This window comes from Callionymus lyra, chromosome 1 (assembly GCF_982586985.1).
Source record: "Callionymus lyra chromosome 1, fCalLyr1.hap1.1, whole genome shotgun sequence".
NCBI lineage: Eukaryota > Metazoa > Chordata > Actinopteri > Syngnathiformes > Callionymidae > Callionymus > Callionymus lyra.
In genome coordinates, this window is record NC_141818.1 from 9,128,310 (window position 1) to 9,253,542 (window position 125,233).

At 38.2% G+C, this 125,233-nt stretch overlaps 2 protein-coding genes across 3 annotated transcripts; one reads left to right on the plus strand and one right to left on the minus strand.

The window, feature by feature from the left end:
• Nucleotides 1–5,458: 5,458 nt before the first annotated feature.
• Nucleotides 5,459–94,307, minus strand: ntrk2a (neurotrophic tyrosine kinase, receptor, type 2a). Of its 2 annotated transcripts, XM_087792136.1 has the most exons (19): nt 93,749–94,307; nt 90,717–90,791; nt 86,869–86,940; nt 86,185–86,253; nt 85,141–85,289; nt 74,623–74,765; nt 74,401–74,533; nt 74,264–74,335; nt 72,925–73,191; nt 72,859–72,885; nt 72,197–72,234; nt 71,005–71,104; nt 37,824–38,012; nt 29,442–29,572; nt 23,340–23,512; nt 22,950–23,105; nt 22,735–22,825; nt 14,471–14,629; nt 5,459–9,030 (listed from the first exon to the last, which is right to left on the minus strand). In XM_087792136.1, the coding sequence occupies exons 1-19, from the start codon at nt 93,997–93,999 to the stop codon at nt 8,845–8,847; spliced, it is 2,481 nt and encodes an 826-aa protein (XP_087648262.1). In that variant the 5' UTR covers nt 94,000–94,307; the 3' UTR covers nt 5,459–8,844. The 2 variants fall into 2 exon arrangements, with proteins under 2 accessions (XP_087648262.1, XP_087648271.1); XM_087792145.1 differs by lacking the exon at nt 72,859–72,885 and having other exon boundaries at nt 22,741–22,825; nt 93,749–94,305.
• Nucleotides 94,308–100,082: 5,775 nt separating this feature from the next.
• On the plus strand, nt 100,083–113,220 carry LOC148087862 (solute carrier family 28 member 3-like). The gene is made up of 17 exons (XM_087798440.1): nt 100,083–100,159; nt 100,318–100,415; nt 100,477–100,577; nt 102,448–102,637; nt 104,407–104,551; nt 104,611–104,724; nt 104,788–104,865; nt 106,424–106,504; nt 106,618–106,698; nt 106,782–106,907; nt 106,971–107,101; nt 108,132–108,300; nt 108,364–108,561; nt 108,625–108,706; nt 110,649–110,747; nt 112,589–112,703; nt 112,800–113,220. Exons 1-17 carry the CDS (start codon nt 100,106–100,108, stop codon nt 112,909–112,911), a joined length of 1,974 nt encoding a protein of 657 aa, XP_087654566.1. The 5' UTR covers nt 100,083–100,105; the 3' UTR covers nt 112,912–113,220.
• Nucleotides 113,221–125,233: the final 12,013 nt, after the last annotated feature.

Here is a 125,233-nt window from a genome sequence, read left to right on the forward strand (position 1 = left end):
TTTGCAAAAAATTCTACATTTCTGTTTTCTTTCTGTCAAGATGTGGTGCTGAGTGAACATTTATTTCAAGTTTATTTTAAATTGTGTTTTCTTTTGTGTGGTACAGGAAATATACGGTGGCTGGATTGTACAAAAATACGTTTTAAAGACATTTAGTTGAACTAATATTCTTATTTAACATATATATATGTATAACCTATTTGTGTGTTTGTAAATGAGATTGTGTAATTATTTTTCAATAGTTTGAATTTTTTGAATACATGTAAAAGTAGAAGCAGAATAAGTAGTAGTAGAACTAGTAGTAGTCGAAATGGTAGAATAAGTAGTAATAGAAGGTAGAAGGAAAATAAGTAGAAAATGTGTTTTGCGTTCTCCAGCCACCTTAGAAATACCCTGAAAAGTATTAACGAAAAATTATAGAAATTCTTATTTAAACAAAGACCTCTTATATATATGAAGAATATACAATAAACTAAAACAGAATTTTAGTTAATTGTAACTTGATAATAATGAAAACACGTGTTATTTAATCATATTTATTCATTTATTTTAACATTATCCACCATTTTAAGAATATGTTTCTTCGACAACAGTAAAAGTATTCGCCTCATTCCTTAGGAAAATTAATAAACTACATTCAGACGTGATAAAAACCACATTTGAATCGTTAAATCGGCGTAAGAACTCTTCCTAACACGCACCATGTGTTGACAACTGACGGCGTCTCTGGGTCTATAATCATGGATGTGCAGCAGGTGCTTGTTAACACGTGAGCCTCGGCGTGATGATGTCACTGACCAGGTGCAACTCTTGGTTCGTCGCCTTCAACGCCTCTAATTGTCCGGCGTCACGACGGAGCGACTCGTCCTCGTCTTCGCTCGGGTTCCGTCGATCTCGCAGTTTCCTCGCACTCGCTTTGTTTAGCGAGATAATGACATAGAATCAGGAGACAGAAGACAATATTTAACTCAACCCTCAACTGGAGACACTGATTCACAGCTATTGTCGTTTTTTTTCTCTCTCTCTCTCTCTGGTCTTTAGAGATTTTTTTCCAGAAATTGGCATTTTTCATTTTGAGTTTGCCGTGGTTTCTCCGAGATCCTGGAGGACATGACTTTAATTCTCCGCCTGTCGGATCAACTTTCCACCTTCTGGAGAACAAAACAACCTCAATTAAAGAGATAAAAGGATTTTTTAAATTGGAATTAGAGGCTTTAGGCGAAGCTTCTCCGGACTTAAAACTCCAGAGTCTACTATAACATATCTTTGCCGACTGAACCTCCGTCTGTCAATCATTTAAAATAACTCAAAAACGGAAGAACAGCAACTGATAATGAGATTATCATAGTTTTCGTCTCCCCTCTTTGATGATTGGCCGCAGCATTATTCTTCGCCTACTGTTGTTGCCAAAGTGTCGTGATTAGTTTTGTATTTATTTTTCAAATGCTGCAAAAGTTCATCAAATTATAGGGATTTATGGTTTCGCTTCGGCTGCTGACCAATGCCGGAGCAGAGAAACCGTTGCTCTTTCATGAGAACCATTTCTCATTGGTCAGCCCTTATTGGTCCCGCCCACTTTACCTTCACTTCCTGCTACGGACTCAGAAATGGAGGATCAGTTAGCGAATAGGAAAATTAAAGTCACGAGAAAAAAAACTTGGGATGAAAAAGCAAATGTTGAAAAGATTAGATTCCCAGATGGTTTGTATAATCTATATTTTCTGAAAAAAAAGTTAATGTTTGGAAAAAATTGAATGTAAATGTCCTTAATATTTTATTATTTTTACGTATTTTGCACTTTTACTGTTTCCTTTTTTAATAGTTGTCATTATTATTATTATTATTATTATTATTATTATTATTATTATTATTATTATTATTATTATATTAATACTATGTGCAGTATATTTTTAGTATTTTCCTACTGAGAACATGAGCTGTAACAACACAAATTAACCCACTATAAGATAATATCTTATATTATCTTATAATTTTTGAACAGAGAAAGGAGTGAAAATGAACATTTCTTGAGAAAAAAGAAAATCCCTCCAAAAAATACAAACTTAAATTGTCTTCAATCATTTTTTCCACGTCTTAAGTTGCAGATTTAATAAAGAAAAAACCCTGGAGATGATCATCATCGATCAGTTCAGTTGATCAGGTGTTTATAATCGATATCTATCTTTCTGTGATCAGTCGCTCGTCATCCTTTAAAAAATTCATTCGATCAGAAAATGGTCCGTGTCGCGCGGTTCTGATGTGACATGACAAGGTTTTTATTAATTACATTGTATCACGACAGGCTCGTCCACATTCAAAGAGAAATCATTTCCATCATGAGGCATCATGAGTCGACTGTACACTGTGTGTAGCTGTGTGTAGCTGTGTGTAGCTGTGTGTAGCTGTGTGTAGCTGTGTGTGTTCACCAGCACAGCAGAGATTGTAACGTCTCGTAAACGCCTTCAAATGTCTTTGGGAAAAAAAAGAAAGAAAAAGAAACAGATATCGTATGTTTGGCCGACAAAAACATTTTCTTCAACCTTTCATGAACCGGATGGACAAAAACATCGAGTACATCTTTTGTTGATCCTCAACCTGGCAAAACAAGAGAGTAGAAAGAAGAAGCGAAGCAGACTCGTTTGTGCCCGAAAATGATGTCGGATCTCACTGTACAACACTGACGCACGGACCTGAGCCAGGAGGGATTTCTGGGTAATAGTTATTAAAGGAGACACTTTGAAAATGTTTGTTTATGTGACCAGTAAGTGTTTTTCAATATTTATAAATGTCTGAGTATTCCACAAAACCGGCGCCTGTTGTTTCATTTCATGATGCTCTTCAAAATGTAAAACTGTCAAGAAGAGTCAAAAGTGTTTGTGGAAGAGTTTCATAGTCGACTCCAGGTCAGCTTTCCTAAGAACATGAACTATTTCCCTGTGTCTGGAACATGAACTATTAATTCTAAATTAAAATGGTTAACCACGTTTTAATGAATCACATTTTATAATATCCTTTTTTTTAAATTTAAAGTACAATTTCTCATATGGATTCCTAAAGACAAACATGTAACACATATTGTTCTGGCTATTACAAAGACACTGTTTCTTAAAGTAAATTCACCGCCATAACTACGTTCTCAAGCATTTATTTACCATTTTCTTTGTTAGTAAGCTTAACTTTACCACCCATTATCGCCTGATGGATAGAAAATACTCTTGATTTTTTTATTTTTTAGTCAACGTTGTGTGAAAACAGTAAGTTTCTCTTGCAACTGAAAGGCAAAGTAGTTAGAAGTGTGTTAGAAAGTACTTCTTTCTTGTCGTGTAACAGTCAAAATAATGAATTTAACATAATATTAGTCGGTCGATATCGTGAATTGTTATTCAAGTTTAGGAACTCATTTTACTTACGTTAAATTCTCATACATTTAAAATGTTTTGTTTTTAAATACATTGTATTTACTCATTTACCACAAATTCTTTAATTTTAAGAAATATTTGTTTTAAAGCACAGTATTATCTTTTTGTTGTTGCCCAAATTAAGTTCAAATATAAGCAGATATACATGTTAATAGGGACAGATTTTCATTTTTTGTTCAACTTAAACATTCATTTTCAAACTGAATGCTACTAGTTTAGCTAGTTAATTTCAGTGCTAGCTGGATTACATCTGATGAAAAAAAAACTCGAAAATGGAACAATTAATCAATATTTGTGTGAAACGGCACCGATTTTGTGGAACGACAGAGATATTAAGTTTTAATTTCCTGATTAATATACAACAAAACATGGGACGCAAATAAAGAGTTTTCCTTTGGCTAGTAGCTTCTGTCTCTCTGTGTCTAGAGGGTCATGAGCTCCGTCATCCATCACAGACTCAGAACTTAACTCAAAGTCATAGAAGATGGCGACCAAGACACTAAAAACCCAACATAAATTCTTTAGTTTTGGAGATGTTTTCATCGACTGACGAAAAAGCGACTTCAGAGGTATGAGGTCCATCCATCCAGGACCACGAGTCACCTGACTTGAGGGGGGTGAAACTGTTGGGATCCCAGCTTGGCGTGGACCTGGGTGAACTCAGGAGGGGGGGGGGGGGGGCAGTTGAGGAGTGATAAATAAAAACGATTCCATAAATCTCATCTGCCGACGGAACCGACCTCAGTCCATCACGACCGGGTCTAAGTCGTCCATCATCGGCCTCTGAACGGTGGCAACAAATCAATTCCTCTTGTTGAATCTGAACTAGGGGGGTTTTGGCGAGACCCCATCCCTCCTGACTCACTCCGGTGTCCATCTGGAACACTTAGAGAGGGCTGGGTTGGGGTGTGCAAGCATCCCTCCACATCCCCAGAGGGCAGCTGTGTGTCAGCTCGTGTATTAGACTCACTCAGGTAGACGTTTTCTCTGCCCCGACATCTGGACCGACATTTCCTCCAGCAGCTTATTGACATTTGTACATGTTTAGTTCTCTTGGATTTTTTACAAAACAGAAAAAAGTAGCACTTCTATAGACTCAAGACTATCACGTACATTATAGGCAGCATAGAAGAAGAACAGATGGTACAGTAGGTCACTTTAAGAGAGAGATAGAAGTCTGTGATTGTCAGTCCTTCCGTTGTTTTTTCCGGAGCGTCCGTCTGTCCGTGCTTTTTTTTTTTTTGTTGTTTCTTTTTTAATCATCTGTCTCAGAACCGTCTCTGGAGTTGTATTAAAAAAAGTTTTTTTCGCTAGGAAAGCTGAAGAAAGCTCCTTTTTTCTTTTTCTTTTTTTTTTTTTTGTGCTGACAAGTCGACATCACAAGCAAACTTTTTGATCCAGAACGTGTCAAAACAACAGCGGCGTCCAGCAGTCCAGAACGATAACACATAGAGAAAAAGACTCACAACAGACGCACACACGCGCGGCCTGGCGGAGGTGTCGCTCCGACATTCTCTTTGACATCTGAGGCGTCCATTTGCACTCGTTTGTGTCTCACAGTTTTGACCCGTGCACACACACACACACACACACACACGCGCTGCCCTGTTATTGCACAGTTATTATATATTTGAACCGGCAACACGTGAGAACAGGTGACAGTAGTTTTGCAGTGTGGACATATGAACAGGTGTGGTGCTGGGCGGTCGTCATGGAGTCTAATGTACGTCGACTGGAAAAAAATGGGGGACATTTTTGTGATAAAAAAATCAAAAATAGTCGTTTAAGTCAGTGGTACCAACAACCCCAGTCAGTAAAAGTACCAATCCATGAGGCGTTTGTTACTGGACCACACAGAAATAGATAACTAATTTGGATTATTTTTGTTTTATTGACTATAAAAGGTGTTTTAGTTTGAAAAAAAATGGATATTTCACTGACATGTCAAGATATTGTACTGATAAACCTTCAAACTAGAGTAAAATAAGGGGAAGTCCAGGACTTTTTTTTTATGTCTGATAATAAAAAAAAAAACCTTTTACTACACAATGTACAGCTAATATAAATGATTATTTTTCTAGTAAATTCCATGTGGTAGCATTTCTGACGGGGATACAGACATAACACACCAACAAAAAAAAAACAATGCCTAAATAGAATTGGTCCAAAAAAAAGCCCTGCTTTAAATAATGTTGCTTCTCTGCTGGGATGTCGGTGCGTTTTATATGAACAAGGATTCTTACACAACTGAGATCCGCCGACCCACATGAGGAAAACAGAGTTTGAGTGACATGCCGCCCAGCACTACATCTCAAGTACAATACACCGGGTCAGGCTCGAGTTGAGGGCCGGTCCAACCCTCAAACACACACACACACACACACATGTATATACGACCAGAATTCAACACACCAAACAATTTCATTTTGTCGCTGCAAAGGCAACTGGATATAGAAAGAAATGTACAAAATACTTTTTTATAAATTAAATAAAAGTTAATCAAAAAATGCAAAACATAAAAACATTGATACCATCAAGTGCTGTTGTCAATAAATGAGTTTTCTCACAAAATTCCATACGACAAACTGTCCTTATCCAGAACGATGGTTGTGAGTTCGATACCATTGAGAGAAGAAAATATGTCAAATAAAAACAGGAAGTGTGTGTTCGCTCACATGCACCTCTCCACGAGTATATACAGCGCTTTGTCAGTGATTGACCAGATGTTATGAAGCTATTTAATAAAAGTAAATGCTAAATAAATACTGATTTACTTGTCGCCAACAATTATTCTGATATTATCTTGAATTAACTGTCCAAAAATCAAGGTTTTATCTCATGTTTTGTTTTTAAGTTTTCACAGACGGATGATAATTAAATCATTACAGCAACATTTAATGTATTTTTCTTCTTTAAATGGTTCTTTACTTGTAGTGTTATGGGGATGTTCCCCTGTCAGAGAGGAGCCATGGAGGCCATGACCATTGGTTACGGGGTCGAGAGCATCGATTTCATTCATCAATAAGAATCTGTTCTAATAATCTCCAGGATTCCTCTTGAGTTCAACACCAAGAGAGCCAAGACTTGACATTTAAAAGTGTTGATCCTTTAAAATTAAAAAGCCAATGAATGACAAAAATTGTTGACCCATGACGAGGATTTTTTCCTCTGACTAAAGAAGTGACCTCAGTCCGCACATTCAAGTCTTCTGAACATTGGACAGCAGATCTTCTACCCTCGGAAAGAATGACCCGAGAGGCAGAATCGAGCTGTTTCTGGGGACGAGTCTATTTCCCACTGAAGCCGTTTGTGAACCGCCGGCGAATAAATGCTTTAGGAAAATGTTTTCTTTTTCCAGAATGCTACGAGAGTGCGAAGCTCGGAGAACATCTGCCATCTCGCCCGGTGATGGATGCTCACTCTCACTTTCTCCCCCGAGGACATTAACACCTCTTTTTCCCCGACCCTCGCTCTGATTGTATCTTTTCTCCTTCATCTTTTCTCCTCGTGACCCATTTGTAACTTCTTCCCACTTCCACTGCGACTCTCCCCTCGCTTTTTTCGTCATGTTTTCTCTTCTCTCCATCCATCCCTTCTTTCTTTCTTCTCGGCCATAAAACAATAAGTCTTGAATGTCTGCGAGGAGGCTGTGCTAATGGAAGCCCATTAGCCTGTAATGAAATATACATTACACCATTACAGAGGGCCAGGGCCGGACTAAAGCACTGCACCGCTCAAATAATAAAACATGCACAATTCAATTTCCTTCTTCGGACCCTCCCTGAGTGTCTTGAGATGGTGGGATGGACGGTGCGGGAGGTAAAGATGCTTGTGTGTCCAGCACCGATTGTGGTTTACATGGACGTCTAAGTACCGAAACGCCTCGGTGATTTAATACGGGTTGACCAGATGAACCACACCTTCTACGCCACGACCGACCACTCCAGAAAAAAACCGTCCCTTAGCAACCTTTAGTCCCCACAGCTCATCCCGACTGATCTACTCCCCGTGCAGTCGTCGGACGGAGGAATCAATCGACCTCCGACACCAGCGCTTGACATCACGAGTGCAGCATCTGTCACTTCTTAGCGTGTGTCATGTTACCATGTGTTGTAAAAGCATTTTTTAATTCGAGCCAAGAGAACCATTTAGTACTTTGGTCGTACATTTCTCCTTTAGAGAACCTTCAACTGTTCGTGCTGGATGTTCAAGAAACACTTGAATGTGTGTCTTTCTAGTCATAAAATAAGTAGAACCTCAACTAATTGCTACATCGGGAGCTGAAATATGGACTATTAGTGAGGTTAAAATTGAATTTTTGGTTTGCTTGTGTTTCAAGAAAGACTTTTATCTTTGAATGCTAATTTTTGGAAAGAAAATACAAATTAAAGAGACGTCCTCATATGTCTACGGTCGCTTAACGTTTTTTTCTTTATCAGTACTTACTTAACGTGTCATATTTTAATGCCATGTACAAACGTAATTGTTTGTATATAAATTCAAATAAGTTTGTAAAATAATTCGATTTTTTTTAAGCTGCTGTAGAAGTCTTTCGCTGACATTCTGGAGATTGTGTTTTCATTGAAATGGGAGAATATCGTGAGAAGATCCTCCCGAAATGTGGCTAAAAGTTTGAGCAATAAAAAAATAAATAAAATGTCAAAGCACTCTTGTGTTGGAGACTCTTCTTGTATACGGATGTGAGCTCTGGAGAGTTAAATTGAGATTTAAAACAATAGATTTCAGGCTGTAGATCTTCTCTTAGATGTGTTTTGATGTATTTCGTGAAAACATCCTCGCGAGAGATTAAAAACCTTCTAACACACTTGCATGTGGACAAGCAGGAAAATAAATTAATGGTTGTAATAACAAAAAAAAGATTATTGTCTATAAGCTGTACACTTGTTTATATTAATACTATCGACCACGAGAAACTCGATTGACTTGTTATGGATCCATACACTCTTGACAGTACAAATCAGATCGACGGACAAAGAGTAAAAAGAAAACAAAAAGAAAAAACGGATGCCTCCTGGAACCATCTCTTTCGTTAGTCATTTGTATTTACAACGATTCCAGAAATCCTGCGTCTCCTCGTGTTTTCCTGGCGACACTTTCTACATCGACAGTCTTTTCGTCCGCTCGCCGTGAGTCACTTCATTTTAATTCCCCGTAATCAGCCGTTCACTCCGAAGCTCTTCTGAAGAAGTGAAAATCTTTTTTCTTTTTTTTTCTTTCTTTCTCTGGCGATAAATCACTCCTGCTTTTTCTGGTGACTAAGAGAAGGAGCTTCCTGGGACTTCCGTGATTGCCTTAAAAGTTGGATAATAGCTTCAGTTCCTGTGTAGCGGTAGCTTCACGCACAATTCGTCGACTCTCGTACACACACATGCAAACACATTCGCACACACACACACTGGTGAGTTCAGCCCAGTATATCCAGGTAGACCGGCGAGGCCTTGGCCAGTGTGAGCAGCAGACTGTGGATCTCCTTGATGTTTAGTCTCATGTGTGGCTCTCGCTGCCAGCAGCCCAGCATCAGGTCGTACACCTCTTTGGGACAGGTCCTGGGGCGCTGCAGCACCCGGCCCTGAGTTATGCACTCGATCACCTGCGACAAAAGACGTTCCGTTTAGAGGCAGATGGAACATTCAGTCTTCAGTTTGCTGCTCCATAAACCTGTCAAGAGATGTCATTCTGAAACAATTACCGGAGCTGGTCGTCGGTCCCGCTCAGACCTTCACGAAGATCATTTGATATGATGTTGCTGACCGAGAAAATCTGCCACTAGTTTGGACTGAATCGACTCTTTTTCTTCTGCACATGACTCGAGAAGAACCTTGAGAACAACTGCTATGAGCTGGAAAATTACTCTCACATAATTATATTTTATATAAATCAGGAATATTTTCCATTAAAAATAAGGTTTATTTTAATAATTTCTGTGGCAATAAAAAGGATAAATGGATTAGAGGCGACTTCCCTCAGAAAAAAACCCATAAAGGATTCAGAGGATTTTAAACTTTAATTCAATGGTTTCAGTTTATTCTTGGACTAAATATTCTTTCCAACTGACACAGTTTATGAAACACATGAGGTGAGGCGACCGTACCCCCTCTTTTACCCGAACACGTCCTCTTTTTAAGGTCGTCTGATGCAACGTTGTGTAAGTATTTTATTTATTTATTTTAGCTTTCCTAAAAGGTATGGTTAAAGTGATGGTTAACGGCAAAATTCAAACTTCACTCATTTTCAACTATGTCTATTTGTAGCGAACGGGGCTCAATTGCTTTTAACCTCCAAACTTAAAAACATCCAAATACTGCCATACTGCTCGTCTGTAACCTCCATCTTGTATTGAAGCTTCGACTAGAGAAATTGTTCCGAAGAAAAACTAGACAAGTTTATATTTTAAGATTGTTCGTAGTAGAAGCTAAAAGGCTAACATGCTACACAGACTTCCGCTTCCGGTGAGCCTTTGATCGGCTGCTTGAAACGTGAGCTCCTGCAATAATTGCCAAAAACAGTCGTTTTAACGACTACTTGTCCGGATATTATGCTCATATCACTAAAGATATGTTTCAAGCATCTCGGATCTATGATCGTGATGCTCTTTTCAACATCAGAGAGTCGATGGAGGACTTCACTCGCGACCGTTACCAACGTCCGGTGAACGTGTTTCCGGCTCCGCTTCTCATCGACTCGGACTCTGTGGAATATCGTTTGATCTCTCGAGTACCGGGCGATTTCCACAAGGGATCGAGTCGGGCTGGAGTTCAGGTCAGGATGAGACGCGCAGTTGCGATCGCTCGGAACAACTCTGACGTCATCGAACGTCATCGGTGTTTGATCGACATCCCTCTCACTGTGTGTGACGACACATCAGCGCTGCCGTCTGTCCAGACCTCAACGAAAGGTGGTAAGATTTTTTCATTTCCTCTCTTTAATTCGACTTTTACAACCGAGTTGAACTTCAGTGACAGCTGGTACCCACGTGACCGCTGTTCGCTTCAAAAGATCCCGCTCTGCGCGCCTGTCAGTGACGCGGCGTCGTCAGTGACGTCATCGGTGCTGAATGTGGGACTTCTTAATGTTCGCTCCATTACTAATAAATCCTTTATTCTTAATGATCTTTTCACAAGAGTTAATTTGGATTTATTATGTCTTTCTGAGACTTGGCAGAGAGAGGAAGAGTTTATTCATCTGAACGAACTCTGTCCAGTAGGGAGCGCTGTCCTGGGGAAGCCTCGCCTCTCTGGTCGTGGAGGAGGTCTTGCTACTGTTTTTAGGGAGAGTTGTTCTTGCAAAGTGATTCAGACACAGGAATTCACTTCTTTTGAGTCTCAGATGATCTTGGTTGGTTCTACAAGACCTTTCTATTGTGTGTCAATCTACCGTCCGCCTGGTCCTGCGGCGATGTTCTTGAAAGACTTTAGTGACTTCTTATCTTCCATTATTCAGATGGAATCTGTTCTTATTCTTGGAGACTTTAATCTTCATGTTGATGACGTCACATCTTGTTCTGCTAAAGAACTTTTAACTTTAACTGAGACCAATATGGTGAACCTCTCCCTTTCCACAGGGGTTTTTCCCAATGCATTTAAACATGCCATTGTGGAGCCTCTGCTCAAAAAACCAGGCTTAGACCCAACTGACCTCAGTAATTTCAGGCCTATTTCTAAGCTCCCTTTCTTGTCCAAGATCTTGGAGAAGGTGGTGTCCGAGCAGCTGTCTTTGTTCTTGGATCAGAGCGACATCCATGAGAAGTTTCAGTCTGGCTTCCGTAAACATCACTCTACGGAGACAGCTTTACTGAAAGTGTCCAGTGACATCATGATGTCGGCTGACTCTGGTAAATCCACTGTTCTGGTTCTCTTGGATCTGTCGTCAGCCTTTGACACAGTTGATCACCAGATCCTGCTGAGAAGACTAAGGGATGAAGTGGGACTGTCTGGGTCTGTGTTAGAATGGTTCTCATCTTACCTTTCTGGGCGCAGTTTTAGTGTATCTGCCAATCAAATGAGGTCTGAATCGGCAGATCTGTTGTGTGGAGTCCCTCAAGGTTCTGTTCTGGGTCCTTTATTGTTTTTGCTGTACTTGATTCCCCTTGGTAAAATCATTCAGAGATTTCCAGATGTTTCTTATCACATTTTTGCTGATGACATCCAGCTCTACTGCTCTTTTGACCCAACTGAGCCCCAAAGGCTGAACAGCTTAGTCAATTGTTTGCTAGAAATCAAACAATGGCTGAGTGAAAACACTTTACAGCTTAATGTGGACAAAACTGAAACTCTGGTGATTGCTCCTGATGATACGATTCCAGGGTTGAGTCAGTACTTGGGTGACTTAGGTCAGTCTGTCAAACTGAGCCTGAGAAACCTGGGTGTTGTATTTGATAAAGACATGTCTCTTGTTCAACACTGTAGAAAACTGACCAGAAACTGTTTCCTTCAACTGAGAAAAATCTCTAAACTTAGGAAAATGTTGTCACAACATGATCTGGAGCTTGTAATCCATGCGTTTGTTTCTTCTCGTCTGGACTATTGTAACAGTTTGTTTTCATGTCTTAACAAGAAGGAGCTGTCTCGCCTGCAGTTGATTCAGAACTCTGCAGCGAGAATTCTGACTCGCTCTAGTAGAAGAACTCACATTTCTCCGGTCCTTAAAACTCTTCACTGGCTTCCAGTTTCTTTCAGGATCAACTTTAAAATTCTGGTTCTTACTTTCAGAGCTATTCATGGTCAGGCTCCTCCTTACATCACTGATCTGATCCAGACTTACACCCCAGCTCGGGCTCTGAGGTCTGTGGATCAGAATCTACTTATGGTTCCACGCACACGGCTCAGGACCAGAGGAGAGAAATCTTTTCAGGCTGTTGCTCCTAAGCTTTGGAACAATCTTCCTCTCTCTTTACGCTTGATGGAGTCTACTGACTCCTTTAAGAAACATCTTAAGACGTTTCTATTTGTTCAGGCTTTTCCTTGAATTTCTCGAACTCCTGTGTTGTTCTCAGTATTATCTTGATCTTTGAAGTATGTACTGTTTTGAGTATTGTTTTGATTGTTAAAGCGCTTTGTGACCCTGGTCTCGAAAAGCGCTATATAAATATATATTACTTACTTACTTACTTACTTACTTAGAAATCTATGTCTTTTGTCTACACTGGGAGGTTGCGCAATATTTACCTTTTAGCCTTTTAGCTTCTGCTTTTAAACAAACTTAAAATATAGACTTATTTAATCTTTTCTAGAACAATTTCTTACGTCAAGCCTTCAATACAAGATGGACGTTACAGACGAGCAGTATGAAGGTATTTGGATGTTTTTAAATGTGTTATTTTGAACAAAGAAAATTGAGCTGCGGTTACAACTATTATATGGACGTACATTTGAGCTCGTGCTTAATCTGAAAATTCTCCCAACCTTCAGTCGACATGAGGGTGAGTAGAATTAGAATTCTGGGTGACCTAACAATTTATGTGTATTTCAGGGACTTTAATATATGCTTAACTAAGTTTAAAAAGCAAAAACAACACTCAAGTCAACCCGTAAAACCCCTCAAGTCTGGTGACAACTCCAGTTTGTAGTGTCTTTTTGTGTATTCAGAATAAGTAGCAATACATGAGGTGCTCATTTTGATAATAATGACAACATTTGTTTTTTTAACCTTGACTTGGATCTTACGTTTCGCGGCAACCCTGAACACACCACTCCAAAGTCATAGAGCTATAAGCTTCGACATAAATACAAATGAATATAAACTCCCAAAAATATTTTTGGGGATATTAAAAAATCTACAGGGGTGTATGTTGCATAACTGAGAACACTTAAAACTGAAAAACAAGTTTTTTCCTGTTTTTGTTTGATGGATTTTTGACTAGAATTTATAACCTTTATGTGATCCAGGGATGCTGTATATTTGTCTACAAAAATACCCTAAAGTACCCAAAATAATTATTCCTTGTTGTAACTTCATATTCCATATATTCGTTTTTAATTATATCCTCTCCTTTTATTCCAAATTTGAATCCTGTTTTGGGTTAAATATTAAAAAAAACTGCTTAAAATGTTAGTTATATAATGTTGGAATTTCTCGACGGCGGTCGTCGTTCATTTTTGACAACCTTGTTTGAAAAACTCTTCCCGGTTCGGGGAAAAGAGGAAGACGCCGGTCGTAGGTCGACCCCGGATGAAACCGGAGTCGGAGAAGAAACAAGTCGGGTCACGGCGAGAGGCCGTAACCAGAGTTGGGGTCAGAAAAATGGCTGACATTTAAGAGCAGGTTGAGTGCAGGAGTTGAAAGGCTGCAACCCCTGAAGAGCTTTAAGGAAACCGGGTTAAGCACCGTGAGCTGTTTATTACTTACTCAGTGAGGAAGGAATTTTTACACACTACATACTTGTATTATATCTACAGGCATTACACCTATGAAAAATATTACGTTGTTGATGTTTCTGGCTTTGAAATTTTGTTTTTTATAGCTTAAATAGAAAATTGTTTTCATTTTAACAGCAACATAAAAGGCAAAAATCTAAAAAAAACAATATTATTTTGTTTTTTAAATTATAGTTATCCCTCGCAACTCTACATTTACAGTAGTATATTGTGTTGTTTTTTTTCATTTTTATTATGTGATATAAATGTGATTATTTTATTGTAGTACGTGATTTTAATGGGTTTTTTTGTGCTGTAAATTTTAAAAGTGATGAGAATTTTGAAGGTGAATTGACATAAAATCTATTACTATTATTATAATGTTTTACTTTTCTTTTTTTTTTTACTTTAATATTACTAGTAAAATAATAAAAGGTTAAATGAAATTGTGAAAATAATTTTCAAAGTTTTTTGGTGCTAAAAATAAAAAAAAATCATGGTAATGACCCTCAAACTGACCCTTTTTGACTAAATAAATTAAAATTTAATTTGTAACTTTTGAACCAAACCCACTAAACAATGGATTAATAGAAACAGATCCATTTTATCGCAACATTCTCAAGATAAAATATGAATTAAAGGCGGTTATTCTCTCTAGAGTGTAGACGAGTGCTGTACCTCGTTGTTGGAGAGCTGGTACCACGGCTGTTTTCCGTACGTGAAGATCTCCCAGAGAACCACTCCCAGACTCCACACGTCACTCTCTGTGGTGAACTTCCTGTACATGATGCTTTCAGGAGGCATCCAACGAATCGGCAACATGGTGTGACCTCCCACCTTTAAAAAAAAAACACACAACCAGGGACGTCACAACGACGACAAAATCATCCACGTATATTTCATTAGTTTGAGTTTAAAAAAACAACACTTTTAAGCTGATAGCGAATCAAAGAGTCACAGTTTATAATAAATTAATTATAGTTGAATAAGATGAGGTGAAATTTTATATTAAACTACAGATGTTTTTAAATCAAACGTATTATAATGTCTCCCTGAAAGCATGAAAGTGGTCTTAAGGACATTGACTCATGAATGGAAAGCACCAGGACGACACTAACCTAAATCAAAGTACGTCCAAACATATATATCGTAAAAAAAAAAAGGGTCAGAAAAGTCTGCAGACGCTCTTTAATCTCCTGAAGTCAAAGTGACTGAGAGTGTATTGTCTGATCCGTCTCCTCCGACCTCCGAGCATGAATCCAGTGATGTTCGCTCCAGTGCGCGCCACAGATAGCTCAGTCCATTCCGACAACTTTATGCCTGTTATTAATGGCCTGGTTCTCGCGCCGGGGCCCGTTTCTGCGAGTCCGGGGGTTATTTAATGGACTAATAAAACGTGTGCAGTCACATAGATAGCCATCACGTACATGCTGCGCCTGGAGAAACATATCGCTACGATCTGTGTCGCTTTCACTCTTCATAACCAGACTCTTGTTTTTTTCCGCTGCTAACAGGGGAGCTGTCGGCGCCGGCCTAAACGCTGCTGTGTTACACTGTAATTGGTCTGAAACTGTTGCAGTGCTTGTGGAAATTATGTGTTGATTGTTCAGAAGAAAAAAGATTTAAATCAATATCCACAAAATATACGTTTTTTTAATGCGGTTGAAAATATTAAATTAAGTTTGTATCAGACACTATTTTGTCTGCTATGATGGTAAAATAAGAAAATGTAAATTATTTCATGAAAAAAAAGAAAGTTTTAAATGTTAGTCACAATACAATCAAATATCTTAATATGAAAAAGTCAAAATATTTTATATTATACCAAAAAATAAACAAATGTTGGTCACAATATAATCTTATAAGCGCTATAAAAATAAATATTACTTACTTACTTACTTACTTATATTTTAATGTACTATATACAGTATTATATCAAGATATGAGCAAATGTTGGCCACAATTTAATCCCATATAATAACGTACAAAAAGGGTCCATTAATTGTATATAATATAAAAATGTAAAATATATATATATATATATATATATATATATATAAAAACTGTCCATTCATTTTATTTTATATCAAAATACAAACAAATGTTTGCGATTTTCTGGAACTCCTGTTGTGTTATCAATTTGATCTTGATCTTTAAAATATATACTTTATTGAATATTGTTTTGATTGTTTAAGCGCTTTGTGACCCTGGTCTGTAAAAGCGCTATACAAATAAAAATGACTTACTTACTTACAATATAATCTCATAGTTGAATGTACAAAAAGTCCCATTCATTATATATTATCTAAAAGTAAAAGCATGTTTGCCACACCATAACCTCATATTAATTTTAAAAAGAGTCAATTAATTGAGTATGACATCAAAATATATATAAATATAATTGTCACGATATAATCTTATATGTTCATGTTATAAAAAAGCCATTCATTATATATATTATCAAAACATAAACAGCCTTAAATCGTCTTCTTCTGATTGGCTGATGCATGAATGGAGTCTGAGCCATTAGTCTTTTTGTTTTATTCATCCGTCTGTTATCATTTCTCCTCAAGGACTTAAATATTAATACTGGGGTCTTGAAGTTAATTTTTAATGTACTTTAAATTCCAAAATGGATCTACTTAGATACATGTGAAAAAAAACTTCATTAGATTTAATGTATAAATCAAATAAATGTATTTTTATTTAGTTACTATTTATGAGTCGTCCTCCTCCTCCATCAGTTCTGTTTCTTAACTTAAATCCTGAATAAAGAGGTTACCATTGTGGGCAAGGCTGTGAGTGTCGTAAGTGGGAGGGGCTTATATAACCGACTCCACCTACTTCTTGTTAGTCATGAGTTTAGGATCGACTCCTCGCTGTTGTTCGTTTTAAAAACCCAAAATAATTGTCCAGAACAAACAAAGCTCTGCGGTCGACATTATCAGACCTCTGGCCAGTGATGTCACTGCTCTAAATGTGAGAGACTCCTTTCTGTGTTACCATGGAAACACAAACAGGAAAATTGGCTTTTGTTTTTTACCCTTAAGAAGTCGGTTTGTTCTGCTGTCGGCATTAATGGCAGCAAACTCTGTTGTCTCGACTCTATTACCGCTGACAGTGTCAATGTTTCCTCTTCACTCAGAACAAGTCCTGCCTGTTCGTCCTACTTGACATTAAAACAACTTTTTATCAGGACAAAAAAACAATGGACAAATTAAATAAAGCTCAACAGCTACTGTATACTTTATGAGCTGTATCATGAAACCTCATCAGCTGTTAAGTAAAACCTCATCAGCTGTATCATGAAACCTCATTATCTAAATCATGAAACCTTTTTATCTGTCTCATAAAACCTCATCAGTTGTATCATGAAACCTCATCAGCTGTATCATGAAACTTCATCAGCTGTTCCATCAAACCTCATCAACTGTATCATAAAAACTCATCAGCTGTATCATGAAACCTCATTATCTAAATCATGAAACCTTTTTATCTGTCTCATAAAACCTCATCAGTTGTATCATGAAACCTCATCAGTTGTATCATGAAACCTCATAATCTCTATCATGAAACCTCAGCAGCTGTATCATGAAACTTAATCAGCTGTTCCATTAAACCTCATCAACTGTATCATGAAACCTCATCAGTTGTATCATGAAACCTCATTGGCTGTATCATGAAACATCACCAGCTGTATCATGAAACCTCATGAGCAGTTACACGAAACCTCATTGCCTTTTTCATGAAACCTGATCAGCTGTATAATGAAACCTCATTATTTGTATCATGAAACATCATCAGCTGTGTCGTGAAAGCTTATTAGCTGTTACAAGAAACTTCATCATCTATCACATTACACACCGTCGGCTGTATCATGAAACATTGCCAGCTCTTTTATATAACCTCATCAGTTGTATCATTAAAACCTCATCGGCTGTATCAGGAAACCTCATCAGTTGTATCATAAAACCTCATCAGTTGTATCATAAAACCTCATCAGTTGTATCATGAAACCTCATCGGCTGTATCATGAAACCTCATTATTTGTATCATGAAACCTCATCAGCTGTATCATGAAACCTCATCAGCTGTATCATGAAACCTCATCAGTTGTATCATGAAACCTCACCAGCTGTATCATGAAACCTCATCAGCTGTATCATGAAACCTCATCAGCTGTATCATTAAACCTCATCATCATCCGTCTCATAACACCTCATCAGCTGTGTCAAAAAAACCTCATCAGCTGTATCATGAAACCTCATCGTCTGTCTCAAAAAACCCTTATTAACTGTGTCATGAAACCTCAACATCTGTCTCATAAAACCTAATCAGCAGTATCATGAAACATCATCAGTTGTATCATGAAACCTCTTTCACTGTATCAAGAAACCTCATCAGCTGTATCATGAAACCTCATGAGCAGATACACGAAACCTCATTGCCTTTTTCATGAAACATGATCAGCTGTTTAATGAAACCTCATTATTTGTATCATGCTTATTAAAGCTTATTAGCTGTTACAAGAAACTTCATCATCTATCACATTACACACCATCGGCTGTATCATGAAACATTGCCAGCTCTTTTATATAACCTCATCAGTTGTATCATGAAACCTCATCGGCTGTATCAGGAAACCTCATCAGTTGTATCATAAAACCTCATCAGTTGTATCATAAAACCTCATCAGTTGTATCATGAAACCTCATCAGTTGTATCATGAAACCTCATCGGCTGTATCATGAAACCTCATCAGTTGTATCATGAAACCTCATCAGCTGTATCATGAAACCTCATCAGCTGTATCATTAAACCTCATCATCATCCGTCTCATAACACCTCATCAGCTGTGTCAAAAAAACCTCATCAGCTGTATCATGAAACCTCATCGTCTGTCTCAAAAAACCCTTATTAACTGTGTCATGAAACCTCAACATCTGTCTCATAAAACCTAATCAGCAGTATCATGAAACATCATCAGTTGTATCATGTAACCTCTTTCGCTGTATCAAGAAACCTCATCAGCTGTATCATGAAACCTCATGAGCAGTTACACGAAACCTCATTGCCTTTTTCATGAAACATGATCAGCTGTTTAATGAAACCTCATTATTTGTATCATGAAACATCATCAGCTGTGTCGTGAAAGCTTATTAGCTGTTACAAGAAACTTCATCATCTATCACATTACACACCGTCGGCTGTATCATGAAACATTGCCAGCTCCTTTATATAACCTCATCAGTTGTATCATGAAACCTCATCGGCTGTATCATGAAACATCACCAGCTCTTTCTTGAAACCTCATCACCCCTGGACAAGTCATCTGTGAAAGCGAGAGTAAATACATTTGCCCTCAGATCTTCTGCCACCGGACGACTGTATATTAAACAAGCTCCTCCTTAAGACACAAGATAAGAAAGAAACAATAATAGAAGCGTTTCTGTTGGCGTCACCAGCGAGTACACATGTGCGAGTAGAAGCAATTGTCTCGAGACAAACATGTGTTTGTTCTCTCCCACGTAAACCCGTGTAGGAAGCGCCGAGTTCCTCGTGACGGTCTAATGAAGACATTGTCCTCTCCTGTGTGTGTGTGTGTGTGTGTGTGTGTGTGTGTGTTCACGTTGTGTCGCTCTGACGAGTCTACTGTCAGCTTCATTGTGTAACGAGAGTCTGTGACGTCTCAGCATCCCACGCCTTCCAAATCTATTTCTACTCACACGTCCACGTAGGCAACCGGGGGGGCATGAAATCCTGTGTGACTCATCTTTTCGCTCCGGTTTGACGCAAGAGCATGACTGCGTCGCTCCTTCCCTCCTTAAATCTTCTTACCTATCTATCCTGGAGCATCTTCACACATGCTGCCGACGTTCTTGTCACTTGAAACATTCTCCTTCATCAGCAACTCTTCCCCTTTTTCCTTTTTTTTTTTTTTTTATGGGTGCCATCTTCTCCTCCTCTCATTTAACTTTCTCTTCATTTCCTGTTTTTGTTTCATCTGCGCCGGTATCCTGCCTCTTCCTTCATCTCTTTTTCTCTCCTACTATCCCAGAATACTAAGTTCTCTGATTACTTTTCTTTCCTTAGAAACGCTGGCTACGACACAGAGGTTCACCGCCGCTGCCTTCATCCGTTGCCATGGCGACAGCCTCGGAGCTTAGCTATAGCTGAAGCTGGGGCGGGGAGCGAGGCGGGGGGGGGGGGGGGGTTTGCTTTATGTCGTCATTGTGAGATTCATAAGAGCAGGTGGTTTTTAAATATTTAATTTGCCGCTATAAATAAACCCTTCTAAATCGAGTCAAAGGGACGTTTGAGGAAAAAGACGGGAAGTCGATTCTTGATGTAGGTGCAGATGAAGGGAATCAAACCAGATCGTTTTACATCTTTAACTTTTCCACTCGATGCCCTCCTCCATTATATATCGCATTCCGAAGCAGGTAGTTACGGATGTTTTTAAAAGATTTCTACGGATTTATAATTGAAATTTTATTTATTTATCAAAGATTTAAGTGTGTCTTAAATAGATGTTGGACTCTATTGTATCATCAGTATATGTCTGTTTGTACAAAACTCTCTTTCCATTGAAATGTTTACATTAGAAAATGATCTTAAGCCCCGCCCACTGAAAACTCTTTCTTTTTCTGGAGATGAAATCTTGTTTACCATAACCACACCCACTCTGCTGTGATTGGTCAGGCGTTGAGGGTGGTCACTGTGCATCACTAATGCCGGAAGTCTCCACCTCCAAGGGTCTCGTTGTATAAACAAAGTGAGGTTTTATTACAGCTGGCTGGAGGAGAGGTGACCCCGTTATTACAACATAACGGACTTCACTCTTGTAACCTCTCTTTCGCTGAGATTTCAGACGGGGGAGAACTTTATAAAGTAATAAGTTCAAAACATGGTCATGATGAGCGACTTCAACATCTGAAACATGTGAGTGAGTCAGGAGAGTTGGGTTTTATGTTAGTTGCCCATTAACAGTTTAAACCTTTTCCAGCAAATACATGTAATCTGTAAAAATAATTAAGATCGGATATTAATGCCGGTAAACATCAAGATAAAGGACAAAATCTACATTTTTTAATATTGAATGTTTTCTCCTTCTTGTTGCCGTCGGTGAGTCACAGGTAGGGAAGTTGAACCGGCGACGATCCATCATGCTGTTTGATTTATTCGATTTTCGTCCGTTCCCTCGCAGACAGACTGCGTTGTTGGCAATTTTTTAGAGGGGAAATATCCTCGCCTGACTTGTGTTTTTGTAATTTTCTACTGCATACATAGCTGCTCAAGCTGCGTACACACAACTCTAGTGAGGGAGACGTGACGACTCTGAACCGTCACAAGTCATTCACTCGTCCTTATCAAGTCTTTATGTTTTAAAAACAAAATGATTTGTTGAATTAGGTTAGAGAGACACTTTTATTGATATTTTTATTTAAGTTAATTTTGATATTTAATTTTCTTTTAATCACTCTGTCTCACATAGGGCATATGTAGCCTTGACAATGAAAATAATATATAATTCGGATATAAATTTCAAATGTAACTTTCTAATAAATAGACATATTTATGAAAGAAATTGAGGGGAAAAATCACGAGCAAAACAGTGCTGACAGTTTCATGAATAACTTACACCACTAATAAATGCTTCAACACGCTTATGGACTTTCTTGGAAGACTTTTCAATTGCGTTTATATTTTTTACTGAAAGATGAAAAAGTTGTCTTAATATCGAATCTCCTGACTCACTCACTCATGTTTAAAACCTTTAGGATGCAGTAAGTATCTCATCATGACCATGTTTTGAACTTATTACTTTATAAAGTTATCCTCCGTCGGAAATCTCAGCGAACAAGAGGTTACAAGAGTGGTGTCCATTATGACGTAATAATGGCTCCCCTCCTCCTCCAGCCAGCTGTAATCACACCCCGCTTTGTTTATACAACAAGTCCCTTGGAGGTGGAGACTTCCTAGATTAATCACACACAGTGACAAACCTTTATGTTTGACCAATCGCAACAGAGTGGGTGTGGTTATGCTAGAAAGATTTCATCTTTTTGTAAAAAACAAACACAAAAAGACACTGAAATGCCCTTAAAAAGGAAAAACTTACACCTTTATCTTTCCTAACAATGAATTAAGTTCTCAGGACCTACAACTGCAGCCAAGTAATACAAAACAATTTCTGTTCAGCAATTTTTTGAAAACTTTCATGCCTGGTATGTGTAAGGTGTATTCCAAAATCAAGAAGCTTTCCTGACGGTTCGTTCTGGATTATAATCTGCATCAATTTAAGGAAAATGTTGTGGGTCAGGGTTAGAAGGGAGACATAATAATACGTTGTCCAAAGTGTGATAGAGATGTGAGCTTCATTTAAAACGTAATATTCATGTTGATATTTATTTGTCATTTGTTGTTGTTTGTATTACTTAAATAAATACATTAACCACTGTTTGGCAAAACCAGCCTTTAGCATGTGGCTAACTGTTAGCATTGGACAGGAAATAATTGTCTACAACCAGAACAAAACAAATATATTCCCTGTGGAGGTAAAGAAGTTTAACAGAAAAAATAAATCATATCAAGGCATCTTCATTGCACATTTTTTACAGCCAAAATCTGTCATTCACAGAATATTCCCATTAATATCATCATCATCATTAATAACAGGATCATTTTAAGAGTATAAATATTTATACGACATGGCAGAAATATCTTTAAACTCAGTACATCTCTAACAATCTTGTTGCAAAGCTACTGTATAGTAGTTATGATTCATTTATAAAAATGTTCCCAATTGATCCCCTTAAATTGTAACAAATAGCCGCCCGTCATTCCCATCATGCAAAGGGGCAGCAGCCAGGGTCCCATGCGGGCAGGCAGTAGGGAAAGGTTTGTAAAAAGAAGTGGCAAGAATAGAGTTCGACACATACACCTACCCTGTAGTAGTCAGTGCTGTAGACGTCCCTGGACATTCCAAAGTCTCCGATCTTTACCAACAGGTTTTCACCCACCAGGCAGTTTCTGAGCGAGAAGATGAAGGTCAAACAGTGGTTGTTGTTAAGGTGCATTATCAACTTGTTTTTGGACTTAATGAATAGTTATCAACAGGACGTGGCTCAAGGTCTCAAGGATCAAAGTGGCGTACCTGGTTGCCAGATCACGGTGCACAAAGTGCTGGGATGCCAGGTAGACCATTCCAGACGCGATCTGCTGGGCAATGTGCAGCATCTGGGACTGAGTCAGCTCAACAGGTCTTGTGGTCTGGCCCTCTGCCATCAGGACTGCATCCGGACCGTGAGCCCTGCACGGGAACATGTGGTTTCTCAATCACCCGTTTGTTTGTCTCCTGTCCTTTTGCTTTTTTCTTTGCGGATGAATATTAAGAAAAGATGTCGACCTTCGACGGCGATAAAAACTCATCACCGGCTCGTGTGAGAAAAAGACATAAATGGCACATTTTTTAAAATGAGGTGCCTTTATTAGCCGCTCCGACGGAGCCTTTGACAGAAACAGTTAAGATGGTAAACAGCCTTGCCTGAGGAACTTGTTGAGGTCTCCGTGCTTCATGTACTCGAACACCATGATGAGCGGGTCGCTCTCCACGCAAACGCCGTAGAAGGTGACGATGTGCTCGTGCTGGAGGTTTGTCAGCAGTTCGGCCTCGCGGTGGAAATCCTTCCGGGCGTTCTCGCTGGCCTCTTTGAGCGTCTGAACATATGCAGAGAAAATAAAGAAAAAAGAAGGTATTAATGAGTTCATTTCATAATGCGAGCGCTGGGCTCCACATGTCACCTTGTAAACAGCACAACAGACCCTCAGGTAAACAACATCAAGACTTGGATTATGAACAATAAACCCAGGATTTAAAAGGATGAAAGAGAGGGGATGCAAACCCAAACATCTTCTGTATTCATTTCACATCTAAAGAAGCGAATAATAGACTGTTGTCCTCCATGAATAATTGATGGTCTTCCTACTGTATATGACATGGATATACTATTTCCCTTCACCTTGTGTGTACATCTGCCAGACGACAACACACACAAGGAGCTTGTGAAGTCCAAAGGACAAGAAGAAGTCATGACCCTGACAAGAAGAAGACGGAAGTGACCTCCAGACCTCGGCTCTCAAACCAACCCCCCCGTGCACCCTGCAAACTAATCTAGTTGGTGATGTTGCTGTAATTCGAGCCCGGAGACAATAGAAATAAATGTAAATCTGAAGTTGAAACTTGATATCACACCCATGTAGGAGAAAGAATGACATCTGGAGACGACTTTTTATAACAAAGGAATTGACTCAGCAGAATTTTCTTGCTGTGTTGCCGTGAGATTATTACGCAGCCATTTTGATTTATTGACTAATAACAATTCAATCATATCTTTTAAAATATCACATTATAAACCATGGATCTAATAATAATGATGCATTTTGTGACACTTATGTTCACCGTAAATACATTTAAATCGTCAAACATTAACACATATAAAGCAGCCGCAAAGATAAAACATGACGCTAATATTTTCATAAATTGGGTCCGTTTTCTCCTGATTAGTTTGGGCTATTTGCTAACCTACTTGACCAGTTAGATCTGATCTAAAAGGCTCAGGGCCCATCCCATTAATCTCCTTATTAAACCATTAAACTCTTTCCTCAAGCTTAAAATCTGCGTTCCCATGACGACCGAGGATTGTCACAATACGTGTGTGAGGATTGTAGCTACCTCACTTTTTAGGTTTTTTTGGGACCTCTCTTGGTAGTAAATGGTATCCCAGAATGCCTTGCGCATAAAGACTGAACCCAATGGTGGCTAAATCCAGAAAAACAAATAGCTACAAGTATTTTTTTGTTAATAGTAATAGTAAAATGTAAAAATCACGCCATTAAAACATGTCAAAATACAGGCCCGGTCTCAAGAACTGATTTATTTTATGTGGCCCGGAACAATCTTTATTAAGTTTTATTGGTTCAAAATGAACACAAATATTCAAATATTATTCACCCGTGCTGCAGGAAGTAGAGATTCATCTGCTCCTTCCTGCCCAATTTATTCAACAAAAACATATAATGTCTTAAATAGACAAACACTTTTCTACTTTATTCCATTTGTACTATTGTTCATTTTCGTTTTTTTAAATTTTCTAAGTATGTGTGTTGTATGTTTCATTTGTTTCGTGATCTTTCCGCGATGACAACTCAAATTACACTATAAGAGAAATAAAGAAATATCTCATCTCATCTTAAAACTCAATCAAACAATGAGTGTAAAAAACAATTGTTTTAAGTCTTTTTCCATTCGTCAGGATGTTTTCAAGCACCCAGAGATTATGATTCATTAAAAAGTAATCTGTTGCGGAACAAGTAAAAGGCGATGGATCGAATCGATGACTCAAAAATGGGTCTGGAACCTCTGGATTTTATTTAAACAAAATATAATCCTAATATAGACTCTTCATTATTTGGACTATGTTCAGTTGCAGGTGGTCCTGTGGAGTCCATCAGACCAGGACCTCCCATTGGTTGAAGACCCCTGCAACAATCTAGTCTGGTATCCGGGCCTGAGTAGTACTACTGTTTCAAAGTCTGCCCTGGCAAGTTTTGTACGATCCATTGTTGCCCAAGTGACACGATGTGTTCGGCGCTACATTCACTCTCGGGCAACGAGTCATAATATTGCCGCGTTATTCATCGGCGCTGTGAGCATTTCGGGCTCCCCCGACAAATAGAAAGCAATCAACGTCCTCCCGCTCAGGAATGTAGTGAGTCACATTTGCATGCGAGGAGGAAGCATTATTGAAAGTGTAGGTGTTTAAGATTGATGACACACGGTGGGGTGTACGAGGACGGGAGAGGGCGTGTGTTTGTGTGTGTGTGTGTGTGTGTGTGTGTGTGTGTGTGTGTGTGTGTGTGTGTGTGTGTGTGTGTGTGTGTGTGTGTGTGTGTGTGTGTGTGTGTGTGTGTGTGTGTGTGTGTGTGATCAATGGCACCTCGGTGGACGATATACGGTAGGAATGAAAGTTGCTTCTGCATTAGGACCGACTGCTTGATTAATAGGAAACACTGAGACCATTACGATGTACTAACATATGTCGGTCCTTGTAATGTGCTGTTCACTGGGTAATGTGTTTCTATAGTCTGGCAAATACAGTGTGTGTCGTTTTATGGGTAAAGAAAACCCTGAAATTGTGTCTTAAAACCTTCTGATGTGCTAAAACCAATGGCTTCCACTTGAGACTTTCTCTTGGTCTTGGTTGAGTTCTCCTGGACTTGCCCGAAGAAAGCAGTATCCAAGCAAGCTGCTGACTCTACATATCACTTAAAAAGCCTATTAGGTCGATGCCAGATATTAACGATCGATCCGAGCGAAAATAAACTTTGAAATGATTTACGGTCGAGGTACCTGATGGTGAAAAAACAACCTGCAAATACAATTTATACAGTGTAGCTAGAACCCGTAATATAGTTCTTAAACTCATACAACTTATGGTTTATTGCTTTTTAATGCTTACGTCTTGGTCTTTGTAAAAGTCATGGTCCAGACACCCTTGGGTTCTGGAAGGGTCTTGATCTTGGCTGAGGTGGTTTTAGGTACAAGTCTATAGTAAGCTACACCTGTTGCAAAAGTTGCCAATTTTTACCAATTTTTTCAGAATCTGATTCTTATGTTATAGCCTTGAAAAGTAGCTGATCTTGGCATGTTGATGTTGTGGTTAAGGCTTATGAAGTAACAGAATGTTGTCTTTTTTTTAACCCTATTTGTAATGTTCAATATCAGTCCCAACATTTCATACAGATGGTGAAAAGACGGCTCTCACCCAAGGACACATTGAGACGGATCCTTGTGAGAAGTGGCATCTGAGCCACTCGAACATATATTGATAATATAAGTGTACGAGACATTGCAAGGTTCTATGAAAGTGTGGTCGAGAGTTCATACAATTATCTGAACTCTTAACATTATGTTTCATGTCTCATCAAACACTAAAAGAACCTCAAGGATCCCTGTTGTTATGATGAGGCAACAATACTTTATGAGAAAACTAAAATAAAAAAAAAGGATTTATTTACTTGCGTCAAGAAGGACATCTATGTCTTTAGTTAATTTCAACTGATACAGAATTATATGGAACTTAACCTTTTTTTCTTTGTGAGTGGCATATTTCTCTCTAGTACTTGGGTATGTCCATAAGTATAGGTATCTATGAGGGGTGTACAGTATTACTGTATTTTTCAGACTATAAGGTGCCCCGGCTTATAAGGTGCATTTTGTTCGACTGCCTGACTGTTAGCTTTGAGTTTGAAATTCACTTCATGTCTCATTACTATTAAAACTATTTTGCGTTGTTATGTTTTACTTCCAATTACTCTGTGAGATTCCTGACTAAGAAGGAATCAATACTCCGAAGCATTGCAATGCGGCGGAGTTACACTAGGGAGTCTCCAGGTGCATCGTCGTAGCTTACCAAAGTAATACTAAATAATTTACACATATTTCTGAGCGCTGTGTACCACATAAAATCGGTTGGAGGTCATTTAGCACAAACAGAATTTATAAACAAGGCTCACTAGATTTAATGCACACTATCCATTTTTGAGAAAATAAACGATTTTAAAAGCACCTTATAGTCTAAAAAACACGGTGAAAGAAGCTACATGAAGTATTTGTTTGGTTGACTATAACTTATTGAAGAAAAAAACAATTTTATCTGATCAATTGTATTGGAAGGTGTTTGAATAGAGACAGAACCGACTAGAACCCTCTAGTTCTTATATAGCATAACCCATGTAACCGGTTACGCAACGGTTGTAAAGCCTCGACTACTGTAAAAGTGACACTCCGACACAGAACCAGTGTTATTGTTTTTAAAAGTAAGCAAAAAAAATTCAGGAAACAAAAACACCTTCATCTTAACCTCTTAAGTGTGTTTACTGTTAAAGAACTTTAATGAGGCGAATAAGTCTTGATAGTGATATTGAATTGAAGAAGAACTCTACACAGTCCAGTGCTGTGTCTTAAATCGCATACTACTCTTAGTATACTAGAAGTTAGTATGCATCAGTTTAGTGTATGTACTAACTAGTACGCAAATTCTCCACAGATAGTATGTCTCAAATAAAACTCTGCTGCTACACACTAACCGGAGATCAGATGACAGCTTCTTCTTCTACTACTATTTAGCGATGTTTCAACCAGCTGTTTGAACGCTATCGCCGCCACCTGCTGGCAGCACGTTTTGCAACTTTGGAAAAAGAAATAAAGAAAAAATATGAGAATCGAAATATTTGCGAGATATTAAAGGTATCAGCAGCGAAGACGTGTTTATCCTCCTACTGCTGCTGAAAATACACCTGTAAGTATATGAATATATATGCATTTATATATGACGTAACTTCCGTTAAAAACGTCACTAAGATGGCGGCTGTTTAGGGTGGTTAGTGTCCATCGAACCATGCTCAGTTTTGTGGGCGTGTTAGTACGCCAATTTAGTGTGCATGCCGCACTAAATTTCGCATACTAAGAATTGAGACACACTAACGTACTAAAAATACTAACTTTGAGTACGCTAGTATGCGATTTGAGACACAGCCCAGTTGACTCCCTTTGAACCACTTGCATAACCATGACTTGAATAAACGAGAACCTCCACAGACACAAGTCTTGACAGAAAATTAAATGAATAAACTTGCCTAAATTATGTTTTTTAAAATAAAGCTAAATTTCCTTCCAAGTATTTCCACGTATTCCTGCTCGTGTCGGTCTCTGGAGCGAGTCCTAAACCTCGGAGCGTCCGCCGGTCGTGAGGATAAACAGACGACAGATAAGTAAAAGCAATGTCATCGTCGACTTAACTCCTCTGCTTCTCGTCAATGAGCGATTCGAGTCGTTGATGCCGCAGATGAGGAGCGAGAGACATCTGCAGAGAGATGGCAGGATGACCAGTGGCGCGGCCAGCGCAGATGGTACATTAGCTAATTGGAAAAAGAAACCCTGTAGAATTATGGGAGTTCAATCAATGGACTCCCCCTAATGAGGGAATGATTAATGTATATTATCATGTCAACGTGCGGCCAGATTTACCGAGGTTTACACTGCAATTATGCGAGTCCTGTTTATGCTTCTGGAGACGACGCTTAAACAAAGATGCTAGGAAAGTGCTGCAGGTGGAGGAGTTAGAGGTGAAGCGAAGGAAGTGGGGGATAGAGTGGAGGGATGGTGGAGTGTTGGGGGGGGGGGTCTCTTACAGGTCATGTATTCTTAATGAGAACCTCTTCACCAATCAGATCCTCTTTCACTGTACAGCAGCAAAGAAAGCTTTTCTTTGACGGACGGATTGGGTGGCCGGACGTTTCCCGAGGAAAGTCGGTGGTTTGTGTGTAATTCCAGCTTTTTTGCTTACAGAGAAAGTCTTGAGAGGAACACGGAGCTAACATTAGCCGAGGAAACGGACGCGAGGCAGCGAGGAAGACGGAATCCGAGCGCCGTGGCTTTTGTTTCACGGCGTATCTGTTTCAGGAAGGCGAGATTATCAGCTGTTCGATTCGTGATCCAAGTATGGATGTATTGATGAGCGAGCGGGAGAAACAAATCGTCTTCTTCTCGCCCTTGAGTTAGGAATAAATGTCATTTAGCATTTACCTTGACGGCCACGAGGATCTTCTCCTGGTCCGGTGAAAGGTTGTAACACTCGGCGAGAAAGACTTTCCCGAACGCTCCTTCTCCCAACTCTCTCTTGAGCACGATGTTGTGTCTCTTTATGTGCTGGACGACTGAAACAGAAGGAAGGTCACCGTTAGATATTTGTTTATATTTCTGTTGTTTCTTCTCGTGCATGAGTTGTCGGGGATAAAATAACGTCAGTCACGCCCTGAAGATTCAACCATTGATTGGTGGTTTTTATGTGTTAACTTACAGCACCTAATAAAGATCCCTGGGGCCTCATGTACTAAGAACTTCGTAGATCTTCTACTGTATATGTCCGAAAACTGAAATCCAGAAGATCTAGAATTTAGGCACTTTTCCTTCGTACATCCCAATCCATGTAGAATTAATCGCAGACTTGTTCGTCCCTTTCCACGCCCTCATTTAATATTTAAATGAAGCAGAATCCATGATTTATCTCTCCACGATCAGAACAAACAAATTAAAACATATATGTAAACCGGATTAACAGTTTAGATTCGTTAATTTAAACATTTTTGACATGGACCGTAAAAGGTGGCTCAGCACGTTTTTTGTGCGTATAACCCCTTAGTACATGTGACCCCTGGTGCTTTTAGTTTTGTTCTTTTTCCATCTATTTAGATAAAAGATTCATCCCTGCTGGTGATAACAAAAGGTTGCAGGAAACACTTGCGACTATTCTTAAATACAGCAGAGTGTAAACGACTAGAACTGCATCTTTTTAAACAATGAATTACATTTTAAAGACACTATTTCCTTATGTATCAAGCTTTTATTTGCAACTTTAATTAATAAAAACAAACAGACTGATAGCTTTGATCCTCTATTTCAAACACAGAACAAAAAGATTAATTAATTACAGACCATAATTAACAAATCCCTTGAAAGCATTACATTTATTTATTTAATACACAATTGCATTGACTTTTAGAAATGCACTGAGATAGTTAATTCCTCTGCCAAAGAACTCATTTTTAACGACTTTTTAAAAACGCATCAATAAATTCAATTAAAAAAGTAAATCCATAATGACTTAAATAAGATTAGAAACTTGAGAAGGGTTTTTACTACTATTTACCAGTGACACTAAATCTGCTATTATATCTCTACTTAGTGTCTGGATGCAATGCCAAATGAACAATAAACCTTTTTACTCACAGTAAAGTTGATTTATTTAAGTGATCAATTACTTCAATTGTGCTTGTTTTTGCCAGTTCTTAAACTGCCTGCTAGCTACGCAGCAGCACACAGAAGCCATACAAGTGAATGACGTCCAAAACCTTCTAAAACTACATAACACACATGAACTGAATCATTAGTTCCTCCATTAACTAATTTATGACCAAATCCTGAAACTTTAATTGAGATACATTCATCTGTTTTTGAGTTATTCTTCACAAAGTAGATTGCTAAATCTTAACCACAATACAAAAAAGTAACTGAGAGTATTATTCTCCGTTAAGTATGGCAACATAAGAGACATTTGTGTATTTAATCCAGAACAATTGATTGAGTGTCGTGCGCATCATCACGTTTCTAATGGCTACAGAATGTCGTGCATCTCGTGACTATATTGTGGTGTCAAGTCAGAGCAAAAACAATTTTAATCATTTGGTTAATGTAACTCTGCCGCCATTAAACCACGTTTTCTAATTACCATGTCAATTAATTGGAAAACAATCTGCAATTTTAATCGACAGCTTTCGCTTGTTTATTCACTGTTTATCTAACACGCGCTTCACACTGCTTTGTTCTCCTTGTGTAGCGTAAGATTGAGCAAATCTGCTGTCTGTTGCCATGGTGATTCGCTCAAGCGCTGGGAAAAATGTTGGCGTCTCACCATGATGCTTTGCTTTTTGTTCGACAGAACGACTGACAGTGTGGTGTCTTCACTGACGCACACTTGGTTGAGTCGAGGAATATATATGCACATATTCTGACACACACAGACTCACACATTAGAGATTAATCTGTGGTGTGTAGGTCTACGTTGATTTTAGTCGAGCCACACAATAACCCAATATGGCCAACATGAGGACGGAGATGAGTAATTCGCTCGCCAGCTTCACTGCTGGGGTTAATGGAGACACACCCACGATTCAGCTTATATGCATTTCTACTCGGTTATTTTTTGATTCCTGGAATCTTCTCTCGGAATTTTCCTGTAAACACAATTGTGGTTTCCCTCGGAAGAATTGCTCAGAACACCAGGACACAAAAAAATGCAATCTCGTTAAAATGAATTAAATTTATTCCTGCGGAGATGATTTCATTTTGTGTAATGGCTATCTTACATGGTGTCTCTGTGTGTGACCGTATAGTGTAGAATTGTTGCCATGGTGACGTTAGCTTTTTAAATTCAATTCAGCTTCGTAAAAATCGAGCAGATCCGAGTATATATTAACATGTAAATTATTACACTGTGTATCCTAATATTTAACAACTCACCAGTTCATAAAGACAGTATTTGTTATTTAAAAAACTACTTAAGATTCTCAATATCTTGTGTATTAAAGTGTTTGCAAAAGGATGACTAAAAACAAAACATGTATATTTTTCAATGGTTTTGAAAAAAAAAAAAAAAAAATTCAAGCATATTCATGATAAAATTTAACAAAATGTTTCTGTATATCTATCAAAGTTTCTGTCAAAATCTCCATAAAACATTAATAAAAACAACCTTCAAACAAAAGAAAACATGACATGGAATACCTAAAAGCACTGTTCTTGACTGTACAAGGCTAAGAACCTTTATGAATATCAAAAGTCAATATCAGAAAAAAAAGAAAAAGGGGGAATATAATCATTTCTTACGTGATCATACCGGTTTCGATCTTGTACATTTTGCAACCTGCTGGTGCTTTCAAATTGTTGCGACATGTTTGACATGCTTTTATTTCTTTTTAGCTCCCCTTCCTTTATCCTTTTTTCTCTTTCTTTCTCTCAGCAGGTCAACGACGCCCAGCTTGAACCAATCTGGAATCAGCATCGTGCAGGTGATTCTTATGCTTCATGGTTCCAGTCTGTGGTGTCAGATCATCCTTCTATGGTAAACTGTACATCTCTATTGTTCCTGTCGTATCTCTCTGGTGCCTTTTGGCTTTTCTAGTACATTCTGTTATATTTACCCTCTTCATGCTTTAAGTTTTTCTTCCTGTGTTTCAAGGGTTTACTCCGGGTACTCCGGTTTCCTCCCACATTGAAAAAATAAACAGAAGTTGACTGGGAACTCTGGGAAATTGTCTATAGGTTTGAGACTGGCGTCCTGTCCAGGATGTCCCCCGTCTCTCGGCCTGTAGAATCTGAGATAGGCCGCAACCTCCATAAAGGATTAAGCATTGCTTTGTTACTTTTGCTTATTCTTTCTTCTTTCTACCTCCATGTTTTACTCCACGATTTTTCTGATTTTCTCCCGCAGTTTTTGTTACATGTGTTCTCATCCAGATTCGTTTACACCTGCTTTTCTTGTTTGTTTTCATTGTGTTTTTACCTGTGTTTGTGTTTACACTTAAACTGTGTCTCTGGATTTCTTTTGCAACCTAAAAGTAATTTTCTAGAACCTCAACATAAAACAAGTCTGCTTTCAGTTTCCAGTGCAGCATATTTTGTTTGTGTTATGTTCCCCCTGTGTTATTTTCCCGGCCATATACAGATATATACATATATATATTTCTTGTGGGAGAGGTTTGTCGGGTGATTCAGGGATGAATGATAAAACGTATTATAAACATGTTGATGTTGATGATCATCTGATCCCGGACATCAGGTAACATGTTTTTTTCTCACTTCTTCTATCCATCAATTAGTTACATCGCTTGTTCGTGATGACACCATAAACATCATGAGGCGTCAATTTTTCCCTCCACTTTTCCATCTGTCTCCCCCTCTTCGCCCTTCCCTCCGTCACTGCAATCGTCCCTGCAGCTTTCACACCTTCTTTCCATAATAAGCCTCTCATAAACAACAAGTGAAATTAATGTCTCGGGACACAACTATTCCCTCTTTTGCCATCTGCCTCGCCATATCCCCCCGACTCCCCTCGCTCCTCGAATCCTTCCATGACCCTTATACTTGCGCTTTGGCAACGCGTCATGGCGGCAGTGAAACATGGTTCGTGACTGGTGCCGGTTTAATCCATCCAAATGTGTCAAGACGTTTTTCCACTTCACCTCTCTGGTTATTAGTCATCTGTGCTAACGCGAGGCGTAGCCAATTTTGGCCTAGATTCTGGGAGATTAGTACGCCTGCTTTCTCTTATGAATCAGATTTTCCAGCGCCACATGCTCCCCGGATACATTATCACCCCAAATATGTTCTGGTTTAAATGTTGGATAAACAGGAAAATACAGAAATGGTGGCGCGAAGGATGGAGGATTTGAATATTGTATCCAATTTAGCTTGACATTGTGACAATCTAGTGTTTCTATGGATATCGTTGAATACTCAACTCTACATTAATATGAGCCTCTGCGACACCAGTAACACCATTTATACATGTAAATCTCACTTTTGGTTCCTTCATAGCCTTTTATTTATTTCCCCTCAAGGTTTGGGTTAAGTTTACCATTCTAGATATTCCATTGAATGTTAAAGTGTTAGCAACTAGCTAAGCTAGCAAGTTGATATATATAGCTGATATATTACAGTTCAAAAATAACAAATGACCGCCGGTAACTGCTGAAGACCCTGGCTCAAAGTCTTTGAGTGATATAGTGTACTCCTTGCCAAGTTACTTTAGTATTATAGTTAGTATTATAATCAACAATATTGTACTATCTAGATACTGGGACAGGGACAGGGCTAGGGTTAGGGTTAGGGTTAGGGTTAGGGTTAGGGTTAGGGTTAGGGTTAGGGTTAGGGTTAGGGTTAGGGTTAGGGTTAGGGTTAGGGTTAGGGTTAGGGTTAGATTAACCCTAACAATATTATGCGTTACAATGTTGTAAATACAAAATCAACAAATCATAAAAAAGAGAAAATGACTGACGGTAAGTGCTTAAGACCATGGCTCAAAGTATTTGAGCCATATAATGTACTCTTTGCCAAGTTACTTACATAAACAGTTGGTAATTAATGTTTGTGTTATAGTCTTAATTGTATTCATGAAATGTATTAAAATTTGGTTAAAATGTCAAGTATTTATTTTAACTGTATATTTTTTTGAATGTTCAAGCGCTTTGTGACCCTGGTCTAGAAAGGCACTACAAATGACTAATACTTACTTACCTTCATTTTAAAGATTTAAGACTTTGAAACATGCATTCACTTCATTGTTTTTGATCCTTTTAAATACATTTATACATTTTGAAGAGCTCATAAAAAGGCCAAGGATTCATAGAATGACACAAATAACGAGAGAGTAAATCGGTAATTAGGGTGAATTTAAAGTTGATGTCAAAGAGATGAATTCTAACTTGCTCACTGAAAATAAAAAACATCCGTATCAAAGTATTTCACACTGACTAGATGGTCTTGTAGTAATGCTTTTTATGTGAGGTGCCGTTATAAACAACTGATACAATCACTTTTTTATTAGGTCTTCAAATCATTTCAGTTGTAAACTATCGCATCAACATTAGTCGAATATGTATCAAGTGCACGGAAGGAAATGGACCCACTCTGTCAGCGCCACATTAAGCTTATTGGTGGGCAATAAAAGATTTGCAGGTCACGGCCTGTAGTTGCGGTAAATCTCGAGTGTTGCACGCTGACATCACGCTGTTATTATTTTGCAGGACGAGGGCGGGAAGGTAAAATAATCGGAGTCGACCCAATCCGTCTCGTAATTTAAGTAAAGGACCGTTTTATCGCTCGGAGACTCGAACGGAAGCAGTGAACGATCGATACTCACGTGCACTTCACGTGGCGGTACTGTTTTTAATATATGGCCGTCGTTCAATCTCCGACTGCATGTGTGGCTCTACCAGGGCCGACGGGCAGCCCGACTGCAGGAATCGATGTGAACGATTATTTGGCACTCTGCCTCGTCTCCGTGTTCCTCAGTCGATGATAAGGACAGTTCAGCAGCCGCGCACTAGATTCTCTGACTTAACGCTGATCTTGACTAACCTCGACAAGAGAGGCACTTTGAGGAGCCATGTTTCCTCTCACAGGTGACTCCACTGTGTTCTGTTTGCTCCCCGTGTTTACTCTTGAGCATGCATTTGTTGGTTCGAACACAGCAGGACTAAGGTAAGTTTTTTGGCTACAATTCCTGATTAAATCTGTTTCTTTATTCATTATTTTTTTCCAAGTCCTTGTTTGTTTTTAAGTTGAGCTTCATGGCAGCGGTATGTGCCGTCTAGTTGTGGGTTGATGAAGCCTCATGAAACAGCTGATATATCTATTTATATCAGCTGTTTTGACGATACAGTGTCTTCATTCTGAAAAGCCACTAGATGGCACTCTCAGTCTGAAAACGGTGCCAGATTTGATTGAATTAGTAAATCAGAGCCAAATATTATAAAGTAAAGAGTGCCATCTAGTGGCCTTTCGTGATGAAGACACTGTATCATGACCCATCAGTAGTGCTATCTCACTAACTTTGCAGGTGACAACCAGATATTAAAGTGAATGTTATTTTGTCACTGTTGTCATCAGCAAAATCATCAACCAAATGTATCAAATATAATTACCAGCCTGACAAAACCCCAACTGGTATGTAAAGTATTCCCTGCACTGGCCGTTAAACACCAAGTTCAAGGAGTTAAATAGCGTGAAAAGACATTTATTGAACCATGGAGAACTTCATTCCCAGCTATCAACCTTTCATTAACATGAAGCTTGCCCTGCGGGTCAAACAAAGGAGAATTTTTTATTGAATTTGTGAGTCCATAATTCTACGTGGGTCTTTCTAGGTATGGTGAAATTGTTTATTTTCTTTTAAAAAAAGAATTATAAAGTGTATAAAGAATGTTATTATTATTATGTTAACAATTTAATTTACAGTTTTGTTGCTTTTAAATACACTTCTACAGTCACCTGTAATGTGTTTGCCAAGTTAGGTTATAAAAAGATTGTAAATGTTTTTTACTTATAAACATTTTCTCTGCCGGTCCAACATTTAAAGTTCTATACAATCATAACTGGAACTCGGATTGAACTCCCAACTTCTGTACTTTTTTACTTTTTGGAAAGAAACAAGAAGTGGCCCTGGTACGTTGTCCTTAAGTACTGGTCTCCAATACCCATTGAGTGATGTCCCCCAACAGGGTTGGCTCTGGTATTGTCTCTATAAATCAATCTGTTTTGTGTTTTAATTATCTCCGAGTATTGGGTCCACCTCCGACTTGATCACGGTAGACAGAGAGAGTGAGACAAAGGTTTAGGGCCAATGACCTGAGCAGTTTTTATTGGCTTGCCATTGACTGCACCAGGTCGTGACCTTTTGCCTACACGGATATGGAGTGTAAATGCCACGTCGCAGTTTGTTGTTAATGGTGAGAAGCTAGAGATGGAATTAGTTATTATCTGTTAAGTGTACAGGGACAGTAAAAGTAAATTTGGAAAAGGGTTGGGGTTATTGTAAGGGTTAGGGTTAGGGCTAGGGTTAGGGTTAGGGTTAGGGTTAGGGTTAGGGTTAGGGTTAGGGTTAGGGTTAGGGTTAGGGTTAGGGTTAGGGTTAGGGCTAGGGCTAGGGCTAGGGCTATGGTTAGTGTTAGGGTTTTCGGTTATGCTTAGAGTTAGGGTTTGGGCGAAGGCTCGGGTTAGAGTTAGGTTTATGGTTGGGGCTAGGGTCAGAGTTAGGGTTAGGGTTGGGGCTAGGGTTAGGGTTAGGGTTAGATTAAGAGTTACCCTAACCCAGGCTGCACAATACTATCTACCTTAACTCTCAAAGTTTAAACAAGTTTCTTGAGTCACTATTCAACACTGTTGATATGGCAGACATTTGAATATCTTCTATTTTTTACTTCTATTTTTTACGACTAGTGGTTAGGGTTAGGGTTAGGGTTAGGGTTAGGGTTAGGGTTAGGGTTAGGGTTAGGGTTAGGGTTAGGGATAGATTAAGAGTTACCCTAACCCAGGCTGCACAATACTATCTACCTTAATTCTCAAAGTTTAAACAAGTTTCTTGAGTTACTCTTCAACACTGTTGATATGGCAGAATTTCTTCTTCTTTTCCAACTAGTGGTGACCCGATGAAGCTTCATGAAACACTGACCTTTTTATAAGGAGCTCAGTAGGTGGCCCCCTCTACTTAAAAACTACGTAAGGTTCCATTAAAATAAGTGGTTAAAAAAAAAATCATAGATTCGTAAGTGGCTATAGCAAATGAAGCTTCACCAGCCCATCACTCGTCTTTACAATCTGGTTGTACGTGTACATCAGAGAAGTACTTACATGTGTCTGTTTTGAGCAGACTGTTGGTGCTTCTGAAGTACTGAGGGTTCTCGATCACGGGGATCTTGGTCATCCCGATGATGACGGCGTCTGGGCCCATCTCTGAAGAGGAGGGCGTGTTGCTGCCGTTGGAGACGTGATGAAGAGGCGAGGCGGAGTCGTCGTCGTTGCTGATCACAGACGACGGTCCTGAGAGGGAAGAGGGAAGAGAAGGAAACACAAATAAGCTCCTCTGAGAGTTGTTTATTAACAAGTGATGCGGGCTTGGTCTTGCATGTGAGGATCATTGTCTGCCAGGAGGCCGGTGTAAAAGCACGGGAGAATTCATTACGTTGTTAAGCTCTTATTAGAAAAGATTGAGGGGATGAAGTCGGAAAGAGAGCAGGTTAAGCAGTTATTATTGATCACGGCAGAAGGAGGAGAGGAGGATGTCGGGCTACATACTGTATCATCATCATGTCAGCTCTTCCGTCAACGTCAGACGCCTCAAACTAATTGAAAATTAGAAAACATATGTTGTCTTATCAAGTCCAATTAGCTTCTCCGCATCACTTCAATGATGAAATAATCCGATCGATGAGTTCGGATCAGGAAAGAGGTTCTGAAGGGTTGAGGGATCAATTGTCTTCTGAACCAAGGTTTTGAAAAGTGTGATTTTTTTTTTTTAAACCTACCATCAAGAGGGAGGCCCATGGGGGGGGGATTAAGAGAGGAAGTCCACCTTTTATCTGATGAGGCTCAAGGTAAGACTAGTTTCTCCAGGACAGATCCTGGGATTAAGTCTCAATGTGTGATCAGACCAATGAAATCAATACTCCTTATTCGGTGTTCAAGAGACAGATCAGTGCATCGTCTTCAGTCATAAGTCATCTTTGTTATGCCTTAGAAGAGCTGAGCCATGAGGCCAAGAGGCCAAGCTTCTTTTATTAGTTGCAGCCAAAAGAATGAATCAAAGTCAAGTTCCTGGACATTTGAGGAACTTCCGTAATCCAGGTAGAACCTATAATATCAAGAGAGGCCAGTGGGTTCTCCAACAAGGAGTCACTCATTTGCCAACAGATCATACATTTTTCAGCATTCATTCATTCATTCATTTTCCACCACTTTTTTCTGAAAGAGGTCACGGCAGGCTATATCCTATCCCTGACACTTTCAGGGTGAAAGAAAGGGGATACTCCTCATACTCATTTGTTGAGTGTTGCTACATCAAGATAGCAAAAGAAAAACATTATAAAATATTTAAAAATAAAAAAAGACTGAAATAAAATGTCTTGACAAAATATGTTTGGGTGCTTTCATGCTATTGGCATGAATTAAATTCCTGGTCACTAAACTATTTGTTGCTGTGAGCACCAACGATTCTCTAAGTTGTTTCACTGATTCATAGTATATTCTATGTGTTCATTGAGTTAAATGAAGTTAGCTCCTTGGCAGAGGTATGCACCATATTTTTATTTTAAGTAGTTAGACATTTTTTACATTCATTCTCCACAAATATTTCGTGCACCATTTAGGAATCGGCACCATTTCAAGTACTGGTTAATCACGGGTATTGGATAAAACCTAAACTCATTTACTTTTTTTTAAAACATATAATGGGGAAAAAAAATCTTTAAAAAGACATTTCAAAAGATCAAATAGATCTTCCACATGAAACCCAAATTATTAATGATGACACAAGTTTTGTCGCAAAATATTTCACATCAACCTTTTCACAAACACTTCCTATCAAGTCGGATAATTAAAATCTCCAGTCAAATGTAGAACGTGGTAGATTTTCCTCTCCACCGTCATTTCACACTAACGGATAAACAAAATAATTGACCACTTTATCTGTTCAATCTCAGTCACTCAAGGTCAAAAACTAGACTAGACTGACGGAGAGGAAATAACAAGTTTAAAACTTAAAGTTACAAACAAGTATGATCAATGAAAGGTGGTAATTATCACATTATTCTTGTTAATGGCCTCGTCTGCCTGATTGATGGTCGTAATAAAAGCCACGAGTGGACAAAACGCAAAAAACCTGCTGCTCTTGTAATGATAACACTTCAAAGTAGGAATCAAATATTTCACTGAAATCAATTATTTCTGGCCCAAAAGAACGATATTTGTTCAGGGAAAAAAAGCTCACAGAAATGAAAGAAATTTAATTTAGTTACATTAAAATCCTGCAGAAGTGATTAGAGCGGAAACGTAGAGGCTTTAATTGCTATTATGAAATTCATGCATGACTACACGAAGATGGCTTCTTCCGTAACGAGTGTTGAAATGCGATATTTGACTGAAGAAGTATTCATGATGCCATTACTTTAAACAGTCTTAATCACTCAGGTGCTTCGCTGGGCGGTTTCAATTACTCCACTGTAAAATAAATGTGACTGATGGTTGCACGCCGCACTATCTCTGACTCGGTAATGGAGGGAAAGACATTCTTTTTTCCTTTCATCTCCATCATTGAAGGATTCTTCGGATTTAAAGGAACACGGCGATATGTGCTTCCTTCTGAAGTCCCCCCCCCCCCCCCCCTCAACACGCCTGCGAACACGAGTCCGGATTGATTTCCCTTGAGCAAAGAGTACAGTAGATATATTCCCTCTCCTGAGGTCGCTTCTGCTGAATTATAACGGAGGTTGACATCGTTCATTTCCTCTGTCACCGGCCTTGTATCGGCTCTAGTGCGGCCGACAGCGGGACGAGTGATGAGTGTGTTTATGAGTGAGAGGCTCCCGAGTAGGTATGAGAGGAAAAAAAAAACCTTTTCTGAGGTTAAATGAGTTCAACAGATGCATAGAGGTGTGTGTCTGTGATTCACAACATCACAATGAAACCATTTTATCCTCTACCGACCTGTATTTCAATGAGATGGAGACACGGGACACCCTGGAAAGGTTGCTGATGAAGACTAAAATGTCAGACACTAGCTCACAAAAAGATTACAATTAAGGGATTCTGGGTAAATATTTACAAATTGATACACTTTACCTTTAGCTGGATAATTATGTGTTTTTTATTTCAGGTTTATTTTTAAAAAAATAAACCATTCAGAGAAAATGTTTTTGGAAATCTGACCACATTACTGTGTAAACTTGGTTAAAATAAAAATGAAACATAAGTCTTTCCTTTCCAAAAATATTTTCCAGACTCAGCCCAAAATCCAGATAAAACCAGGCCAATAGGAAAAATTAAAAAACGCATCCTCCACTGTGCAAAATAATTGAAAGCAACACACAATTAAGATATTTTTTTTACAAACAAACACAATGGTAGGAAACACAAACAACATGGCTTCTAAAATGAAGGCACATTGACATATATTTATGTTGATGTTAACATTATATTTTTTGAAAAGAAGGGGAGGTCATTTTTCTTTCTAAATTACTAGCAATATTTCATTGTGGCACAAGTAGTCTCAAACCACGGGTCTGGTACCGGTCCAATTCTGATGGCAAACTGGTCCTTTAGAAATGATGACGATGTTTTTAATTTTTCTTTAGCTTATGCTTTTTATGCTATTAAATATCATTGTCCTTACCATATTTCTAGGACTATTAGACACAAAATCCTCAAATTTTCTCAAAAATGGACGGTGCCCTTTACTGAAAAATAATGTTAGAATAAAGCACAGAATTAAGAGTTGCTTTCGGGTCTCTTACCTACCATTTATGTCTGAACCAAGGCCACTATAGTAGAGTATTGTAACGCTTTCCAAGCCGATTAAACATAACGTTAAAAATCTTGATTTAAATTTCACTTTTGCTTCACTTACAGAGGGAGTAAAACTGTAGCTCGATATGCGTCTAGAGTTACCCCCCATCTTCTAAATCGCAAATATGTCAATACTAGTAACGGGCAGCGGTCCATGTAATACAGCCATAAAGACGGTAGCAGGCTTTATTGTTTCCTCTCAGTGGAAATATTCAGCTAATCACCGTCATTGTCTCTGTCTCCTTAAATTAGATTCAAGCAGGCTCTCCATTACATTCCCACGTGGATCGCATTGATTCCAAACATGTTTGTTTGGGACAAAATATATCGATCCCCCCGGTGACGTCCAGCCTCGGCCGGCGAAGCATAATTGTGATGTATTGAAATGTACTTCACATCAGGAAGAGCGACCAAAAAAAAAGAAAAAAAAAGGGAAGGCTGTTGTCATGGTAACGGTATTGATTAGCGAAGGAACAGGAAGTTTCGAGGGACAATGTCGTAGTTCACTTGTTTACCTTTTTTCTCTCAGAGACCATTATCTTAGCAGGTCATTGTGAGTCGGTGTGTGTTTGTGTGGGCGGGGCTGAAGATCATTAACACACACGGGGTCACGGGGTCAGATCGTTATAAACGCCGTTAAGCCGGGGGCGACCGCCGGCGTCCAAACACGGAGAGGTGGAGCCCCGAGTGAAGCGGGGGGAGACGAGCACGAGAGGGTGAGGCATAAGTGGGGTCAGGTCGTGACCCCAACACTGTTAATAGACATGGAACTGATGTTTAAACCGGTGGAGACCGAGGCTGCTGACCGTCTGCTGGAGAGAAGCCTCCCAGGCTCAGCCGTCAATAAAAGCTCATTGACTCGCCCCTCAAGGTTCCGGTCATTGTGGAGAGACGGACGACAGCAGGACGATGGCTTCACCGTCGAATCTTTATCTATTACGACTATTAGCGCCCTTATCCAGATCTCCTAAACGTGTCACTTCCTGTTGGCTTATCTTCCTTTTCGCAAATAACTTTAAATTTAAATACTAAAATTTGGTTTCTGATTTCCCCTCTTAATTCCAATTTATTGTCTTATAAAATATGTATATTTTAAATGTACTTTGTCGTCCGTATGGTTACGATATGGTCCGAATACAATTGTTAAATGAACATTTACTTTCGTAAATTATTATTTGATGAGCATCTTGCAGGTTTCTCATGTGGTCTTGGCTCAGTACCGTGACCTCCTCCCAGCTGAAATAGCAACTTGCTTTTCAAAATAAAAGCAAAACGTTAGATTTACGTTAATGGTCGCTCACAACTCTTGTAAAAATCTCAATCTGTGAAAATACAGTGCAAAAAAAACAAAAAACTGTCCTATATAGAAGTAATGTTTGACTTCTTTGTTGAACTGGTCATGTGACTTTTCACGTCAAGTGCTTTTTGTGATATAAAATGATACATTGTGATACATTTTAAACCGAAAATACCTTTCATGTAATCCTGAAACCCGTTTAACGTCAATATATGCCACTATAAGGCAAAAATTAATACTTTTATTCCCCACTCACACAAAATGAAACCCCAAAATAATATTGACAGAACATATCACAGACAAAGTTCTGTAAAATTGAATCACATTTAAAGCTTAGATCTGGCTTTTATTTCATAAACTAAACCCCAAAAACCTGACACTATCTATTTGTGCATGTCAAAAGGCTGAAGGAAAACCTGATACTGTTTGTTTGTGTTTTGTGTGTCCTCATTTGTTCCCAGAAAACTTTCTAAAGTATTTTATCTGTATCTGCAGAAAAAGGGAGAAAGGGAATATTCCCTGGATGCGTTTAAGGTAAAAGAGCGAGAGACTGAATCAATCTCTGCAGTTACATCTCACTCAAACCGAAGACATTTAGAGCCGCTCATCGCCCTGGGCCATCGATGTAGTGAGGGTTATTATGGGATTTAACAGCGTCAAGGCCCGTCTGTCAGTCGGCGGAAGAACTTGTTTCCGTATAATTGTGGAATTTTATGTTCGGCTCGGATGAGACTCTCGGATCCGGAACTTGGCTGAACTGTCCATGCATCGAATAATAAGGATCTGGAATGTACTGGAGGCTGTTGCTGTGACCCCTGAAGCCCTTGATGCTCACACACACACACAAATGTAACGTGAACCCCAAGAGCTCTGAAGTGTGCTGTCGCCCCTCTGAACACAGGAAGTAATTTATTGATTCCGGGGGACACGGTTCAGAGCGAAGAGAGGGAGAAGACGACCAAATAAGACAGTAGATCTCCAGGCTAAGGGTTAGCAGCTCGAGAATCTGACAAAAAAAGTTTGTAGAAAAAGATGCAGGAAATCAAAACGTGTCGGACTAAATCATTAACACTGATCCAAGTCTACAGGCCTGACCTCACCGCCAATACAGGAAAGAATACATGCCAACATGGATGGCTAACACGCTAAGAACACGGAATGCATGCAAGTTTCCTTAAGCAGTCTCTAATTTACATCTATACAGAGAGCACTTACGGTTTTATGTTGCACACTCACCCAGACACAAACCAGTGAAAGAAGATCTCAGTTTACCAATAAAGTTAAAAGAAAAGGGTCTTTTTTTCCATTTTTAAAAAAAAGATTGCTTTAGGGTTTAAAACAGCGACTAACGAGAAGCAAATGACAGAAGACAGAGCGATGCAGTCGCAGGATCGAATTTCCTCGACCTTACAGTAAGCGAACATCAGCACAAAGAAGCCGAACCACTGCAGAGATCACGTTCCGACTTTGTCCAAATAAACAAAACCTTTTTTTTTGTCCAGTTGCTACACAAATGTCTTTCCTGTTTTTTAAACCCACAATCTGCCTTCCTGGAAGACGCACACAGGAAGAGAGACATTAGAAAAGAAAATGTCCTTCACATCAGCTCATCATTGTTTTGAGTAAAGGTTCATGAAAAGTTCTTACCCAAATATTGACATAATCATAATAATAATACTCATGATAATAATAATAATAATAATAATAACGATAATAATAATAATAATAATAATAATAATAATAATAATAATAATAATAATAACAATAATAATAATAATAATAATAATAATAATAATAATAATAATAATAATAATAATAATAATGATATTTCCCCCCATATTTCTGTTGATCGTTACATTTGATTTATATTATTTGTCCCAGTGACAAACGTTACAGTAAGGATGGATGATTGACAGGCATCTATCTATCGTCACACGTCTCATAACTTGGCCTCATTTTCTTTGTTTTAAGCAAACTTTCTTTTAGTTATGGGTCATGAGATAAGAAAATTAATTTTACAAAACATTTCAAATGGAAATACATCATTTATTTCTATTAATATCTCTTTAGATATATGAAATATATTAAAGCACTCGTTGATGTACCAGATGTTGGTTAAAATGATCAAACTAAACATGAAATTCATTCAAAAGTGTTTTGATGATATTTTTCACCAATTTATTCTTAGCTCAACGCGAGGAAATCACAATGATATCCCCAAGGATAATAGATTAATATTCAACATGCGATTGTTGAATTTTAATTAACACACACTAAATTCTGATTCAACAACATTGAAATGATTCCTGATGTGTGTATCACGTCAGGAATGGCACAAACACAAGTGTAGAATAAAGCATTTTTCCCCATATTTCGGTTGGTCGTTAAATATTATTTATATTATTTGTACCCAGTGACAAACGTTACAGTAAGGATGGATGGTTGACAGGCATCTATTTACAATGTCATGTGATTACGGTCACTCTGAACTGTTTGTTTCTCCAAAGTACTGTTAATTCTTATCGTCATTCGGCATCACTTCCTTATCTTGTGTCCAAACTCACCGTGTGCAAACCGGGAAACCTCTTCTGAAGGATTTATATGCTGAGAATGTCATACTTGCATGGATAAGCACACACTGACAGCCATTCAAATAAAAGACACATTATAAATCAGCCTGTTTATTGAGAAAGTGAAATGAATTTCATTTTTTCTCTGCACAAAGAATGATCTCAGTTCAAAAGAAACCTTTGAAGAAACCACACGAAGATATGAAACAAACTCAATCATGTCATGCTTTGACTGAAAAAAAAATCCATGTTTCTAATCAGTACTTCCTTCCTGTGCTGTTTCAAATGTTCTGCAACCACTTGACATTCAAGAGGTATTTAAAAATGTACAAAATTGGTTGTAAAATTGTTAGTTTATGCCACAATTGTCTACCAAAAGAATAAAATGTTCTCTTTAACACAAAAGAACTAAAATACAATATTGAAGTTACACAAAGAAAAAATAAAACATAATAAAATGTACAACTCACAACAAAAGAACAACCACTTTACAAAATATAAACATGTCGATATTGTTATGTGCAAACATAAATACAGTTAAAATAGACGATAAAACAAGCAGTGAGTTTATTTATTAAAGATATGTGTTGAAAAATCGGACGACAATTTTGTCCATCAAGCATCATGTATTCCTAGTTGTCAGGTTTTTGTAGTTGTTTTGTTGTGAGTCTGTCAGATACCAGACAAACCGGCGGCTCAAGTACGATTTGATTCGGAATATATTTTAATCTCGAAAAAAAGCTTTTTACTCCACAGACTTTATTCGACAAGACAGAGAGAGAAGGGTTGAGCGCCAACTTTGTCTTTCTACATTTCAGTTCCTATTTATTTCAAAAAGAGAAAATGTAAAAACGTGACAGCAGCTGTCGAGTTAGCTAAGTGCAAGCTAGCACGTCAGTTAGCTTAACTAGCTACCCGATTAAAAACATACACCAACATGCCAAAGTGCAATTAAATAAAATGAAATAAGAAAAACAAACAAAAACAACAATATATATTACCATCATGCACTGTAGGACTGCAAAATATACAATCATTAAACTACATTTTTTGAATAATGTGATGAAGAATAAAATCACAAAATACAGTTTTCTAGTAGTTTTTATGAATATTAGGATTCCAGGATGAACTATCGGTAGTAGTGACGTGTTATGAGGTTTTAATGAAACAGCCGATGAGGTTTCACGATACACAGTGTTTCCAACGGCCTCTAGATGGCGTTCTCTACTCTAAATTCATTAAATGAAAGGTCACAGCGCCACCTACTGTAAGCAAGTTAGTAAGTAAATTATGTTTTTAGAGCGAAACGCCATCAGCTGTGTCATGAAACCTCATCGATCACTAATAGGTCGTCTGCAAACAAGTTCACAAACATCCACGACATCATTTCTAGAGCTTCAGTTAACTATTAATTTGCAGCAAAGACTTCATTTTTTCTATATCATTACTCCATCATTGTAAAGATGTGTTTGTTATCTACACAGATGCATCCCTCGACGCCACATGGCGGCTGGATTGACTTCAGTGTGCTTCCTGATTTACATCAGAAAGCTTCTCTCCTCAAATGAAATATTCCTTGCATCTGTCTTGACCTCAATTTCGTGGCTCCCCTTCCCCACCCTCGACGTGTCTAGTGTGCGTGCCTGTTTGTACAGGCAGTGAGTTACACACTTTAAATGTGGACATATGGCGGCGCTAAAGTGTACGTTTCGGATCAGCATCTGCTGTCGGAATGTCATACATTTCTACAGTAAATCAAAGAAGAGGTAAAAAAAAAAAAAATCATTTAAATAAATAGTGGCTACAAGTCTTGACCAGGACTGTTCATTATGCACAAATATATTCCCCCCCCCCTCCTCATCCATCTTTCAGATCCAGCGCTCATGATTAATTCATCAGCTTCATGGTCAAGTGCATCAGCGTGCACGTGTGCATGTGTAAAGTCTTTTGCCGTGTAGTGGACACCACGATCGGAAGCAACACTTTCGCTCAGCAAAAACAAGGCGGTAGATTTACGCCGATACATATATTGTTGCAGCAGCAGCAGCAGCAGAAGTGACGAACGTGTGGTGACTTTATGATGTTTGGACAAGTGTGGCGAACACCTGCACAACTCATTTGACGGCCGCTCGACGCTTCTTTTTTTTTCGACAGCGGGAGCTTCTGCTGGAACAACAACACTTCTGCAGTAAAATAAAGTTTCTGCTCAACTCATCAACCAGCTCATCATGTGTGTCTGCTCTGAAATACACACTTTTAAATCCCAGCGGCCTAATTTAGACACAACACAAGCAGCTTTTCCTGCTCTATATGGAGACGTCTTAGACAAATGGAAACAGGAGAAGGGATGGGAACCAACACTCTGCAAAGAAACTAAGGGTTCAGCTCAAACTTTTGACATTTCCTTTTTGCTAATGAAAGTAATGTATTTACAAATATGGCAGATAAACTCATCACCACAGGTTGTTATTATTAGAACTTCAGCTAGGGGGCAGCACCTTCTTTAACGACATATCTGTTGTCAGTACACGATCCGTAAAAATCTGCGCGGGAACGAATGACCAGTGACATATTTCGATCCTCCGAGTTTTTATGGCTACAAGATTGGGACGAAAATATAGCGTGGAACACGATCGGGGAAATCAACGATCCATGTTCAAAATACACAACTTTATTTATATAACCGGTGACATAGCATCTCTTCAAGTCTCAAAACATCGATTTTATGAAAGTACTACTACTGGTTAAAATCAAAATCACTATTAAGATGTTACAGGGAAAGTTTGTGTTGGCCAGCAAAGTTAAAGTTGATCCTAAAAAGAAACTGGCAGCCAGTGTAGAGTTTTAAGGATCGGGGAAATGTGAGTTCTTCTACTAGAGCGGGTCAGAATTCTCGCTGCAGAGTTTTGTATTAATTGCAGGCGAGACAGCTTATTCTTGTTTAGACACGTAAATAAACTAAAAGCATGGATTATAAGCTCCAAATTGTGTTGTGACACCATCACCAGGTACTAAAATAAGTATCAATTTCAACTGATTGTACAGTCGCAGAAAACTTGCTGATGTTTTGGAGTAAATCTAAAAAACATCATTGTTAAGAATGTATTGTGTCATTGAGTCTCAAAGCATCGACTTTATGAAAGATAAATATGAAAACAAATAATTGAGTCTCTGTATATTTAATCTACAAATTATTTTCCTCTTTATTTCCATCTTTCATAAAATCAATGTTGTGAGACTCGAAGAGACGCTATGTCACCGGTTATATAAATAAAGTTGTGTATTTTGAATGCAACGCACGTGCACACATGGATCGCCCGATTTTCCCAGATCGCTTTCCACGCTATATTTTTATCCAAATCTAGTTGCTGTAAAAACAAATAGAGGATCAAAATATTTTCACTGCACATGTGTACTGGTCAAACACCCACTCAATTTATCCTCCAAATTAATTCTGACAGACCACGGCAGTCAGTCAATATAAAGAATAATGCTTTGATAAAATAAAAACAACATTTAGTCATCCAAATCATTTCTGAAGTGCAAGTTTTAAAATTAAAACAACGGACTAAACCGCAATGGGAACTTTATGTATCTTTGTGCTTTAAGGCTGTGGTCCTCGGATCAGTCCATGAATTATTTGTTATTCAAAAATAAGTGGATTTCCTCGAACGTAACCATCACATTGGCCTCTTGACACGTCTAGACGGTTGTGTCGGTCAAAGGTTCATCAAGAAATGAGCCATCAAAACGGTGACAATTACCGTTCTGGTCGTGTTATAATTATTATTATTGTTTCGCTGAGTTTCTCTGCCACACTTTAAAAGGTCGGAACTGGGAAAATATGTTGACATTTAACCAGTCTGGGGTCCCAAAACAAATGGTGGCCAAACGCTGCTTTAATGGGAGAGGTCGTGCAGAGGTATGAACTCAGCACAGAGATTCTAAAAAATGCCTCATATATTTGAAAATTTGACTTATTTTTGACTATTTTCTTCATGTATTTTGCACAATAAGATACATATGAATCAGGAGAAACCTCCTAAAAAAACTACCTTGATGGTATATCTGTCAAATGATGTGTTTCTGAGACTCCTAGAAGATTCAATGATTGACACATTCTTACTGTAGCAAGAGTTTCAGCAGCACCTGCTGCACTTTAAGTAGATTTTCTCTAACACTCTCGTCTAGAGTTTGTTGGTTTAAGCGTCAACATATGAACGGCAACCTGCAATATCCACATGAAATGATAATGATTTAGTAAATATTTTATTAGCTCCTCCTGTCTCCTGCATCCAAACAATGGTCTTACACTGAAAGGTCAGGTCCTGCTGTTGTTACACACAATGTTGTGACAACAACCACGTGAGCGAACACTTGAGCGGACGAGATCTAATTTGACTTTTAAATCCGATGAAGCTAAAGATATTTGGGGCGTCTCCATGCTGAGGTGCGTTTCACACCAGGTGGTCACTTCTACACCCGCAGTGAGAAGAGAAAACGTCCGCCTTGAGTCCGTACGAAGGAGTGTGGCGGCGCCCAGGTGAGGAAAAGAGCCGGAGGTCACATGTCGGGACTTCAAGGCCCGAGATATCCGCACACCGTCTCCGGTTGTTAACGTAACGAGCCGTTCGAAAACATCTCCGCTTGATTATTCCTGAAGTGCTTGAAGTCTGGCGAGCGGTTCAAAATTGTCCAAAAATGCTCTCACTGACGGACTTTCTTCCGGTCGTCCGACGGAGGTTTGAAGCCGACGTTAGCGAGCGAGGTCACAGAAGTTACATTTTTTTCCGTCAGGTTTTCTAACTTCTCCGCGTCCTCTGATCACTAGTTTCCTCCTACAACTCATGCAGAAGTTACTTGACGACTAAACCATCCCCTGGTGTTGTGAAGAAGCTCCTTGGCAGAGGTGATTTCTGTCTTTGTGCTTCTACTTTTGACCCTTTTTTAATATTTTACCAAACTTTAATAGGGTTAATAAATTCATTTAATATACACTTTTTTTTCTATTTGAGCTGTAAAATATTATTTTATGAAATAATTCAATATATTAGTCCACCTTCCTGGTGTCTTGAAAAAAGACTTTCTGGCGTGTGCGCTCGAGGAAGGATGATGTCGGGGCGTGATTGTGTGAAGATGTAGGTTAATGGCCGACACACCCCCCCCGTCTGAATAATTCATCCACTGGGTTGAGGGGGGGGGGCTTCTTAAAGTCTCCTAGAAAGCATCTCATACCTGTCTCAGTTCCATCCCTACTCTCTGGTTTTGTTTGGACACTTGGTGACCTCTTTTTGACTTCCAGCCTTTTAAATATTCCTATCAGACTTTTTTACAACCCTTCCCCCCACACCTCCTCCTCTCGCCCTCTTTTCTCTTTTTTATTTTCAACAAGCAAACAGCGTCTTGTGTTTCCTTCTCCGTTAGCTTGAGACCACTTCCACTGGGATGTTCTGAAACAACACACAGCCTAAAGGGAAACAAAAAAACATCAACCAAAATGTGAAAAAATAAAGAAAAACAAAAGAATATGTATCAGTGCTATTTTATCTCATTTTTTTTTATCTCTCTTCAGTTAAGAAGATAGAGGGTTTTAGTAACTAAAAATACAGAGCAGAAGCATTTGTTAGAACACAAAGGTTTAGTAAATGTAGTTGTTATGGATACAAATGAAGCAACATTTTATGAGAGATATTTTTTGGATAAAACATGCATCCAAGAATATTAAGGGGCAAAAAGAGTATTATTATTAATATAATATTACAAGAGATAACCCATTTTAAATTGGATTTGAAAAGTGTTTTCTTTTAATATATTTAGATATTCTTAGTACCTATTGTTATATAGTATGGGTTTCAATGTATTTTGGCAAATTATACATTTTAACAATTGGGGTTCTGTTTTTACTAATGTTATTATATAATTTTTCAATTGTATGTTCATTAGCCAGTTCCTTTAAATGCTTTACTGTATTCGCAGTTTTGTTTTATTAAGCGTTTATTGAGCAAAAATGTGATTTATCCACAGAACAGATTAATAGAACAAAGCCACTTTTTTCTTAATAATTACTGTCAGAAGTGTCCTTTTATTCTTTCATCTTTAACTTTCCTTTTTAGATTGTTGGATACCTTTCTTTGATTATTTTATCGGATGTCCAATTGCCAGTTTACAAAAATGCTTCATGGAAATTTTAGTTTTTACTTTTGTACAAAAGCAGAACAAATGTAACTAATAGATCCGCCACTTTGGAAGAACCTCTTATTAAGTAAGGTTGCAATTAATTTTTGTAATCAGATTTAATCGTTTATTTATGTATATTTAACTTTGTTTTGCTATTGCTGTATGCCTTTCTGTTATTCATTTTAATTGGATGTTATACCAAATACTTTCTGGAATATTTCACACAATCTTTTAAATGTCCTTGTAATATTATCTAGTCATAAATAATAGCAACATTATTTCCTTGTGCAATGACACCAAATTAAGTGAACAAATCCCCAAGATTATAGACTGGTGGACTCGCTGGTGACAGTTGCTGAGAGGAGATCACTGGACAAACTACTTTCCATCATGGATGATGACAGTCATCATCTGAACACTGTTATCAGTGAGAAGAGAAGCAGATGGAGTGAACGAATGCTCCTCCCATGATGCAACACTAATAGATTCAGGGACTTCTATTCTATGTAAAAATTTGTACCTTTTTCTTTGTTATTTTTCTTTGATCTATGTTCTTTTTTATATATATATATTTAGATTGTGTCATCTTGCACTTTCTTTTTATTGCACTTTGTTCTTGTTTCATGAATCTATCATCATTGCTTTGTGCTGGAAAAAACAATTTCCCGAAGGAGACCTCCAGAGGGATCAATAAAGTTCATCCATCTGTCTAGATTATTCATTAATTTTGATTAAAAAGTCATTTCAAAGTCTATATGTGCATATATCCTTTCACCAATTTAAGTTGACATGGCAGCCAGGGAGAGTATTTTCGGGGTGCCTGCAGTGGAAATAAAGTTTGGGTCTGTCAGTTAATGACGTCGATGTCTGTTCGGACGGGACGTAAAGGAGAAAACCATTCCAGGCAGCTGACATTTTATGATAAAGGACACAGTGGAAGGAGCCAAGAATAACAACCTGTTTTACATCTTAAGATGCCTTTGTCATTCCTGTTTGGTTGGATCGAGGGAGCGCCTTGAGTAATTGAAAGCGACTGCGAACACGACAAATCACAAATACATCCCAGTAAAACACAGAAAAAGCCACTCAATAAAGCTTAAATCTTGGTAATAGTCCTCGCACTGCTTCGCGGAATAATTTAAATGAGCCTCAGTATGTTTCCGCTCTTCAGCCAGCTGCCACTTTTCTGGCACCATAGAGGAGCAAAAAACAAAATAATAACTTGTTTGTCAACGATAATAACTCCCACCAGCACCGTAGACAACTTGGAAATGGTACCGATAGCGGGAAACAATTGTTGTCTCCGCTAAAGGTGAAGTCGTTTAGGAAATCAGACATATTGAGAAATAGATTTCAAGATGGGAGAAGAACAAATATCACTTTTTGATATCCAGTATTATTTCTGTATATCTGGCCGACAGCATGTTAGCTTCACTCTGAATAGACAGCCTTGTTGTAGCTCATCTTTATATTCATTTGTAATATCTGTCTGAGCATTTTCCATAAACTATACCTGTTGGTTCTGTATCTGCCATCCCACTTATGACACCATTTGTCACCCGAAGTAAGAAAATCAAGCTCACAGATATAAGTGGCTCCAGCTTTGAGTTATTCTTACTTAAGACTCCCTTTTCTCCTTTGAAGAAGGTAAAATTACTCCTAAGGGGCCCTTGATGTCCATCCTCGTCCTTCTATATACACCATTTGTTACCGTCTCTGGGGAATTTCGGGGGCAGCAATGTCTCTAGTGCAGGAGTGTCCAAACCTTTTTCAAGAAAGGACACATTTGACGAAGTGAAAACAAGCAGGGGCCAAATATAAACCATGACAAGACATCCAACCATGAGTTATCTTGTATAGAAGTTGAAAATAAGAGCTCCTGTATCATCAACCTATTCAACACAAAACTTCTTCACGGACTTCTCATGGCTGGATCAGATCACTGATGTAAGGAGAAGTCTGACCATGAATAGATCTGAAAGTAAAACCAGAATTTTAAAGTTGATCCTGAAAGAAACTGGCATCCAGTGAAGAGTTTCAAGGATCGGAGAAATGTGAGTTCTTCTACTAGAGCGGGTCAGAATTCTCGCTGCAGAGTTTTGTATTAACTGCAGGCGAGACAGATCCTTCTTGTTTATTAAAGTAAATAAACTAAACACGTTATTAACTAAACACACAGGATTATAAGCTCCAAATCGTGTTGTGACACCATCACCAGGTACTAAAATAAGTATCAATTTCAACGTAGAAACGCAACACAAACAGGGTAGAGTCAAGTCAAGTAGAGTAGAGTAGGGCTAAGACAATCCTGCTGTCGAAACCCCCTTACCTCAATCTAATAAGTAATTCTTGCCTCGACTGAACTTATAAGACCGATGGTATATCGCGGTCAGAACAGGCTAAAGACATAGCTCACTTCTACCCATGAGGAGAAAGTGTGTGAATAAATAATGGTAAATCAATGTACGCCATTTTTATTGACATAGTCCTTTACGATGAAAAAAACCAACAGTTTATTGATCTTTACCTCAAAGAGTTCTGAGGTCATTAATATTTCTCTGAAGAAGGTGTCGATCATCGCATCCATAATTTACCATCCATGCCCTTCAGGGTCCAACACTTCTTAGTCCCTTAAATTATTTCTGTGAGTGTGTTTTGTGTATTAACTTAACCTGATTTGACATTTTTACTGGTGTTATATGCAAATCATTCTTGTAGTTTGTCAGCAAAGAGATAAGTCGTTCAAAAAACACATCATAATTCGCCTTAAATCACTTTTTAAAGTAGATTTCTCATCATCACGTGTCATAACCTGAATTATTTGATCAATATCTGATCAAGTTTCCTGATTGGATGAAGTCCACGGTAGATGATTGTCAAATAAATCGAAAAATATTCCAATACTTTTGCCGTGAGTGTGATATATACACGCAGCACAAATCCAACTTTCTTCTGGCCGTAAATCTTTGGGCAATCGCTCGTTCTCTTTTCCCTCTGATTCTGGGCCAGTATGTGTCGGGAGCTTTTGAGATAGACTCTTTGTGTCGTGGCTTTCAAAAGAAAAGTCTGAGGCATCGCTCGCATCCCAAGAAAGAGAATCGTGTTTATGAGTTTGGCTGCCGATCGCCGCTCGTCTTCATAAGAGGATTGGTGTCGTCCCCGAACTTCATAGACGGTTGAAGGGAAGAATCCTCCTCGTCGTCGCGGCGACGCAGTGATGTACTTTTATGATTTCACATCCATTGTCTGCTCCGGTCTCTGACTCGGGTTCTTCCCCGGAGCCGCTTCATGGCCGGTCTGAAGCCAGTGATTCACCGCTCGCTCAGACTCTGCGATAATGATTTGGACGTCGGGGCGGCACAGGTTTGTTGATGACGCAGGTTGCCGTGGCAACAGCATGCTTCGGGGGCAACAGACAGCGGAGTGAACCTTCCTTTTTTTTTTTTTTTTTTACGCTATCTCACATGGATTAAGACTTTTTTTTTTTTTTTTAAGCTTCTAAGAACCCGTTTCCATTAGTGGCGCTGAAAAGATTTTCTGTCTCAATAAACGCTTCACCTACTTTCATAATGTACCAGGATGTTTAAGATAGACATCCTTCCTTACCTCAGCAAACCTCAGTGAGAAATCACATGACCGCAATCAAGGTCCAGATGTTTTCATCCAAACATACCAGAAGCTTCAAAACGCAAAAAGAATCTTCTCGACTCTGAGATATGAGTGGATTTTAACCCGCGACCGGTGCTTTATAGAACATATCCATTAGCTTCTAATGTCCCTATCAACGGATGCACTGGCTCTTCGGACGACTAGTTTTTATTTGGGAGATACTGTCTTGCTCACAACACTATCCATAAATCATGGCTCCATGAGGTTTACACTTGACTGAATAAAAACTCAGATACAATCTGTGTCGCCAAATAAACGGACGCAATCCAAGCCAAAAATATAATTCCTAAAATGTTGGCATCTGTTGGGATACAGGGGGGCGAAGCCAGGGCCAGGACTTGGCAGAAAAACCTCAAGCTACACGGGAACTATCAGGAACTCTTAGAGCCACTTTCAACTGCCAATACTGATCTACATGCTGGGGAGTAAGGTAATGCCAACACGAGGGAACAGTCGTATGTGCAACTAATTTTTAAAGAGCCAAAAAAAAAAGAAAATGTTACTTCTTTCATTGAAAGTGAGTCCAACGGAACATTATAACATCTATTTTAGTTAGAACAAAGTCTAACTTTGATAATGAAAATAGGATTGGATTCATGTTGTGGGTTTTTTGGGGAATTTTATCTGGATTTCGTGAGGTTTTAAAGATTCCTGATCCCCCTGTATGGCTTCTTACCATTTCTGCTCATGCAAAACTAGCATAACATATGTTTTCAAACACAGCAGTGAGCCAACACAATTCTGTAAAATAACTTTGACTTTACTGAGATACACCTTTAAAAACATCCACATTCTACTTACGTTTTGTTTTTTTTAACGTTCCTGAAAATGTTCCTCAACGGGTAGAATCAGCACTTCTTCTAGTGAACTCTGGGGAGTTTTTTACGCGTGTCAGCTTCACACTACATCTTGCAGGCTTGAGTTTCGTCACACACGTCTTGTGTCAGCAAAGAAAACCCCGGGACAGCTCAGCACAATCGTTGGTCTTGGCGCTGGACCGCAGTCTCTCTCAAGAAATAAATCTAACGGATCTGATGTCAGGCGGAAGCTGCAGGGGGAGAGCGATCGGTCGCCATCGGTTCATCAAGAGCGGTTGAATGTTTGAATCAAACATCTTATTTTCATCTTAATCGTTCTGAATAATAAACTATTTCCAATGCATGGTTATTAAAATCTCATCTCTCCTTTGTTACTCCCATAAATCCCGCTAATGCTTCCATCTCATAATATACTATAATTATTTTCCTCATTTTATAAGCCATTTATCTGCCGACTCACTGCAAAAGTCACATAATCAGCAAAATCTCGGATTTATATTGGAACACAAACCAAAAAGAAAAGAGGCTGAGTGTATTTTGGTTTTACTGTGATTTGATTCGGCCAAACTAGGTGTTTACTGCTGTTGATTTAAATGGTATAAATCACCTGAGAAAGAAAAACATTGTTACACTGGATTAGACGTGCTAAGCTATCTTAGCTAGCATTAATGTATACGTTTAAATCAAATGTTCCGCTTATGATCATTCATATTACATAAAATAAAATTAGAGGTAGGACCTTTGTTTGCATATATTTGGCACCTAAATTGAATAAAACTTTAGACAACACAGCAAACAATCGAAGCACTACAATAAATACAATTTAATGTGACTGTGGTGACAAACTGTGTTGGATTCCTGGTCAGGCAACAATTCTCTAATCATGGAAGTGAGTGAAATGAGCTCCTTGGAAGAGGTATGTCCCGTCAAAGTGCTTTTCTGGTGTTTATGAAGTTGACCTTTACATGTATCTGTAGAAGTTCTTTCTTATGTTTTATTTTAAACTTGATTTAAAACATTTATTTTATTATATTATTATTATCGTTTTTGGTCTTATTTGCAATCCACTCTTGTCTTAAATAACACAATCCTATGGAAGTCTATGAGGGACATAACAATATTAAATGGTTGAATTTAACATTTCAAACGTTGAAACTTTTATTTTAAATTTTATAAATATTTTTTTAATGATTTCATTCAATCGTTTATATATTAAAAGAATGCATTGGTTTTTATTCAAAAATTAACTTAAATTTTTTGTATATAGAAAGGTTTAATTGTTTTATTTGAAAATGTTCTAAATAATTAAACTTTTTTACAGATAGAGTTTGATATCCCAATTCTAATATTTCTATTATCTAATTCTAAAAGTCAACATTTATGCGTTCGTAGCCTTTTAAAAACAATATCAAAATGTTGGAATCAAGGTAGTATTGAGCTATTTGATCAAGATTTCAGCCAATCACGCGACTCGCAGACGACCACATGACAACGATCAAGAACCTTCACAACATTTCAAATATACAAATAATGAAATACAACTAATCAATAAAAAACAAACTCAACCTTTCAATGTAGGCACCATTCAACTCAATTAAAAGCTTAAAAACCACATCATTTCAATAAAAACGCTGTGGTTTATAGTTCTGCTGACAAAAAAAAGAAAAGATTCCCTCCCTCACAAATCCTCCACATTGCTGCTTACCTCTGCATTGTGCAGCGAAGGGGAGACATAAGCCAAGAAGACAGAAGTGCTCTTACTCAGTCTGGACAGGAAAACAATCAATTTATCCGTCAATAAACTTCTATCTGTGATAGTGCTGGAACCAATCACTCAGAGCCTCCCACCCCCGCATTCTTCTTCTGCTCGTCCCTGGAACCCCTCGCCGTCATGCGAGCCGCACACTGGACCAGCAGGACCACAGTAAATGATATTGGCATCCGTCTCTGCCAGCTCTTGTTGGAGGATCCAGGAACTGCGTCTCGGCGCGACTAAAGTGTTGATCAATAGCTTAAAAAGAGTCGCCATCATTGACGCGTTTTCATACGCAGGCCGGGCCCGCGGAGACCTGCCGACCATGACATTTACAGAAGGAACATCAAGAGAGCGGCGTCCACGCGGTAAATATTAACAATGCAAACGCTCCGGAGCGCAGCGATAATGAACCGCACACACCGGAGCGGCGGTGAAAGGACAAAATAACCATCACATTTTCTGCCGCCCGACTCTCATGAGGAAATTCTTCCGATACGTTCTGGTGAACTTCACAGTCCATAGATAGTTTGACGTCAAGGTCGCAGCAGAGCCACGGAAACTAACCGTGACTGATGATACGATCGTATGAATGGTTGATAATGTCGCTACTAGCATTAGCTGGAATTGGCTTGTATTGCTCTCTGTTGGCATCAAAATGAATCTCATCACCTAATCTCATACGAATAACACAAGCAAAAATAGAGACTATTCACCAACCAAGAGGACTTTAGGAGGTCAATGGAAACCTATAAAATGACCCAAAAAATAAGATTTAATTTTAATTCTAGCCTTCATTTTAAAAGTATGCTTGAGAAGTAGGATTTATTTTTCCTGATTTTTATTATTTTGATTCCGTCTGCTAGCAGTGAGCTCAATGGAACCGGAGTGTAGCGAAACCTTTTTGCACAACACACTGCACGCAACAGCAACATTAGCTTGTTCTGCAAAACATGAACTGATTATAGATAGTTATTTGCAACAGTATTATTAATATTTAACTACTTCCTGCTCTGTATTTACACCTAATAAGGGGTAAGTAGAGAGTTAGTTTTCGCAAAAATTTATTTTCTAATTACTTTATTTATTTTCTGTTTATTCATATTTTTTTATTTCCTGTTAATAATCACTAGTTAAGGTTAGTGTGAACTTTGACTTTGTTCTTTATATTTGCACTTTGTCATCCCTTGCACGTTGTTCTTTATATTTGCACTTTGTCGTTCCTTGCCCTTTGTTCTTTATATTTGCACTTTGTCATCCCTTGCACGTTGTTTTTTATATTTGCACTTTGTCATCCCTTGCACTTGTTCTTTATATTTGAACTTTGTCATCCCTTGCACTTTGTTCTTTATATTTGCACTTTATCATCCCTTGCACGTTGTTTTCTATATTTGCACTTTGTCATCCCTTGCATGTTGTTCTTTTTATTTGCACTTTGTCATTCCTTGCGTGTTGTTCTTTTTATTTGCACTTCGTCATCCCTTGCATGTTGTTCTTTTTCTTTGCACTTTGTCATCCCTTGCATGTTGTTCTTTTTATTTGAACTTTGTATTTGTTTTTATGAAACTGCTGTGAACTTGAAACCCAGATTCCTGAAGGAGCTCAACAGAGGGATTAATAAATATCTAAATCTAAAAAATCCTAAAAAATAAATAAATCTTAATATCCTACTATTAAGGGTAGAATATAGTCAGAATGAACAAGGTGTGAGTTGGTACTTTATAATAGTTAACTAATGTTCTGTTAATATAAATATGAATGAGTACCTTACCAAAAGTTAATATGTGTTTTCCATTATAAAGTGTTACCAAAGTTACTACATTTTTGTTCTCATTAGCTATTAATTATGTTAGTTGTCACGAATAAGTAGGACTTTTTCAAACCAGGCGACATTCATTTACTACAATACTTGTTCCTGATAGCAACACATTCATCATAAAAATGCTTCTTCAAATCCTTTTTTTTTCTCTGAATCAGATTAAATCAAAAATGTTTCCCTTTCAGGTTCCAAGATGAGATTATGGTCTGACCTGTGATGGATTCCTGTGACTCTTTATGGTAAAGTCTGAGATCATAGGATGATGTCATGGATCCTGTTTTAATGGCAACTATTCCTATAATGATGCTCCGTGTAAAGATCGGCGACCTCTAAAAACTCACATCTTGACCTACGAGAGCATGTTAGTCAGGATTCAAATCATTCTTTTCAAGTGCTCCTTTTTTAAGTGGAAGATGATTGGGTTTAAAGACGTTCTGAAATTTAAATGAGCGCTTTAAAAAAAAAAAAAAAAAAAATCAGAAACTATTGCTTTGATAACATTTCAAATTACAAGTGTGCATAATGTCCTGTTCCTGCTCCGCACTCCCACTTCCAATAATCTCATTTTTCGCCGCTCTGGAAGGTCACATTGACCAAAGGAAGAGAGGAGGCAGCACAATGGATTCTCTGACGCCCGACTTCCTCTAAAACAACTTTATTTGCCGTCCGTGTTTTATTTCACACATGGCTGCGTTTGATTACTGGATGAGAAAAGTCATCACAGGTAGCAGATTGAAGGACAGTTAAAGCCCTGTTCTCAATTCAATTTGATTTGAAGTCTGCTGTCGCTGGATTGATTATTCCTGTGTCCACTTAAAGCACCTGTGTCGAAGTACATTAATGTTCACGTTGATAAAGTGACCTACAAAGGTGCCGGTGTTTAAGATAAAACTGAAGTGGAATGAAAGCAATGGCAGTTTTTTGGTGAATGACAAACTCAGAGATAATTGATGTAAATTCAACGTCCATCTATCACAATATAATGAGTAACAAAGAGTCAGAGAGTTTGGTGAAAAACTAAATTATTTTGGGCCCTGACCCGGACTGCAAAAAACTGTTTGGCCCCTTGTTTGTCTGAATTAAAATAAGCGTCTTTTTTAATATCCATATGTATTTATGATATGTATGAACAGTAAAACAAAACAAAAAAAACATGATTTCAAATTTTATATTAGAAATTCATTTTCTAACAACATTATTTTCACAGAGCTTTGGATCAAAACTGGCCCAAAGAAATTATGTTAAACTCAAAACACACCTGTTTAAAATTGCTTATTCCATTTGATGCTATTCCTCTACCCTTGTCTGCTACTTGTTATTTATACATATTTTATTGTTGTGTTTTAAATGTTTTATGTATGTATGGTGACCATGAGTGCCAAGAAAGGCGCCTTTAAATAAAATGTATTATTATTATTATTATTATTATTATTAAATGTGTAATATATACATCCAACTATAATGCTGGTCTCATATAGATTTGTGTTTTACTTATTTTTTCCGGTTTAAAGATTTATTTACTTAGACCAAAACAAGCACCTTGACTGGTCTAGAGCCACAAAGAAGATGTTTTTTATCTTTAATAAAACACCTTTCATACAGTACCATACAGTACAATAAGAAATACACCAGGAATGATATAATATATATAATAATACCGGTGCTGGTTAGGGACCACTAAGCTAGATTCTAAGAATATTTTAGATTTATATTTACAATGATACAGAGACATGTAGCACTTATTTTTTCAAAACACATTAAATCCATTTCTTGACACGTTTTTCTATGTTTTCGAGAGCTCATGAAAAACTCATTAGATGTAAAAAACTCAACTGTTACACATGTAGCCCTTGATGGATTAATTACACGTCTGTTCTCTGTCAAACTGACTCATTGTGGGTCAACGTTCTATCAATGAAACAAGTCGTACGCCCGCGACACCCTGTCAGCCTCGCTGTCCAAACAAATGACCAGATTTCATGGCGACAGAGAGCGCGGCAGATATATTCAAACAGATGTGACTACATTCAGAAAATCAGATTTATATATTAGGAATTGAATGACATCTGGTGCTGTTTCTATCGGCCACTTCTTGTACCTGGAAAATATTTGCGTATTTTGTCTAACATACTGACGGAGCTGATTGCCGATCGTTACAGCTTTTTATTTTCTTTATTTCTTTTTAAAGAACAAGATTTAGGTTAGCGATTATTTGTGGTTTGAATGGAAATTTCTATGATCGGGACGAAGTCTCCGACTTTGCTGAATCACCGTAAAAGAATAGTTAAACTGAACAAATGAAAGACAATCAATGCAAGTGTATAGAAAGACCAAGGTTGGGGAAATAAATAAACCGAGCCGACGCTGGTCCACGTAATAGAAGACGCAATCAAATAACAAAAAACTTATTGTTAGACTTTAGACTTTAGACTTTAGACTTTCTTTTATTGTCATTGGACAGAAAACACAGCAGTGAAACTGGCAACGAAATTCCATTGCTTGGCAACCGTTAAAAAACACAGGAGAGAAAGGTATATATAAAAGCATAAATATAAATATTAATAAGTTAAAAATAGTGCAATATAGTATAAACAGAATAAATAAATAACATTATAGATATTGCATATGATAATTAGTGTATACAAAGTATAAATATAAATAACTTAACAATAGTGCTAATATGTTATAAATAGAATAAATACATAATATTTTAAATAGTGCATAGCTCAAGTCATATTTTCATTCAGCAGTCTGATGGCCAGACTTGTTGTACCCAAAGTACCAAAAATAATAAGAAGAATCAATTGAAGGATAAATGTGCCGCGGTTGAATACTTGCGATTGAGAACAGCATCCCCAAAAATATAGTCCTAGTTTTGTCCGATAGAGCTGATCTACACTGTACTACGAACACAGACGGTGGGCGTTTACAAGTGGCAGCGACTATACAAAGCATATTCACCACAGAACGTAAAACTGTATTTCAAACTTTTTGTGTCCCGATTTGTAAAGAAAAATCAACTTAACGTTTGTTTTCTTGATGTGTAATTAATAGTATTGAAAATACCGCTCGTTCCGACTCCTAAAGCGCCTCTTAGTCACTTATATCCAATTCATTTGTTTGTCTCTTTATCCTGACGCATTGTTTTTGTTGTTGCTGGCTCTGATTTGACACCTCCATGAATGCATTAGCTCGCGTTGACGCCTCATGCTTACGGCGTGTCAGATAAACACACATTACTGAATCTCCGGAGCCAATTAATGTCACCGCAAACTCTTTTTTTTTTTTTTTTTTTGCCGCGGGAAATCGAAAAGGCCGGCCCACCGGAAAAAAATGCATGTCACGCGTCTCTACAAGAACAGGGAGGACAATCTGAAGGGGAGAGAAAAGTGATCTGGCTCTCGGTGTAATTGCAGAGTGTCGGAGTTTGTGTCTTCTTTTTTTTTTCTTTTTTTTTCCCCGTTGTTGCGTTTGAAAGTAATGTTTGAGTTTTTTGGCGTGTGAAAGCTGTTGAGGAACTTTGATCTTTGTTTTTTATATTTGCCTTGTCATCCCATGAACTTTGTTCTTTATATTTGCACTTTGTCATCCCTTGAACTTTGTTCTTTATATTTGCACTTTGTCATCCCTTGCCCTCTGTTATTTATATTTGCACTTTGTCATTCCTTGCACTTTGTTCTTTATATTTGCACTTTGTCATCCCTTGCACTTTTTTTTTTTATATTTGCACTTTGTCATCCCTAGGACTTGTTCTTTAAATTTGAACTTTGTTATCCCGTGCCTTTTTTCTTTATATTTGCACTTTGTCATCCCTTGAACTTTGTTCTTTATATTTGCACTTTGTCATCCCTTGCACGTTGTATTTTATATTTGCACTTTGTCATCCCTTGCCCTTTGTTCTTTATATTTGCACTTTGTCATCCCTGACACTTTTTTATTTTTCTTTTCACTTTTTCATCCCTTGCTGGTTGTTCTTTTTATTTGCACTTTGTCATCCCTTGAACGTTGTCCTTTTTATTTGCACTTTGTCATTCCTCACACTTTTTTATTTTTATTTTTATTTTCACTTTTTCATCCCTTGCTGGTTGTTCTTTATATTTGCACTTTGTCATTCCTTGCCCTATGTTCTTTATATTTGCACTTTGTCATCCCTTGCACGTTGTTTTTTATATTTGCACTTTGTCATCCTTTGCCCTTTGTTCTTTATATTTGAACTTTGTCATCCCTTGCCCTTTGTTCTTTATATTTGCACTTTGTCATCCCTTGCACTTTGTTTTTTATTTTTGAACTTTGTTATCCCTTGCCCTTTGTTCTTTATATTTGCACTTTGTCATCCCTCACACTTTTTTCTTTTTATTTTCACTTTTTCATCCCTTGCTGGTTGTTCTTTTTATTTGCACTTTGTCATCCCTTGCACGTTGTTCTTTTTATTTGAACTTTGTTCTTGTTTTTAAGAAACTGCTGTGAGAGAAAAAGAAAAGTGATCTGGCTCTCGGTGTAATTGCAGAGTGTCAGAGTTTGTGTCATTTTTCTTTCTTTTTTTCCCCCCCGTTGTTGCGTTTGAAAGTAATGTTTGAGTTGTGTGGCGTGTGAAAGCTGTTGAGGAAGAGGAGATGCTGAGCATGAGTTTAGGCTTGACCTTGACGGTGTCATATCGATCGATCAACACTGAGTGTGTGTGTGTGCGTGTGTGTGTGTGTGTGTGAGTGTGTGTGTGTGAGGCAGGACTTGTGCAAGGCGGCTTGTGCGACTTCACCAAACAAGGAGAAAGCTGAGACCTTCGCTAATGATGAATCATTGATAAGTGGACGATGAAGGATTGTACTTCCTCTCCCGTTCTTCCGCTCTCCCTCCGAAAAAACTCACTCCCTCCTCAACGTTCCTCCTCCTCGTCTTCCTGCCTCTTCTTCCCTCGCTTCAGTCAGGTGTCACTTTCAGAATTTCCCCCCTTCGCCTCCACCCCGCCTGTCAGGCGAGGTTTTAATGTTGTCTTCCCTGACATTTCCTTGTTGCAGCATCACACGCCGGCTTTATGTCGAGGCGTCTCTCCCTGCAGGTGCTTAGAGGGCATGAGCACATATAGACGCCGCTGATGTGTTTGCTCTTTTCGGAGACTGCCGGCAGTTTGGGAGAGCGTCGTTATGTGCAATCTGTTGGAAACTCCTCCAACAGTCCTATTAAAGCCAACATGCTGCCCCTTTTATCTTCGTCTGTCAAGAGCTGCAATCTTTTTTTTCTTCTTTTTTTTTCATTTTCGCAGCCTGTGATCTTTGTGTGTGCCGATCCACTTTGAACTTCTCCCGAAAGTGAACGTTGATGAAGTTTGAATGCTTGATGGTGGAGCGTAAAAAAAAGAACCTGGAGATAAATTACATTTTCTTTTTTCTCTTTTTATTGATCGAGAACGAAGACAAAGGCGATGCCTTTTCAGGTGAAGGACAAAAGACGAGAGAGGGTTCGTCTAATGTGCAAATATTGTTCAAACACTCGCATACGTATAATTCAATCGATCCTTGAAAATACGACTCATTAAAGAACACATTTTCCTCCAGAGTCTGTCGGTTGTTATTTTTAAATCTGTTATCAAGTCTATGATTTAAATAAATGTTCCTTTCTCAAGCAGACATGACTCTGTCTCACTGTTTGACAACTTTATTTCACACAGTTTCTACTCCCCCTCCAAGGGTGGGGATTGTTTTCAGAGTAATCTGTTCCTTTATGGAGTTATAGGCAAAAATGTTTTTTCATATGACAGTCGCAACCACAGATCACTTTGTCCAAAAAACACACTTAAAAGATCCTTTTAAGATCTTTATGTTTTGCTCCTTCGATCTATGCTCTTTATATTTGCACTTTGTTATCTTTTTGCAGTTTTGTTATCTGTTTGCACTTTGTTGTTGTTCTATCTTTTATGTAACTTGCTGCATTGTCTGCTGTGAACTGGAAACCTAATTTCTAGAAGTAGATCTCCAGAGGGATTAATAAAATCCATCTAATATAATCTAATCTAATCCAAATACCGCAGCACTGCTTGACTGTAATATCCGTCTTATATTGAAGCCTCGACATAAGGAATTGTTCAGAAAAAATGTAACAAGTCAATATTTTAAGATTGTTTTTGTAGCAGAAGCTAAAAGGCTAACATGCTACAAAGACAGGAACTCTCCTGGTTAAGTCCATGCCAGTGTCTACTGTCTATTGGAGGTTTATGGTCCGTCTTTTGGGACGAAGAAAATTGAGCCTTGGTAACGACCATAGAATGGACATACATTACTGCATATAACTCCAAAAAAAGACAATTGATCCCAATCTTTAGTTTGTTTGTAGCAGAAGCTAAAAGGCTAACATGCTAGAAAGACAGGAAACACTTCAGTTAAATATTGTGAGCTCAGTGTGTTAACAGTAGACACTGTCGAAAGGATGTTACAGACGAACAGTATGGAGGTATTTGTAAATACATTAATGTTTTATCTAGGTCTCAAATGTGATGAATAAAAAAATTGCATATAGTAATAAAAAACGCTGTTTTAAAAACAAGAGGGGATGAATAAGGCATCTATCCAATCACAATGTAAGGTAAGTTAAGGTAAGGTAAGGTAAAACTTTATTGATCCCTCAGGAGGTCTCCTTTGGGAAATTGTTTTTTTTCCTATATCCAGCAATTTTTCATAAACAATACAAAATAATATATAAAAATAAAATTATAAAAAAAGAAGAACATAAAGAGAAAGAACAAGATGACACAATCTAAGTCTAAAGATAAAGACAAAGAACATAGGTCAAAGAAAAACAACAAAGACAAAGGATACAAAGACTAACATAGAACAGAACATCATGATACTTTGACTCCACTCCTGCCCCCGAACTCCGAATTGTACAATTTAATAGCCCGAGGAATGAATGAGTCCCTGAGTCTATTTGTTTTGCACCTGGGTAGGAGCATTCGTGCACTCATTCTGCTTCTCTGCTCACTGATGACAGTGTTCAGAGGATGACTGTCATCATCCATGATGGACAGTAGTTTGTTCAATGATCTCCTCTCAGCAACTGTCACCAGTGAGTCCAGCTTCATTCAATGTAAAAAAAACAGATGATTTTTATTTTATTTATTATGATTTTTTTTAAAGGTAATAACAGTGTTGGTGTTTAAAATGTTTTCTATGAAGCCTAAACATATTTCTCCTTTTATAAATCTTTAAGAATAATTTTAATTCTCAGCTTTGGCTCATTGTTTCTTATCTTTTTTTAATTTAATTTTGCCACAGGGATGTTGTTGTTTTTTTGCATCTAAATGTATGAGGGTTTCGAAGTTTATAAAACATATGAAACCACCAACATTATTTACTTCTTATTGATTTTTAATTCATTACCAAATAGGTTTTACAGCTTTGGCCTTTTTCAAAAAGTACTTTTTAAAGAAAAAAAAAAGAATAATACATTTTTTATTGAACTGTAACTTGACTACGATTATTATCTTTAACTATTTTTACAGTCAAAGTTCAAACTAGACACTATATTAAACACATATCCACTAAAATCATCCTGATAATTTGGACAAACTGTTCCAACCTTTGCTTTGACAGCTGCTGTACAAGTCTTTCGCTGACAATCACAACAAGACGGCGCATTCGGTCTCGGTCAAAGTAAAAAAGAAATAATAACATAATATAATGTTCTTGTATTAAGTCGCAGAGCTTTCGGAGGATGAGTTTAATATTTATATCACAGTATTGTTTCACGCGTGTCATTGACCGCTGAGACGGTGAAGGTCAGCCGGACGCGTCCATCTGTCCCACGTTATTGACCATCTGTTAAGAGTGGCGGTCAAGGACGCTCTGGAACGACCACTCGATCTTGTGAGTCACGAGACACGAGAGGGTTTTATTATATTCCGTCGACGAGGCTATGCGCTCAGGTTTCCTCCCCCCCCTCCCCGGCAGGATGACTCCGGGACCTCTGCTATCTCTGTCACCCTCGCAGGAAAATTAAAAGGCAACATTATGTTAATGAATGTGGGAGCTAATGAGCTCGCCCTGATAAAAACTCATTTGCAGGTGCCGTCTGCATTCAGATGAGCCCCAAAGACTTCCTGTAGACAGTCGCTCACTTAAAGTGACAAGATAACATTATCACAGTTTGGACGGCTTAGTGACATTTTGATAATGAGATATTTTGTCGCCGTTGAAAAGATGTGTGCTTGATATTCAAAGAGCGCAGACACTCTATCAGATGGCGGTTGTAACCTTTTTTTTTCTACACTGTTCTGGCAAATATAAAGACTTAGATTAAAATATCATCAGCGACTTTATTCATTGGTCACAGGTGCGGGGGTTTACAAACTGAAGCTGGACTTAACTGATGGTGCGCTGATGTGTTTATAAAACAGGACTGACACAGGAAGTTGATGTTTTTGTGTGATTTTAAGTCAACCAAAAATGTGATAGAAGAAGTTTTTCCATGAATGTTTTTCCAATTAATGTAATCCTGCATATACTGCACATGAAAAAAAAACAACATGGATCCGACTATTTTCAATTGTTACTGTGTATTTATTAAACGTTTAGGAAATGTCAAACTGACACTTAAGTATTAGTTGCATTATAGTCTATCATCTTGTGTACTGTAGACCTGTTGTAGTACAACTCTAAGTATTACTACTAGCGTCATGAACAGACTTAGACCTAGTGCATATAGAGTGTTGACCATAGGGCCAAATGTGGCCAATTTGATTGTATAAAAACATAATACTGGTAGCATTTTCTGCTATTTTTAAACTTATTGTCACAGACTCAACTGTGACGCTCACGCATTGACAGTATTATTTGCTTTACTGTTGTTAGTGTATCTCTTTCTGATTTCCTTTGACCATTTGTTTGTGCGTTTATTGTTACCAGAGGTACTGAACCACACAGTATAAATAGGGGTGTTTGGGGGTTGAGTGGCACCTTCTGTTTGGAGTGGGGTTCTTTATGGGTGAGCTTTACTTTGCTGTTTGTTCTCCACAATAGGTTTTTTGTTTGGGTTTTCTGTGGCATGGCTTTTTGTTTATTTATTTATTTACATTTGTCATTTGTGTTTGAAAAAATATTATCTTTGGATAATTTATTATTATAAATTCGGCCTCATCTGTCAACCGCACAGCTGACTATCCTGCCACATATCTTTCTTTCTTATTGGGGCGTTTTTAAGTATTTCTAAGTATGTCAAAATAAATAGAACATTTTCTGGAATATTCTAAAGCTTTTTTATATTGTAATGTTCGGTTATTTTTGGTTTTCTTTAATGAATATGTTCGTTTTGTTTTGCTTGTTTGTAATTAAATAATAATAATAAGACTTCTTTGATATAAATCTGCAAATAATTTGTTTGTTTAAATTTAATTTTATTCTGCAACTAACACATGACAAAGTCTAGACCCGGGGGCATGTTGGGGCCGCCAATTAATTGTATACGGTCCGTCGGCTGGTTTGTTAAAAATTAGACTAGATTAATCCCCATGTTGATGCATTGACCTATAAAGATGTCAGAGATTGAGATAAGATAAGACACAGAGATGATGGATATAAACAATTAAACAGAGACTTCCAATGACAGTGGATGAGAGATTGATCGGAATTTGATACTCTAAAGACAGTTAAGTCGATCATTTAGTTTCAAGGTATGATTGAGTTTGCTTTGTTTTTCCTGTCTGTTGCTTTTGATCTACGCTTTTGAATTCCAGTCATTGAACGCATCACACCTTCAGGTGATACGGAAAAGTTTCTCGTTTTGTTAAATCCACTGACTTTTTCAATTGTCGATGATATTGCACTTATACTGCACAATATATTTCTTCATATTTGGAGCATTAATGTGAGTTCCGTCTTGTTTTCCTCACACGATGAAGGTTCAACATACAGAACATCGCCGCATTATTTTTCTAGATGAGTTCCTTTCTTCCTCAATGTCTTCCTCTCCTTATTGTTTCTGTTTTCATTATCAGAGTCTCCAGCTTCTCCACATGTCCCTCCCAAAAAAATCCCTGCTCTCGTTCTTCCATCTTCTCTTCCCACCTCGGTAACTTCGGCGCCACAAGCTTCTCTCGAACTCGCTCGAAACCCTCTCCTCCTCTGCAGAGGCGACGGTCAGCCGAGAGGTCAGTCGCTGCTGCGATGTTTTAAAATTCAAACGCCGTCGCCGCTGATCCTCTGATCAGACGTGCGACTCCTGACACCAAAACAAGTCGATCGCGGTACGACTCCATCGCACACACACATATATTTATGTATATCACAGCGAGGACGGCAACAGTCCGAGAGAAACCCGAGTCTGAGTACGTGTTCAGGGGAAGAATAAACACTCCTCACTTTTATGATGAGTCGTGGACAAATGCTTATTTACTCGAGAGAAAAAAGACTCACAGAGAAACCACAGTCACAAGCACACACACACCAAACACACACATCTACCACTCCATCTGTCTCTGGCACCCCACCTCTCTCGCGGGGCTATAAATCAATCAATGTCAAAATACTACATTTCAACAGTCCAGGATGAGCCACACACACACACATCCACCTCCCACTTCTTATATCTGCGCTCATTAATGAAACGTACTCCGTCCGATATAATGTACAACAGATGCTTGGACGAGTTCAACCGTTTTGTTTCGGTTTAACTCCAGTCAAATGAATTAAACTCAGAGGTTAAAACGTTTCGACGAACGACATGATGATGATGCGGTTAATTGAGTAGTTATTGTTAGTCGACCTCCTCGACAAGAACGAGGGGGGCAGAGACAAGTCAGGAGGCAAAATGAGACGAAGAAGTCGGCCGACAAACTCAGCTCAGAGATTAGTTTCGCTCCAGGTTAAACGGTTTAGACGGAAATCGTAGACGGATCGTCCAGACGCTCACACAGCAGCTGAAAGTTGAATGGATTTATGGACGCACTGATACACATGACCCGTGAACCTCCATTTTGCTTTGTAGTAGAACAGAAAAAAATGTTACCTTAATAAATAAGATCAAATTAATCAGGAAAGTTGTCTTTTTCTGATGTTTTTTTTGAAAACTTTCCCACAACTCCTTGAGATTGGAGTTCAAAATCTTTTGAAAAGATGTTTTTTTCCGACTAGATTTGCTGCTTCGCATCCACTTAGACGACAACCGCGTCTGTACGTGGCTCGATCGGGACTCAATCGATTGAAGAAATGCCTACATTTTCATGGTTGTTTGAAGGAAAATTGAGCCGCTCCTCCGGCGAGGTCACGTGTTCATACAGTGTGTCCATGAATCCATCGATTTTTTTTCTTCTTTTTACATCAACAAAACAAACATGGAGAGTCCTCGTCGAAACTTTCCAGCAAAAATGAAACAAAAAACACTTACCTTTGATGCCGAACTTCGAGTTTCCTCCAAACTTGAGAATGACGAGCATGAGCAGGAAGCCGGTCAACGCCACGACCGCGATGCCGACGACCACGTACACCTGAGAGGTAGAAACACATTCATAGTTCAGCATTTATACACTCATGGTGACTCCATACAAGCACATAAAGTACTAGATTATGGGTCATTCTTGGCAAATACATATATATATATATATATATATATATATATACTGTATATAAATACATTAATGAATATGAGGAATGATAGAAATAAATGAGTCCCTGAGTCTATTAGTGTTCCATATGTATATATATGTTTTTTCCTTTTTACAGCACTTCATGTAAATATAAAAAAATTAAAAAAAATCAATTAAAATAAAATACCAGGTTCTATGTAATTAAATTAATTAATTAATTAAAATATATACAGTATGTATATATATATATATATATATATATACAGAATATAAAGTATTGTTGGCTTAAAAAAACATTTTTCATTGTTGAGATGATGACATCTTAACAATTGTTACAGAACATGTTTTCTTTCAATTACAATTATTAAAAGTGTTAGTTAAGTGTTTGTTAATTAAATTTAAGTTCATTTTTGTTGGATTGTATACCTGCTAGCTTAGCTAACAATGCTAGCTGAAGTCATTCTGACTTGAAATGAACCACAATGACATAAATAAGTGCACAATATCTCAACTAGCATTAATCTGATCTGTTCATTGAATATGAAAACTGACACTTGGGTCACAATAAAAGTGTTATTATATGATGCATTGTATATGTGTCCCAATGTAAAAAATTATGTGAACAACGTGAAAAACTGATTTGTTGTCAATCAGGTGAAAACACAATGTTCCAAAATCTTTTTTAAACAGTTGACGTTAAACAAAATCTTTATTTACTTAACTGTCTGCAGCAGAGAACTACAGTTTAAATAACACATTGTGTTTTCATTGAAGGAATTGGAATCTTCTTGGAAGTCTCTGTATAACTGTTGACATTTTTAATCTACTTTCCTTATCTTATCTTAACCACTGGCATCTTTATAGGTCACAAGATCAACATCAATATTAAGCTAATTAGGCTAATTTTACAAAACCCTTGTTTTTTTTAATCCAAGAAACACGATGTCAAAATTGGGAAATGTTGCTAAACAAAACATTTTAAAGAACACTTACAGCGACTCTGTCCTCAGGTGGGTCGACAGGTGGATTGTCTGTGTGCGACAGGGGAATAAAGAGAAGGGAAAGATGAAGATTTTCAAATAAATAGTAATGTTTTAATAAAGATTTTCATGTTAATTCTATTCCAACATCATAATGTCAGATATTGTTTCCTAATGCAGCCTCAGGGTGAATCACCGAAGCATCTTCTTTCTCTATAAACCATGGAAACCAACAAATTTTTGTTCGTGAACGTACCTGTGGTCATTTCTGCAGCAGCCAGACGGTCAGCGACAAAAAAGAAAAGACGGTTAATTCAAAGGCATCAAGACAACGTCCATACAGAGTCGTGCAGGGAAAAGAAAAAGGATGAATCATGCCTCTTTTTTTCCCTGAGCTTGAATATGAGTGATGTCCACACAAACACATCAAAGAAACATGCAACACGTGAAAGCAAAAAACACGTTGGAATGTCAACATCTATAGATTTGATCCCTAACTGCAAGGATGCAAGGAAACATGTCACTAACCCTCGGAAACTTTAGAGAAAAGAAGGAGAAAGAGAAAGATTCCCAATATGTAATTTGTGTTCAGTGAACCAAACACTTTTAAGAAGGTGAACTAAAAGATTTGTTGTGTAAGTAAGTGTGTTGATGAAAGTGTTTTCGTGTACTCACCGTAGTAGAATGGTTCCTTCTCTGTACCTGGCGAACAGGAGTCGTTATATTTCTCAAATATTAAACCACAAAATATATATTCTTTTAAATATTTACTTTTCTCACCATCCCAGGGTTTGTGCATGAAGTGGGCCTCCACCTTCTTCCGGTCCGACCCGAATTTATTGACGGCCACGAGTGTGTAGAAGCCGTTGTTGAGGTGCGTGGGACTGTTGAGCTCCAGGCAGCCGTGGTACTCTCGGTCCGTGATGTCATAGACTCTGGTCATGATGTAGAGACCCTCGGTCACCTCCTCGTCGTTCCGGTACCACTGCAGCTCCGGCTTCGGGTTTCCTTGATGATGAAGATCATTGAACATTTTTGAGTTGGATTACATTAGATAAATATTGTTATATTGGTTTGAAAAATACAAAAGTTATGTTAACCTCAATATGTTAAAGCAGCACTAGGTACAAGTCCTTTTTCTGTAATGGATGTTTTAATACACACTCTAACTATCATTAAACGATACTAAAGAGTTGTTTTGTTACTGAGACATTGCAGTTCATCTTGTTTGACACAGGGGTCGCCAGAAACAATAGTTTGCATCCTACCTAATGACTCTTTAATAGTCTGGGAGAGAATGAAAAAGTTCTACATAGTTTATATCTTAAAAACTAAAATTCTAAGGAGTTTAACTTTCTTATGTTAACTTTCAATTTACTATAGTGAATATTTCAAACCAATGTCACTTCACCCAGAGTGCAGGCACTTTTACATAAAAGACCCAAAACACTGAAATATAAATAATTAAAAAATACATTAGAGAAACATAATTATTAAGTACATATCTAAAATATGTTAATGTTTACAAAATATAATTATTTCTTTGTATGTTTTGTTATAGATGGTGCTGCTTATTTTAGAATTATGTGACAATTAAATATACACAAAATATAATTTAAGGTTTTTGATTAGGAATCGGTCTGGCTAATGTCAAGAAAGGAAAAAAAAAAGTTTGATGTCATAATTGACCAATAATAAGGAAAACAAATAATAATAATAGTATAATAAAAGTAAGTATACTAATCCCTAGCCATGTCACGATTGGACGCGTTCAGTTTTTTGCGAACGATACTGTACATGTAAATATATTGTAGAAAGATGTCTTCAGGAACATCTAAGCTCCTTTAATTGTATTTACTTGAACATGTCCTCAGTACATTATGGGAGTCACCTATTACCACCCCCACCTTACTTATGTAACCAACATAACTCCCATGATGCCTCTCTACACACTGCTCTGTCCAGTGCCGTCCGATCGGTCACTACAATACTGTATTTAAATCCTAAAGTATTTGATGCTATACCAAAAGCGATGGTCAGTTTATTGGTTGGCTGGGCGGCAAAGTACAATGGGAGTTACCTGCCACACTGAAGGGGATGCACCAGTGATGGTCCGGAATTGCGTCGCTCAACTTTGTGATTTTGGGAGGAACTGCCAAGACGGAGAACAGGTGTTAGAAGCCTGACGTCGACGCCACTTGAGGGAGACTAACGCACAGAGAATATCCAGATACAGCGACGACTCCTTCTCCCCGACCATGTTCTCGGCTTTGCAGCTGATCTTCCTGTTGTGGTCCATGGACGACAGGTTGGTCAGCCGCAGCACCGAGATCTGACCCGACGTCTCGGTCTGGGGGGGGGGCGAGGAGACAACGACGACGTCCGTCAGATGGTTTTTTATTCATCATCATCATCATCATCATCTCCAGGACATCTCACCGCGTAGTTGGTGGCCAGGGCGGTCTGGCCCAGGTTCCACTTCAGCTCCGGCGTGGGGACTCCATAGGTGGTGCAGGCCAGCACTTCGTCCTCGCCCTCCATCACCGTCACCTTAGATGGACTCAGCGTTGCCATGGGAAGCTCTGCGCACATTCAGAGACAGGGATTGGTGGTCGTGGCGAGGGGTGGGTGAGGAGGGGGGGGAGACGGGCGGACACAAATCCAGCCTTCACGGCTAAACTTGACACTTGAAACACGAGGCACGTCTCAAAACGGGACAAAGGGTGGAGTGAAAGAGCAGTAAGGCACACACAGCAGCCACAAATAAAGACCTTGAATTCATTCGCGCTCCATCTTTCTCGCTGACGCTCATTTAAGCACTCGGCCAATCAAACGCTCGGACAAAGACACGCCGTTCAAACACAGTAATGGTTCCAGTGATTACCAGCGCATGTCTCCAGCCCAGAGGAGCTCGATTGATTGGACACAGTCTGCAGCCTTTGTCAAAACAAAGACACCAGTGTGTGTAGGTGTGTGTGCGTGTGTGTGTGTGTGTGTGTGTGTGTGTGTGTGTGTGTGTGTGTGTGTGTGTGTGTGTGTGTGTGTGTGTGTGTGTGCACGTGTGCGGACGTACAGTGCTGACCAGGGGGTGACCCGAGCGTGGCCAATCAGACTTTATCAATCGTACCGACCTTGTCCGAGTTAAAAAAAAAAAAGAAGAAAAATCGAAAACACAAAAGAAGATCCGACTCTTGAAGAGTCTTTTCAATGTCCTTGCGAAGTCAATTTAATCTGATTTTCACTCAATAATAGTCGTATTGTCACACGAGGGACTTGCTTTTCCTTTTAGACCACGTCCAAACCTTTGAAGGGAAAAAAAAGGACATAAATCAAACGTATGCAAGATGTATCCTACCTTTATAGTTATTTAATCTGGATGTATTGGATATATTTGTTTCATATTTTCCTTCTAGAAAAAGTAATAATTATTCCAATATTTATACATATTTTCATTTATTTTATAATGCTGGTGGTTATTCCAATTTTTTCTTCAAAAATAAATTGTATTAAAATTTGGGTTAATTTATTTATTTTTTATATGTTATTTCTATGATCATTTTATTCTCTGTAACACACAAATATTAGCTCACATTTGAAACGTAAAAATGCTTAGGAAATAAATTATCGTTATTACTGCCAATTAAAAAATATATTGTTATATTTATTATTGTTTTTGTTATTATCATTTCTTATTTGTGTTATAATTTATAATATATATTATTTTGTGATACATACATATTGAGTTAGTCTGTTATTGATTAATATTTTTTAATTTAAACATGAATCATTTAGTTGAATCATTAAATAATGTTTATGAACTTTTTAGAGTTGTCTTAATTAAACATGAAATTAAAATAATCTTTTAAATATTCCCTTCTGTAGTTTGTATAAAAGAGTTGTTGTTTTTTTAATGTTTATATTGTAACATTACACAAGTGATGGTGCCTAGTGTACTTGAAGGGGTGTGAAGAGGGAGATAAACATGGAGGAAAAGAAGAGCAGAGTTTCAACAGCTTATAAAAGCAGATGGATTTCTTATCAAACTCTCTCCTCTTCCATCACTCCTTCCTGTCCTTCTTCTGTCGGTCGGCGGATTTCTTATCACCACGGTAACCTACTTATCACTACGGCAACCGCTCAATCAGAGCGAGAAAGCACTAAAAAGCAGTCATTTTGGTGCTGGCAGCTGTCTTATCAGAGCGCTCATCTTAACTGGCTCTCTCTGGCTCAGCTCTCCAGTGCCATCACCACCATCTGCAGGTCACGTGACACCTTCGAGCTCACGCCAACGGAACTCGTTGTCAAACACTGTTCAATTGGCAGTTAACCCTCGCCGTCATGGCGCTCCCAAATTAGAGTTTGTTGCCGAGACGACACATTATTAGCCGTATGCCTTGTGAAAAGAATTATACAGTTTTTATGGTGTTTGGTTAAAAATGTCTACATTTTGGAAGAATAAAAAATAATAACCCTCAACCATACCCTGACTCTAGACATAATCCTAAACCAAAACCTCACTTAAATTTAAATCTAAGCCTTAACCTAAACCTTAACGCTGACCTTAAGGCTAACCCTACACTAACCATAAACCTAATACCAACTCTAAGCTCTAAGCTTTAAACCTAGACCTAAGATTTAACCTTAAAATGTACTCTTACCCTAACCCTACACTGACCCTTACCATTAACATATACCTAAGACTTCACATAAACCCTAACTCTAACCACAATTCTCCAATAACCCTTACTCTTACCCTAAACTAACCACTACCATAAACCTAATCCCTATTATAAACCTGAATTTAAGCCTTGACCTAAACCCTAACTCTAAACATGACCCTACACTAACCCAAACACTAGCCATAAACCTAATCCCAACCCTTAACTTAACCCTAACCCTAACTAAAAAGGTACCTCTAACTCTACACTAACCTTAACATATACATAGACCTTACTCTGAACCCTGATTCTAACTATAACCCTGCATTAACCCCAACCCTACACTAACCTGTACCCTAACCATAACCATATTCCAACCCTAATCCTTTTGTTTCACCAGTATCAACTGTCTTAACCAGATCAGTTGACTCCTCCAAATATGAAAGCAGGTACTTTTACTTACAGAACAAAACCCTCAAAATTGCAACTAAGCCACCAAAACAACTTCAAATATCACAACATAAAGGGCACACACCGACAACACACATGTCAGAAAACATACCAAGAGAAGGTTAGTGGAACCTTTTCAGTCCCCGCAATGCATTCTGGGACACACAAATATTACTGAATGAGGTTCATTTATCAAAAAGGCAGTTCAGTTGAAATGAGTCGTCACTCGTTTAATTGGTTTAATTTAACAATGTTTGTGTTTGAAAAATAAATACTTTATAGAGTTTTAACTGTTTATCGACAATAAATTAATGTTTATAACTGTGACTGACCCTTATTTTTAAATTGATACGTTGTATGTATGATCCGGTCAACAATCATAATCGTCTGAAGGGGAAGTACAAAACAGCGCCCCCTACACAGGGACCAAGGCACAGCGTTACGTGAGGACGTGAATTGCTCTCAGATGTTACCAAACATCATTTCCTCTGACGACCCACTTGAAAGTGACTTGACATCCATAACTTCCTTCTCTACGTGACCCGGATCACGTCGGCCCGATTGTTTTTGTCTCTACTCCGTCTGCGCCACACCTGAGTCCAATCACCTGCGAGATTTATTTCGTGCGCGAGGAAAGCCGAGCAGCAGCAGCTGCGAAGGACTTGTAAAAAGAAAAAAAAGAAAAAAGGAAAGAGCAACAAACAAGGCGGTAGGATGAGTTAAAGGGATTTGTCAGGAATTTGTAACTGACACCCTGTGATCACGCGCTTTATCCCTTTTATCCAGTTGCGGGGTTTAATTGTGACTTCGGCTCGCTCTGGTACTTGCAGAGCGAGGAGGCTGAATCTTTCCATCTGGTTCTTCCTTTTGACCCGTGATGATCTGTCCCTGGAAAACCTCCAGAAGGACAGAAAACCAGGTGACTTCTTCGCAAAGATGTTGGGAACGACGAGCAGAATTCAGCTGGACAGCGAGGTCAAGGGTTTTATATGAGGCCGGAAATAATGTTTTTATATCGTAGATAACAGCAAGGTTTTAATACTAGTTTTGCAAATACAAAATAAAAAATGATTTTGCAGTCATTTTGCTAAAGAAAAAATGACAAAAAAGATACAAATATTTTATAGTTTACTCAGCGGAGTTTCAGTTAAATTTAATATAGACATAAAATGATGTAAAATAAACAATAAATATTACAGTATTCAAATTTAATAAAGCAGTTGGTTTTTTTATAAGTGAGGGAAATAGAAGTAAAATACTGACAAAATATGACTAAAAAAATGTGAAGACTGGATTTTTTTGGAATCAATTTTTAATCAAAACAGCAAGATATATATATATATATGTATATATATATATATATATATATATATATATATATACATATATATCTTGTTATATTTACTTGAATTATTAACATTTTTCTCCTTCCTATTTTCTAATTTAAAAAAAAAAAAGTACATCTCTACCTTTTTACACTTCTCTCCAAAAAACGATCTTTACTCATTCACAGAAACTTAAACAGTGATGGGAGTAGGCCGCGACCCAACACACCAGCTAAAACATCAGGTGTAGGGTTAAGTGTCTTGCTCAACAACACAATTATATCCGGAGCTAAGATTGAACCGGCAACTTCTGAGGCCAACCACTCTACCATTAGAGATACATTAAATGTATTTTTTGGCTAAATGTATTTCTCCTGTATCTAAAATTCAATTAATCCCCCAAAAATTGAATTTTACTGAAGACGTTACTCGTAATACTCGTGAAAATATTAGTACTTTGTCTAAGATTGACACCTAAATGTGCAGAAAATGTCCATATTTTCTTTTAAAAAATAATCTCTAAAATGAATTAAACTATTAATCATTCTCACAGCCGTACTTCCTTGTGTTAGTCCGTTTGATTTGTTCAACGATGAATCACGGCGAAACTTTACACGTCTTCGTTCCAGAACCGTTTAAATAAGACGTAATCCATCCCCAATCTGTTTCTCTTTACACTGCTCAGACGTCTCTGTTTGTTTGGCACTCGGATATTTTTCTAATATTTATTTTTGTCGCGCGAACGTTTTTTCCGCTCGCGGACACAAAAAAAGCCAGCTGGCCTCTTCGCTTTCTTTTATTGATTCTCGGTGCCAAACGTGCACGACGCCAAAGTGCACATGACGCCAGTTTAAAAAAAACAGAAGCTCCAGAACATTGGAAGAGTATTTCGGCGACAGTGGAGCTTGACTGACGGTGGACGCCGAACGAGAGGGAAAGTGGGAGACAGATGCTTTTAATTATCGGCGTCTGTTATTTAAAGAAAAGTTGGGAGTTTATGGGATGTGTAGCGCTTAGTGGTATAATTAAACAAACAGCTGAATCACCTGCAGGTGTTTAAGCATCAATCTCACGTCGTCACGCCTCTCCAACCTCTCCACGAATCTGAGTTTAGCCTCGGCAGGTTGAAGTAGAGCAGTTGGAGGAGAGACGGATGTGTGTGTGTGTGTGTGTGAGTGTGTGTGTGTGTGTGTGGGTGTGTGTGTATGTGTGTGTGTGAGTGTGTGTGGTCCGAATCCGAGTCAGCCGGAGGGCATTGTTGGGCACTTCCTCTGCTTTGTGTCACTTTCAACTGGACAGAGGAACATTCCGAGAGAAACAGAGAGAGAGAGAGAGAGAGAGCGAGAGAGAGAGAGAGAGAGAGAGAGAGAGAGAGAGAGAGAGAGAGAGAGAGAAAGAAGTTCCTCTCCACCAAAGGACTGAGAGAATTCCATACTCTCAGGATTTGTCGACTAGAATTGTTGGCTTTATTTCCCTCTGCTCACCAGCCGTGAACACGGAGATGTTTTTTTTTTCCTTTCGTGAAAGCAGCAGCCACAGAGATACAAACTGACATCCCACCTGCGACGCACTGTGTTACGTTACAGTCGAACATGTCAAAATACATCTGATATGAATGATATGGTTTCATGATACAGTGTCCTCATTTTCAAAGGCCACCGGATGGCGATCTCTGCTCTATTTTCTTTCACTCTGATCAACATATTCAAATAAAAAGTCACACTAAATGAATTATTAAACCTCATCAACTGTTACTTTCCAAGGAAGCCTGTCCCAGCTACTCCGGTCAAGAGGCAGGGGAAACCCTCAACAGTTCAACAGTCTCTCGCAGGGAACACAGAGACACACAACATATACAATTATAGACAATCTTGAGCTCATGATCAATCTTTATATGGGTATTTTTGGACTGTGGGAGGAAACCAGAGTACCCTGAGTAACCCAACAGAGAGGCTGCTATATATATCCCTATTGCTGGAAGTGAACCCGCAACCTTCATGCTGTGAGGTGACACTACGGCACTGCATACCACTAATATTAACCATAATTTTCTTCTTGTTAATTCTGTTCTGTATATAGTATCAGAAAAAAAACACACTTTAAACTATTTTAAATAATGTAAAAAATTTCCACTATTGCTGTTATTATCTATAATATTATAATATAATACAAATGTATTCTATGAAGTAAGCGTTTGTTTTTATTTATTTTATATTCTTTGCGTCCAATATTCTTATTTTAACATAATAATCTTGATAATAACTTGTCAAAGGCACTTTACAAATAACCTTTACTTACTTTATGTGTTTTTTACCCTCTTATTTTTGGTGGTACTTCTTGGAAGTATGTACGTTAAATTGGTTTTGGTTATTATGTTTATATGTTGTCAAGAAAAAGTTCAATATATGGTTAAAATCTACCAATGCTTTCCTCTTGTAAATTCATCTAATGGTATAAAATAGCACTCAAAAAGGGTTTTTATCTTTCATTGAATACAAATATTTAATCTAAAATCATTTGTTTTCAAACAGTATTGATGAAAGTTAAGTTAATTACTTTAAGGTTAATGATTTGCTTACAAGTTTTTTGTGTCTTGAATTGAGACTTCTGAAGAAACTAATGTGCATTTATAGCCACTTTATGTTCATGTTGTGGGAGGAGATGCTAAATGCTACATGCTATATTTGTTTAATTCAAGAAGTTTGAGAAGAAGCCATCATCGTAAGAAGACCTTTTGTCAGAACTCCAGCACCAATGGATGTGAACTAGTAAAAAAGCTTTTTCTTTAATACTTTTTTCCTTGACGTTAATAGTGAAAATTAACGATTTTAAGCTAGCTTAGCTAGCTGATAGCAACAGCTAGCTTAGATAGCTGATAGCAGCAGCTAGCTACAGTAGCATTTGTGCTCAAGAAAGTAACGACAAAATGTTTTCTTAGATTCTTAGCTACACACGTTAAACCTCCGAGCTAGCCTCAAAAAAACCTGCTAGCTAGCGACCTGCGTCCGTGGCCTCGTAGATGTCAACGTTAAGCAAGAAATATTTCCTGAAACATAAACGTTTGCCAGAGTTCGAAGAAAACCTCAAATCATTTTTAACGTCCGACTGATGAAAACAGCAGAAGGACAAACAACCCGGACGGCCTTTAAAGTTCTTTGGGGTGTAGCCACGTTTTTGCCCCGGGGTGCCATCCATCAGCCCCGCACCATGTCCTCCTCCTCATATGTCACCCCCTTGCCCAGCCCTCCAGGGCCCGAGGGGGGCCGTAAAACAACACCAAAAATAACCTCCTCTCACGCCGCTGATCAATACGAATTATCAACTTCCTGCGAGACGACGTTTGTGTTCCTCAGATTACTCGCCGACACGTCGTCGCACCTGAAGCGTTCCGTTAAATAAATAAATCCCGGGGTCTCTGCGGCGCGATCGACAAAGACTCGTGGTGCAAGGTCAGACTGCGAATCGACACTGTTTATGAGCAGAAGAGGCCAAAATAGAAATGAATGAAAAATTCATGATGCAGAAGAATAGACGAGCGCTTCATACTTGACATTTAAACTGCGAGCGCGAGATATAAACGCCGTCAAAAAAGCGACGTGGAGCTGTTGTTGTTATTGCCTGATCCACGACACAAATGCACATTTAAACCGTCTCGTAATGATGATGTCATCAGATAATAAAGTGTTAAATGTTGCAGTGGTTTCAATTTAAGGTGTGTGTAATAATAAATGAACTTTTATTTATTTATTTAAATAATTATTAGGTTTAAACCAATGATTTGCCGATAATTCTGTTTCAATTAAAATTAATTATTGACTAGACTTTTGTCTCGAGCTCGGGTTGCATTTGGTTCATTTTGAACGACCTTCGAGTGGTCAGTGAACACCTCGTCAGGAACAAACAGTTCTTCTGTCAAACCCATGGATTCGGTTCTGGAGAGTGTTTTCTTTTCTGAGTCAGTCCATTTTTTATAGGCTTTCAAAAATGTGTCAGAAAAATAATCGGAAACGTCGATTTTTAGTCTTTTCTAACCAGTACATGTATTTATTTTTTAAACTTTGCAGTAACAATTATGTAATTTATACTTGTATACGCTTACAGGCTAGTAACACTATTTGATATACATTTCTTTTTGCTCGTTTTCATGTAGTTAGACAGCGTATTTTAAGATTATACCAAACCAACTCATGATGCTAAAAAGTAAGGAAAACTGTAAAATACATTTTAATTGGTATGCTACCTAGCTTAGCTTTTAATTAGCAGAGCTAGCTGAAGCCATTTTAAGGTAAAATATACCTGCATATAACACTACATTTTTAAAAATATTTGTAAGGATCCTCCTTTACCCCCTGTTACAGCATATAGATAGAAGAAAAAACCTTGTATATAAATATTATGAATTATCATTTAAAGTAAACTGATGTTTAAACGGACTGCTATACTTGCTAATGTAGCTAGTCAATAACAATGCTAGCTAAAGTCATTCTAGGGTTAAATGTACCGGCCTGAAATACTTTTTTACCTATTAAACTTCTCCTTAAAACTCGTAATATATCAATATATTAAATTAATATGTTTTAATATGTTGTAAATATGTTTTAATAATATGTTAATCAACTTTTATGTCAAGTGAAGGAATGTTTAAAACGGAATGCTATAAATGCTTGCTTAGCTAGTTGATAACAAGGCTAGCTTTAGTGATCCTGAAGTGAAATTAATCCTTCTGTAACAATTGCAACTATATTAACTATTCTAAGGATCTCGGTAAATATAATTCATAAGAGTTAATCTGTTATCTTTATTGAATGTAATTTAATGTGAAGAAATGTTTAAGCAGGGTGTGTTTATTGGTAGCTAAGCTAGTTGATAACAGTGCTAGCTCCTGTAATCCTTAAGTTAAATGTATACCTTTATACTTATCTTTGATAAGATTCTCCTTACCACTTTGTTACACCAAATAGATAGTTAAGACTGTGATATTTCTACTTTTTTTTATAAACAGTTATTTTAGGAGAACTATATTTCAAATTGAATGCTAACGCTTGCCAGTTTAGCTGGTTGATAACAGAGCTAGCTGCAGTCGTTAGCAAATTGTCTGATGTTACTGATTTTATTTTTTATCAAGCTTCTCCTTGCAACCCCGTAACAATGAATAGATCGGAAAAAACGCGAAAATTTCAATTTTAATGACTGTACTGTAAAGTAAAGCAATGTTTACATTTAACGCTATAGGATAGATGCTAGTTTAGCTGGTCGTTCGAGTCGAAATTGTCTGATGTTACTGTTTTTATCTTTTATCAAGCTTCTCCTTGCACCCTGTAACAATGAATAGATCGGAAAAACGGCGAAAATTCCTATTTTAATAACTGTATTGTAAAGTAAAGCAATGTTTACAGTAAACGCTATAGGATAATTGCTAGTTTAGCTGGTCGATAACAAAGCTAGCTGCAGTCGTTCAAGTCGATATTGTCTGATGTTACTGTTTTTATTTTTTATCAAGCTTCTCCTTGCAACCCCATAACAATGAATAGATCGGAAAAACTGTGAACATTTCTATTTTAATAACTGTATTGTAATGTTTACAGTAAACGCTATAGGATAGTTGCTAGTTTAGCTGGTTGACAGCCTGTAACACAAACGTTGTGGCTTTAGAGTCTTAATGATGAAAATATCCAAAAAAAAAAGGAAAACTTATCATTTCTAATATCAAATTAAAACATATGTTTTAGTGAAAAACATGTGTTCAGTTCCAAACGGATAGACAATGAACACAAGTGTACGATCTAATGGAGTTCATAATTGATATTGATTCGTTCCACCAGTTATGGCGCGTATAGAGCGAGCTTCGCTAGGAAACAATTTACCAGTGAACTCAGCTGAGAGACCTGCACACAACTCACTACATTTCCATTGACGAGGGGAAGCAGGCAATTGTTTGCTTGTTCATGTGTGAGATATCGCCGTAATAGCTCCGCACTGTAGAGCATCTGGGGAAATTACAGCCCATAATGCACAGCGTAGGAGCCCTGGAACGTGTTTCAATAACCCGGTGAATAATGTATACCGATGGGTATATTGAGAAAACACAATCATACTTTATAGAGTTGTGTTTTATTTTTTTTATATAACAACAACAACAACAAGCCCGAGGTTGAGCGAGAGCGCTTCGCATAGTCGTCTAAAGTGAGACGCTACACTTAACACGCCATATTTTACTAAGTGCTTCCATAAACACACAATACACGCCACACGTGTGTGCGGCCGACTGATGGAGACCACAACCTTGCTCAAGATCACACATGTCCCAAGGTATCTAACCCTGTGTGTGTGTGTGAGTGTGCGTGTGTGTGTGTGTGGGTGTGTGTGTGTGTGTGTGTGTGTGTGTGTGTGTGTGTGTGTGTGTGTGTGTGTGTGTGTGTGTGTGTGTGTGTGTGTGTGTGTGTGTGTGTGTGTGTGTGTGTGTGTGTGTGTGTGTGTGTGTGTGTGTGTGTGTGTGTGTGTGTGTGTGTGTGTGAGTCACTCACCACAGTTGGGCAGAGTCAGCCGGGACATGAGCTTCCGTCCTCCCGTCTCCTCGATGCATCGCAGGTCCTGAGTGTCGGCCTCGTCTCCCAACCACAGCTTCATCCAGAAGTTGTCGCAGGAGCAGTGAAGAGGGTTCCCCGACAAGATGCTTAAGGAGGAACACAAACATTCAATGATCTCTTAGTTTTGATGGTGTTTTCAATAATGTTAGCCGCAAAAAAAAGAATATTGTTATCTTGTTGATCGGCTTAAATAAATTCTACTTAAATTATCAAAATAATTAAAAGAAAATTGCAAAACAAAAGGAAAAAGACAAATTCATTAGATGAATAAACAGTCAACTTTTTTTTAAATGCAATGTCGGGTTAATTTTTAATTTGAGTATTAATTTCTGGGTCACCTTGACCCTGAGATAACACAAGGGATAATCATTTAATTCAATACTTTCTGTAATGTAAGGTTTAATTTTTTTTTGTTTAAGTTATTTTTTTTAATGATTTTATTTGGTTTCCAATAATTCAAGAAAAGTTTTTCAAAATTCATAATTTTTTTATTGGAGACGATGTATTTTTCCCTCCTTTTTTTAAAACAAATTCAACCTTTCAATGCAATAATAATAATTTTTAATAAGATACTTCAATGTTTGTTTGTGGTATCCCTTGTGTTGTATCTGTGTCAAGGTGGCCAAGAGGTCCGAAAACAAACGTGTTTGTGGTATCCCTTGTGTTGTCTCAGGGTCAAGGTGACCCCGGAGCCCAGAAAACAAACGTGTTTGTGGTATCCCTTGTGTTATATCTAGGTCAAGGTGACCAGGAGGTCCGAAAACAAATGTGTTTGTGGTATCCCTTGTGTTGTCTCTCGGTCAAGTTGAGACAACGTTACATACGTTTTTCTTCCGAATAATTGAAGCCAAAAGTGTCAAAGAAAGGCTAGCGGGCCACATCCAGCCAGTGTGACAATAACAGTTGGACGAGTTTCGTATTTTCACTGCGAATCTTGTCCATCAGTGGACATTATGGACAAACGTCAGAGGCCAAACTTACAGATAAGAGATGTTGAGGTTTCTGAAGATGGTCCAGGACAGAGACGACAGGTTGTTGTCTTTCAGATTCCTGCAGATTGAGATTAGATTAGTAAACAGATTACGTTGCTATGGTAACAGTTGTACTTGTACTACCTCAAGTCTAAATTGTATTTCAACGTTTTAAAATCATTGACGGACTTTTGTCGTCAACAGTCGAGAGTCTTTCTTCTTTTGTATCCATGACGATAAAACCTTTTTCCAATAACTAATAGCAAATAAATAATCTGCTAAAACGGACGTGACTGCAGTGATGTGTTCACTGAGAGGGAGTGAGAGAAGGAAAGTGGCATTGCAAAATGTTCTTTGATTTAAAAAAAAAAAGCTGAAATCATACTTTTTATTTGGTAAAATAATTAAATTATTAGATTTTGAGAAATGACAAGTACATCAAATTCATCATACGTTTGCTTATTCATGTCATTCTACAGTACTTACAATGTTATAAAGTTTTAGTTCTTGTTATTTCATAGTTATGTTAAAAATATGCCTCAAAATATACGAAAAGCTCTAATGACATGAACTTAAAATAAACTGCACGGACATAATTTAACTAGTACTTACTTCAGGTAAGATAAGATAAGAGCTTCAAGAAATATTAAAAAAACATTTCAAACAAAAAGATGTAATAAGTATGTTTACTCACAAATATTGAAGCTTGAGGTTTTGCTCAAAGGCCAGTTTGGACACGTAGGTCAGTCTGCTGTTGGTCACCGTTCTGAAGTAGAAGAAAAAAGAAAAACACGTGGATCAGAACCGAATGTTTGTCCGTGACATTGAAGGAGGGTCGCCACAACCAACATTTGAAATTCAATTTCTGTACAAAGAAGAGTGGATACTATTCGTGGCCCAGAACACTCCGTCTCGTACCTGTTGTAAATTAAATTCCCTTGAAAATGCGACCATCAGGGGCCACAAACATGGATGCCATCAAATCTCTTCTGTCACTCAAGTGATCCTGCGAGACTTTGATTACGCAACCATTTGTTCTGAATAGATTTAGCTTGAAATCAGTGTATTCTTATACTAGTACTTTTTACTTGTTTTATGGTCTATCTATAAAGTGTGTTTATACTTTTTATTTTTTGTTTTACGATTAACGCGCAAATATTTACAAAGTTTGTTCATTTTCGTGTTGAAATTTAACTTCTAGTCGCAAGATTTCAGAAGTCATTACATCCTGTCAAGTGAGATCTGACTGAGGACAAGAGGATACAACTGAATCCAGCAGCTATTAAAGCTAAAGAAATAATAAAATCCCGTCAAGTGAGTTCTTGGCGATGACTGGGGACAAGAGGATACAACTGAATCCAGCAGCTATTAAAATTTGTGTGGCAAACACAAGTGGATGCATTGAAAATAAGTACAATAAATTAAAACAAAAACAAAACAACGATAACATTGTAGTAAAAATAAAATAAAACGAAATAAAAAACTATATCAAATCCCCTTCCCTTCCAACCCACACTTTTTTGAGTACAACAAAGTAAGGAACAACTTTGTAGTATCAGTCAACTAATTTTACAAATACAGATTTTTCTGGTAAAGTATTTGGACCTCAAACTTGTTCCAAGAGAACCCAGTTGAGTCGTGACTGAAGGACAAACATTGTTTGTAACCTTTGACAGAGAAAGATTGCGACCTCTGGCAAGAAGGTTATATTTTTTTAAGTACTCATCTGTCTGTTAATATTAATTGTAAAGTTCTGGACGTATTTCAAGAAGATTTTCAGGAAATATTGACAAACAGCTGCTTTGATTTTGGTGTTTTTTGTTCCAAATGAAACAGGGTGTTTTTTCAGTGACTTGTATGGCTTCTAACTGCTGCTGCTCATGAACCTTTTTGGTTCAGAACTAGCAAAAAAAAAAAACAGTTTTGTTTTCTAAATAAAACTAAGAATGTCAGCTCTGAGTTCAGACAAAGCTGTTGCTGTTCCTTCGACATTTGTTGATGAATTTTGCTTCTTTTTTCTCATGACTCGACAACATCCTTCAATCATGGAAGATGATTTATTGATTCTATGCTATATTTTTATTGATCTGAAATAAGCTCCTTGGCAGAGGTGAGTTTTTCTTGAACTATGATGGCTCATAATGCACTGCAACAGTTAAAGCTTGCAACAAACATATTTCTTCCTTGAAACGACTTTTTAAAAAAGTTCTGTTTTCAAGTGCGATGGAAAGTCTGGTCTTCATATGTTACAGTAATAATCTTGACGCACGTTCTGGAGAAGGACGTCGTTCCTGGAGTGTTGACACTTTTACGTTCTGAGAGAAGCCGTCGGCCAAACCTCGACCGACGGAGAAGGTGTGATCGCTCGGACCCAAACACCTCAGTGTGGAAGATAGAGGAGGGTTTTTTTGGGGGGGATGACATCTTCACTTGGACAGCTTGCATTATTTTCACAGCTCTGAGGCGACCCCGGAGTCATCGGCGTCCAGTCCAGCACGGAAATACATCTTTAATCCCACACCCCACAAATTAACCTCTATATTCAAACCCTCTCCGCCTTGAGCTGCTTTCTGAGCCGGAGACCTTTTGACCTTCTTCTGGCCGGGGGGCTGCAGCGTCGCCCACTAGTGCACCGTGTTGTTGTGCACTTGTGCGTCTCAGAAAATATTCATGTTCTGCTGGCGAGTCGAGCCAATATAGGGTAAGAAACTAAGCTAATATAGCCTGAAGAACAGCTCTTTGTTTGCATAATGTATCGATATTTAAAATCACTATATTTATACTTATTACATATTTTATGGTTTCTATAAAGTGTTTCTTTAGTGTTCTTTTTTCTTTTACAATAAACATGCAAATATTTATAGAGTTTGTACATTTTTGTGTTGCAATTTAACTTTTAGGCGCTAGATTTCAGAAATCATTACATCCTCTGCAGCTTAAGGAACAATAAATTCCCATCAAGCAAGATCTCTGCGATGACTGAGGATGAGAGGATACAGTCGACTCCATGAGCTTTTAAAGCTAAAGTAAAAATGAAATCCTTTCAAGTGAGATCCCGGCGATGACTGAGGATGGGAGGATACATTCCAGTCCAACACCTTTTAAAGCTAAAGGAAAAATGAAATCCCGTCGAGTGATATCCCAAAGATGACTGAGGATGAGAGGATACAGTCAACTCCAACAACTTTTAAAGCTAAAGTAAAAATCAAATCCTGTCAAGTGAGATCCCGGCGATGACTGAGGATGAGAGGATACAGTCGACTCCAACAGCTTTTAATGCTAAAGGAAAAATAAAATCCCATCAAGTGAGATTCTGGCGATGACTGAGGATAAGAGGATACAGTCGGTGCCAGCAGCTTTTAAAGCTAAAGTAAAAATGCAATCCCATCGAGTGAAATCCCTGCGATGACTGAGGATGAGAGGATACAGTCAACTCCAAGAGCTTTTAAAGCTAAAGTAAAAATTAAATCCTGTCAAGTGAGATCCCGGCGATGACTGAGGATGAGAGGATACAGTCAACTCCAAGAGCTTTTAATGCTAAAGGAAAAATAAAATCCCGTCAAGTGAGACCTGACGATGACAGAGGATGAGAGGATACAGTCGACTCCAACAGATTTTAATGCTAAAGGAAAAATAAAATCCCCTCAAATGAGATTCTGGAGATGACTGAGAATAAGAGGTTACAGTCGAGTCCAACAGCTTTTAAAGCTAAGGGGGAAACTAAATCCCGTCAAATGATATCCCAAAGGTGACTGAGGATGAGAGGATACAGTCAACGCCAACAACTTTTAAAGCTAAAGGAAAAATGAAATCTGGTCAAGTGAGATCTAGGCGATGACTGAGGATGAGAGGATACAGTTGACTCCACAGCTTTTAAAGCTAAAGGAAAAATTAAATCCCGGCAAGTGAGATCCCGGCCATGACTGAGGACCAGAGGATACGATTGACTCCAGCAGCTTTAAAAGCTGAAGGAAAATGAAATCCTGTCAAGTGAGATCCTGGCGATGACTTAGGACCAGAGGATACAATTGACTCCAGCAGCTTGTAAAGATGATGATTCGACATATTTTAGTTTAAAAAAAAAAAAAAGAAGTTACGATTTCATCAAGAGTCATGTGGACTGTAGATTCTGCAACACCAGAGTCAAGTACTCAAACTTTGTTTCGACAGTATCAAAATACATTGCAATATATTATACCTTTACCCCTATATCATGATGTGTATAGTGTTGCCAGTATTTATTTATTATTTGCAAATTATCTTAATACCACATTGGACTCGCAGTCTGTCCAGGGTGTCCCCAAACTCTCACCCCAAGTAGCTAGAATAGGAATTGAATCCCCTGTGACTCCACAGAAGATAATTAATGGCTAAAATAAAGGGCTCAATTAAAATGAAAAATGTTAACTTCCTACATAGACTTCACTACATGTTGCAATCGTTTGGGTAGGTACTGACCACTGCAGTCAGGGGAGCTATAGTAGAAGGAGAATGTGTTCGCTCACAGTGAGGCGACATCATTTTATTTTTAAAAAGACTCACAAGTTCCTGAGATTCTTGTAGTAGTGCAGGTCTTTGTCACTGATGGAGGAGAAGCTGCTCTGGTTGGCGATGTAGCTGTCGAGAGAAACAAGCGAGTGTCAGATGCTTCACAAACACGAATGCTTCAACAAGACAAAGCAAACACTGAGAGGAGATAACGTGACAGAACATCGTTTCTCCGCTTCGGCCGCGGCTGATGCAAACAAGCGTCAGTTGGCACAGCCAGCCGTGAAAACTGTTTAGCAACCGGCCGCGAATCCAGGAAACATACTGTGATAATTGGCGTTTGATGACGTTTAGCGACGACACACGAGCGGATGGAGCGGAAGAGGGACTGAAAAGTGGAGATTCTTTTGTCGGGGAGCATATTTAAAAAAAAAAAAAAAGAAAACATGACGTGGAAGTCTCTAGAACATTCTGCTTGTCATAAAGATGAGTCAGCAAAAAACAGGGAAGGAATTATTCTGGACACACGAGCGGATCTTTAGGAACTTACATAACACGATTCATATCTAGATTCTAATAATTTTGCTTGAACAGACAAAGAAAATAACATGCATTTTAAATGTATTCATTGGGCAATAATTGCACGAAATATATATGGTTTTTAAGACCATTTTAAAATGTCCAGTAATTGCATGAAATCCATCACAAGCAATATTTTAAGTTAAGGTTGTTTTTTCTTCTTCCAATAACTTGATCATCCTTCCTGGTCACAACTAAACTACTTCCTACATCCATCCACCTCATTGGTTGTCTTCCCTGCCTCGTTTTTCCTGCTTCCTTTGGTCCAAAAACTTTTTTTCTCTGCATGTTCGAAGCATTAACCTTCAAAGTACACTTGTTTAATCTGTGATTAGGATCTAGCAGATACATTTACAAACGAGGATGGTAACCAGCGTGGACGAGTACAAGTACTCCAAGAGCTTTTAAAGGTAAAGGAAAATGAAATCCTGTCAAGCGAGATCCAGGCGATGACTGAGGATGAGAGGATACAGTCAGCTCCAACAGCTTTTAATGCTAAAGGGAAAATAAAATCCTGTCAAGCGAGATCCAGGCGATGACTGAGGATGAGAGGATACAGTCAGCTCCAACAGCTTTTAATGCTAAAGGAAAAATAAAATCCCCTCAAGTGAGATTCTGGCGATGACTGAGGATAAGAGGATACAGTCGAGTCCAGCAGCTTTTAAAGCTGAAGGAAAAATTAAATCCCCGTTGAGTGAGATCTCGAAGATGACTGAGGATGAGAGGATACAGTCAACTCCAACAACTTTTAAAGCTAAAGGAAAAATTAAATCCTGTCAAGTGAGATCCCGGCGATGACTGAGGATGAGAGGATACAGTCAACTCCAGCAGCTTTACAGAGTACACTATAGCCTACATGTGAACAGCATTAACACTCATAACATATAATTCTGTCACGACCATTTGTTTATATAACTTAACTGTATGATCACAATAAATCAATAACTTCATAAAGATCGAAATATTTATTCCTGAAAGCTCATCAACCATCTCTTCAAAGTAAACCTTATATATTTTATTTCATGTATTTCTCTTTGAAAAATAGATAAAAAATAAAATCGGATTTTTTATTGCCAGTGTTTTAAACACAACATAGGATTTGTTTGTGTCGTCAATACTAGAAAAAAACAATGACAAATAATAGAAAAACAGAACCAATTTTCTTGGTTGTGTTTTTTTATTATCATTTAGTTCAGATTAAATGTAAACACCATTAAACACACAGTTATAAAACAATTTATAATTTTTTTTGTTATATATTATTGGCTCCGTTTGTATAGTTTTGTGACACAAAATGTTGTTTACATTACATTAAATTAAAGTTTCATTATATTGTTTGATCTCTGATGGTGATGCCACGTCCACCAACACGTCGTCCACCTTCGCTCTCCAGAGTCACGTTAAGGTCTTAAATCTGTTTTTCCAGCTGCGGCGTTGGACTTGATCTTTTCTTTTTTTTTTACATCTTTATTTTTTTGGCAGTAAATTAGCAGTCGCCGGTGATTCGTCTGTTGACATTAGCCGAGCAATCTGCCCAACGCTTTTCAGCAGCTCTCTCATTTAAACCACCAAGGATTCTCCAAGGCCACTGATAAGAGCGTTTCTATTCCTCTAATCAACAAGGTTTCTTCTTCCTCCCTTCTTTTTTTTTTTTGCTTGATGTATTTGAAAGCAGCAGGTTGTGTATTTATGATAAACTCACCAGGGTCGACTGTGGAAACGATAACAAAGGAAGTGGGGAAAAAAAAACATATATGTGATTATCTGTTATATTTTCACAGTTTTGCACTCTTGTTTTGTGTGTTTCCTACATATTACATTTTTATATTTCTATTTTTATTTCGATTCTTTCATATGAAAAAAAAATCATAGAAAAAGAGTCAAAAAGCCGGAGAAAATTTCTGTGCATATATATTGTTGGTTTATATTTAAATAATAACAAAGTGATGTCATGAGGATAAATAATTTCAATAAAACAAATATAATTATTTAATTTAATATCACTTTTTGTTTGGTATCTTTGTGCTAGAAACTCTGCTTTCCTCCCACCATCCAAAAAAACATGAACGACCCTAAAGGGTCTGTATAGGGTGCGTGTGGTGGTCTGTCTATTTGAGAGGCACAGGTGAGCTTTCCAGGGTGTCCATAGCTCGACCTCACATCAAAGGAATAAGATAATGAAGAAAGGAATAAAAAATAAATGTGATGAGCTTCTGTTGTTGTTGGCTTGAATCCGTTCGTGTTCCGAACGGTCCGGTTCAGGTGCGTGAGAGATGCGTGTGTACGCGCGGTCACGTGAACGCGCTCGTCCTCAGAGTGGTCATAAAGAGGACATTGATGAATGCATGAATGTTTGTTTTTTTTGTGTGACGGTGACAATGACATCACAGATTTCACGTGTTTATCTCTGGAGATAGAATGCGCGTGAAGGATGCGTGAGAGCGTGAGTCATGGTTCTTTTTATTTTTTGGGTTCTTGGTTCCGGACCCAAAAAAGAAGACACTCACATGTCGGTGATGTTCTCCATCTCCGCCTCGCTCTGCAGCACCGGGAAGGAGCTGGTCCCTCGCTCCGGGTCCACGCACGAGATCCTGGTGCTGCTGCACGTGCACAGGGACGGGCACGCTTCCATGGACAGCCAGGGGTCCCCCGAGCTCACCGACACCCCGATGACCAGGAGCCACCAGAGGCGGCGGCAGGAGGAGGACCGTCTCCCCGCCGCAGACAGAGCCCCGCTCCCCGCTCTCCAGGCGCTCATCTCGGCTGACAACTTCGAGCTCGGTCAGCCTCTCAGCCCCGGGGATCGCCCCGAAAAAACAAAATCCAAAAAATCCAATGGAATCAGAAGAAAGACACTGTCTGAAGGGTTGCGGTCCTGCTTTTTGGTCCCAGCGACAAAATCCGCCACCATTCAAGTCAAAGGCTCGCTCTGTGTGTCTGAGACCAGCTCCTCCTGATGACTCGTCCTGCGTGGAAATGCTGCTGGTGCTGGGGTGGGTGGTGGTGGGGTGGGTGCTGGGGTGGGTGGAACAGAAGGATGGGAGAGCCCCGGAGATTGAGGAGAGGAAGGAGGAGAGATGTATCTGAGCAGGTCGCAACAGCGTATTGATCCTCCATCTGGGACCTGGTGGAGGGGTTTTGATGAAGAGGTGAATGGGGGGGGGGGGGGGGGGGGGGGGTTGCTCAAGGGCAGGGTCTGGACAGGCAGGGGTTAACATCAGAGGTATGTCCTTACGTGACGGCGAGATATGACGATTCGTTCATTTAGAAGGTCGTTTTAGGATAAGACGACCGACTATAAACCCTGAACTGGATTTTCTGAATCTAAAACTCCTCTGTGAACTCAGCCCATCAATCAATCCATTTTCTACCCTTATGACGGTCACACACACAAAATTTCCCCAAGTTCCCAATCAACTTTTGTATGTTTTTTTGACTGTGGGAGGAAAGCGGAGTCCCCGGAGTAAAGCCACGCTATCCCAAGATTATATTGTAGTTCCGGGTTCAGATCTCAACAAGGTTCGCCTCATGGGAGTCACCGGTTCACATGTGTCTTGTAGACTTGGAAAAAGGACCGTGTTCATTTAAAGTGTATCCTGTGGGGGGGTGCTCAGGAAGTTTGGGGTACCAAACTCAACACTGGTTATTCGGTCCCTGAATGACCGTCGTCAAAGACCGGGCCGGTAATAAGGGATTTTCCCGCTGAGGGTTGGACTAAGTCGGGTCTGTTCTTGGATTCGATCTTGTCTCAGCAGCTCCCCTAAAACCAAAACCCCTTAAACCATGATCCTTGGTTGGAAACAGGTGTCCATTCAATGTTGAAGGAAGAAACTCAATGCACCTGCTGGTCTGGATCCAAACATCTTGTTATGGATCCAGCAGATGTGGCGTATCTCACATAAATACTTCGCTTAATGTCCTGTATTATGAGGATCAGCCAGAAATCCTTTGATCAAACCGGGACTGCTAACTGGAAAATCCTTTTTTCCTGGTCCTCAAAATGAAAAAAAGTGTTTTTATTGGGATACAGGTGTTAGCGTTAGAGATCAGATGAATGAATTGTTACCAAACCGTAAACAGACAACGTGGGCTTTTATAGCACATTTAATTGACTGTAGAAGTGACTGTTCTCTAGGTATAGTTCCAACCATCGTCTACCAGTTATCAGAGGTCTGGTCATGGGAGTAGCGTCTCTCCAGAAACCTCTTCCAGCATTTCTAGGAAAGTACTGAGGTAGTCCTAGGTCAAGTGCAAGGTATAGTTTCTCCGTCGTGTCCTGGCGTAACTCTGTGGACTTTGACTCAGTTGAAAAATACCTGGAACTCCTACTATGAGTGACATCTAGGAGGCTCTCTAAAGAAGGTAGGTGAGCCGCCTGTATTGGCTTCTCTCGATGTGGAAAAACAGCTGTTCTACTTTAAGTTTTTCACCTTATTTTCAAGGTTGGGCCAAGACAGTCTGTTCTTTCGATCATTACTTCCAAGTTTCCCTTTACTCGTGGGCAGCACCTCAAGATACTTGAACTCCTTCACCTGGTAAAGAGTTTGTCCTCCAACATTAACTGGATATTACACCCTTTTCCAACTCCGGACCATGGTTTTAGGGGTTTAAGATCAGCTTATTGTCATCCAAAGTGGCAACAACAGCACGTCATTTGCAACAAGCTGCGACAAGATCCAACCCAACAAGAGACCTGGGCAGCCCTGGCGAAATCCAACCCTCAAACGGTCCTTCAGGGACCCAATAACCAGTGTTAACTGTGTACCCCGAACTTCCTGAGCATCCCCCACAGGATACTTCAAGGAACACGGTTGAATGAATTTACCAAGTCTACAAAACACGTGTGAACTTGTAGAGAAAACTCCCATGAGCCGATCCCTGTAAGTATTCAGAGCTGGTCCTGGAACAACACTGTGGTGCTAAGAGATTGAAACCCTTCACCAATGTTGACACCACCTTTTTTTTTTTCCAATTTACCACAATAATAAACCACACCGCTTGTGATCTTGAGGACGGGGCTTCGAACCCAACACTAGAAATCATTTATATTTTTTTTACATCAGAAATAATAAAAAGCTAAGTAACTATTGCAAAAAAAGCTACATTTTTTTTTTTGCTCAGGCATACCTTGCATAATGGACTCGAGAGAGTTTATTCTGTATGAAGCCCTTTTTATAGACTATACGAGAGATTTTCTACGGTATTTTTTGTATCTGTATATATATATAGAACTATTACGGGGGCATAGTTTTTCTTAAGAAAAATGAGGCTTAATGAGACCTGGTTAATCCTTGTTTAATGTATTTTATTTAGGGAATTCAGAATATGCTTTTAAGTTAGTTAGAAGTGCATAAAAAACACTCAACGTGACCCCAAAAAACCCTCAAAATGTTACGACATCTCCACTCCAGTTAGAAGTGTCCTCTTTATGGTGATTCATGATATGCTTTTAAGTGAGTTAGAAAAAAACACTCAACCCGACCCCCAAAACACTCAAAATGATGCGATAATCCCACTTTAAGTCGTAGGTTTTTCTTGGAGATTCAGAACATGATCCATAGATTTAACAAAAAAACAGTATCACATTGTTTTGTTTTTTGTAATTAAGAATCCTGTTTGTCTTGAAATGTTGGAGCTTTTAACCCCCCTTACAAGTACACTGGATTTGAGTTCACGATAAAAATCAATCCATTACTATTTTCATGTACCTTCAACAACCATCTCTGGTCAAGAGAGTTCCTCAGATCTTGGATGCAACTTCTCAAGAGGCTGAAGAAAGAATTTAATCCAGGGGTATTAGTTGCTTTTTTTGTGAAGGTGTCGGCCATTTTTCCTGCTCCGATGTTGGCGAGGACTCGTGAGTTGTAAGAGGGCCAGGGAGGGCCAAGTCGGGGGGACTCCCTCGTACAGCTGGCAGCACTAGACGATGGATGATCACTCATCAGACTGGAGCAACATGCCGGCGCTCGCCATTATGAACGGGGGGCGACAGCTTGTTAGCTAGCAGACGTGAAGCGAGGCGGCGTGTACTGGGGGGGATCAGGCACGTAGGGGGGTAGGGGGGGGGGGCAAACACCAATCATCGGGTCTTTAGCGGGCGAGTACGAGGCCCGGCGTCACACCTTATTAAATCATTTGACATCAATTCATAACAGGGCTGTTGGCCAAGCCAGACTCGGGATCGATACGAGGCCTTCTCTGCTAGCGAGAGCGGCTCGGACGCCCTTCAGCCGCCTCCTCACGAAGAGCATCATCTGCGGCTTCGACTGCTGCCTCTTCACCTCCGTCTCTCACCTTCCCCGGTGCCAGAGATGCCGAGTGACATCACGTCCACGTGTGAGGAGGAGAGAACCTCCCTCCCTCCATACCTCCCTCCATACCTCCCTCCATACCTCCCTCCATACCTCCCCCTCCTCACCTCCTCCAATGCTCGGTCCCCGTCAGCGACTCCAGCGTGACGTCCGGCGCTGACGCACAGCCGCCGCCGCCGCTGAATAGAGGAGAGTAATTATGGAGTCCTGCTGGTGTCGGAACAAATCTGCCACACAACACCACAAACTGGGATGTTCTGATCATCGGATCGTGGAGGACGGACTCATTAAAACGTCGTCCAGTTGGGTTTTCCCCCCAAAATAGTACTAGTTGAAAACATATCAGAAGTGACTGAAATCAGCCAAAATATAGACATTTAAAATACTTTCTTCAGCTTGTGGATGTACAAAAAATAATGCTGTACATTTATTTAATCAAAATCTCCTCTGTTAGAATTTTTAAATAACGCTATATATATTTATTAATCAGCAGGTGAAGAAAAGTAAACAACCTTCAAGTGATTTGTGGAACCAGATGGTCAGTTTTTTTTATCCAGTTTTTATGAAATGTTTGATTTAATATGCTAGCTGGACAAAAAAAAATGTATACAATCCATCAAGAAACTCAAGGTCATTGTACAATAGTAGCAGCTAAATGACTGTTCATATTGTACACAAGAAAAGTGCTCTCTGATTGCAGACCTCTGCCAAGCAGCTCATTTTCATATTGTGAATTTTTTTTAAACTCAATTTATTGCCTTAAATGAATGGTATCTATCTAACGCTTTACACTTTTCTTTTTATAATTTTAAATATTTTATTAAGTTACGATTGGACAGCAGGGGGCGGTAGATCTCATTAACAACAAGAAATACACTCTCTGTGGTGCAGAAGAAGCAAGTTTCCTTGAAACACGTTCATGTATTTTTGAGTTATTACGACAAGAGAGGAGGTGGAAGAGGTCAGACAGGTGGGCAGGAATTTTAAAAGTGTTCGATTGGTTGTAAGTCGAGTCCATGCATATATAGATATAAAAGTGTCAGGAAGTTTTGACGCGCCGGAAGTTCCTGTTAAGCCCGACCTAGAGTCAATATTGATCCAACGCGTATGTCAAAAATCATGTTAACATTTGAGTTAGAGTTGTGTTTGAGGTTATTTATCTCTGATAGTCACAAAAAATACTCATAATAACAGCAAAAATAACAACAATAATAATAACAACGACCATAATATTAATAAAAAAAGGTAACTACAATCAAAAAGTCATTTTTTTAACAAATTACATTTGTTTAACTGAATTTCTGGATCATGTATGTGTGTATGTGTTAAAAAGGTTCTTCTTTTTCCTAATTGTTATGAAATTCTTGCATTTTACAATTATGTTAGGATTTATTTGTTAATTAAAAAAAAAATGATAAAAATGCAACTAACATATAACATAACATAAATTACGTTGCAAATGACACATGGTATTATTTTTTTTTTTTAAGTATATTTACTCTAAAACTGTTGGGTTCTTTCTTTATAAAAGTTGAGACGTGCTTAAAAAACAACAAATAAAGACATTGTTGACAAGAACTAGCATAAACTGAAATATACTTAGACATGTTCAGAGTTATCGTCAAATCAACAAATTGGTATTTTTTCTTTTATACTTTAGACATTTAGTGCAAAAGGATGAAAAGTCAGAGACTCATTTATTTTAGATTGTTTTTATTTTAAATGTCGATTTCTTACGTTCTGAAATTGAAAATAAATGTACATATGACTCCTTTAAGAAACATATTACGACGTTTTTAATTGTTCAGGCTTTTCCTTGATTTTCTGGAAATCCTGTTGTGTTATCAGTTTTATCTTGACCTTTAAAGTAAATACTTTATTGAATATTGTTTTGATTGTTTAAGCGCTTTGTGACCCTGGTCTAGAAAAGCGCTATACAAATAAAAATGATTTACAATACTTACTTACTTACATAAAATAATTCTTGACCATGATAAATTTGAAGAACTTAACCGTTTTTTCATTGAATACACATCCATGTTAAGTTGTGTTTTAAATGAATTAAATTAAGGTATTCAAACAGAGCGATGTTGACTTTAAGAACTTGTTGTAAACCGACTACGGTTTTTTTGTCCTAAAGAACGGTGCACTGGCGTCCTCTAGTGGCTGTATGATGGACACTACACTTTTCTGAGATGAAAAACCACAAACGCTTCATCATCCACGACTATATAAATATGTTAAATCAAAGTAAAACAAGTCGAATAACATACTTTTTGCCAACACACACAATTTAAATTACCTTTTTTATTTTAACAAACGACGTCTTGTTTTATTAAATAATATTTACGATGTCAATATATGCCAAAAATACGTCGATGGTCGTTAAAAAACTGCAGAACCGCGGATTAAAATCCTATTATTAGTCACAGTTTGCACAGGTAAATATATACAAAGAGGGCGAGTGGGAGGAGACACGGCACGACAGGTGTGTCTAAAAGTTTTGTTTTCCTTTAGGGAACATCCTGAAGTGAAGTCAACGACTGGGGAGGAATGAAGAAAATAAAATCCCAACAAGGACAGACGAACCAAGCGTTCGAGCTTCAGGTATTTGCTACACTTTACTTCTTATTTAAAACGTTAAAACGCTGTAAAAAAAAAAATACTAACTACTTACTTACTATCCAAACAAACCTGTTGAAGTAGAAGAGGACATGTGTTTGCTCTGTATGTGTCACCATCAGTGAAACCATGTCTCTTGACAGGAGAAGGAACGAGTTCAGATTCAGATGGACGACCTGTCAGAGAACTGTGAAGATGAGGAGGATGAGGATCTGAACAGAGTCAAGAGACAGAAGAAAAGGTCCTTTTTATTTGATCTATTATTGCATTTATCTTTCTACTTCTCTGACGTTGTCTTCTAGTCTTCTAGTGTGTCTGGAGGACATGTTCGAGTCCATCAAGACTTTTCTGAAAAAAAACCAGGACAAGCTCTGGATGGCTGTGTACGTGACTTTAACTGCAGGTAGATGAACTGTGTCTGTCCTTAATCACATAAACACAACAATATCCTGATGGATCCACAAGTTTTCCCACCAGCTTTCATCCAGAATCAACAGTATTTTTAAGTTAAAAAAAAGCTCTTGTGGCTGATGACCTGTTTAAAGGTAGTTAACAGACAAGTTGTCAGCACACATCCTATTTGAAAAGGTAAATAAAGGTCTATATTCAACGCTCTAGGGAAGACCTTGAGGAATTCAGAAAGTTTAAGACAACCTTTTCACCTTGACTCCCTTGTGATCCTCCTCGAGCACTACCTGAGAATACGAGACATTGAAACGATTGAATCTTCATAACGGTCGCAAGTTGGATTTTAAGAGTGTAGTGAACATGTCATGATACAGTGTTTTCATTTTGAAAGGCCACTGGATGAAATTTGTGATGCCAGGTTTAATTGGATATTATAGAATCTATAATATAGATTATAAAGCAGAGATTCTAGAAGGCTTTCAAAATGAACACACTGTATCACACAGCTGTATCATGATACAATGTGTTCACTACAAAGCTGTATCATGATACAATGTGTTCACTACACAGCTGTATCATGATATAGTGTTCACTACAAAGCTGTATCATGATACAGTGTTTTCATTACACAGCTGTGTCGTGAACACATTGTATCATGATACAGCTGTGTAATGAACACATTATACAGTGTGTTCACTAAACAGCTGTATCATGAAGTAGTGTGTTCGCTACACAGCTGTATCATGATACAATGTGTTCACTACACAGCTGTATCATGATACAATGTGTTCACTACACAGCTGTATCATGATATAGTGTTCGCTACACAGCTGTATCATGATACAATGTGTTCACTACACAGCTGTATCATTATACAGTGTGTTCACTAAACAGCTGTATCATGATATTGTGTGCTCGCTACACAGCTGTATCATGATATTGTGTGCTCGCTACACAGCTGTATCACGATAAAGTGTGTTCGCTACACAGCTGTATCATGAAGTAGTGTGCTCGCTACACAGCTGTATCATGATACAATGTGTTCACTACACAGCTGTATCATGATACAATATGTTCACTACACAGCTGTATCATGAAGTAGTGTGTTCGCTGCACAGCTGTATCATGATACAATGTGTTCACTACACATCTGTATCATGATACAATGTGTTCACTACACAGCTGTATCATGATATATTGTTCACTACACAGCTGTATCATGATACAATGTGTTCACATCACAGCTGTATCATGATATAGTGTTCACTACACAGCTGTATCATGATATAGTGTGTTCACTACACAGCTGTATCATGATATAGTGTTCACTACACAGCTGTATCATGATATAGTGTGTTCACGACACAGCTGTATCATTATACAGTGTGTTCACTAAACAGCTGTATCATGATATTGTGTGTTCGCTACACAGCTGTATCATTATACAGTGTGTTCACTAAACAGCTGTATCATGATATTGTGTGTTCACTACACAGCTGTATCATGATACAGTGTGTTCACTAAACAGCTGTATCATGATATCGTGTGTTCGCTACAAAGCTGTATCATGATACAGTGTGTTCACTACACAAATGTATCATGATACAGTGTGTTCACTACACAGCTGTATCATGATACAGTGTGTTCACTCTGTATCATGATATTGTGTGTTAGCTACATGATACAGCTGTGTAGCGAACATGTATCTTGGAATAGGGTCCTGTCCAGCTGTGATGGGCTCCACCCCCCCACACAAGCTTATCAAATCATTAGAAACACAGACATGCATTTCATCTACTTATAATGTTCTTCTTATAAGTGATTATTATTGAGATTTCAAAATGAATTGTGTTTCTCGCTCACAGGCTTCATGGCCATCGTTATCGCGGCGTGCGTCTTGGACCTGGAACGCGCAACCATTCTGCTGGTCATCACCTTGGTAACCATATTCTTCCTGGCCTGGGATTGGTCGATGGAGCGCTATGGTGACTTGATTTGGGAGAAACTGGAACCTATCAGGGATTTATGCACCAGGAACTGGTTCTGGATCAGATGGTGAGGAAGTGGACACACACACCAACACATGTTGACCACTTTCGTTGCGTGTTGTGTGGTGGCAGCACTTTGCTTTGGAAAAAAAAAGAAAAAAAAGAAATAAGAAGCAGGAGTGATTTGCACCAGTGGTGGCAATACCTCTCTGTCTCCTGGCAACAGTAAAAATCTTCAGATTGAGTGGACGTATTGTTTGAGGAATCAGCACGACTGCGGATGTCAAACAGGGCAGCAGAAAGCAAAGATGGCCGCTGCGCTCGTATGAAAAGCATAACTGCTCCAACACTCCTAAGAAGCAAAAAAACATCTTGAGAGAAAGAGTCTCCTACAGACCTCTCGTCGTTAAATTAGATCCATTAGTTCATCTCCATATTAAACCCCGACAAATGACTCCCAGAACCTAAATGTCAGGTTTTTCCTGTGCAGCTAAAGACGGTTTTAAATGTAAATAAAGAGTTAAATTCATCGGCAAATAGACGGGGGAAAAAAAATGATGTTCAACCTCAAAGATCTTAGTTTTCGCCACCAGGCGAGATTTGACCCGGTTCATCAACATCTCTCTGGGTCAGGTGGGCAATTAAATTTCCCATGAGGCCACATTATGCCGTCAAGCCAAACAACTCGAGGAGGAGAGAAAAAGAGTCTTTGAATAGAGAAATAGAGAAAAGAACAATTTGATTATATATTATTATATTTGAAATACATTTCCTCAAAAGATTCACAATAGAAATGTGGGGAAAACTGATATATTCTAACAAAGGAAACATTTTATCATCCATTACTGTTGTAACCTAGTTGTATTTATTATATTTATTTTCTATTTATTCCTCCAATATTTATATATTTTGTCAGTTACTATCTTTAATTATATAGACTTATATTTTGACAACACACTTGTAGCATTTCCTCAACAATTGACCTTTTTGTCATTTATAATAAATAAATCCTATTTTATACCATTTATTAATAACAATTAAGTAATTAATCTGTATTTTTATTTGATTAATATGATTACTTATGTTTATTTATGCTCAGATTTCTTCCATTTTCTCTCTCAAAATAACCTTTATGCTGGTGAGACTAACAAATTACCTCTTTGTCATTTATTTTTAAATAAAACCTGTTTTTTTGGTTTGTTTTTTTAAGTTAAGTAATCAGTATATTATTTGATTAATATGAGGTATGTATATTTACAACTATCTTTACTTATGACAACACACTTGTAACTACCCTTTCTTAACAATTTAACTTTTTGTCTTTATATTAAATAAAACCTGTTGGTACGTTCATTTATCTGTATTTTATTTGAGGAATATTATTATGTATGTTTATTTTTATGGAATTATTCCCTTTTCTCTCTCAAGACAACCTTTATGGTGGTAAGACTAAATGTACTCAAGTACAGTTAGCAACTTTTCGTATTAATGGAAGCATTTACTGATTATTATAGTTTAAAAAAAACATGTTTTTTATTTCATATTAAGGATGAAAAGGACAGTTGTTGACAAAAATGTGATTCAATTGAGAAATTAATACAAATAAATGTATTTAGGTTACAAAAATATTAGATAGAAATAATAATAACTATAAATTAGTTAGTCAATATTTTTGTATAAAAAATGAACTTTTAACAAAACAAATAAAGATATTTGAGCTTCTCATCCCGATTAAAACACATTTTAATCTGGAGATAATCCATAGATCTGAAGGTGACCAGACCAGAGGAGATGGTTTAATGAATATCTTCACTGACTTCCTCAACCACACACCAGGCTGCTGTGTGTGTGTCTGCTGGTGCTCGTGGTCTGCTGGTTGGTTCTGGACACGGCCAAGCGAGGAACCCGACAGCTGATGTCGTTCTGTGGCCTGATGTGTCTCATCGTCTTCACCATGGCCTTCTCCAAACACCCGTTCAAGGTTGGAATCCACACATGCGTCATCCCGGGTCGGTGCTGATTCCACTCGTGTGTTTGCAGTGGTCTTGGCGGACCTTGGTGTTCGGGGTTCTGCTGCAGTTCGTCCTGGGTCTGCTGATCCTCCGGACGACTACCGGGTACGTCGCTCTGAAGTGGATCGGTGATAAAGCGGAGGTTTGTCAACAACATCACATATTATTGATGGATCAACTCATTTGTTTTTATTCTCTTCTGCAGACTTTTCTGTCGTTTGCAGACGTTGGCTCTGAGTTTGTGTTCGGTGCGAGTTACGCAGATCACTTCATCATCTTCAAGGTAAAACTGTTGCTTTTGAACTTCTTTTTGGGTTGTGTGGTGTTACTCAGGGATGCGTTTAAAGCTCTCCTTTTATTCAAACATCTTGTTTTCTTTAGCAAACTTCTTTGAAGTAGTGCCTCAGAGGTGGTAGTTGCATTTATTTCCATAAACAACAACAAGAGAAAACTGACACAACACACAGAATGTTTTCAAAACTCATCAAAGATCTTTTTAAAACGTATTATTATTTTGTTTTTGTAAACTAGGATGACAATAGTGTCAGGGCTTCAGTTTTCACAACCATGTAATTGCACTGTTCTAAGAGTGGAGGGAGCCAGAATCAAACATGTTCAATCTTACATATTGTACATATATTACATATTTGTACAGCTGTGTAGTGAACCTATTGTATCATGATACAGCTGTGTAGTGAACACACTTTATCATGATACAGCTGTGTAGTGAACACACTGTATCATGATACAGCTGTGTAGTGAACACACTTTATTATGATACAGCTGTGTAGTGAACACACTTTATCATGATACAGCTGTGTAGTGAACACACTGTATCATGATACAGCTGTGTAGTGAACACACTTTATTATGATACAGCTGTGTAGTGAACACACTTTATCATGGTACAGCAGTGTAGTGAACACACTTTATCATGGTACAGCAGTGTAGTGAACACACTTTATCATGATACAGCTGTGTAGTGAACACACTGTATCATGATACAGCTGTATAGTGAACACACTTTATTATGATACAGCTGTGTAGTGAACACACTTTATCATGGTACAGCTGTGTAGTGAACACACTTTATTATGATACAGCTGTGTAGTGAACACACTTTATCATGGTACAGCAGTGTAGTGAACACATTGTATCATGATACACCTGTATAGTGAACACACCGTATCATGATACAGCAGTGTAGTGAACACACTGTATCATGGTACAGCAGTGTAGTGAACACATTGTATCATGATACACCTGTGTAGTGAACACATTGTATCATGATACACCTGTGTAGTGAACACACTGTATCATGATACCTCATCATTCCATTACTAGTATTGATCCTGTCAATTTTTTACTTGTCAATATTAACAACACTTAATTGAAACTGTGAACTCAATGTTGCATATGACTTGTTACCCATCATAACAACCCTCTTAGTTACGGTGTCCCGAACAGCTCCCATAATGCTTTGCAGCCTAGCCAACCAATCACAGATGTCCATTACTTTTCACATTGCAACTTAGATATAGACTTAGATATAGAAAAAAAAAAATTAAAAATGTTGTAGCGACCAATCCGCCGTCAATAAATCTAGCAGTTTGTAGAAAGGCATTGTGGTTCACTGTTGCTATAATAAATAATAATAGTAAATACATAATAATTAATTATGTTCATCTGTGTGTACATATATTCAAATATACAGTATTACTTGCCGGACTGTATGTCCACTTTATTTATTTATTTTTTTTGTTTTGTTTTGTGTAAATGGTCATAAAAAGAGCATGAAGTGATCTTTATTTTGATTGACATGTGTCGTTGACCCTCTGCAGGCGATGCCTATCCTGACCTTCATCAGCTCCATCATCTCCGTCCTCTACCACGTCGGCTTCATGCAGTGGCTGATCTGTAAGGTGAGCGAGAGGAACGTTGACGAATATTCTCCGTACTCAACGACCAGTTCCTCTGTTAGATCCGCTAATGAATGGTCCTGATGTTGTTCATTTGACTTTTCCCGAACACCAAGATTGGATTCCTCATGACGGTTACCATGGGAACGTCGCCTACAGAATCAATGGCTGCAGCAGGAAACATATTCCTGGGGCAGGTGTACATCTTTTCGGTCAATAGAACAGCAGCACAATCATCCCACCGTTGACGCCCGTCTTTTTTTTTCCTTTTTTCGTCCAGACCGAGTCTCCTCTGTTGATCCGCCCGTACATACATCAGATGACTTGCTCCGAGATTCACGCCGTGATGACGGGGGGGTTCGCCAGCATCGCCGGTTCCATTCTGGGGGCGTTCATCGCTTTTGGGGTGACGTACAAATGGACTTTGCGTGGAGGAGAAGAGCTTGAATGTTGTTTTTTCCACGTCAAGGTGGATGCTACTCATCTGCTGACGGCTTCCTTCATGTCCGCGCCGGCCTCGCTCGCCGCCGCCAAAATATTCTGGCCTGAAACGGAGACGCCAGCGTACACAAGCGGTCGTGATCTTAAAATGGACAAAGGGTGGGATAGTAGTATTTCAATAGTTTTTTATTTAATTAAAAAAATAATAATAATGTGGGCCCTGTATTCCTGGTAACAACGATGGTGTACACCAGGGTTCTGTTTTTGGCCCTCTCCTTGTTATGTCTTATAGTTATTTTTGGAAATTGTAATCAGAAACATTTATTAAACACAATGTTACTTTTATCTGCAGAGATAGCTCTTAAGGAGATCCCCTGGGTTCTGTTTTTGGCCCTATTTTATTGTTATCGTAGATTAAAAAATAAATTATAAAAAAAAAGATGTATACAGTGTATTTATATTTATAAGCATTATGATGAATCATTACACAAAAATCATTTTGAAAAAAACATTCATTAGGTTTTAATCACAAATCATCTTTAACGAACCATTTTTCAGACACAAAGAAGTAAAAAAAATATTTTTTATCTTAAAGGAACAATTTTCCAGCAATTTAGTAAACAATAAAAAAAATCCTCCTAGTAAAATAAAATTACCTTGGGGGGAATTCATCTTTAACAGAAAATATATATTACGAAAGCATCTTGAAAAAAAACTTTTTTAGACAAAGTAAAAAATTAATCTTCAACAAACCTTTTTTTCCAACTAAACTTTAAGTGAAAAAAGTCAGATATCAAATAAGAATACTTTGTGAAAAAACAATAATTTTTTAAACATTAAGTAAAGAAAAAATCTTGAACTAAACATTTTTCTGATATATAATTAAAAAATACATCTTGAACTAAACATTTTTCAAACGGTCCATGTACCATTCATTCAATATTCATTTTTGAAACGAAAAGCGGGGCATTTTTCAATATGTGCAGCAGTTTTTGAAAAACCAAATATGGGGTTAGATTAGATTAGACATTAAGTAACAGAAAATAATCTTGAACAAGAATTTTCCTACATTATTTAAATAAAAAATCTTCAGTAATAGTTATTCAATGGTGACTCGGGTGTCATCCTTCATACGGCATGGATTCATCGATACCGTCCATAACACGTCGATCTCACCTTCTGCCGACAGGGAATGTGGCAACATCCTGGAGGCGGCCTCTCAAGGCGCCAGCTCCTCCGTGTCTCTGATCGCCTCCATCGTGGTCAACCTCATCGCCTTCATCGCCATCTTCTCCTTCCTGGACGCCATGCTGTCCTGGCTGGGCGGCACGTTGGACTACCCCGAGCTCAGCTTCTCAGTTGCGTAACTTCCCAGAATTCAATCCCGTCACTTCCACTGGAATGTTTTCTGCTCGAAACAGGTCATCTGCTCCTACGTGTTCCGACCTCTGGCCTTCATGCTGGGGGTCTCCTGGGAGGACAGCGGCATCGTGGCCGAGCTCATCGGGACCAAGACCTTCATCAACGAGTTCGTGGCCTATCAGAAGATGTCCGTGTTGATCCAGAGGAGGAAGGCGGGAGGCCCGGAATACATCGACCACGTCAAGCAGTATATTTCTGTACGACTCAACATTGAATCTGTCGTGTGGATCAAACTTTATTTAAAATTCTTCCGCACACAGGTTCACTCTGAGACCATAGCAACCTACGCTCTGTGTGGATTTACCAACTTCGCCTCCTTAGGGATGTCAATAGGAGTCATTAGTGAGTATGACTTGGTCAGGAATATCTCGGGGTTCTTCGTGACCGAGGTTGAAGAGTAAGTTGTAAGATAAAGACAGTAGATCACTGACCCGGAAGGGAAGAGTCACTGACTATTGGACACCAGTGGGAGGAAATGTGGAGCGAGATGGAACTTGAGCATTTTAGCCATGAGGGGGAAATATTTCTATTTTTAACACAAAGGCATTTCCTCTGATAACAACAACAGAATGACAATTTCCTGAAACAAAATGACAATTTCCTGAAACAAAATGACAATTTCCTGAAACAAAATGACAATTTCTGAAACAAAATGACAATTTCCTGAAACAAAATGACAATTTCCTGAAACAAAATGACAATTTCCTGAAACAAAATGACAATTTCTTGACACAAAACGACTATTTCCTGAAGCAGTCATAATTTCCTGAAACAAAATGACAATTTCCTGAAACAAAAAGACAATTTCCTGAAACAAAATGACAATTTCCTGAAACAAAATGACAATTTCCTGAAACAAAATGACAATTTCCTGAAACAAAATGACAATTTCTTGACACAAAACGACTATTTCCTGAAGCAGTCATAATTTCCTGAAACAAAAAGACAATTTCCTGAAACAAAATGACAATTTTCTGAAACAAAATGACAATTTCTTGACACAAAATGACAATTTTTTGACACAAAATGACTATTTCCTGAACGAAATGACAATTTCCTGAAACAAAATGACAATTTCCTGAAATAAAATGACAATTTCCTGAAACAAAATAACAATTTCCTGAAACAAAATGACAATTTCTGAAACAAAATGACAATTTCCTGAAACAAAATGACAATTTCCTGAAACAAAATGACAATTTCTTGACACAAAACGACTATTTCCTGAAGCAAAGTGATAATTTCCTGAAACAAAAAGACAATTCCTGAGACAAAATAACAATTTCCTGAAACAAAATGACAATTTCCTGAAACAAAATGACAATTTCTTGACACAAAATGACAATTTCCTGAAACAAAATGACAATTTCTTGACACAAAATGACAATTTCCTGAAACAAAATGACAATTTCCTGAAACAAAATGACAATTTCCTGAAACAAAATGACAATTTCCTGAAATAAAAAGACAATTTCCTGAAACAAAATGACAATTTCCTGAAACAAATGTGCAAAATCCTAAAGCAAAATGACAACTTGAAACGTGAAAAATAAAATACATTTTAATAAATAACAATTTCCTGAAAAAAAAAGATAATTTTCATGAAAAACATATGCATAATAAATGATATACCCTCTTGAAATTCAACTGTAACATAAAGAAAATTAAACCTTAAAAATAAAGAGATACTTGATAGCTCTGCAGCGAGAATTCTGACCCGCTCTAGTAGAAGAACTCACATTTCCCTGATCTTAAAACTCTTCACTGGCTGCCAGTTTCTTTCAGGATCAATTAAAAAAAATCTGGTTCTTATTTTCAGATCTATATATACTTGTGTCGCAGTGCAATATGGGACTTGTGGTCCAAGAGGAGGGAGTGTATTTACTTGCCACTCGATAAATAGATGTTGGTTTTCAGAGGGAGAGAAGGTGAGCTTCTTGTTTTGTAACACTGATAAAAAAAAACCTGTTAAAAAAACGGAAACAGATCTATGGTCACATGTTCATGGGACAGCGAGGCAGTGGGATGTGTTGATTACACACTTGAGATGAGAAAAGGCCAAACAAAAGCACCCCGGAGCTACAAAAAGTCCAAGAGGGAAACCAACTGTGATAATTTGTGTTCATTATTCATTATTTCACACTTAATTTCTCCTCCTTTGTGCCGCGCTGCCACTCATCTAGTAAACAGGTTGATGTTGTTTGAATTCAAAAATCCCCGACAATGCGCCGCTTTATCTCGGACGGCAACAAAGAATGGTTCTGTCTTCTTCTTCTTCCTGCAGCCGCCATGGCGCCGGAGAGACGCGCCGACATCTCCAGTTGCGGTCTACGCTCCCTGATCGCCGGCAGCGTCTCCTGCTTCATGACGGCGTGTGTCGCAGGTGAACTCACCCTTTTTTTATTTTTATTATTGAGTAACTCCCTTTTTTTTTATTGTGTAATGAAGCGATGTGTATGTATGACGCCGCGGTGTCACGACTGAGGTGCTAAGAACCACGTTATTCATCATCATTTAACACATTCACATGAATATTCAAGGACACATGCTCGGCTCTACACGCACTAACACGAGGATTTTAATTCTAACGTGATCTCGTCTCCACTTTATTTTCATTAATCTGTCGTCGCCGTTACATCTGGTTTGATATAGAAATAGCTTCTTTTTTTTTTTTTCCTATATCATTACTTACTGTATGTCGCCATGGCAACTGCTATAGTGTGATTCACTTTTGTGTGGAGAGCAGTGGCGAGCAATTACGTTTCCTCAGGGGTCATATTGTAACTGTGGCGAGGGGCCCTTATGGGAGGAATCAAGGAGCGAAAAAACTTGAATATAATGTGAAAACAGGAAGGAAATAGTATAAATAAACAAGTGCAAAAAGATATTTAATCAAATCAAGCTGAATATGCAAAAAAACAATTTTCTTTTTTTTTAATCTGATATTAAAAGCAATTTTTTCGGTTTATATATTTTGAATAAATTTGCTTAAACCTTTTAATACTTACATAAACGGAGGGGGAAGGTTCTGAAACAAAAACCTTATGATCATATTTAGGGTTGATCTAATAATGTATATATATATATATTTTAAATTTAATATCTACTGTACATGATCTTTTACTTCTTGAGGGCCACATAAATACACTCAAAGGGTAGGAAAGTAGTATCTTTCATGCTTTAAAAGTAATTTTAAAATAAATATTATGGCTCCTATTGTATTCCTTGTAAAAACTATGGTGTACACCAGGGTTCTGTTTTGGGCCCTTTCCTTGTTTGTATATATAAGTAAGTAAGTAAGTAATATTTATTTATATAGCGTTTTTCGAGACGAGATATTGGATTTAACTGACTCTTTGTTATGTCTAATGGTTATTTTGAAAAACTTAAATCATGGATTTTTTATTTTAAAAAAAGAGAAAAGAAACCTTATTAAAACAACCTGATAAAGAACTTCCAATGTACACATACAAGAATCATCTTCAAACAACCATTTTTCAGAATGTAATTGAAATAAAATATCATCATGAAAAACTATTTTTCAAACATTGGTATGAAAAAGTGAACTGACAATAAGTACTAAAAAAATGTTTTATATTGTATAACATTAATATTAAATTATTCCATTTTTATTTTTTAATGTGTTAGAAAAATCCGTTTTTTTCGGTTTATGTCTATTGAATATATTAGCTTAAATCTTTTAATACTCACAAAAAAGGAGGGAAAAGGTTCTAAAATCAACCATATGATCATATTTAGGGTTGAACATATATATATATATTTTTTATTTAGTTTCTACATGATTTTTTACCCCATGAGGGCCACATAAATACAGTTAAAGGGCTGTGTGTGGTCCCCGGGCCACACTTTTCTTGTGTAGTTGAGTGTCAAGTTGGTATTTCTTTAACTCAAATAATCAATAAAATATTAGTATCTTTAATGTTTAAGTAAAATTCTCTCGAGTGTACCCATGTACTTATTTATGTTTAACCCTTGGTGTTATCCCAGGATCAAGGTGACCCAGTGACCCTAAAAACAAATGTGTTTGTGGCATCCCTTTCCCCTTGACCCAGAGACAACACAAGGGATACTAAAAACAAATTTGTCTTCGGGCCTTCGGGTCACCTTGACCCTGAGATAACACAAGGGATACCACAAACACATTTGTCTTCGGGCCTTCGGGTCACCTTGACCCTGAGATAACGCAACACTTGTTGTTCCCAGGAATGCTGTACATCCCACAACTGAACTGTCCGCAGATATTGGGCGCCATGTTGAACAACAGCAACACAAACACCAGCACAGAGATATTCAGCTGCTGCACACAGCTGTATGACAGGTGTGTGTGTGTGTGTGTGTGTGTGTGTGTGTCTAACTTTTGTCAACATTTGCGGCAACAACGTGACTCAACGTCGTGGGTGTGTTTAACTTGCAGCGTGAGCGCGTCCGAGCCGTGGAACATCGGAGAAGGATTTACTGACGACAATCTGATGACCTGCTGTACAATCACACCCCCCACACACTTCAACTGTAGCTGGGGGGTTTGACGCACACACACACACACACACACACACACTCAGGCATGATTAGATTATTTTAATAAAGTTATGACTATTTTTTTTAAGAAGTTTTCTTTTTAAAAAGTGAAAAACATGTATTCGTCAAAATACCTCAATTCCTTTTTTAGCATCTGAAATGTTGTCAATAGCAATGATCTCAATGGAACACTAGGAGGCGCTTGCTGACCTGAACGAGAATCCAGTTGTGTTACGGAGTTTCGCGACTCTTCAAATTATTTTAGGATCCAGATGGTATTTTGCTTCATCTTTTCCTGGGACGTCAACAAAACAGGTTGTTACGATCGAATCACCCATTTTTTGAGTTATTTTCAACGCAGACGTCGTACAGTCTCCTTGGCAGCGGTAGTTACCGACGTGAGATGAAAAGACAGTATTAATAAGAACGTCTCAAAGCTGCTTTTTATTCACCTTTCATTGTCATATTGTCATTAAGTTGTCATGATTTTCATGGGTTTACAAACATGTGTTGTTTCCTTGTAACGTAGAGAATGATAAATTAGGAAACAAACCCCAATATTTAACGTTTATATAACCTTATGCTAAGTACAATAGTTAAAATTATTTTTCAGTTTTTATGAAATAAAAAAAGTGTGATTAAGAGTAGAAAACCATATATTTTTTAAATAAAAATAATAAATTGATGAACTTGAAGAAGCCTGATTAATTTTTATTCAAACAATTTCAATGGAACATGTTGTTGACAATAAATAATTGAGAATTAAATCGAATAATAACAGTAAAATATAAAACATATTCACTGTAGATAACACTGTAGAAATGTGAAACCCGGGGCCAGACGAGTGTCTCACTTATTTTCTATCTGGTACTGAATCTTTCATTCTTCCCTATAACCTTTTTTTTTTTTTAAGGTGCTTCTCGATACTCGAGCCGTCGCCCATAGTCTCATCTGACCTTTTGTTTCCTCTCGGGATCAGGACCTGGTCCGGTGTCCTCGGAACTGTCACTTCTAGATGTTCCACAGACATACGAGGAGAGGGATTTATTTATTTTAAATCTATACAACAAGAACGGAATAAGAACAAACAATGTAATATGGGTTAAAATCCATCAATGAGTTCAATTACAGACATAATATTATTGATTTTGTTATTTATACATAATTAAAAATACAGAAATGAATCGATTATGTTGAAATTCATATGTTTTGTTCATATGTATTTTTTAAAGTAAGTAAGTCATTTATATGTATAGAGCGCTTTTCCAGACCAGGGTCACAAAGCGCTTAAAAATCAAAACAATACTCAAAAAACACATACTAAAAAAAATCAAGATAACACAGAGAACAATACAGGAAAGGAGAGGTTTCTAGGCTGAGAAAAAAGAGAATCTTGTCCTGTGACCACTGGATGTCACTGGTGTCTTCTCCATGTCATCCTGTCTCCTGGTTTGACTGACAGTTCATCTGCTGTTATTAATACTAATTACAGGTGACAGTGTCAGTCTCCTTCAGAAGAGTGTGTGTGCACTCACACACACACACACACACATCTGTCTTCATTAATGCATCAGAAGGTCAGATGGCCTCTTTCTTGTCGGGCAGGAGGCGAGATCATACGTGTGAATCTCACACACCCACGGCGAGCGAATATTGGCCCCAGCAGTCGCTCGCTGACACATGCGGCAGATTAAGGGCACCATGTTAACATGCGCGCCCTCTTGAAGGAGTCCTCGAATATATCTGCTACATCCCAAAGAAACTTGGACGTATCCATCAACAAAAACCATCAGTTATTTTCATTTTGTAATTACTATTATTTATACATCTTAAGACATTTTTATTTGTTCAGGTTTTTCCTTGATTTTCTGGAACTTCTGTTGTGTTATCAGTTTTATCTTGATCTTTAAAGTATATATTTTATTGAATATTGTTTTGATTGTTTAAGCGCTTTGTGACCCTGGTCTGGAAAAGCGCTATATAAATAAAAATTACTTACTTATTTACTAATATTATATTTTAAAGCAACAAAATGTCATAATTTCCCTTTTTTTTTTAAATTGAATCTCAATATCCGCAGCAGAAGTATCTCGATTTTTTTAAAAATTGATGAACTGGAGGGAAAAATAAAAAGGTGGTCTTAACTGAAAATAGGCAGCGTGTTTGGAGTCTAAGGCTGCTGGATATTGGGTTTGTCGTGTAGCACCACTCCAGCAGCAGAGAATGAAGAGCAGCAGAAAAAAAAAAGCAGCTGAAGGACGACGATGAAGATCCTTCAGCTACTCCAGGGAGAGAGAGAGAGAGAAAAAAAAACCCTACAAAAGAAGTTGAGATGATGGAGGTCACGGACATAAAGGAGAACGTGGAGAGATCCAGAGCAAATGGTGGAAAACAGATTAGCAGCTAAATTGGGGGGTGGGATTTACAAGGCTTCTTGGAGAACAATTGTGATGCTATATTGCGGGGAAAGTATCGATCGGTCCGGTCGATGACAGATTCATATTCAGCGATCATTATTATGGACGTCCTTTCATATGATGGCTCCATTATTCTCTATTCATTGCTTACGGCGTCTCTTAGGTTGTTTTTCATTTCTTGATTTACGACTAAAAACACACACGAGTTGACATATTTAGATGTGTTGACTGGACATTTTTTCTCCACCGTATTCAGGGTCGTATTTACTTCTTTCTTTACGATGTTCATTGTTCGGTCGCTCCGACTGTTTTTATTTGGTTTGGGTTTTTTTTCATTACAAAATTTGTACAGGGTCTTAACTTTGTGTTAGCATTTAAACAAAACATTAGCGTATAGGCTAAGACTTGAATCATTAAAAGAGACGTTTGAAAATTCAGTCAGTCTGAGGAGAAAAACAAATCTAATCGAGTTATTCTACGGATTTTCACAAGCACTTTTATTTTTTTTGAAACATTTTGTTATTGCTTTATTTTATTTTCAAACTTTTCATCTTCAAAAATGATTTGAAAGAAATGTGATTTCTCACACATCTTAAGACATTTTTTATTCATGCAGGCTTTTCCTTGATTTTCTGAGACTCCTGTGTTGTTCTCGGTGTTATCTTGACCTGTTAAGTATATATTTTATTGAGTTTTGTTTTGATTGTTAAAGCGCTTTGTGGCCCTGGTCTGGAAAAGCACTCTACAAATATATAAATGGAGTTGAAGGAAAACAATTTGATGGACTTAGAAACTGTTGAAATATGAAATGTGTTCGTCAAACCTTAGATGTTCTGGCTATAATGAAAAAAAGGGAGACATCGGTTTCGGAGCCAAGGTCTCAAGCAACCTCACACACAATATAATTTGCTTTAATTGCCTTTTTGACAGTTGAACTTTTCAACGGTAACGTTGAGTGAAGGAGGTTCTAAACGGAATGCTACACTTGCTAGCTTAGCTAGCTAATATTAAGGCTAGCTGCACGTGTCTGAGTTAAAACTTATGTAACACTTTGTATATTGTAATAATTTTCAAGATCCCATTCTAAGGACTTGTAAATACCAGGAAAATATTGTATGTTTAAAACAGAAAAAATGGATGCTATGTCTCTAATAGAGCTTGTGTTACAGGGGCGGTTAAGTACAATTTTATACACTTATATCACGATAAAACAGAAAATTGGATTAGAGGTTGACTTGGAAAAAAAAGCTAATTTAAAAAAAATAAAACAGGAAATAGACATGTCTGCTAAACCAACCCCAAAAAAACATTTAGTGGAATAAATAAAAAATAAACAAATTAAATCATTGAATAAAAAAGGAACAAGCTGAACGTAGTAGAATGACTCATCTCTCTGACTCGAACTGGAGAAAGAAGAATATTGAGTTCTTCATCTACATCCATGTACGACTTTAAAATGTGGTCGATCGACATGTTGGCGAGCGTTGGGGCGTGGCTACGTGGACTTCCTGAATTAGTGAAAAAAAAAAAAAAAAAAACCTGCGACAACTGACAAAATATGTGTCAGTAAAAGCCACACAGACGTATCCAACATCCAGCAGACTAGGCGTTACGATAGTTAAGATAAATCCTCCTCCTGCTCCGTTTCTTCTGGGAATTGAACAATTGTTCTGAGAAAAACAAAAAAGAAAAAAAGCGGCTTCAGTGGCTTTATGAGCGAGCCTGTGTTTAGCCACATGTGCCCTTCATCGCACACTTCCACCCCTGCTGGGAGCTTGAAACACACACACACACACACACACACACACACCAGTGCGCACACTCGCTGACCACCGTGCCACATCACCGTGTCAGTCACTCAAATAAAGACACGCACATATTGTGTGGAGAGGCGGCGGGGGGTCTGGAGGGACAGAGATGGACCCCCGCTGGGATCAGAGAAGCACTAATTCACATTTCACTTGCTTTTTCTTTCCTTTTTTCTCCGAGCAAACGTTCACTTTATCTGCCGCTTCAAATCTACTTTCCAATCTTCTGCAGGGGTCGTCAGTGTTTAACCTTCAAATTAAAAGCATCAACTATACTTTTACAACAATAAATAATCAAATATATATCTTCTCGTGTTCGACTTGTCCCTCCTTATCTTCTCATCCCTTGTAATTTAGCGAGTGTCCGACTTTCCCTGATAGCGCCGAGGATCTGATGAATATCAAGTGCTAGTCTAATTCTGCAAATTAATTCGGGCCCCGGGTCGGGGCTATTCCCCACCAAATTGCCAGATCTCTCCATCAATTAGGATCATATTTGGATGTTCCAGCGCCGGGGCATTGAAGGGGGCCGCGATGCCGGCTCCCGCGGACAAACAAGCGCTTTGTATGTTTTCGAGCCGGACTGATGGTGTACTTAGTTATCCCTATCAATTGCTAAGATTGTCACATCGCCATGGTGACGGGGTTCTAAACAGAGCTGATGGAAAGCCCTTGAGGATACATTAGGACCTGTTTGTTTGCTTACTATCGGGGGCCTAAACCTCAACAGTCCTCATGTGAAAACCCTGAGTGGATTTCAAGGGCGTTGCAATAGGCAACAACAGGAGCGTATCAAGATTATAGCAGTACTTTTTCTTGTTTTCTTCTTTCATTTCTTTAAATTCCTGATGCGGGCATGTTCGAGTGTGCACCTGTGGACACGTGTAACCCGTAATACAGAAACCGTGACCGGAAGAGCATCGCGCTTTTGAGCCAAAGTCCGGATAAAACCGACTATAATGGATTGTGTTAGATGTATGGATGATCTACAGAAGATAACCTAGGTTTAAATAAACATACTGAGAGAGTTAGTCCAGAGAGATGAGTTGGATGCATGGATGGATGGATGGATGGATGGATGGATGGATGGATGGATGCATGGATGGATGGATGGATGGATGGATGGATGGATGGATGGATGGATGGATGGATGGATGGATGGATGGATGCATGGATGGATGCATGCATGGATGGATGGATGGATGGATGGATGGACGGACGGACGGACGGACGGACGGACGGACGGACGGACGGATGGATGGATGGATGGATGGATGGATGGATGGATGGATGGATGGATGGATGGATGGATGGATGGATGGATGGCCAATAAGAAAGTGTCACAGGAAAAGAGGCGTAAGAAAGAATATGAAGGTCTTGGAGCTACAGTTGGGCTGGAATGCGTCGGATCATGTCTCCTCAACAACCTCCCTCTGGACGTCTGTCTGAGAGCATAAATTAATTCATTACTTTGATTGTTGTGATCATTCTGATAACACAGGCTGGATACGTTCCCTCTCCTCTGGGAAGGTGTGTGAGCGTGTCCATGAAAAACATTTCCCCTCACAATCCGGGAAAAAAACACCAATGATTAACTAGAAAAGCACTTAAGATCAATCAATTCAACGGCTTCCATGAATCCACATCTGCAGAGCGTGTTCTTAAAACAAATCTAAAGCAACAACACGTGTTGTCACCATAGATGCGAGACAGTATATTTATTTCCCTGATCTAATGATGTTTTTGCTCATTCTTGCCAGAGCTGAGCTCATTAGCAGCAGCGGAGCAGGTGTTTACAAAGGTACACTTTAATATCACAATATCTTTTTTTTCACTATATCTTATAGACATTCAAAAGTACTGAATCAATTAAAAAAAACAACTTAAACTTCGATTTAATAGGCACAATGTTGATTTTCTTTTTTAAGGGGGACTTATAGTCGGAAAAATACAGTAAATACATTTCTGTGATTTATCTGTTATTTAGTACATATTTGAAGTGGGTCTACTTGAATACAGATTGTTGTCTAACTGCTGGAAGGGCTTTGTTGTAATGGGATTAGGTCGGAAGTAATAAAAATTGAGATCCTTTAGTTGTAAAAAAAAAAAAAGTTCTTCAATAGAAATATTGTATATCGTAGATCATTAATCTCTTTGCCTGTACCCGGTTACAATTGGTTAGGAGCTTCGGTTACACGTGTAGAGAAGATTGTAAACGTTCACACTTCTTGTTTATATTTAAATAAATTGTGTTTTCATGTATTTTTACATTTACAAGGAACCTCAGTGTTATCTTGACCTTTTAAGTATATATTTTATTGAGTATTGTTTTGATTGTTTAAGCGCTTTGTGACCCTGGTCTGGAAAAGCGCTCTATAAATATAAACTACTTACTTACTTCGCTCTATAAATATAAATTACTTACTTACTTACTTATTTTAAGTTGCAATTACACTTCTGGTCGTTAGATGGTATAACGCCCCTTGCGGCAAAAAAAAAGAATTATTTCCTGCAAGATCCTTGCCATGACTGAGGACGAGAGGATACAATCTGTTTGGACATATATTGGTTTAAAAACAATATGAAAGCAGTTACGAGAACAAATAAAAGACTTTGTCACTGTCAAGTGGTCTGCAAATTCTGCAACACCAGAGTCAAGTACTCAACAATACTACAAAAATATTCTTGTTCTTACAGTATCACAATGCATATATATTGTTTGGCCAGATTCTTGCCAATACACACAACTACTGCAGAGAAGTCAAACAAGAGAAGGACAAAAACAAAAGCCTTGGTAAATCCACATTAAACGACATAGCAACTTAAAAATATAGTTACATAAAGTGGTAGCCTAGCCTAACTTAGTGTTATTTATTATTGTGTTTATGAACAAAATAATGACTTAAAAACCCAACTAGAAATATACATATTTCAAAAACATATTCAGCTAGCACCAACGGGATGCTAATGCTAAGCTAAGCTAATTTCTGAATCACATTTACAAAATAGCAGCTTGTTTTTGTCCATTTCCAGCTGCTCGAACTGAACACAGCAGGTTCTAACGTCTCGTGTTCGACGTAAACACCACACGTGATTCATCAGGATCAACATGTGTCGCTGACCTCTGAGCTTCTCAACCAACACTAAGCTCGCCCGACAACAAGCGTCCTTCTGAAGATCCAAATTCTCCCTTTTCTCCACCAAGTGGTTCTCCTGATTTCTGACCTTTAATCTCTCATCCGGATGCGATCGGCAGCGTAGGATCTGTCGGGATGAACACGCACTCAAGCGCGTGCATATCCATAAATTAACCAGCTTCCAAGTGACGTCTCCGGCGGCGCCGCTGGTTTTTGACTGACTTTCAAGATGGTAATGGGCCGTTGACACGTGTTCCACACAACAGGTGTGATTTCCCATCAGCCTCTGCTTCCTTTTAAAAGTGGAGAAATGGGCTTGAAGAGGTGCGAAGGCCACATAAAAACAACTGTCAAATTATCTCGCTAATGGTCGACTTGTCAGATTGACATGGCACCCGGAAATAATCATTATTTTCCTTCTTTTTTTTTATATGGAACCCTTTTCTTCAGGATTTTTGTTTTAATACCTTCAACTTGAGTAAGTCACGGTTGCATTCGTTCCGCGGTGATGACATCTCAATGGAAGAAAAGTCGACGGGTTCTTTTGTGAGCCTGTTAATCGAATGACTGCACTCTTTCAAAGTACTTAACGCACTTGCATTAGATCATGGATGACAAGAATAATCGGAGACTTGACAAGATAACGGAGGATTTCCAAGAACGTATCTCAGTGTATCTAAAAAAAGCGTAACACGCTCCTGGAGTTACCAAAGTTACAAATGAGAAAGTTACAAGAAATAATGGAGCCATTTTTTTTTTTTGCCATCCATCCAAGGTTTTATGCATCGAAGATGAACAAAACTCTTCCTCTCTCGGAGGAAGAGGAAGAGCTGGGGTGTCTCCGAAAATCAATGTGGGGAATGGGAAGCCGGCTGTGTGGTCCTGGTGAGAGGATTTTAGGTCACTGGTTCTACTCCAGGCATGTCAAATTCAAGTAGAGTGGCTCGCTAACATCGCTACGATATTTCATCTTCTTTCTTAGAGGACCCTCACCCAAGACACCCACAATGCACTGCAACAGTAAAGCGAGTTGAATCTGTAAAACTAATGCTCTTTCGAATTTGAATTAGTTAGAAGATGTAATGAAAGAACCAGTTTTCATCTTAAACAAAAAAGTGTATTCTGGCCAGAATACATCAAATGATTTCCTGACATCCATACCTATCAAAAGCAAATCCGTAGGTGTCAGATTCCCGCCCGCGAGGTCATTATTTGGTCCACCATACATATCGACACCTTTTGAATTGAACTCAGCTAGAAGCTAGAATACCTACAATGTATAATTTGAGAACCCCTGCTGTTAGACAGTTTTTATTTTTGTCTTGAGTCAGTCGCAAAACAATGGATGGATGGATGGATGGACAGAGGGACAGGTGCACTCCATCTGCTTAGACTGCATTGTGTGAAAAAACCTTAAAAAAAAACCTACCTACCTACCTACCTACCTACCTACCTACCTACCTATCAGCCTCTGCTTCCTTTTAAAAGTGGAGAAATTGGCTTGAAGAGGTGCGAAGGCCACATAAAAACAACTGTCAAATTATCTCGCTAATGGTCGACTTTTCAGATTGACAATGAAAGTAATTTTTAGAACATTACTTTACCTACCTACCTACCTACTTATCTATGTACATACAGTACCTTCCTACCTACCTACCTACCTACCTATCTATGTACATACAGTACCTTCCTACCTACCTACCTACCTACCTACCTACCTACCTATCTATGTACATACAGTACCTTCCTACCTACCTACCTACCTACCTACCTACCTACCTACCTACCTACCTACCTACCTACCTACCTACCTACCTACCTACCTACCTACCTACCTATCTATGTACATACAGTACCTTCCTACCTACCTACGTACCTACCTACCTACCTACCTACCTACCTACCTACCTACCTACCTACCTACCTACCTACCTATGTACCTACCTATGTACCTACCTACGTACCTACCTACGTACCTACCTACCTACCTACCTACCTACCTACGTACCTACCTACGTACCTACCTACCTACCTACCTACCTATGTACCTACCTACGTACCTACCTACGTACCTACCTACCTACCTACCTACCTACCTACCTATGTACCTACCTACCTACCTACCTACATACCTACCTACCTACCAACCTACCTACCTACCTACCCACATACCTACCTTCCTACCTACCCACATACCTACCTACCTACATACCTACCTACCTACATACCAACCTACCTACCTACCTACCCACATACCTACCTACCTACCTACCTACCTACCTACCTACCTACCTACCTACCTACCTACCTACCTACCTACCTACCTACCTACCTACCTACCTACCTACCTACCTACCTGCCTACCTACCTACCTACCCACCAACCTACCTACCTACCTACCTACGTACCTACCTACCTACCTAGCTACCTACCTACCTACCTACCTACCTACCTACCTACCTACCTACCTACCTACCTACATACCTACGTACCTATCTACCTACCTTCCTTCCTATCCTATCCATCCGTCTTATCTATCTAAGATTGCTTTATAAAAACCTTGACTAACACAAACGCTCCATTAGAAGAGATATAGCTTGTCTTCCACTCAACTCCCCAAATGTTCTAAAAATTACTTTTTTATTATCACCAGCGTGAAATAATTTCATTAATAACCGCCCTATAATCTTTGTAGTGAGTCTTTTCTTTTGGTTCTACTCCGACCACAATAGTCGACCCGCTCAAATCAAAAAATGGGCCCAAACAAGAAAGGAATGCACCTCATTGTTGTCCGAGTCCAATTTCCTCATATTTTTCTTTGCTCTTAATAACGCACGTCCTCAAGCTTTGGGCCTCGTTTGGATGGAGGCCTCAAATGAGATGTTGATTTGTCTAAGTGGATTTTTCATTACTAGAATGTAATGGGGCAAAGAAAACTACAGCTGCAAGAGGGTTTTTCAGATCGCTCGTGTACTTTTTACAATGAGATTGGTAATGACAAAAGTGGTACAGTGCACTGTGTATATGAGCATAAGAGGAATTAGCACAGTGCACCCCCCACCGCCCCCCAGTCTCAGTCTCCTGCTATCTGTAATTTGGAAAGGACCATCTGAACTCACAGGAGAATTAAAGCGCATTTTATCTCCTGCTAGAGGTTTGGACCGAGGCATAAGTGGAAGACTAACATAATCGAGGAAATAATATTGCAAATGGAAAACCATTAGAGTTGCAGAGCTCCCGCTGCTCCGAAATATGTCATTTATCATGTGCAGCTTTTTATGACAAACTTTTAATGGATCAAAATTTGCAATTTTCGGGGCCGAGCTCAGCGGCCGCTATTACGAACGGTCCAAACAGAAGATAGAGGGAAATGGTGGTCAAGAAGATTCACGTATCGCTTGTCCAGTGACAAGCTTTTCCATTTCATTTCTGGAAAACATTTGCAACTCGGCCACATTAATAGATTATTTTGTTTAACTCTCTTTGTGTCCGAACATTACAGCAAATATTTCCATGTTCTTACTAACGGGACTCTATAAGTATTTTAGTGTCGGATGTTGAATCATTGAAATTCAATTTTTTATTGAAATGTTATTTAAGCATTGATTTTTAGTTTGGGGGAAAAATTCAATTAAATACTAATAAAACTGTATTGTATTAAGGTTGAAGTGTTTTTTTTGTTTTTTTTTAATAATTGGATAAAAATGTGAAACCTTTTTTTTACGCATAGAATTTGATATTTTAATCCAATAATTGCCTTTTGATTTAAAAATAAAAACTATTATAATAGTGCCATCTTACCAGACTAATCCAATTCACACCAAGCTGTAAAACTACCATTACTTTTTAAATAGCTGATATTTTACCACTGCTGGATTAATAAATGAAAGCAACAGTACTTCCTTGTCGTCATGTGATCGTCAGGACGTCGCATGATTGGCTGAGGGTTTGAACATTTTATATTGAACTTAAAAGGCAATAAATTGAAAAATGTTGGATTTAGAACGTGTCTTTTAAAGAAATTGGAATAAAAATATCAAACTCTATGTGTAAAAATCATATTTTGAAAATACTCTTTATATACAATTTATTTTACTCAATTATTCACTTAAAACAAATTCAACCTTTCAATTTGAAATTGTTAAATTCAATTACTCGTTCTTCACCACTTACCACAGTCTATCCCAGTTTCTTCGGGAGAGAGGCGGGGGACACCCTGGACAGGATGCCACTGTGTCACAGGGCACACAAAGACAAACAAATATTCACACACACACTCATGCCTGCAGACAAGGAGGGGAAGGTTTATGATGGTTTTGATGGTTAGTTGACACTACATGTTGCTAGTAGAGATCTTGAATGATCCCTTTTTACTAATAATTTTGATTGAAATAAATACCTTGATTTAAATTATTGAAATCACCTGAATTTAGGTTTTAAAAATGTCTTTCATTTTAACTGAAGGTTTAAATAAATGTGTGCAGAACACATCTTTATACTTTTTACAGTTAATATGAATGATATATAAACTTGATTATTATTAAATAAACTTGTTGAACAAACGTGTTCCTGTGTGTCTTTTTGTTTAAGCGTCATTATGAGATTAATTCTAATAGTTTGATATTAAGCATTACGAGTTGCAAGATGTATGAATAATTAAATAATATGCTATTTTCTATTTTAGTTTTATTAGTGCCTATTTGGTGAGCGTGCAGTTAGACATTTTGAGCACCTGAGAATTTGTTTTGCATGTCATTTTTACTCATCAAAAATAAAGTGGTTTGAGCCAAAATAAATCTTTACTAGCAGAAACAAGCTTTCTTTCCGGTCTCTGTGATTGGTCGACTCATTGGCACAAAGAAAGCGCTGTGTAGAAGTTGAGAAATCGTAAAAAATTAAAAAAAATCTGCGCACGCAGGGAGATGAAGTTAAGCAGTCGTACAGCAGTCGTACAGCAGCCGTACAGCAGTC

What these genes read in the sequence shown, in the direction of transcription:
- ntrk2a (XM_087792136.1), bottom strand. Translation starts at nt 93,999, where the DNA reads ATGAGCGCCTGGAGAGCGGGGAGCGGGGCTCTGTCTGCGGCGGGGAGA. An exon ending in GCTGTATCTGGATATTCTCT is followed by an intron (nt 74,336 to 74,400) that starts GTGCGTTAGTCT and finishes CCGTCTTGGCAG; the next exon opens with TTCCTCCCAAAATCACAAAG. An exon ending in CTGACTACTACAGGGTAGGT is followed by an intron (nt 14,630 to 22,734) that starts GTATGTGTCGAA and finishes TTTTTTTTAAAG; the next exon opens with GTGGGAGGTCACACCATGTT.
- LOC148087862 (XM_087798440.1), top strand. Translation starts at nt 100,106, where the DNA reads ATGAAGAAAATAAAATCCCAACAAGGACAGACGAACCAAGCGTTCGAG. An exon ending in ACCAAGCGTTCGAGCTTCAG is followed by an intron (nt 100,160 to 100,317) that starts GTATTTGCTACA and finishes GTCTCTTGACAG; the next exon opens with GAGAAGGAACGAGTTCAGAT. An exon ending in AACTGGTTCTGGATCAGATG is followed by an intron (nt 102,638 to 104,406) that starts GTGAGGAAGTGG and finishes ACCACACACCAG; the next exon opens with GCTGCTGTGTGTGTGTCTGC.